At 42.6% G+C, this 142,700-nt stretch overlaps 9 protein-coding genes across 17 annotated transcripts; 3 read left to right on the forward strand and 6 right to left on the reverse strand.

Annotated features, from left to right (window-relative positions):
* Positions 1-12,741: 12,741 nt before the first annotated feature.
* On the reverse strand, positions 12,742-18,202 carry prpf38b (pre-mRNA processing factor 38B). The gene is made up of 6 exons (XM_061083822.1): positions 17,789-18,202; positions 17,237-17,305; positions 16,864-17,015; positions 16,632-16,692; positions 14,630-14,868; positions 12,742-14,259 (listed from the first exon to the last, which is right to left on the reverse strand). The coding sequence occupies exons 1-6, from the start codon at positions 17,996-17,998 to the stop codon at positions 13,515-13,517; spliced, it is 1,476 nt and encodes a 491-aa protein (XP_060939805.1). The 5' UTR covers positions 17,999-18,202; the 3' UTR covers positions 12,742-13,514.
* Positions 18,203-19,502: 1,300 nt separating this feature from the next.
* LOC133018053 (EEIG family member 2-like) lies at positions 19,503-27,714 on the reverse strand. The gene is made up of 11 exons (XM_061084335.1): positions 27,471-27,714; positions 25,730-25,850; positions 25,488-25,517; positions 24,974-25,090; positions 24,408-24,454; positions 23,080-23,183; positions 22,785-22,880; positions 22,468-22,675; positions 21,770-21,906; positions 20,581-20,644; positions 19,503-20,329 (listed from the first exon to the last, which is right to left on the reverse strand). The coding sequence occupies exons 1-11, from the start codon at positions 27,614-27,616 to the stop codon at positions 20,287-20,289; spliced, it is 1,113 nt and encodes a 370-aa protein (XP_060940318.1). The 5' UTR covers positions 27,617-27,714; the 3' UTR covers positions 19,503-20,286.
* A 2,286-nt stretch (positions 27,715-30,000) lies between these two features.
* LOC133017834 (mitochondrial adenyl nucleotide antiporter SLC25A24-like) lies at positions 30,001-35,732 on the forward strand. Its single transcript, XM_061084048.1, has 10 exons — positions 30,001-30,555; positions 30,698-30,824; positions 30,948-31,035; positions 31,180-31,291; positions 32,244-32,402; positions 32,721-32,873; positions 32,959-33,066; positions 33,228-33,395; positions 33,556-33,706; positions 34,341-35,732. Exons 1-10 carry the CDS (start codon positions 30,337-30,339, stop codon positions 34,520-34,522), a joined length of 1,467 nt encoding a protein of 488 aa, XP_060940031.1. The 5' UTR covers positions 30,001-30,336; the 3' UTR covers positions 34,523-35,732.
* A 907-nt stretch (positions 35,733-36,639) lies between these two features.
* On the forward strand, positions 36,640-42,284 carry prkab2 (protein kinase, AMP-activated, beta 2 non-catalytic subunit). 4 transcript variants are annotated; one of them, XM_061083876.1, is made up of 8 exons: positions 36,640-36,793; positions 37,996-38,178; positions 38,893-39,050; positions 39,156-39,249; positions 39,502-39,616; positions 40,162-40,295; positions 40,410-40,478; positions 40,590-42,284. In XM_061083876.1, exons 2-8 carry the CDS (start codon positions 38,020-38,022, stop codon positions 40,665-40,667), a joined length of 807 nt encoding a protein of 268 aa, XP_060939859.1. In that variant the 5' UTR covers positions 36,640-36,793; positions 37,996-38,019; the 3' UTR covers positions 40,668-42,284. The 4 variants fall into 4 exon arrangements, with proteins under 4 accessions (XP_060939859.1, XP_060939857.1, XP_060939861.1 ...); XM_061083874.1 differs by having other exon boundaries at positions 36,641-36,793; positions 37,999-38,178; XM_061083878.1 differs by lacking the exon at positions 36,640-36,793 and adding an exon at positions 36,809-37,081.
* A 3,214-nt stretch (positions 42,285-45,498) lies between these two features.
* Positions 45,499-71,496, reverse strand: LOC133018636 (myomegalin-like). Of its 6 annotated transcripts, none has more exons than XM_061085050.1 (39): positions 69,264-71,494; positions 67,703-67,840; positions 67,499-67,618; positions 67,317-67,409; positions 66,991-67,215; positions 66,728-66,886; positions 66,529-66,630; positions 65,840-65,977; positions 65,511-65,690; positions 65,161-65,355; positions 64,895-65,077; positions 64,703-64,819; positions 64,316-64,396; positions 64,087-64,193; positions 63,843-63,985; positions 61,307-61,601; positions 60,876-61,194; positions 59,581-59,785; positions 59,376-59,492; positions 59,015-59,277; positions 58,707-58,918; positions 58,377-58,494; positions 58,164-58,281; positions 57,541-57,595; positions 55,404-55,651; positions 55,222-55,326; positions 54,971-55,132; positions 54,535-54,789; positions 53,950-54,081; positions 53,749-53,865; positions 53,475-53,664; positions 53,272-53,393; positions 52,100-52,336; positions 51,892-51,993; positions 51,082-51,299; positions 50,859-51,002; positions 50,606-50,744; positions 50,210-50,256; positions 45,499-48,253 (listed from the first exon to the last, which is right to left on the reverse strand). In XM_061085050.1, exons 1-39 carry the CDS (start codon positions 70,569-70,571, stop codon positions 48,200-48,202), a joined length of 7,263 nt encoding a protein of 2,420 aa, XP_060941033.1. In that variant the 5' UTR covers positions 70,572-71,494; the 3' UTR covers positions 45,499-48,199. The 6 variants fall into 6 exon arrangements, with proteins under 6 accessions (XP_060941033.1, XP_060941032.1, XP_060941031.1 ...); XM_061085049.1 differs by having other exon boundaries at positions 51,082-51,302; XM_061085048.1 differs by having other exon boundaries at positions 51,082-51,302; positions 53,475-53,865; positions 63,843-63,982; positions 69,264-71,496.
* Positions 71,497-75,879: 4,383 nt separating this feature from the next.
* Positions 75,880-83,840, reverse strand: LOC133017508 (myomegalin-like). The gene is made up of 5 exons (XM_061083615.1): positions 83,700-83,840; positions 78,695-78,771; positions 76,472-76,595; positions 76,224-76,381; positions 75,880-76,042 (listed from the first exon to the last, which is right to left on the reverse strand). Exons 1-5 carry the CDS (start codon positions 83,838-83,840, stop codon positions 75,880-75,882), a joined length of 663 nt encoding a protein of 220 aa, XP_060939598.1.
* Positions 83,841-93,771: 9,931 nt separating this feature from the next.
* On the reverse strand, positions 93,772-95,269 carry LOC133017509 (small integral membrane protein 44). The gene is made up of 2 exons (XM_061083617.1): positions 94,999-95,269; positions 93,772-94,452 (listed from the first exon to the last, which is right to left on the reverse strand). The coding sequence occupies exons 1-2, from the start codon at positions 95,267-95,269 to the stop codon at positions 94,154-94,156; spliced, it is 570 nt and encodes a 189-aa protein (XP_060939600.1). The 3' UTR covers positions 93,772-94,153.
* A 3,067-nt stretch (positions 95,270-98,336) lies between these two features.
* Positions 98,337-102,714, forward strand: tm6sf2a (transmembrane 6 superfamily member 2a). The gene is made up of 10 exons (XM_061084037.1): positions 98,337-98,641; positions 99,476-99,579; positions 99,666-99,763; positions 100,035-100,138; positions 100,229-100,311; positions 100,396-100,520; positions 101,297-101,398; positions 101,489-101,581; positions 101,661-101,780; positions 101,890-102,714. The coding sequence occupies exons 1-10, from the start codon at positions 98,550-98,552 to the stop codon at positions 102,097-102,099; spliced, it is 1,131 nt and encodes a 376-aa protein (XP_060940020.1). The 5' UTR covers positions 98,337-98,549; the 3' UTR covers positions 102,100-102,714.
* Positions 102,715-105,086: 2,372 nt separating this feature from the next.
* On the reverse strand, positions 105,087-130,799 carry LOC133018580 (neurocan core protein-like). The gene is made up of 19 exons (XM_061084976.1): positions 130,727-130,799; positions 127,227-127,427; positions 126,085-126,267; positions 125,412-125,586; positions 124,583-124,710; positions 123,568-123,852; positions 122,911-123,054; positions 122,672-122,761; positions 122,423-122,583; positions 122,162-122,324; positions 117,476-118,606; positions 114,427-114,543; positions 111,030-111,143; positions 108,956-109,007; positions 108,638-108,744; positions 108,187-108,269; positions 107,005-107,149; positions 106,082-106,264; positions 105,087-105,205 (listed from the first exon to the last, which is right to left on the reverse strand). Exons 1-19 carry the CDS (start codon positions 130,797-130,799, stop codon positions 105,087-105,089), a joined length of 3,654 nt encoding a protein of 1,217 aa, XP_060940959.1.
* Between the last annotated feature and the right edge of the window lie 11,901 nt (positions 130,800-142,700).

Consider the following 142,700-nt stretch of genomic DNA (forward strand, 5'->3'; position numbering starts at 1 on the left):
TTTCATATTTTGCCACCAATTCCTTGTATTTACCTATTTCTGACACCTCAAATTCTTCTGAATTTCTTTACTTGCAGCATATGTGCTTATGTGTGATCAAAACTCTCTCCCATAGCTCCCTGTCTCCCAGGCGACGTGGTAGCAGACCTAAACTGCAACACTAATGTGATGAATGTGAGTTGGACGCAGAACATTGGCTCAGACGAGTACACCGCCATGGCCATCGGCACCGACGGACACAACACGTCCTGTAACTCAACTTCCAACTCCTGCTGCATCCATGACCTGCAGTGTGGCAAAGTGTACGACGTGGTCGTCACCTCTTCCTCCGTTCACTGCAGCATCATCGCCGGCTCGGACTACAAGGTTCAGTCCGGTGTGTGCAGCTCTTTTGTTTTCAGAATTTGAACCTAAATCATGTTGTTGAAGAATAAAGTTTGATGGTTTTGAATTGAATCTTCTTTCCACCAGCTCCCTGTAAACCGGAGAACACCACTGTTGACCAGAACTGTAGCAGCAACGTCATGACAGTAAAATGGGACCGGAGTGGTACAAACCAGAATCACACTGTCACAGCCTCGTCTGCTTCAGGCGTTAACTCGACCTGTGAATCCACCGAGAGCAGCTGCTCCTTCCTGGACCTGGGCTGTGGTCAACTCTACACTTTCACTGTGATGGGACACACCAATGTGTGCATGAGCGAAATAAGCAGCCCTATGGAGAAGACCACCGGTACATTGAATGAGTTTACTTTGATAACCACATCTTAATGGAATACTTTGCCTTTTTGATGGGAATGCACTTTTTTGCCACAGTTTCTGAACGCTAAATATGAAGCTACCACTAGCTGCTACCTTGCTTAGCTTAGGGAAATATCTACTAAATCAAAGATAAGAAAATCGAAACACACATTGTGGTTTTACGATGTTTATATTCCAGATAATTTTTTAGTTGGATGTTTGTATAGGCTACTATGGTTATTTTATTATATAATTTCTCAGGTTCACAGATGAGCATGGATGACTAACCGAGCTAAACCCGTCGGGACCCGACCAGTTGGGCTGGCGTTTTGTTATGCTGCGAACACCTTTATTTGGGAAAAACATCGAGCTTGGGGGTTTGGACACAGAAAAAATATTGTCTGTTATTCGGTTCAGTGTTGGATTCTTTTCTCTTGGGCTCAGTCGGGTTCAGAGAGAAAATCGCTGCTCAAGCTGCACTTTCAAGTGCACACAGGAGCAGGTAGGCAGGTATGAGTGTTTTAGAAATGCTGCAATCTTTCCACATTATTTGGAGCCACAGTCTGCACAGTAGCGTTCGGCAGGTGAAGCAATTGTATGGATTCAGGTTTTGCCCACAATTTTACGCAACAAAATTACTGAAAAAATTAAACTTTAGCATTCATCAGTGTGATAAGAACAATCTAAAATGACAGAAACTTTCTTTTAGACCAATTTATTTAATGTCCTTTCCCTGTTCAGTTTGCTCCATGTCTTATCCACTAACATTGAAGAGGCAGAGTTTATGACTGCGTATAATGTAGCCAGCCACTAGGGGGGGATTGACATTCATTTCACATTTGAGGATCTGTCTTTGGTTTCCCACGCTTTATGCTAAGCTAAGCTAACCATCTGCTGGCTGTAACTTCCTATTTAGCGTACAAACATGAGAATGGTCTTCATCTTCTAAAATAATTATTGGCAAGAAAGCAAATAAGCATTTTCCCAGTTCTGCAACTCTTTCCTTTTTTTTTAGGGTATTTTTATCTTCAATTTCATTGGTCTCCTGTTCTCAGCTGCCCTTCTCTCTTGCGCTAGCCCCGTGTCCTCCCACCAACGTGTCAGCTGAGCTGAACTGTACCACACACCAAGCTCTGGTCAGCTGGAGTAGTGCAGCTGCAGCTACCGCCTACAGCATCCAGGCAAACTCCACCAATGGACATAACTCCTCCTGCAGTGACATGGGGACGTCCTGTCACCTGGACAACCTGGTCTGTGGACAGCAGTACTCTGTTGTTGTTGAGGCAATGCACACTGGGTGTCCCGGACCTGCCAGTCCCCCGGCCATGCTCACTACAGGTGGAAACAACTCAAAACATTAGAGGTTGATAGCTATTTTATTTCAACGAAAATGGCAATTACCTTTTTCTTCCCCTTTTTAGAACCGTGTGTACCCACAAATCTCTCTGTCCACTACAATGTGAGCACTGCTCAGGTGATGTGGGACGCAGCAAGTGGTGCCAGCTCCTACTCTGTTGAGGCCGTGACTGACCAGGGCTCGACAGTCACCTGTAACACCACCAACAACGGCTGCTCCCTGAACGGCCTCCAGTGCGGTCACATCTATAACGTGACTGCAACTGCACACAGCCAGGCCTGTGACAGTTTGATGTCTGCGACTCATCACCTCATGACAGGTTCGTTACCTGCTCAGGGAAGGGATTCTGGCTACAGGTATATACGACAAGCCGTATTTACATGTGTGTTTTCCCTTCACTTAGAACCCTGCCCACCCACCAACGTTCAGGCCAATATATCCTGTGAACAGCTCACTGCCACAGTCTCCTGGGAAAGGAGCAACCTCGCTGTGGATTACATCGCCTACCTTGATAACCGAAATGGCCAATGCACATCCTGTGCTACCACAGACACCCAGTGTAATGTCTCAGGGCTGGCATGTGGCACCGAGTACAACGTCTGGGTCAAGGCCCTTGGACAACAGAACAACAGCTCTGACAGCACGGTGGTGTCTGCTACATCAGGTGAATTCATGTTTGAAGTAACACTGTAGATCCGTTAAAAATACTTAAAAGTCCTTAAGAGCCAGCATTAACTGAGAAAACATAAAATATTAAGGATTCTGAACAGAGTTTGGTGTATTTGTTACCAAGGCAGGGCTTCAGGTTCCTATTCATGAGGAAATCAGTTTCAGTTCAGTGAGTGGGACTACGCAGTGTGTCTGGATGTTCATTTTTGTATAATAGAAAATTATGTTGAAGGGAATGCCCGAAGGTTCTTGGAATTGGAGAATCGGTAAGTGAGGACTGTGAGATGCAACTGAAAGCTGTTTACGTTTGATAAGTGGACCATTGAGCTCAGATCCTCTTCACAATAAAACTGTTAATATGAATTGGTCATAAACCTTAACTCGTTACACTCTTCCTGGTCCTACAGGGCCTTGCAAGCCGAGCAGCATCGAAGCCATCATGGACTGTGAGGCCTCCAATGCTACCGTGTCATGGCAGCCCAGCGTCGGAGCTGTGTCCTATTCTGCTGAGCTCACAGCGTCATCGGGCCACACCAGCAGCTGCACCACCAACCACACCAACTGTCAGCTGAGCCCGCTGCAGTGCGGAGAGGAATACAACGTTACCGTGACGGCTCGGGGGGGAGGCTGCAACAGCACTGCTCAAATGGCCGGACACCTGACCACAGGTAGAGCCTGGTCACCTGTGTGTGTTTGTAGCATGTCTGACATTGTGTTTGAGGGAAATCAACCAATAGACATTCAAATATACACTGGTTTACACACTCTTTACGTTATTCTTCACACTTTATTTGTAACTACCTCTGTTTCATCTATTACTTCCCCCCAGAGCCCTGTGTTCCCCAAAATCTCTCTGTCCACTACAATGTGAGCACTGCTCAGGTGATGTGGGCCGCAGCCAGCGGTGCCAGCTCCTACTCTGTTGAGGCTGTGACTGACCAGGGCTCGAAGGTCACATGCAACAGCACCAACAACAGCTGCTCCCTGAACGGCCTGCAGTGCGGTCAGATCTATTACGTCACTGTGTCGTCACACAACCAGGCCTGCAACAACACCCTGACCTCTGAACCCCAATGCCTCACGACAGGTGGGTCACGTGATTAGCGAGAAACTTAAAATGGCTGACTCTTCTCATTGTGCACAGTTGTGACCCTGTATATTTCACCTTTAAATATGTGTGTTATCTCTTCACTCAGAACCATGTGCACCCAGCAATGTTCAGGCAAATGTTGTGTGTGAACAGCTCACTTCGAATGTGTCCTGGGAGCAGAGTGACCTCGCTGTGGGTTACGTCGCCTACCTCGACAACCAAAACGGTCACCACACTTCCTGTGTCAGCGTGAACACCCAGTGTAGCGCCTCAGGGCTGACCTGCGGCACAGTGTACAACGTCTGGGTCAAGGCTCTGGGAGAAAAGTACAACAGCTCTGACAGCAACGTGGTGACCCTCACATCAGGTAATGACTCAATCAATTCCTCTGTCAATTTATCCACATTGTGTTTTCTTTTTGCGACATTTCATTAACGTACTTGTGCTGTTTCCTCAGCTCCGTGCCTGCCTGGAGCCATAGCAGTAGCGGTCAACTGTAACTCTGACGGTGCTGCCGTTGTGTCCTGGAATACAACTTATGGCACAGCGAACTTTTCCCTGACAGCCCCAGTCAATGGAAGCCTCCAGACTTTGTGTACGACTCAGCAGAACTCATGTAACGTTACAAATTTGACGTGTGGGGAAACCTACAACCTCAGCCTCACCGTCAGCAACGAGCAGTGCAGCCTCGCAGCACCGATGCCCGCTAACCTCACCACACGTAAGTGGATTGTTCACAGTTAGTCCTCGTGGTGCTCTGGCTTTCATTTGTTTCGAGATTTGACCCTTGACCTATCGCACTTCTCCTCAGGTCCTTGTCCACCTCAGCGTGTGGATGTTAACCGGCAGTGTGGCTCCAGCTCCACAGTCCTGTCCTGGGAGGAGGATTCTGATGTTGATCTGTACACAACAGTTGCCATCAATGCATCAGGGGGAGAGGTGGAGAGATGTAACTCTACAGGCTCCAGCTGTCCCTTCAACAATCTGGCCTGCGGAGAGACGTTCAACTTTACTGTCACTGCTCACAGTGGAGGCTGCTGCAGCCAGGCCAGTGAGACTGTGTCCATTCAAACAGGTACTTTCTGGTGTATTATTCAGATGTGTAAATTAACTATATACACTCAGTAAAGAAATACATTTCAGTTCAGTGTTTAGATATTTCAACTTCACTGCCACTAGATGTCGCACTAGCACCAGCATCTCATCTCAAACCAAAACAAATTCTTTGTCAATATTAAGATTAAGATGCATTTATTTATCCCACACACATGCACAGACATGCACGGGGAAATTTAACCTCTGCTTTTAACCCATCTGGTGCCAGACACACAGAGCAGTGGGCAGCCGTGTACGGCGCCCAGGGAGCAGTTGTTAGGGGAGTAAGGTGCCTTGCTCAGGGGCACTAGACAGGGTAGGGAGAATCCTCTTGGATTTTTGGACAGATCAATCCAGGTTCGTCTTTTTGTTGTTTCTCTGTGGAGTCGAACCAGAGAACACCAGAGACTTTTTCTGCCCATAGTCCAAGTTTCTGCCACTAGTCCACCACCTCTCATCATGTTCTTATCATGTTCTCAGAAGATGGGCGTTGTGTAGCAACAACGAGAAGCAAAACTCAAGTTAGTTTGTGTAGTGTTATCTCTTATCCCATCCTCCCATCCAAGTTTTGTGATAATCGGTTGAGACAAACAATCAAACAAATAATCAACTAAAGTGCAAACCTCCACCAAGACCACACATTCCCCTTATGAAACCACATTTGAATGCCAAAGAATTAACCTAAATCTCGCAAATATAAAGATATTAAAAAGCCCCCTGATTTGGATCTGCACCAAAATGTGATGGGATCTTCCCTGACCCATACCCATCCTCTCATCAAGTTTTTTCCGATCATCTGTGCTGTCACAGTTATGGATCACAAATCACAAAACTAATTCATTCAGTTCATTTCATGTTTAACTTTTACTGTAGGATCTGAAGATCTGCAGATTCTTCATCTGTTTTCTCTATCTCCTGTCCTCTTGCTCTTCTCAGAGCCTTGCCAGCCTGTCATCACGTCAGCTCAGGTGCTCTGTCAGAGTGACCAGGTCCAGATCTCCTGGCTCCAAGCAAGTGGTGTCATGAACTACTTAGTCAACGTCATGGGGAGCCTCGGATACGTGGACGCCTACAACACGATCCAGACCCTTCTGTCAGCCACCCTGCCATGTGGACAGGACTACAATGTCACCGTGCAAGGACAGGGCAGCCAGTGTGACAGCGTCCGTAGCAGCCCTGCCTTCTTCAAAACTCGTACGGTTTTGTATGTTACACCTCACTAATGCTTTATCATAGCGTGTGTGTGTATGTTTACACCCCTCCTCTCTCCACAGCTCCATGTGTCCCCCAGGATGTGAACACCTACGTTCAGTGTGAGTCTAACATGGGCTCTGTCAGCTGGGGACCCAGCGATGGTGCCGAATCATATGTTGCTGTAGCAACTGGCCTTGATGGCCACAATCACCCGTGTGTCACCAACACCACCTCGTGCACGTGGAACAACCTGCACTGTGGGGAGGAGTACACTGTTGTAGTGAGAGCCAAGGAGGGCAACTGCACCAGTGTGCCCAGCAACAGCTCGGTCATCCATATGGGTATGTCATGCATATTTATAAAGCACGTATGAATAAATGGTAATGTTTTTGTATTTGTATGTATTTTCTTTTTAATAATTTTTCCCTCAAAAAATAATTTAATTTGGTACTAGAGTGTGTTTGATATGTTGCATTTGTCTAAAAGCAAACATACATATTGATGGAATAAAGTTTCCAAGCAGTAATCTTCAATGGAGGAATCTTTGCTTCAAATCAAGTTTTTATTTCAAAGACACTTTTATTTTTCTTGCAATGTGTACCAAATTAGTACATTTCCTAGGAATTTATAAGAATTTACAGGCCCACAAATTAAAAATGTTTCCAAATAAATAATTACAATGGCACTCGGAGGGCGTATACCTCTGCAAAGGCCCAACAGTCCCCTAATGAAACCACTAGACCCAGATTTTGATTTGGATCTGTACCAAATTGCGCACACTCTAAACTGAGAAATCAATAAAAACATCCCTGACATCTGATCCATCATCTTTCTCTCTTCCAGATCCCTGTGTGCCTCAGAATTTGGTTGCCTCTGCGGACTGCAACATGAAAGTCGTCTCCCTGAGCTGGGATGCGAGTAATGGGACCCAGTTGTACATGGTATCTGCTGAGGGAGGAGACAATACGACTGGGCTCACCACTAATGTCACCACAGCTCACTTCTCTGACTTAGCGTGTGGACAAAACTACAGCCTCACAGTCACGCCTCACAACCCGCAGTGTCCTGGCAACTCCAGTGCACCGGCTTTCATACAGACATGTAGGTTCAGTACCTGTTATGTGTCAGATGTGAGTTTAGTTGACTCAAACATATCAAGTAATAAGAGTAGGAGTAACCTTGGATCGGTTATTATTTGTCCTTTCTTCAGGGCCATGTCCACCTTCAGGAATCTCTACCACGCAGGACTGTCTCTCTGGTAACGTCACGGTAACATGGCAGGCCGGTAATGGGTCCGACTACCACACAGTCACCATGGAAACTGACTCTGGCCTCTCGGAAACATACATGTCCAACTCTAATCAGAAAATCATCCCAGGCTTGACCTGTGGACACAACTTCTCTGTGACGGTCACTGCTTCCAACCAACAGTGCAACTCCACCTCTAGTGAAACCAACCGTCTGCAGCCAGGTGAACAGGAAATATTGAAAAAGTTGTGATTATTTTATTAGTTAAATTACACCACAACACCTTCCTCACATGTAACCTATAGTAAATACTATCTATCAAATGTCAGCATAAGTTGTAGCAGTGATAAACTGACTCTTTTTGTTGTCCGTCTTTTATCTGCAGTTCCATGTGTCCCCACTAATGTCTCCGTGGTGATGGACTGTGCCAACAACACCGCTCTTGTGTCCTGGTCTGCCAGTCGCGGGGCTCTTCAGTACTCAGTGACAGCCCGCGGTAGTCATAGCAACGCCAGCTGCCAGACCTCTGACCTCAGCTGCAGCCTTGGCAACCTCACATGTGGCAGCAGCTACACCATCCGGGTAGCAGCCATGGACGACAGCTGCTCTAGTGTCCCAAGCCAGGCTGTGGTGTTAAACTCAGGTGAGATCAACATCAACAACAGCAACAACAACAACAACAACAAACACACTCATGCACAGTTAAAGTCTTTTTTTGTGCTGACTAATCTTTTTAACTTCTTATTCCCAGCCCCCTGCCCACCCCAGAACCTGAGTGCCCACTTCAACTGTTCTTCCAACCACATGACGGTTTCCTGGGACGCCACCAGGGAAGCGGACCACTTCCTGGTGTCAGTGGTCACGGACAACGGAGGAATCAACGAGTCATGTAACACCACAAACACAGCGTGCTCCCTCAGCAATGTGACCTGCGGGAAAACCTTCACTGTTCATGTCACCTCTGTCAGAGGCGACTGCAGCAGCCAGCAGAGCCAGACCCACACCGTCCAATCAGGTATGAGGGCTTTACAAAAATCATCCATCATCTGATGAACAAAATGTCCATCCGGTCACTTTTTTTTTAACATTTCTATGGGATCTCCAGCTCCCTGCCGTCCTCAGGGAATCAGGGGCAACCTCGACTGTGTCACCAATTCTGCTTGGATCTCATGGGACGCGGCTCCGGGGGCCGACAGCTACACTGTGTCAGCTGTGGGTGGAGGGAACCACACGGGCAACTGCAGCACTTCCAGTAACACCACATGTGAGGTGGAAGACCTGGAATGTGGGGTTCTCTATCATTTTAGCGTTACTGCTAAAAACAGCCAGTGTGAGAGTCCACCGGGCGCCACCGTCGACTTGCAGACAGGTAACAGACTTCAGTCTTTGCAATGAGAGAAATTTGCCATTTTTTGTCCTTCCAAAGAGGAATTAGAGCTACAGTGGCACTGATAATGAAATGTTCCTCCTCTTCCTCCAGCCGCCTGCTCCCTCTCTGCCATTACAGCCATCTCTCAGTGCCACAACTCCTCCATCCTCGTCATGTGGGCCCTGATGGAGGGCGGCGTGGGGAACACAGTGTACACCGTCACAGCAGAGGCCAGCGATCACACCCGCCTATCCTGCAATGACACAGGCACTAGCTGCTACCTGTCTGGAGCGCAGTGTGACCTTCGTTACACCATCATCGTTGCAGCTTCATCAGACCAGTGCAGCAGCATGAGAAGTCCTCCCTACAGAATTAGCATGGGTACATTTTATTTTAAATGATCAAAATTTGGACAGGAACTTTGTTTGTTCTTACTACCTTATCGTAGTCATTCCCCAGTTTAGGACCAACTGGGTTTCATAAAAAAAGCCTGTTTTCAGCCTCTGAACACTGATTTATTTCCTCTTCCCAGAGCCCTGTCCACCCAGGAACGTGTCGGTTGACTCCTCCTGTGAGGACCACAGTGCGCTGGTGTCCTGGACTCGCTCTCCTGTTGCTGAAACCTACAGTGTTGTTGCTATGGGTGCAGATGGACACGTGCATAAGTGCAACACCACCTCCAGTAACTGCAGCGTATCCGATCTCCACTGTGACGAGCAGTACACAGTATTTGTAACTGCCCACCATGAGAACTGCTCCAGCAGAGCCAGTCAAAATGCAACAGTGAATACAGGTACTTGTTTTATATAAAGAATGTGTTACTATGAATTCAAGAGCCCCATGATGAGTGAAAATTACCTTTAGACTGCCAGCACGATAAGATTTCAATTTCTTTCCTATCCAGGTCCCTGCCAGCCAGATGGAGTCTCAGTTACCTTCCACTGTAACAATCAGTCTGCAGTGCTTTCATGGACGCCCAGGGACAACGCTGTAGAGTACTATGGCTGTGCTCAATCAGCGAATGGAGAGATGCTGTACTGTTACAGCACAGATGGAAATTGCACCATCGACGGTCTTGAATGTGGAGCAGTTTACAATTTCTCTGTCCAGGCCTCAGATGGCACATGCAACAGCTCCTTCAGTGAATCAGTGCAAAGGGGAGCAGGTAACAGAGCTGCATGTTCCTGCTCACAATCTAACATTAGTGCATTTTAAGTGGAGTCATTCATTAAATCCTTCCTTCTCTCCTGTAGTTCCCTGCCCTCCCGACACCGTAGAGGTGCAGCTGCTGCCGATGCAGACGGAGGTGCAGGTGACGCGCGTCACTTGGACACAGATTTCCTGCAGCGACACTGAGTACAAGTTGGCGCTGACAGGAAGTTTGCTGGGAGACAACCAGGCCCTGTTCGAGCTCAGCTCCTATTGGACAAACCGCACGTACTTTGAGATTCCTCTCCCCTGTGGTTCGTCCTACGAGGCCACAGTGCAGAGCAGGAACAGTGCTGGGACCAGCAACGCTTCTGTGGCTCTCACTGGAACAACAGGTAGACTACACCCAACATTCAAGCTGCTGTTCACACTGATTTAGCTGTTGCAATTCAACAATTACAGTAATTCCACTGAAATGTGGTGAAGTAGAAAAACACTCAAGTCCCTCAAGTGTGTACTTTAGCACAGAATGTGTGTAGTTGGTTATACTGGTCAGTTTTGTGTTGATTTAATCTTATACTTGGGCACTTGTTGATATTGTTGGTTACACTGTGCTTTCCCTGCTATGATAAGGCACACCGTGAGGCCTGTTATTTCTCATTTAGCCTTGAGTATTGAAGGTTCTAGGTCAAAGCCGGACTCAACCATGTTTCTGGTGCTTTAACTTGTTTCTTGTCTCTTCCCCCAGCTCCTTGTCCACCATCAGCAGTGGTGTACAGCGGCAACAGCACCTTTGCCTCAATTTCCTGGAACGCCTCAGTGTATGCCACTGCATACACTCTGTACGACAACAGTGTGACGCCATTGACTCAGCTGTGCAGGGTGGTGGGTCTGTCCTGCTCTCTTTCCAACATCACGTCCAGCAGCCTGGTGATCACAGCCAGCAACGCAGCGGGAGAAAGTGAAGCTGAGCAAATAACCAACGGTAGGACCTGTTGTGTTCGTACAAAAATAAGCAAAATGCTGTATTTATTCAAACAAACTGACGTCAGCTTTTTCTCTTTAGTGATACCGCATACACGGAGGAGGAGACAGCTTCTTGAAGTGCAGGATGGTGAGTTTGTATTTGTGAGAAGCTCTTGTGACTGATTTTGAGACGTACTTGATGTGTTTGGCACGGATTTTGGAGCTGATGGCCATGGGCCGGATCCAGGGCCGGATCCAGGGGGAGGTACTGGCCCCAGCTGAAATCTGAGTGGCCCCTGTCCTGTCAGTAGTCATTAAAAAAAATTGCCAGTAAAAAAATAACAATAAATATGACAACAATTTTTGAGGTTCACAAAGTGTTTGAAGGACAATTTTCAAAATGTGGCTTTGCTCAAATCTATAGAGCTAACAGCAAACAAGGAACGACTTAGCTGTGCATCTGGAGATGTGAACAGGCGTTGGATGTATAATTGGTCCCTCTGTGTAAATTGTGGCCCCTTTATGGCCCCCGATTTAGAAAAATCCCAGACCCGCCACTGTGATGGCCTTCCTGCTGCAAGCTGTTCCTTCAACGAGAGAAATGTTTTCTAAATATATTCACTTAAATGCAATCTCTGTTTATTCTCGATTAATAGAACTCAAGGCCATAAACCCAGTCAAAACCAAATTCACACTTCTGTCTTGTCCCCCCCCCCCCCCACAGGAGGCCTTTCAGCTCCCGTTCTACACATCAAACACATAGCTTCGACAGTTGTGTTAGTCGAGTGGGAGACAGTGGACGATACAACCGAGTACAGCCTGGTGAGAAGGCAGCAGGGCAGTTCCAGTCCGCCTGAGGAACTTACAGTCTACGGGGGAATGATCCTAGTCACTGAATTGAGCCCCAACTCCAACTACTGTTTCACTGTGTCAGCCAGCAGCTCGGTCACTAGTGGACCCGAGTCAGAGCCTGTGTGTGTGCAAACTGGACCAGGGCTTTCCCGGTAGACAGGAACGGAATAATTGTAGACTAGAGGTCTGTGCACGTCTCCCAATTTAATGTGATGGTCTTTAAGGATTTGGGGTATTAACTTACAATTCACGATAACTTTAAAGCTTATAGAAAATGGGCGTTAGTGTGGGTTACTTTGACGTTTACATTTCTGATGGTTATGCATAAGCTGCAGCTTTTTAGATTATTGTAATACTGAAGCCACGGCCTACTACGCCGAGCCTTCATGTATTTAATTACTCCCATATGTGAAATATAACTAGATGTCTTCAAAATAAAAGCCAGTGGCCTCAAGATTTGAAGTTCTTCTATTCTGTACTTGTGCCCATTGCAGTTGTACATGTTTGTCTGCTCTTGGTTGAGGTTATATATTTTTTATCTGGGGTTTTTTTCCTCCTGCTTTTTATATCAGTAATATATCAGGAAGTGTTGCACATGTCCAGAGTATTCACGTGTTTGTCATTTCTGAATGTATATTTTTAACATGGAAATTATTTTCACACTACATTCTAATAAAACTAAAAAAAATGTTGCTTGCTTTCAACGTTTGCAGTTTACCCATCTACCCTTTATGTCTTATGAAAATAGAAATGGTTAATACAACTATATCAATTCTCAATATTACGACTGAAAATGTTTTACTTTATTCTACAAAATGTACAAATTTATTCGCGATAATTACGACTTTCTTCTAAATTACAACTTAAATCTAATAAGTTTATTTAATTTGGCCTTCATATTTGCTACCATTATAATAAGTCTATATACATGCTAATTGTTAATTTCGACTTAAGTGAAAAATATAAATTTTCACTACTTAAACACCCGTTTCTTTGAAAAGAAAGACAAATGTTCTTCGTAAAAGTGTTTATTAGAAAACAAAATGCAACAGAGCAACAATCCAATCACAGCACAAGCAGGGCTGAACTGTGTGTGGTAAAAAAAACATTACCCTTTGCATACTGCCCTTTGGAGGATTAAAATATTTTCAGGCTGTCAACACACGATCAATGATGGAGTTACCCATCACTGTCTAATGGCTGTTAGGACTCATTGCCACTACATACGATATTTAACCGTTTACCTTGGACTGTTCAGGGAGTTTCATCAGAATACAGAAGACAAATGAGTTTACGACTGAGGGTATTTTCAGTCATATTCTCTGTAGTATTAGTGAAATATAAAAAAGGCTTCTGCACAGCCCGAACAGTTCATTATTATTAATTAAATGGCGACAGTGTTGAGCTGAGCTTTCGGCCCGAACCAAGCCCAAACCAGTGGTGAATGTAAATCCGACCACTTATCGTGTGTAGACAGCTTTCAAAACATTATTTACAAACCCATTACATCCTGGGGCAAAAGAAAGATCCATATAAAATTAAAATGCCATTTTTGCTTCTTTCCAAATTTCAAGTGAAGACTAACAATTGTCTAAATCGGGAGTGAAAAAGGCAGAAAAACACAAAAAAGTAAAGCAACATTGCATTGGCCAAAGATAACATAACCAGATGTCCAGCGTGCTAACATTCCCAGTCTTCGGCACAAGAGACAGATCAGACAACTGGGTAGAAAAAAGGGAGAAAAACACGGGGAATAGAAGAAGTAATATTGCTGCGGGGCGACATTTACTCAGTGCTCTGACTCCTTCTGCGTTCACTATGTTTACAATGGTCATTATTGGACTCGCGCTGATGATGACTCTTCTCTTTGCTACGACTACGTTTGTGGGGGCGCTGTTCCCCATCTCTGTCCCTGTCTTTCTCTTTGCTCCGGCTGCACTCTCGTTTGCGGTTCTTCTCCTCGCCACTTTTGTGCTTCCTTTCCCTGCTTCGACTCCGACTGGACTTTTTGGCTTTCCTTTCTTCTCTGCGTCTCTCCCTGTCCTCTTTGTGCCTCCTGTCGTCATTCTCTCCCCTGCTCTTCTTATCCCTGGACTTCTCACTCTCAGTGCCTCTATCTTTATGGTGATCCCTTTCCTTCTTCTTGCTCCTGTCATCTACGCCGTCTCTTTCTTTGTCTTTGCGTTCGCTTCTTCCGTCCCGACTGCCGCTGCGACTTCTTCTGCGTTCTCGTCGTTCTTGGTTACGGTCTGCGCTGCGGGACCGCCGTCTCTCTCTGTCCCTATCCTTATCCTTGTCCCTGCCATCCCTCTCTTTCTTTTGCCGGTCACGCTCTCTGTCCAGCTCTCGGTCGAAGCTGGGGCCGTGGCGCTCCTTCTCGCGATGGTGGCTACTGCTCCTTGACCGTTTGGGCGACCGTTTAGGCGACCGTTTAGGCGACCGTTTAGGCGACCGTTTGGGTGAGCGTTTAGGCGATCGTTTAGGAGATCGTTTAGGAGACCTTCTGGGACTCGGGGATCGTCTCGGTGTCCTAGGAAAAAAGGTACCATAAGCTTCAAGCACTTAAACATTCTTATCTAATCATGATAAGTCAGATCATTTGATTTTTAACAGTAACCATGGCCCAATTATTTGACCTGGAAAAAACCCTAACAAAAACAAATGAACAAAGAGGATGCGTTTTTCTGGATCAAACATGACAATACATGCAACCCAGCATCAGCAAAGGTTTAATTTTGAAGAAATTTTTGAGAAATACACAAAATTAACAACATCTGATATATGTCATAAAATGAGGAATAAAGATGAACTGAACAGTTTCACTTAAATCAGTTAGAGAAAAGACACATGATAAAGGTAAGTTTTAAAAATAAATAATCTAAATAGTTTGAATCCCTTACCTGGAGCTCCGTTTTTCCCCTTGCCTCCCTGCCTCCCCTGTGAACGTGGCCTCTTCCTCCTGTGTCTCCTTCGGAGCAACCTTACGAGGTCTTGCCTTCATCTGCTGGTCAATAAGTTTCTGCACGGGCACTGGGATACGGGGGAAGAGGGTGGAGAACCACTCGAGTTTGGTCAGGAAGGAGCGCAGCATCTCTCCAACGGTCATCACACAGCCGCCTCCTGCCTTCACGTCCAGCTCCTACAACAAAATGGTGGCAAAGTGCCATAGAGAAAACTCAATTAGCACAGGCAGGAAGCAGGTAAAACTGACTGATTGCTTTTTCAATTTAACCTCAAACCAAAAAGCAATTTGTGATGACCAAGTACTGACCCTTCACCTCTGTTCATCTAGCTTAATCTTTCAAACAAATGTGTCTGGTTTTACTTCTGCTAATTTTTACAAGAGGAAAAAACATTTTAATATAGCTAAATGTTTCGGCTGGCAGATACTGGAGTGTGCATTTACAAAGTGAGCTTTGATAATCAAGTCAACTTTATATTCATCTTTTGAAATATATTTGTTCTTTTCTTTCGATGATCCATTTAAAAAACCTCAAAAAGTGGCTGCAATTACTTATTACAGACCTTAAATAAAGAGAATATAGAGCAAATCATTGAAATAAATCTTGATTGAACTGAAAGAACAAAGACAGGAGCCTTGGCTTATTTCATCTGTCTCCAAATACCACAATAAACTCAGGGGATAGTTTACCCAAAAATGAAATTTCACTCATCATCTACTCACCATGTCGATGGAGGGATGACAAAACACTAGTTTCAGGGGTGACAGCGTTGCACCCAAATCAAATAGGATTGAAGTAACAAGGGATCACTTCTTCAAATGTATAAAACTGAGAAATAAAAGAAAATGCCTCCACTCTGCTCCTGTGGCGTCTTCCAAGTGTCAAGAAGTCCTGACATTCCAATTTGACTTGAAACGGTCATCTCCGCCATGTCTTTAGCCTAAACGTCCACCGGAGGAAGATAACTTGTTTCGAGTCGAATTTGAATGCCAGCTTGAAGACACATGGATGACACCACAGGAGCAGCATGGAGGCATTGTATGTTTTTTTTTATGTTTTCTTACGTTTGAAGAAGTGGTCACTATTTACTTCAATTGTATTAGATTGGGCTACAACGCTGTTTATTCCTGAAAGTAGGAACATTCCTTAAGTGTTTCGTGGACTCAAACAACTCCATCAGCATAGTGGTGAAAAGATAGAATGGATTTTCATATTTGGGTGAACAATCCCTTTAAGGTGAATACAAGTGCCCACAGTGTAAACACAGACTGGCGCAGGTAGGTAGATGCACACCAGTTGAATAGTTGTCAACTTTATATGGTAGAGAACAGCTGCTTTGCACTCACACACGCAAACCAACAGTGCTGAGATACAATTTCCAATTCACCTGCCGCACAATAGGCATCTAAAGAAAAAAACAGGGGAATTAACCAGGTGCGTAAGACTCCATGTGATCAATTCAAATATAATGCAACAGAACATCACAGGAGGCCTGGTTGCACAGACTGGGATCCGGTTTTATCTTAATTAAATACAAATAAACCACTACTGAGTAATGCAAAGTTTGAGTTCTGTTACCAAATTTATGTTTGTTTCTCCATAGGAATGTTCCAATTGTCCCAAATTTGGCTGTGTGCAACAAGTCCTGATAGAATCTCGTCAATAACAGAGCATGCCTTGATATCACATTGGACTAAGGATTGACTCGGCTTTACACATGGTACTTACCCTGATAAAAATCAGCAGCAGAGGAGTGAGCAAGTAACCTAGCTACTCCGGTTCGGAGGACAAAGACTGAGACAATTAAGCCAAATGAAGGCAAAGGTGAAAAATCAGTTATGAGCATCACAGGGGGGTGGGCAGGCAGATTCTATAGTGGGCGTATGACTGTGTATGCAATAGAGAAAGAAACATTAAATTATTACCCGGAGGGACATACCTCCTCATCATCCAGGAAGCCATCGTACCAGTCGACCAAATCTGCCGGGGGCTGAGTGTATCTGAGGCAGAACAAAGCAGGGCGCAAATCATAAGTCACATAATCAGATTTTCACTCATGAGGTTGTAAAAAATGAACACAACTTTGTCATTTCATTCGTGACTTTAAAAAAGGGAAGCCATTAATACACAGAATAAACGCAATTAAACGAAAGTCTCTCACCAGTACATACCTTATGTACATGAAGCCAAGTGCTCGGATGTATGGCGAGTCTGTGTGGGTGATCAGACCCATGACCTGCTTGCGAGTCATCTTGAGAGTGAACAGTTTGTATAGGAGACAGAAAGCAGTGGACACGATACCGCCGGTTCCAACTCCACGCACCTGGCCAGGGAGAGAGTTTGTTTGTAAAGCATCATTCAACACAACACTTCTCACAATAACCCTAACCAAAACAAGAAATTGTGAAACGAGAGAATCCGCTTTAATAAAAATCACATCAAGCAGGTTTCCAACAGAGCCCTCTGGGTGTTTATCCAAACTGCTTAGGGAGAGTAAACAGGGGGTAAAAGGTGGGGAATAAAAAGCACGTACTTCTCACTTACCCCTCCGCACATTCCAGTCTGACCTGCAGTCTTTCTGCTTCCCTTTTCCCAAGGCTCCGCATGAGTCACCTGAAGGCACAGAGATAAACATGGGAAACTGGTGAGAGAGTGAGAGGCCTGAGATTCTCCTGGTGACTAACAGAGGCGACATGAGATATTCTGCGTCTTTCAGTGATTCACCATCTGTAATAGCACTAACACAGTTTATCTGGTAACCACAACTGTCGTCACACGACATGAGCTCAGACTTAGTTCCACTTCAAAACAACATGTCCGAGTTAGCCAGACGTCACGATTACGTTGGTGTATTGTGTTTTAATGGCAGCTAGCAATAGCCAGCTAGCTAAACAGTCACATACAATCGATAATAATGTTCGGGTCAATTACATGAAATAGCTGGACATCTTAGGAAGCTATAAAGTTCAATTCGAAAATAAGCGCGGTCTGGTCTTTTGAATTTGAAGCCGGCAGCACGCCGCGGCCACTCTACCGCTCTCCCCCCTGGACACGGGTTATCTAACTAGCATGCGGGTTAGCCGACGCTAGCGTTACCTTGAAGTAGATTTCGTCCACAACTTCGTGGTACGTCTTGAGCTCATAAAGCTGAACTTTGAAATATGGCGAGGACAGCACGTTGGTGAGGATCATGGGGTTGAGGTTCATGGTCTTCTCGTTGCCCCACAGAGGCAGTACGTTCCCATGTTTCCCCGGCGCAGGCTTGTTCACGGCCTGTTGTGGCGGTTGGTTCCCGACGTTAGCCATGTTAGCTGGACCGCGCCGCTCCGCTCGCTCTGCAGTTGGCGTGTTTCCGTTCAGAGAGCCATCGATGTTAGAGGACGAGTAGTCGATCTTCAGCGAGTTCGTCCTTCCGTCCAGTCGCTGCTGATTCGAGGGTACAATTGATGAGAACAACTTCCCGCCGTCGTTGAAGCTCCAGTCCCGCTGCGAGGTAGAACCGGAACTGTACCGTCGATGCTGCAGTGTGAACGGAAGTGCTGTCGATGATCCGACAATACGTTTAGTTTAGAAAATAAAAGCATTTACTCAAACAAGGGTGGATGCTTTTGTACAAATAACATGTAATAATAACAGGTTTATATTATTGTTTAAAAAACACGTTTATTTTTATATTTAGAATTCCAGTAAACATTTACTTTGAAATTATAAAATATTTTTTTTGTCTGAACCGGAAAGTTTAGTGAAACCTTACATTAGTTCCAGTGTGTCTGATTGTCTAGAATAGTAAATAACAGTTTATTCACCTTATTAGGTTTTTTTTTTTCCAATTTAATTTTATCATATTATTTTTAGGGCCCGAGAACAGACAGGCCCTGACTGACGTGAGGCCCTATTGAAATTGTAAGAAATATTATTATTATTCAGGCAAATTAATTGGCTTATTGAGGGCTTTAACATGCTCAAATTCTTACCAAAATGTGCAGAAAATTCGAAAGTGGTGAAAATTTGCGTAATCTGGAGGAATTTTCATTATCTTTATATTTGAACATTCAATTGGTTTAATTTCTTGTATTCTCTGTTTTTCTTGCATGACAAAAACTTGTAGTGATTTAACCCCAACCTAACCCTAATGTAACCCTTTTAAACCCTATAGAGCAGGTCTTAACCCTCACAGCCCTCAGATGTGAGGAGCAGCCCAAAAAGGTCCAGGCTCAAAATGCATTGACTTTCAGTTATTGTGGAATAAACCAAAACCTTCACCATTACCAAGTCATGCCTAACCCTAATACCCCCCCCCCCCCTCTCCCCCTCCCAATTCACATCTGACCTCTAACCTTAACAAGGACCTCAAAAATGTATCGCTGTATTTTCAGACATTTTGGTTTGTGGCTTTACGAACCTGATTTCCTGCAGGTGCTTTCTTTCAAACTAATACTTTAGAAACGGTCCCTGAATGGCTGTTAAAATGAACTAAAGTTCACTGTAGCACAATAAGTGGAGATTAGAAGGAAAATATGGAAGATGAATGCAACTCAGGATGATATTTAAAGATTTTTATGCTTTCTCTTTGAAACCACAGTCACGTCTTCACAGTGTTTCTCTGCGCGGATCTGACGAAGTTTCAGAGACGGTTTCTTTTTGACGACTGGATCAAATTGAACATATCTAAACAAACTCTTGTGGCCAAGCGAGGTTCGCAAAAGGATGCGGATAATTGAGCTCTCGTTTATATTAAAATTGTCTTTTGTACTGTTGAAAAAGGTGTAGTGAGATGCAGGACAAAACGTGTCTGAGAGTTATCTCTATCCAGTGTGCACATCTTTTTTAATTACAGATCTGGTCTTCAATGCGCCATTAACATTTAACATCTTAAAAACAACATATAGTTATCTTAACACAGTATGGGATCAGCTGACTTGCATTACATGGGCCATAACTTATATACTACAGATATGGCTCCTTAAGTGACAGCAAATGTACAGTAACTCAATTTAGCGGATTGACAAAAAATGTAAGTAAAAATGAGGACAACACTCAAATATGTGACAGTATTTCTTATACAGTATATCCAGTCTGATTTAAGAGAGACACCTTTGAACTTGTTTCCAGCTGCAATAACTCAACCACTTTGTTTTTTTAAACAAATTAAATACTAAAAATAAAACAATAAAATAGAAACATAATCAAAATGATAACAGAGTAAAAACATGACACTTATACATATTTTAAATAACAGGGAAACCTCTTTCTCCCTGACAAAGAGGAGTGAACAGATGGATTACAGCACTATTAATCCCATGTCTTACATTTTCATTGCGCAGAACAGAACAAACTGAGGAAACCAGTACACCAGTCTTTCAGTCACCGTAATTGTTCATAAACTGTGCTTTTTAACTCCACTTCATGAACACTGGAGGGCTCTCCTGGTCAACAGAAGCTGTAGGTCAGATGTGGAGGGATTGCATAAGAGAAATTAAATCTCCTGGAGTGAGGCCTGAACAGGGTCTTATGGCATCTCCACCCTTCAGGCTTGCGTCATCCACATCGGTGTAATACGGCACCCTTCATGTGAGGCACATGCTTCCCGAAGCCTAACGCTTGAACACCACCTGCTCAAAGGCTCCAGTGGCAACCCTGAAAGAGAAGTCATGTGTTATAAGACAGGAAATGGTGGTGGTTATCCGATCTCTTTGTGGGTCTTTGAAACACTGAAACTGAAAACATGACATTTGACACAAGGTAGAGAGAAACAAATTGATGAGCAGTTGTGTGTGTATGGCAAGATCTCTTTGTTATAATCCAAATTTATCATGTGTGTAATATATATTGGTAGTAAATGCTTGCTAGATGTTACCAACAGTTCTCAGTTATGTAATCACACCCACCTTGTGTGCTGGCTTCCCAAGGCTGTACTCCCACCAGGACCAACAAACAAGCGTAGCCCCTCTTCTGCAGCAATAAACACACACAGAAACACATGAGAAATAAAGAAACTCACAACTAATTTACATTGTCGGGTCTGGAAAAATGACTGGCTTACACTCAATTTGTAGTATTTCTAAAAAAATTAATGACTATTGATTAGAGTGCTATGGTGACACAGCTGACAGCAACCACAGATAAACAGAGTAAATGTAAACATGTCAAAATGTGTGCAACATTAGTCTGATTGACGAGGGAGATTTCACTGTTGCTTCACAAAAAAGGGATTGGTAAAATGATAGCGTGTTGCTGAGCTAATCGTTAAACTGCTCCTGTGTGATTCATAACTGATAAACAACCTAAACTTTGTAGTCTTAGATTGAATAATCCTTCACATTTAAAGTATGTACCAAATTGAGGTCTAATTTTGTATTATCCATTACTAACATTTAATCATCACTCATCATGTCAAGAAAGAGCTCGACTTGAGAGTGTGGGTTTGAATTTTTTCTTTTGTTACAGCGATGTTACTCTGTGCAGCTGGCGTTAACGCTCACTCTGTGGTGTACTTCTACTTTGTAGGTCTGACAAACAGTCGGGAAATGCTACCTAGCAGGAGGAAATTACTACCCTCCTTTCTCGGCTAGCGCTAATGTATTGCAACCTCAACACTAACCGAGCAAAGACAACACTAGAATTGCTCCTAGCTGGCTGCTGCCCTATGCCTCGAACAACTATCCAGATCAAAGCGTTCAAAAACCGAGTTGTGCGCTTGTATCTGTGAACGGTGAAGCTAGGAACTGGAGCAGCTGTTCCGATGTGGGCTTCTGCTTCTGTGAAGTGAGAAGAGGTTTCTGAACGATGAATGTTGGTATGTCAGCTCATTATACAGGGGGAATGCTGGTCGCCTCCCATGACATAAGCGACATCAATGCCAATAGGCCGGAGTAATGTAATAATATTGTTGAGGACACGTAAGGGGTGTTTCACCAGAGTGAGACACAAAACAAATGTTAAGAAAGAGAACTAAGAAACATTGTGTTGTTTTAGGACAGGGCCTGAAAGAACTTTGATCCCGTCGGCCGGATGGTGGGAAACTTTCCAGGCAAGTGTTAGTAAGCCCACTAAGTTACAGATTAAATGTGTACACACCCTCTGCACTGGAGTCCAAGAAGCCCTGGCTGAAATCCTGGCTCTGCAGGATCTTCTCTATTACGTCATCAGCGTCCACCCTGGTGGCATCGACTCTCTTCAACTGATTCTCCATCGAGTTCTGCTTTACAGGGTGTCTAATGGAGAAACAGAGGGTGGTCTATTACAAATATGACCTCCAGAGGAAAAGACATAGGACAATGTATTCGGCTGACTGAGAAAACATTGAAGCATGAGTCCCTGGCTTGTTGATAACAAGCTAATTATACACAAAAGGTATACAAATTTCATTGAAAACATGCAAAACAGAAAAGTGAGTTACAGGAAAGAAAAAAACATCAGAAACATTTTTATAATTAACTTCGTTGCATTGTCTTTTCATTTCTGGTCATTATTGAGAAGTGCAGTGTAAAGCCAGTCAGAAAACAAAGGTTAACAAATATACGGTCTCTTTATTTAGTTTTACATACAGCACATAATACTAGCACTTTAAATGATCTCCTGTAGCATGTCATGTTAAAGTATGTGGCTACAGCAACAGTTTGTTCATGACAAATAACTCAATAATGAATTTTGACCTACGTATGTTGATTTTTAACTTTTTGCTCAGACTGGATTTTTTTTAAATGAAAAGTATTAAAGTCAGAAAACAGAGAAAGACACACAGTTGTGACTCTTCCCTTGAGTGAGTATGTTACCTTAGCACCCTGGCGGGGGTGGAGGGGTTTTCAGGTGCAGGGTGACAGGATGTAGAGACTGGTGGAGTAGACCTGCTCTCCCTCTCTAGTCTCTCAGCCTGCTGGTCACTGGGTTCCAGGATGCTACCGATGCCTGTGGAGGCAGAACCTCCTGATGCGCTCCTCCGATGGCTCAGATCTGTTAAACTGGAGTGATTTGAGCTATAACCTATAAGTACAAAAGAATATGTTTATTTATTATGTGTGTAATTCAAACTTAAACCAAAATAAATTAGCCTTTTTTTTTTAATGGGAAGATGTGTGTCTGTGTTTAGTACCTGAGATTTTGGACTGTTGACTTGCATAGCTGGATGTTCTAGAGTGACCATACACTACCAGCTCCTCTGGGACTGACATGGATTTCTTTGGAATCTCTATAAAAACAAAAGGTATGTTTTCAAGGACAAAATTCACACAAGGCTACAGTAAAACTGTATCCAAAGACAGTGTATGTCTCATACGTTAAAACTATAGAAGATCAGCTTGTCATTTTTGGGGGGATAGTTCTCTGTAGAACATTTTTAAACTGTCTGAAAACCTGAACTGATAAATTAACAACAAAGTCATGCATACCAGTGAGTGAGTGGGATATGTGCACATCGCCTCCCTTTCTGTCCTCAAGAAGACACTCTGATTCTGCCTGAGGGATTCCCAGAGTCATGGCTGTGGAGGGAGGACTGTGGGCAACACAGGAAGTCATGAGGTTACTTAGAGACCAAGTGGCACCTTAAAGCTTTTAAATTATCTGATAATTTAATTAAAGTTACTATGTGTAGGATTGACAATTTCAGAGTGGTGGGTCATAACCACATGGTATCAGACAGTAACAGACCCTGCTACTCTGGGATTGTCAATTAATCCATGAAAAAAAACATGGATGATCTAAATCGGTTTATAGATGCCAAGATTAAACACAAAATTTGTATATAGACTTAAATGTGAAGATCTCAACTTTTAGAAATGTCCTGCAAAGTAGACAATTGACAACATATGGGAATAAAATAATGTTTTATGCTGATGATCGTCAAACATACATTTACATTTGAAAGTATTGCAATGTGTAATAACTAAACAGCTGACAGAGCCAGCAGTTTCCGGTCGAGTTTGACATTAGTTATAAATGCATTATTAATGAAGTGTATTTCAACAGAATTACAATAACAGGAAACCCCACTTTTATGTGGCTGGGATTCTACATTAATCACTAGAGTTATTGCGTACTGGCACATGAAGAATCAGACTGAGAGAGAACAAAAAAAAACGTCATCTTTCTACTGTGCTCTGTTGTATATCCTCCACACACAATGAGTAACGCTGCGTGGGATTGTAGAAGGACTGTACAATCCTTCACTTCAAATGTCTCCTTGGCAGCAATGTCTGTATTATTACACCAAGAAGTGGCTGGAACATTAAGGAAAATAAGGGAAGACCTGTGTTGGTTGAAGAAAGCCAACTGTTTGCACTTTCTGGTGGATTTGCCAAGAGTCTATACATCATGTCCTTCGTGACAAACTGCTCGACACACACAACCTCGGGGCCGAGCTGATCACATATCAGCTGCTGCTCACTGCTGCGGTCAGGCAGATTAATGTGTGGGCAAGGACTTATTAGTTCTCAGATAAGACTGTGATAAGACCTCAGCTACAAAACAATTCTTCATAACTTTGAACCCTCTGCGTTTTAGTAGTATCAGGCACAAGGCTGTGTTTTGGGTGACAGACAGGATGTGATGAAAATATTTCCTCTGTGGTGAGGTGCAGACTTTTGTAAGTGCAGAGTATGCCATTTATACCGTTCTATATCTGAATAGAGTTACACTTAAAGTCATGAATTTCTTACCATTTTGAAATTGAATAAATACTTCTAAATTAATATGGAGTGTAGTCAAGAAGAGCCCTTACGTTTTGAAACAGGGGTCTCCGGACATAAGTTGTGTGGTAATGACGACCTGTAACAGAAAGAGAACGGTAATGCCAGCTTTAGTCTGACAAGCAACTGCACCAATGAGACATAAAATGATGACACAATTTTCCTGTAGTGTGGTGTCACAGGGTCGTTGTTATTCATGATTAAGAACAATAATCCATTTAAATGTATGACTGTAAGTCTGTGCCCCAGGAGGAAGCTGTATGTTATGAATGGCTTTCCCACGGTTCCAATGGCTCATGCAAGATTCAAGATCAACGTGTTACAGGCTCAGGCATGTCTAGTATGGATATTCAGCTTTTACAACTATGCCATAAATCTGACTTTCTCAAACAGAGGAGTGTCTACTGCTGCTGGTGAACTCAGGCACTAGTGACTTTGCTTAAGAGCTACAAGTTTTTACAAGCATAGAGTGTCATGTTTATCATGCAAAAACGCATTATTGAACTGGACAAAATGCACTGGCAGAGCGGTAGAAACACCTATGGGAATTTCCCAAATAATTTAAAGGAGTTGTGTGTTTGTGGAGTTGTGCACATACCTTGAGAATTGAGTTGTCCTGCCTGGTGTTCTTTGTGTCATATCCCTCAAGGAGACACCGTCGCGTCGTGCTGCCAGACCCAGCAAACTCTGACAGGTTCAAGTCAGCAAAGCCCAGCTGCACACAGGATCAACAAGAGTGAACTGTTTAGAAGTTAGCTTAAATTGTTCTATACTTTTACTCTATTTAAACTATATTAAATGGTACTGGGACAGTTTTGAAGTGCTTATGAAACACCCTGCAGGTGTGTGAGACGAGACTTTCAATATTCTAAAATAAATATCATTTAAGTTATTGTTTAACAAGGCAGAGTTTCGTTTTACTTATTTTTCAATCAGTAACCAAAGCCGGAAACTAGAAATAAAAACACTCACTCAACACAGACTCACCTACAAGTCCTCTAAGGGCATTTTAAAGCTGACTACACATAGATTGATAAGATTGTTCTAATGGGGCACTGATACTTAATCTGCTATGTGTGCAACAAATGAACACTTTAGAGGAGAAGTGTTACCTTTGCAAATGTTTTTCCACCCTTTAACTCCTAAAATGACAAAAAGAAGACAGGTTGTATTTTCATTAGAACATTTGTTACATTTTGAAGAACATTCTTTGAAGTCACGTGGCTGCAGTGATACAGTAACAGTCATCTTACGTACAACATTGTATTGGCACATTCTGGACTCAGCTCTGCTAGAGAAGAAAAGCTACAGCTACATTGCATTTTTTCAAGAGTTAACAAAAAAGTTACCATACCTTGCGCACAGACACCCGGCACAGACAGGGGTCCAGTACACCTGTCCCAGCATTAGCACTCATCTTACACATGAAAGAGAATCTCTTCCTCCAGTGCACACAGTTGGCTTGGACTGGCTCCCTGTAAGAGAAACACACAGAGAAGCTCTTGTTCAGACACAAACCAAAAACACACAGGCATATTGGAAAGAGCATCAACAATAGTGAAAGCTGAGGTTTTGCATGTTTATAATTTTATACAGACGATGTGGAAGAATGTAGCAAATTATATGCATCTGTTTTTTAGTCCGAGAAGTGAGCTTGTAGTTTTCCTAAAGACTTTCACCTATCAATGTTTTGGTTCTATTTCTGACATTAGGAGAACTGAATAGAATTATTATTATGTGTGTGAAGCTTGGACCCACTTCTATGATGGGATTGTCACTGTACTTGATGTCATTGTACATCCTGGATGCAAAAATAAACAAAGCTGATCATTGGTAGCTACAGTAAGGCAGATTTATAGAATGTTGCTGCCACCAGCAAGAAGAAAATGTTACACTACCATGACTTGCTTTTCAAAAATAAAAACATAAACAATAATGTTATGTTTGAATTCAAAAAAGAGAAAGCATCTGTGGCCGTGCCATTGTAAAACTAAGAATGCAGTGTTTACGCAACAGTTTTTAGGAACAGACGGTTGCTATGGCGAGGTAATGAGGACTAGCGGTTGACATGAGCTCCGCCTGTTTTCCAGAGTGACTCATTAAAGTGCCACGAGCAGTTTTAATCATAGAGAAACCTGGAGATTAAACTTGTATGGTCCTTTACAATGGAAGAAATTTTTTTGTGTTTAAACAAAACATAAAGGAGCAATAAAAAGATACCAAACATACAAATGAAAAATAGAACATTTGCTGGTGAAGAAATACCGTTCCTGGTCTATTTAACAACCTCAAGTTATGATTATTTTTATTATTACTTTTATTGTTATTATTATTATTATCATCATTCATGATATTAATAATACTGAAATTTAACTACATTCATGATCTCATGCATGGCTGGGTGTTCCTTTGATGACTGTAGAGTCTTCTACATCACCAAAGGAGCCTTTTTTTCTCCACAACTCCAGCTTGATTAGGTTCAACATCTAAGTATTGCATCAGACATTTCCGACTCAGAATCAAGACCAAGAGTTGCCTCCTTATTGTCGTCATGGTGTTCTTCATGAGCATCCTTACGAGCATGTTAACCCTAAGTCTGAAGTGATTGCGACCAGCCGTATTTAGTTTGTTTATATAGTAAGAAATGGAAAGGGAAATAATTATTTTTGATGTTGAAATCAAAAGCACGATAATAATTGAATACTTAGATTATTAAATGATAAATTACATTAATTTAAAAAATATTGCAAATCAAAAACAAGTTAATTGGGGAATACCTGAAATACAGAATGTATTCATTGCAATGATAAATTCATTCAGTACAAAGGTATAGAAAAGAATCACTCTTGACCCATGTTTTGTATCAATGGGTTAACGTTTGTCAGGTTAGCTTGTGGCTTGTGTAGCTGGACATTCAAGTTAAACATTAGTCTAAAGGTTGTAGAAAAGTTCATGATCGCAACTGAAGCAAAGTAGAGACAGGAAATGTTAAACACACGTATCCAAAGCAAAGTGAAGACGGACTCGAAAACAAGTTTCACTTAACTCAAGCAACAACCAGTGAACTCCTGCTATAAATAGCAAAACATTCTTACCGAGTCGACTGCTCGGCGAAGCCTCCATCCAGGCGCCGGACTTTACAGAATAAAACTCCATTCACGAAGGGAACCGAGGACAACTCCTCCAAGTCGAAGTCCACTTTGAATTTAAACCTCTTCTTCTTGGTGAGGATGAAGGACATGGTGTTTGCTGGAGCTGAGTGTCGGTGTGGAGTAGAGGAGCTGACAGGCAGACAGCTGACCACAGCCACCTCTCAGCTGTTCGGGCTCGCCGCTGTGTTGCTTTCTCCTCACAGGCTGCAGACTGGATTCAAAGTTCAGAGCTGCTCCTCCACACCCACTCAGCGATCGAGTTCCTGACGTGGAGGCCATTCTGTGGTTTGATTGGATGATGCAGCTGCAACAGAAACTACCAGGACGCGACTATAACAATGACTGCTGTTAATATGCCTGGCTCTCATTGAAGGGGTGAAAATAGAGGAAGCAAAAGGCCGTAATTCATAAGGGATGTGGCAAGAGAAGAAGTGGGATGCAAAAGGATCCACATTTAACACATACATGACTCATAATGTTCACTGGAAAAAAAAACGGACACACATTTATTGATATAACCTATAGTTACCTAAACCTTTTCTACTTTTAATTTTTATCTTGAAGTTTTTATGCTTGATTTATTTGTTGTGTCACATCAATAATTGTCAATCTTATATAATCAAGTATAATGTGTAATAAATTATTTGTATACTGAGTATTACAATTTAATTATCTTTTAGCTTTGAATTGTTATGAAGTTTATGTTGGAAGCAATATGGCCCTTCTTAAAGCTGCCACACGGTTCTGGAAACTCAAATACAAGTGAACGTCTGGTATTTATTAGTTTGAAAGCAGGTGAAGATTATGGTTTTAATTTCGTAATTATCGGAATAGAATAGAATGACTGACTCAGTTATACAGACTCACAATCAATTTGTTGAAGGTTTGTTGGATTGACCCCTCATACAGGGACCACTCATACAGAGACCCTTCATACAGGGGACCCTCATACAGAGAACATTCAGACAGAGAACCCTCAGACAGAGAACCCTCAGACAGAGAACCCTCATACAGAGACAGGGCCGGGTCTAGGCAGGGGCAAGAGGGGGCCTGGCCCCCTCAAATAAATGATTAGATTAGATTAGATTTCTTTATTTATCCACACAACGGGGAAATTCACTTGTTACAGCAAAAAAGAGAAAAACAGAATTTAAATAACAGTGCCGAAGCAACAATAAAAAAGAAAGATCAAAATATATACACTACTAAACTACACATAATGAGAGTAAAAATATACAGAAAAACAAAAACAACCTGCAAAACAGACACTGTGCAAAAGCAGGTACTGGGGAGAAAGTGGAGTGATGTAAGTGTTATTGTAATGAAAACAAAAGTATTATAAGTAATATTGCAACAGTAGTGACCATGATACAGAAAAAATAATTAAAAGTAAGTGACCATAATATAAATAATACTACAAGATAGTATAAAGGAAAATATAAATATTGCAATGTAACCATTATAAGTGACCATGATATAAATATAGATATAAAGTGTTGAATATTATTGTGCATAGTAGTGATCTGAGTAAAAAAATAAAAAATAAATAAGAAAAATAAAAATACAAATACAGCTATGGTGAGAGGTTGAGTAGAGATAAAGATAATAGACAGGGACTACAACATTATCAGGTGGTGCTGGTGTTGTAGAGCCTGACTGCAGCCGGGATGAAGGACCTGCGGAACCTCTCCTTCTTACACCGTGGGTGTAACAGTCTGCTGCTGAAGGAGCTGCTCAGGGACCCCACATTGTCATGTAGGGGGTGAGAGGTGTTGCCCATGATGGACGCCAGCTTGGCTAACATCCTACTTTCCCCCACTTCCTCAATGGAGTCCAGAGGACAGTCCAGGACAGAGCTCGCTCTTCTTATCAGTCTGTTGAGCCTGCTCCTGTCTCTGTCCGTGCTACCCCCCCTCCAGCAGACCACAGCGTAGAAGATTGCTGAAGCCACCACAGAGTCATAAAAAGTCCTGAGGAGAGCCCTGCACACTCCGAAGGACCTCAGCCTCCTCAGCAGGTGGAGGCGGCTCTGGCCCTTCTTATAGAGGGCATGTGTGTTGTCGAACCAGTCCAGTTTGTTGTTGAGGTGAACACCCAGGAATTTGTAGTTCTCCACCACCTTTATGTCCAATCCCTGGATGTTCACTGGTAGTTAGTTTGTGCCCCCTCAAACTAAATCCCAATTTAATAATAATAAAACACAATGCCCCCTCAAGATTTGTGGCTGCCCCCTCATACATGCCTGTCTAGACCCGGCCCTGTACAGAGAACCCTCAGACAGAGAACCCTCAGACAGAAACCCCTCATACAATGGACCTGAATCCATCGCTCTTGCCCGATGAAACACCGCCCTCTAGCGGTCACCCCTGTTCCTGGGCAGTGTGAAACATGACGCTGTGTGCTGTGAATGACACGTCCCCTCCAGAAGAAGAGATTCCGCCTCCTTCGTAACGCATCACCAACACATCCCGCAGATCCATGGCAGGGGGACATATGATCCAGAAGCACTAGCCGGATTATGTTCGGGGTTAATCCACGATGAGGATCATTCCACCGCTTTTTTTTTTTATTTCCACGTCTTTCCTGCTTTTCCGGTGAAAACGTCTCGCAGCTCCGTCACCCTCCTCGCTCCGCCCTCCACCACTGCGGATCCTCCTGAATCGCTCCGGAACCACAGACCTCTGCATGCGACAGTCTCATTGATAAAGTCTCTTTACTTCACCCCCGATTTCCACCGCGATCCCCGAGCTCGGATCGGGATTCGTGCAGGTTTCATGCATGAGCTGCAACATGGATTAATAATCCCAGAATGACCCGCCCGGACGCTGCTTCCTCACCAAACCTCACCATGTATCAGCTGCTGCGGTCGTCTTTACTACTGAACGCCCAGTGCTGGGACGCCAACAGTAAGCGGTTCTACCAGGACCTGTTCGAGAAGCTCGACACCAACAATGATGGGAAGGTGGACGTCGCGGAATTACGAGCGGGCCTCAAATCCATGGGTGTATTCCGCCAGGGTGCTGCACAGGTACACAATCTACTTTAGATCCAAGGGGCCATCGAAAGTTTCAGGAGTTTCAGATACTGTCTTGCACGTTTTGACAGATAGGTCTTGTATTCGCGACTTTGTGATGCAAATGGTTAACTATGATCTGATCTCGTCTTTGCAGAAAATCGTCTCGTCCGGTGACCGAAACCAGGACGGGAGTCTGGACTTCAGCGAGTTCACCAAATATCTGAAGGAGCACGAGAAGAAGCTGAGGCTCACGTTCAAGAGTTTGGACCGAAACAACGATGGTGAGCACAAGCAGGGAGTGACTCGTTTCCTGCAGGATCTGCCTCAGAATAAAACACCATGACACATGTCTGCGTGTTTACAAAGCCATGTGTCCACATATTCATTGTTGTATGTTGCCACAGGGCGGATTGATGCCTCAGAGATCCAGCAGAGCCTCGCAGAGCTGGGCATGGACATCAGCAGGGAGGATGCACTGAAAGTCTTGCAGAGGTTTGAGTGCCACTAATTCCCACTGCATTGCTTCTGTGTCATGTGCAGGCCTTATCTGGGTCACAGTTGTTCTTTTCACAGGGTATTACAAAATAACAAGTCAGCAGTCCACGGGTGAAGAGCTTTCTCTGTGTTTCCTCATAGTATGGATATTGACGGCACCATGATGGTGGACTGGAATGAGTGGAGAGAGCACTTCCTGTTTTACCCGGGACACAATCTGGAAGAGATCATTCGCTTCTGGAAACACTCCTCGGTAAAAGGATGAAGACTCACAAACACTCTTAAATACCCTCTGTAGATAAACACACAGGGAACTGCAGTGGGATAAATCATGTGTAATGTAGTCCTCCTGTGTTAGATCTTACAGATTTTCAATGCTGTCCAAATTTTGACAGTAGCTTTGAATTATTGCACTCATAAAGTTATCAGGTCACAGCACTATGCGTGTCTCAGCTCGCTCCTCTACCGCATAGTGGAAATAACTATATGTTTTGTCACTTGTGCTGCAAAATATTTTTGCTAAATGGAGGACAATACAGTGCTTTTCTTGATAGACCATGTATAGTGCACTCCACATGCATGGCAACTTTGCTAACAAAAGAAGACAGAAGCAGCATTCTTGTACCATCAAGATACATATAACTTAACACCTTAGTTAGAGCCTAGTTTCTCTTTAGCCTTTTATCAAAATGCCACCCTGCCTTTATGCTTACAGTAAAACACCAGGTATGTTTATGTGAGACAGCTAAAGCGTGCACGATGAGGGCTGAGGCGGCTCAGTAATAAGGATTTCCCAAGCGCTGCTAGACAAAGAATAAGAAGCTCAATTTCACTTGTTTATTTGTTAAAATGAGTAACAACCACAGCTGCTCCTCTTCGCTGATTCCTCATAATCTCATAGGGCTTTTTTAACATGTGTAAAATTAGTTGTGCACCTGATGTTTATCACTTCCGCCTTGAAACTCAGATTCATGGTTTTGTTAACGTCCTCTCTTCAGGGCACAATTTGGTAAGTTTGAAAAAACAGTTGCTCCATCACTGTGAAAATAGACCTAAAAAGGAGAAGTGCTCAGATAGCTTGTGATGGCTTTTGTGCCACACAAAAGGTTGCTATATGACTCATATCACACCGGGTACATGTGTTTATACCTCCACCAGTGTACGTATATTAAAGTGGTGAGTCAACATGCTTCTGTGTTCACCAGGTGCTGGACATAGGTGACAGTCTCACCATCCCTGATGAATTCACAGAAGAAGAAAAGAGCTCAGGAAACTGGTGGAAGCAGCTTTCTGCTGGTGCTGTGGCGGGCGCCATCTCTCGCACCGGTACCGCCCCTTTGGACAGGATGAAAGTCTTCATGCAGGTAAAATTATGTTAAAAACATGCAAAACACTCAGTAGAGTGCTTTCACCCTCCAACACCCAACAGTCAAATATATTAAAAAATGCCCAAATCGTAATATTAAGAAAACCCTGGACCTGACCCCTGATCTGAAGAATTTAATTGACCTATTTTCTGACCCATGCTGCTTCCTTCCACCAAGTTTCCTCCTAATCCAATTTGTAGTTTTTGCTTCATCCTGCTAATTTATAGACAGACACAAAAAAGTGGTCAAACGTGTTCTCTCCATCAGTTGACGCACATGCAAATGTCATGTAAATGTCATATTTCTGCACTGCAGGTTCACTCCACTAAGAGCAACACGATAAGTTTGGTGGGAGGCTTCAAACGGATGATAAAAGAAGGAGGTGTGTCTTCACTGTGGAGAGGAAACGGAATCAATGTTTTAAAGATTGCACCCGAGACCGCAATCAAATTTATGGCATATGAACAAGTAAGCAAAAAAAACCCATTTGATATTATTTATTACACACGCAAAACAAAAAGTTGGCATTTCTTGACTTGTGTTTTCTTTTCAGTATAAGAAATTGCTATCAACAGAAGGCCAAAAGATTGAGACACACAAGAGGTTCATTGCCGGCTCTATGGCTGGGGCCACAGCACAGACAGCCATCTACCCAATGGAGGTGAGACAACTGTTCTGTTGCATCATAGGTTCAGCAAACAGCCTCATTCATGGAATTCGTTAAACCCCTCCCCCCCACAAACTTTTAAAAGTCCTCCCATATCAGGAGCATTGACAAAGACACAGAGGGCCTCTGATTTTCTTTCTGTTTGTACAATTAAGGTATTGAAAACTCGCCTGACGCTGAGAAAGACCGGCCAGTTTTCAGGAGTGTTCGATTGTGCCAAGACGATCCTGAGGAAGGAGGGTGTCAAGGCTTTCTACAAGGGCTACATTCCAAACCTACTGGGCATCATTCCTTACGCCGGAATAGACCTCGCTGTTTATGAGGTATGCACTCTTCCCCTTGAGTGCACTCTGTTAGATTACCTAATTTATATGCTCAATAAACTAATTCATCTCCGATTGCAGGGTTACATTAAAGTCAATCAGAGAAATAGATTTTTGGTGTTATGCTGATGTACACTATCCACTCTGCACTGTGCCTCAGAGTCTAAAGAACACTTGGTTGTCGCACCACCCCAAAGACTCGGCTAACCCTGGAATTCTGGTGTTGCTGGGCTGCGCGACCATCTCCAGCACCTGTGGCCAGCTGACTAGCTACCCGCTCGCACTTGTACGCACACGGATGCAGGCACAAGGTAAACTGAATCTGACATTTGATAACAGCTAGACTAGACTGGTTAAAAGCATGTTTTTGACATATTTACTCCATACAGAAGATTTCCAAGGCTATATTGGCTCCTAAATAAAGAACAAAAGCCACATGAGGGAATCTGAATTCGTCATTTCAAAAACATTGGGCAGTGCAAAAAAGATTAGATATTTTATCTGTTTTTTATACAGTATTTTTAAGGACATTTTTATAAATATTCTATTAATGTCTTGTTGAGCAGCACCAAATGATTTTATAATGACCTTGTAAAATATCTATCAAACCAATAAGACAAAAAGCTGTTATTACATACAGTGAATACCACCTACGCCCTAAGGTACGCAACTGACGTAGCAGCAGCAATATTAACGTTACTACAGACACCAATAGAACATACAGCACACTTGACAATGCAAGAACAACATAATCCAACAAATAGCAGCGTGTGCAGGGCCAGTTTACTGACATTTATATATTAGAGTTTTATATTTTGAAATATTTATTTTACCCCTTCTAATGTGCACACTCCCTCAGTACAGCTGTCTCATTCTCAGGGCACACAAATAAAAAGTGCTCTTCTGGATAGTACACTGACTCCCTGACTGTATGTTTCCTTACAGCGTCTCTGGATTCATCAGACCAGCCGGCCATGGTTTCACTAGTAAAGAGGATCATAGCCCAAGAAGGCTTTTTCGGACTCTACCGCGGCATCCTGCCAAACTTCATGAAAGTAATTCCTGCTGTCAGCATTAGCTATGTGGTTTACGAATACATGAAGACTGGCTTAGGAATATCCAAATGACCATCCAAGCAAATCCGAAAAGAGGAACCTTTTACTGTATTTGTCAGACCTGAAAAATGTCTGGAATAACTCCAAGAAGACAGATGGACATGAGACATACAGAGCATGACTTCCTCAGCTGGCACAGGAGCCCAGTGGATGGAAAACTGCATGTATCCCAGGGTTTTCTGTCAGGAACTGAAGCATTTATCGATTGTGGAGAGCATGCTTTAATTTCTATCCTGCTGTCACACATGACAGACTCACCAAAACAATACTTGAGAAGCAGAAAGAAGCAGAAAGAACTGTACTTGAAATATGCATGAAAGGTGATTTTTAAATACAAACTCTTTAATTTAACCAACTGTTATTCAACCAAAATGCTAACTGAGTGGGACTCAGCGTCTTAACAAAGGAAACAGTTTCTCTGGAGAAAGGTGGAGCTAATCCCACGAGACACACAGCAGGATTAACGTCTGTTTTCAACTCATTAATAGTCAAAATGATACAATGCCAGTTTACATTTTTAGAGGTATTTTAACACTTGTCCGAAATAATTTCCCCTGAAAAATTATTACTACACTGGAATACTTTGTGTGTGTGTGTGAGAAGACACATACATACACCTTGTGTCAAAAGCCATTTATCCACAGGCCATGTTTGTTATTTTTTTATATATATTATAATACTGTATGTCTGTATATCTGTGTACATATATATTTATACAGTATCTTGTTATAGTCATGTTAAATTATGGGAGTAATGATGGTTATGCAACATGGCAGCATTTGAAAGAAAAGACATGATATTTTGGACTGAAAAGCTTGCATGCGAGGAGAGTTTGTCTTGTATTATTTCTCATTTCGACACATCTAGAACCTCACACTGAATACACGCCCATTAAAGGTTCCTGTTACATTTAACATTTCCTTCTTGTTCTGTCACACTGTGGGAAGTTTTAATTCCCCATGGCTGATGACAATCAAAGCATTTTTTCTTCATGTTTTCAAGTCACATAAGTTGCCAGGTTTTTAAGAAACTATGAATGACTCTCATGATTAAATTGTCCTGAACATGTGGACATTTTTCACAGAAGTTTATATGGACTTTGATGGAAGGCTGAATGTAGAGCAATGGTTCAGTGATGTCGAGTTTGATGATTGAGATCGTACTGACTGAGGTGTGTGGACAAGGCCACCCACTGGTAAATAAAGAAAAACACATGGAACAAGTGGTATGATTGTGGTTTATTGTGTTTGTCATCAGAAGATACTGGAAGTACTTTACTTCAAAGTACTGTAGAAACACTTTGCTCAATAAGTTCAGAGAGAGACTGATATGCCTGTGTTCAGGACCTGTCTGACTACCTACATACTGAATATTAAACATATTTACAGTATAGATTAAGAGATTTTTCAAAGAGAAGTTCAACATTTCCACTGTGGAATAGAACATTTCAGGATACTTCAAAGTACTGTAAAAACACTTAGCTCAATAAGTTCAGAGAGAGACTGATATTCCTCTGTTCAGGACCTGTCTGACTACCTACATACTGAATATTAAACATATTTACTGTATAGATTAAGAGATTTTTCAAAGTAAAGTCCAACATTTTCACTGTGGAACTGATCATTTCAGGATACTTCAAAGTACTGTCAAAACACTTAGCTCAATAAGTTCAGAGAGAGACTGATATGCCTGTGTTCATGACCTGTCTGATATCTACTGTATAGATTAAGAGATTTTTCAAAGTAAAACATATTCATTGTGGAAGTGATCAAAAAACACTTTGCTCAATAAGTTCTCCGTGTCTAATCTCACTGACTAAAAAATATCCACTCCACTACAATTAAAACACACTTGATTTTGATTATAGACAATTCGCTCCATGTTATTAACATTTGAATACACATTCCAGTTGACGTTATTAAAGTAATTTGGATGAAATAGATGAAATGCTCCCAGAGTCAAGAACACTGCAGCTCTAAAGTCTTGATTCTTCATCATCATAATTCCCTTGAGTGAAGTGCTGTTATCTCAGTATGTCTGCATGACAGTGTCTGCAAATGACCTTCAGTCTCCCCCCCCCCCCGTGATGTTTACAAAGTTTGTCCTTCTCTCTGCTGACATCAACCACGTGGAGCTCCTTCTGGTCCTCGCCGCTTGCCGTAGACAGCCGGGCAGCAGTTGTTGTGAGGAAGAGGAAGAGGAGGAGGAGAAGGAGGTGGAGGAGTAAGTAGGTGTTGGACCCTGAGCCCAGAACAACCTGCGGGAGAACAGCATCTGCTGTCGGTGAGTTGGTCCGCTCAGTCCTCGGTGTCTACACCACGAAAGCGGCCACTTTTCCTCGCGTTACTTTCCACCTCAGACCGCCGTGGTGACTTGTTAGCACAGTTAGCTCGCCAGCTGCTACAAAGTGACAGCTAGCTGCTAGCTTAGCTTACAGCAGCAGCTAAAAATATTCCCCCAGTAATCTCCAGCGGGCGCAGACATAGGGTGACACCGAGGGAGGTCACATGTCCGCGCCTCACCACGGATCAGACTGTGTGTGCTTTCAGAGGAAACTTGTTGCTTGTGCAGGTCTGTGTGTGTCTTTGTGATCATGTTGTGTGCTTGTTGTTGTTGTTGCTGTGGGACCTGTTCAGGCAAGTTCAGGTTCACAGCTTCAGGACAGACACAGTTTCTTAGCTCGCGTCGTATCAGTCTGGTCTGTTGTTAAACCTCTTAGCTCCTTTATAGTCAACATGTCTGGAAACTGGTTCTCGTTCCTGGTTCTTAAGTTGTTAGTTTTCACGTTAAATTGGATATTTCTTGTTGTATTTTTTCATGTATCTCTAGTTTGTCATTTATTGTCATTATATTGCAACGATCATACACTTCACCTCAAACTGGGGCCAGTCGTTAGTCAGAGTAATTGATTTTCATATTGGGAATCAACTTGAATATCAATGTTCTGCTTTGATGTGACTGGTTTTGCATGAAGCAAACATATATGGCTACAACAGATCTTCAGGCTTTATTAAGATTCATCATCAGTGACACAAGTTGTTGTCAATGTTACGCATCAGCTTCACTTTAGTTAGAAAGCATTCAAACATGCATTTATCACCAGCTATTATATTGTTTACTGCAGAAACAGCCTGTGTTTGAATTAGCGTCCATGTTACCTCCGCCAAGGAGATTATGTTCTCACTCGTTTGTTTCTTTGTAAGCAAGATTGTGCAAAAACTATTTGATGGATTATAGGAAAACTTGGTGGAAGGAGCTGAAATGGGTCAGGAAAGAGCTGATTAATAGATTTACTGCAAATTCGGCCCAGCGGGGGTATACAGGGCTTTTGTTTCCCCTTTCTTTAACATTGTGTGATAGGTCATTTTTATTTTGACACTTTCACTTACATCTCAGGGAATTTTTAAGGGATCTTAATAGAAAAAATTCAAGCATATCTATGGAACTGGTATCTATGAGTGTGTGAAATTAGCGTTTCTTTCCAGCAGCATTTGAAATAGCGAGGCATCATGGGCAACACAAGCGACAGGGTGTCTGGAGATCGCCATGGAGCCAAATCTCATCGCTCCGACAGCAGTGGCAGCCACAAGGACCATGAACCCAGCTGCAAGATGGTGGACAGCACAGACGACCCGAACATCTTCAACACCCATGGGCCTGAGTCCAAGGTACTGCTGGAAAAATAGAGAAAATGTTACGCATAGCCTTGTTTGTTCTCCATAGACACATTTCAGGTTTCAACGCCATGAGTTAGGTTTGAAGAAGTTTGAAGTTACAGAGGGTGGTGAAGTCTTCCCAGCACATCACCAGGACGGAGCTGCCATCCATGGAGGACCTCTACACCCAGCGGTGCAGGAGGAAGAGCAACGGGATTATTAAAGACCCCCTTTCACCCCAGCCATTAACATTTTTGCCTGCTGTCGTCTGGCCGACGGTGCCGCAGCATCCGGGCCCGCACTACCAGGCTCAGAGACAGTTTCATCCCCCAGGCCATAAGACTTTTAAACTCCTCTGAACTGCAATAACTCCACCAAACCAGCACCCTGGCATATTTGCATATCTGCACCAGCACCGTAATAAGCATACTTGAATATTTGCACTACTGCACAAGTTGAACTGTTGTTGTTTTATTTTCCTCTTCATCTGTAAAGATATATATTTTTCTAATTTATTCTATTTTATTGATATTCTATTTTATTCTATTTCATACTATTTCTATTTTTTATTTTTTTTGGTTGGAATTACTAAGCATTGCTTAAAGAGAGACTGTGACCCAAGTATTTCACTGCCAGCGACTGCTTCATGTTATCTCTGTGCATTTGACAATAAAAATCTTGAATCTTGAATCTTGAAAACATCTAAACAATAATATTTGTTTTCAGGCATCAGGAGAGAAGGAATTCACCCCAGATCTGGATGACCTGGTGAAGCCTGGTCGTCAGGCTCGACCCACAGTGATCCGGTGGGCAGGGGGAGGGAAGGATGTCTACATAGCTGGTTCCTTTAATAACTGGAACACAAAGATACCGCTAAATAAGAGGTAACCAGGATTTTTTTTGCTGCCGATGTCGGTACATCACAGATCCACTTGTTTTAACTGAGAGCAAACCCTAGTGTTGCACTAATGCTTTTCCTCTCTCCAAAGCCATAATGATTTTGTAGCGATTCTGGACCTGCCTGAAGGAGAACACCAGTACAAGTTTTTCGTAGATGGGCAGTGGGTCCATGATCCCTCAGAGGTAAAACATCATTGTATTGATCTTCCTTTTTCTGGTTTCGCTCATCATTTTAATGTCAAAGGGATCTGTTCCACACCCTGAATTTCCCGAAGATCTATGATGTCATAAATATGAAAGGATAGGAGCTCTTCAGTTCTTACCAAATGGGTTTAAGTTTTGTATATAATATCCAGGCAAGTATGTGCAGATTTTTATGAAAGATAGTTATACAAGGCCCGATCATAACACCTGGGAACATTTCCGTCCTTTCAGCCTGTGGTTACCAGTCAGCTCGGCACCATCAACAACCTGATCCAGGTGAAGAAGTCCGACTTTGAGGTGTTTGACGCCCTGCAGGTGGACTCTCTGGAGTGCCACGACACATCAGGTCAGCCTGCATCCAGACTCTGATATAGGTCACACATATGGACCTGCATGGTTTGGAAATGTATGAAAAGAAGAAGAAGAATTTATTTGAATAGCCTTAAGAACTGCTGGTCCAGATTAGTGCAGATCCAGGCTCCTCATCATCACTTCTTTCTGTTTAAATATAATTAAGATGGATTGAATGGCAATCATTGATTGTGCAAATATAGAAATGTTGCTACATTTCTCTGGCTTTGAGATGATGAAACAAGTGTAATTAATATCACTCCTTAAAATAGAATTAAACTCCCTGAAAAATTTTCCTCAGCTCGTCAAGTCTGAAACCTGCTTATCTCTGCTTGTTGTTTCCTTATGTCAAGCACAGATTGGCTTGAACCCAGGAATCATCATTATTTGGGCTATATTGATTATTTGTTGTATTTGTACACTGACCAGCAGCTATCAACTTTATTTACTGCAGCTAAACATGATTAACGCTTTGGAAAAGTCTAAGAAATATGGAAACCTCATCATAACCGTGTGAATATATGTGTTGTGTGTTGACAGATCTGTCCAGCTCCCCTCCTGGTCCATACGGACAGGAGCAGTACGGCTTCAGAACAGAGGAGCATTTCAAAGCCCCCCCGATTCTCCCTCCTCACCTCCTTGAAGTCATACTCAACAAAGACACCAATATATCTGTCAGTATCTCATACTTTCCAACTGATACATCTCCCATCTCCCCATCTCCCTATTTGTTGTCATAACTTACCATTTCCTGATTTTATTTTAATCACTCCTCTCTGGCTTTTCAGTGTGACCCTGCCCTGCTGCCTGAGCCCAACCACGTCATGCTCAATCACCTTTATGCTCTCTCAATAAAGGTAGGTTTAGGGGAAACTGCTGAAATACTATTTCTTACTCTCCATCTATTTTTCTTCGTGTTCTTCCCACTAATGGCAGCTTGCCTGTCTGTTGTTTTCTTCTCCGTGTAGGATGGAGTGATGGTGCTGAGTGCGACTCACAGATACAAGAAGAAATACGTCACCTCTCTCCTTTACAAGCCCATTTAAAAACCTCAACTTGGGTGCACCACAGTGCTTTTAGAAAGCAGCCTGTTTGTATTCTGCTGTTTTTCTTTTTCTATCATCACATTTAGCCAAATCCTGCACTGAAACAAGTTTACAGGTGAGCTCAAGGCAAGTAGCTGTGGCTGTCGCTGTGGCTTGTGTTTCAAAACTTCTGGCCACATAGGGCTCTGAACAAAAGTAGCACAGTGGGTGTGTAGGGTTTCAGACAGAGATGAAAACCCTAATGTGTCTTTTACCTGTAATGACTGCAGACAGATAAGAGGCGGACTAAATCACTGTGTGCATTTAGGTTTTAGCTGCACCTCGTGATTCTTTGCATGTTGATGTGTAAAAAGGTTTTTTGCGTGCACATCCATCTCATATGCCACCATGACAGGGAGAAGATCTGTTGATGATCTGTTTCATGAATGTTCTCAGTAACTGAGGGTGTTTCTAGAGTGGATCTACGGTTAGATTTTTAAGTGTTGTGTCAACACCTTCTCCTTCAGCTGATTCAGTTGAGGTTTTAACAAACTGATGGCGTTTCTGTTGGAAAGTGCATGTGGAATGTGGAAGATCAGGATTTGAGCTGCGGACAGGAGCGGTAGATTTGGTTTTGTTTGAATATGAAGTGCAATAATACTGTTGTATCGGATGTCAAATAGGGCTGCACAATAAATCATAAATTGACCGCCATTGCGATATCGACGTACGCGATATACGTATTGCAAAAGACAGCTTGAACTGCGGTGGTATTCCATGTGCCATGCATTCACACTCTGCCTGTCTTTAGCACTTTACCATCCTGTGAACATGTCGATAGAAGCTTTTAACTATGCAGCAGACGACTCTTGTACTCTCTGGACTATATCGACCCGTTTGTGCTTTTTCTTCTTAGATGTGATGACCTTGCAGTGCTTTACGTGTGTGCATCTGTACCAAGCTCTCCTCATTGAATAGATTTGTACCTAATGTATTTGTTGCACGTATCCTCACACACAGACAAACAGTTTCAACTTGCTGCTTTGCATGTATTGAATGTCTGCAATGGAGATGGAAACAGCGTTCTGGTTCACAGTCAAGTTGACCACACCCACCTCAAAATGTGACCTGATGCACATTTTCAGATCATTAAACAGGGCTATGGGGATGAATAGCTACCGTGAGTTTAAATGATGAAAAACCTGCACACACATGTGTGTTCTTTATAACTGTTTTAAGCTCATCTGTATTTTGAGGTATGGTGGCTTCAAACGTATATTTGTCTCTTGTCAGACGTGTTATTAATTGTGTGCACTTACAATACAGTATTTACCCACAGTTGATTCACTATTTCAAGAATCCTGCTGGTGGTCAACTAGACGCTGAAAGTATTTTGTGAATGTTCATCCGTGAGGTTTTGTCCAAACTAGTTTTCAAGACAGCTATATGATATGATGAGGTAGTAAATGGACAAACGCCATGGAAGTGGTGATATAAGGCTAAAACCAAAACTTGAATTTTTCAACTGTTTCATGAATGTTTTGAAAGTCTTCGCAGAACCAGTGTGAACATCCACCGTATGGAGTTGTACTTGTTTGCAAATAAAGAAAAGGACATGTTTGTCCTGACTAATTATAAGTATATTACCTTCTGGTGTAGATTTTTGTATCATGTTGTTGTGCAATAGGAGTAGACTTGACGTTGGCTAATTATTAATAATCATGAAATATGATTATTAAAATAATAAAAATTATCTATCAAAATAATTAAATTATTAATTGAAGATGATCAGTAATCAAATAACAATAAAACCACTAATGAGAAAATAGGAATTATCAATTAGAAAGTACAAGCTACCAATTAACAATGATAAGGTTATCAACCAAGAATAATGAAAATAATTAGTCAAAAACAATAAAATTATCAATTTAAGAATAATACTATCTATATTAATAATTGAGAAAGGGGGGCACCACCCTGGTTTCCAGGGACCAACGATGTCAAGCTATAATTATCAGTCTCATAATGATAAATGTCAAATTAATAATGTCAATATTTTAATATTAACGATTACTTAATAAACAGTGAAGGCTTCTAAGTTCGAGCACAGGCAATCATAATCCAGCTGCAATCACACACTTATGCACAAATAATCACAGACTACAGATACATTAATTACAAAAGTATTTATTAAAAAGTTATAATGTTATTCAATGATTTATCATTTTAACAAGCTCCAATATTTCAAAGATAAACACAGCAGCAGCACTTATCACAATTCAGAAAATACATGTAAAACCTGCGGTATACCTATGTATGTCTGTCTCTGTGTGTGTGTGTCTGTGTCAAAGTGTCTCTCTGTGAATGTGTGTCTATGTGTGTGTATGTGAAATAAAGTTAGTGTTATTTAATGATTTATCATTTTAACAAACTCCCATATTTCAAAGATAACAACAGCAGCTTATCCCAATTTAGAACACGCATTGTAACCTCTGGTCCATCTATGTGTCTCTGTGTGTGTGTATCTGTCTGTGTCTATCAAAGTGTCTGTGTGTGTGTGTGTGTGTGGGTGTGTGTGAGAGAGCGAGAGAAAAGAAAGGGGGCGTGGCGATGACGCAGTCACATCTAAGATGGCGGCCGATCATGATTCGTGGAATCAAGGCCTAAAAACTCTCAAAATGGCGGATTGACTACAAAACAAAATGGCGGAGCCGTTATGAATTTAGAGCCAGGATGGGAGGAGAGAGAGAGCGGAGGCGTGGCAATAATAGACTCAAAATGGTGGGTTAACTTGCGTTATTCAAGATGGAGTCTATGTTAATGACACCGTGGCCGGAGCTCACACTGGTGGTCTTCACATGAATTACACAAAGGAAATTTTAGACAAAGAGAATTCTTATCTCTGCTTGGCTTTGGGGGCCGAATGGTTTCCAGATGTGTTCAGCCTCTCTAAGCATAGATTTAACTATGTGACATGACCTGTATTATAAATACAGATCGGAAGTGTGTATAGGTCGGTTTAGAAGGAGAGAGAGAGAGAGTGAGAAAACATGTAAGGAGAGTTCAAAGAATCTCTTAAAAACACGCCAGAGATAGATTAACAGTGATTCACCCCTCAGCCCTCAAGCGAACGTTGTGGGCCGAGGTTCTGATCGGTGAAATCACTGCAGACTCACACAGACGTTAACAGTGCGGGCGGAGGCGCTTCTCGCGGCCCTATTTACTGTAACACAAAAACATTGCCATCAAACCGGAAACCGGAAGTAGCGGCTCGGAGTAGTGGCCGGCTAAAACAATGGAACACGGAGGTTCCATCAACAAAATACACTCAAGTATTAAATCAACACGCTACGTATTAAAACTAACATCTGCCCAGACAACATAAGCCTCTCTTACTGTAACCATGGTTTCGTGGGGTGCATGCGCGTGGCGCGAATCTCCCGGAGGTTCAGTGAATCGCTTAAAGTCTCTCAGGCGGGCTCTCGTGAGCACCGCAGCTGGGCCGGGGCCGATCCGTCGTGCTCCGTGGCGAGATGAGGTTTCGTCTTCTTCTGCCATCAGCGGAGCTCGTGCTCACTCACAGGAACGTGCGGCTGCTTGTAGCCGTTGTAGATCGTGTGGAGAAAGAATAAAAGTAAAGTCCGTGGGGAAAAATGAAACAGTCTGAGATCGTCCAGCGAGCAATTTCCTGTTTGGTCTTTCAAAGTTAAAACAGGAAAAGTCCTTTTCAAAATAAAAACGTCGACTAAGATAAAAGGAATAAATTAATGAAATTAATTGAAACAAACATCTTATTGCCTCCTTAAGCAACGGGAACCTCTGGTCAGACCTGAGGAGGCCTAACTGGAACGTCAGTGCTGGAGTGAAAAAGAGGACAAAGAATTAGTTGCCTCCTTAAGTTGCTGGGTTAACTGGTGAGACCCCGGGGGGGTCTCGTTGTCACATCAGCATCGGAGGATAAGAGAGAGGTTTCTGTGAGCTCAGCCTTTTTAAGTCATGTTCCAGGTGACTCCCCCCTGGGAGGAGGGGTCAGGGGTCAGTGTGGCCCTCCAGCCAATTGAGTTGTCAGGATTTGGCCCCCAGGGGCGGGCTTACAGTGGGGACCCAGGAAGTGACCTGCTGCCACATGGAGATAAGGGCCCCATGCTGGATTTTTAAATGTAAGGGGTCTCCTGAAGCGAGTCTAAGGTTTTACGACTCTTTGTTCTAAGTCAGATCACTGGGCCTTCCCCAACAATGTTAAAGAAATATTCCCACAAAATAAGTTAATCTAGTAAAAGATGAAAGTTTTCTTTGTTGACAAACATGGTTTCATACCTGGAGTAGCCGGCTTTATCGGGTCACTGCAGCTGTTTACAAGACGACATTATAGAACGCTGTCTCAGCAGTGCTCCATCTTCAGCTCAGACTGAAGTTAAAGTCACCGTCCTCAGGGCTTGGTGGTTAGCAGAATAACATCAGTAGGGACAAAGAAATTATATAAATAAAAACTAAATGTGTCCAGCAACAACTCTTGATGAGTAAAGCATTTCACTTTTTGCTACTAGATTGTTTAGTAAACTGCTGTAAATTCTAACTTAGGCTTAGTAGCAATGGTATCACACAGGTCTCTCAAAAAAATACAAAGAAAGTGGATCATATCCACTCCAGTTTGAAGATCTTTATAATGGCTCATATATTTTTGATCTCCTGCTACGTTATGAACCATCCAGACCCCTCAGGTCGTCTGGAACAGATCTGCTTTCTGTCGCCAGATATATACAAACATTTATCTACTTGCAGATAGAAATCAAAATACAAAACAAACATTACAGAAGAATTGAAGCTGCATTCAACAAAAGGAAACCACACAAGATTTTAAGTGTTTTATTTATTCTTTCCCAAAATCTTTCATTGCTAATACTTGTGCCAACACAACACACTGTTAACTGTCATCAGAGACAGGATCCATATAGGTCCTGCATCGGCTTTCTAGTTCATTTTACACAAGATTTGAAAAATCTGCTTTCCACTCACATAAAAGCTGCACCAATCAAAAAGCAGTATATACATACGCAACTCAAGACCAGCAATACATCGTCTCAAACTGCCGTTTGATTCCCTTCTTATTAAATCGCAATAAGGCCTTGTTTACGCTCTAAAAAGGTGCTTTGTGGATCCAGCGTTTCACAATCGATCCAGTCATTGGCTTTTCTGTTTTTTTTTTACAGTAGACAAATCTTTAAAACATTTTCCCTTTAACTTCATTAACTTCGTTAGGAAATATGAAACTATTGAAATACTTGGCAACTTTTGTCTTTTTCAGAGGACTCGAGCGCAAATAAAACCTAAATTGGCAGATTCCAGATAGACAAGCACTGGTTCAAGGCCATTTCTACCACGGAGAGCAGGCTGTAGAAGCTCTGGGGCTAAAGTTAAAGGCGAGCAAAGCAACATTAACCAGAGCTTTGTTATCTGTGAACAATACTGTGACATGTCATGAAGGCTTTGCTGATGATTTCCTATCTATGTGACTAATCGAGTCAAAGTGACACAATCCTTTAACACACACTGCATATGACTCATACACCGCAGGGGGTGAATGTGGCAAACGTGTGATACAATGAGGTTTAACATCAAAATAAAATACATAAAGCTATTGCACAGCTACCCAGATGATCAACTTTGCAAAAAGCAAATGTTGGATGTTTTTTCATACACACACTCAGTCACACACACGTGCACACACGCACACACACGCAAAAAGAAGTTCATACAGAAAAAGCTGGTTATTTACAGCATAAAATGGCAAATGTACAGCAAGACAACACATCAAACTAAATGTGAAATTGAAGTGATTGGAGTGAGTGAATTACAGAACAACGATTGCACCAATACCCTGCCAAAGTTTGTCATCTATAAGAACTCGATAACCTATATTGCCATTACCATGGGAATGTTAAGACGGCCTGAACTAAAAAGAAAGACCATAAAGACTAAAGCAGAAAAAATCCGCTGTTAAGTTTTGGTCCAAATTGTCGCACAATTCGAAAAATAAATCAAACCACGCGTGTTAACGGTTACCGTCTCTGTGGCTCTAGATCCGCATCATAAAAAGTTTGTTTAGACAGTTCGTCATTCGCATGGATACGGCAAGTCAAAGTGAAATCAGAGTTCCAATTTCAAACTTCGGCAAGGATGGCCAATCCACTGTTCCATAGCTCAGATTTCTTTTTCCATTTATCACTCTCTTTCATGCATCAACACTCCAGAAAAAAAAGTACAGTCATTACACTGATAGTGTCATAATATAATGAGTGTGACTAATAATCCAGTGTCAGGCAAAGAAATATTAATAATAATAACCTGGTGCAGCATGATCATTAAAGAAAAAACGTTATTATTGCACATGCTCGTATGAGAACTCCTACAGAGGAGCTTGAATACGCGTTTAGCCTGGTTCCATTTGAGCACTTTGACCTCTTTGTAGAAATCACATCCAACCGAACAGAAAGTGGCCTCGAGAATTTAAGTAATTCAACTCAACTGTTTTCTCTTACAGCCGCACTTTGGTGCCGAAAAGCTCCGTCAGGAGCAAAAGACCTAGTCTTGTGACTGAAATGGAACCGTCCTCTGGCTTCTTCTTCTATTATTCACAACCCTTGGCTGACATATCATTCATGAGCTTCCTACACTTGATCTACGTAGCAGTGATCGCCCACCTCCTCTACATTCCTCCACTGTGTCGACTAGTGATACATTGTGGGCGTCATTGTTCTTTGCATTGCATTTGCACAAAAAAAAGAAGATGTCCTTCTTAGTAGGAGTGCCACCGGGGGGGGATGGTAAACATTTTTGTGGCAGTGGTGGTTGAGGGTGTCTTGTCTATGAGTGAGCTGTGTTCGATCACACACACACATACATAGATATGTGTGTACATATGTGCAGAATTCCCCCACAGGCCATTTCAAACATGCATGTACAACTTGTCTGTCCACAGGCTGTCTGGCTGTCAGGAGAGGATGCTCTTATAGACACATCATTTTATAATAGTTCTCAAAATTTCTTTAAATTCTCCAATGCAAACTCTTGGTCTGTTGTGTGTTTTTGAAACTAACTCCAATTTCCGATCAACAAAGATAAATCGTGACTGAGATCCGCGTCTTAAGAGCATCTTCAACCAGCTCCATCAGTAGGACATAGGTCACTGAATCCATCAGAGGCACATCTCACACACCTTCTTCTGTCACACACACACAAGAGGTAAACTGCTGCCAGCATCACTCATAGACAATAAAACATGGTGGTAGTTGGGGGAGGGAGGGTGGGAGGTAAGGCTGGAGGTGCAGATAACGCTGTGCACGTGTTGCCCAGAGGAGCGAGGGAGGGATGGACGGAAGCACTCTTATGGCAAAGGCTGGGGAGGAAACAGGGAGGAGCTTAAGGGGTCTTGGCTGTTTGAGCACAGAGGTCAGAGAGCTGGTAGGGTTGAGGCTGGTTCTTATCAAAAGTCTAAAGCAGGCATTCGCTGCTGCGCTTTCTCGTGGCCGGACGCAGAATGGCACCGCTGGTCTTCAGGAAACTGCGATCAGCAGGCCATACTCTGGCAGCACCTCCTGGGTCCTCAGCTGGGTTCAGAGACAAAGAGGAGAGGATACCAAGAACTAAGTTATTATACAACTTCACACAAACAGTCCTGATAAAACTCACAAACCGCTGGTGAGGTCAAATGTTCAAGGAGAGGTTCAGCACTTTGGCAAGAGAGTTAGATGAGTTAGATGAGATGATTTAATGCACTTTTATGTCTGTACGGTTTTTATAAAAAAAAGGCTGTTTCAAAAGACACATCTCAGTCTTGTTTCGTTATGATCTTGCCCCCAATCAAGAAGCAACAAGGAGGGGTTCAGTGCCCTGAGTTCCGCCTCTCAGGCTCCATACGGGCCGACCTTTCTAGTTTTGTTTTACCTTAACTTGAATATTAAAAAAATCAATTACAATTACAATTTCTCCACTAATTGAAAGCATTAATTACTGAGCTTCGAAGGTACTTTACATTGTTTTAGATGTTTTTTATGTTTGCATTGTTTATGCTAAGCTATGCTACCCTAACCCTGGCTTTTCCATCACATGTTGTGTTAGAAAACACAGTGGGGCAATCTTCTCAACTCAAACTCTGCAACAGAGCAAATTCTCCTTTTCCCAAAATGTGAAACTATTCCTTTAAAACAAGTAACACAACAGAAAAGAGCGGGTTGTTGTGCTTCATTAGTTGTAATAAAATCCTCAAAAAGCAACTGCTAGCAGGTGAAGAGAATGAGTGAGTAGTTCAGCATTCACACGTTTGTGACACGGTGACAGCAAACACACATGGAAACCGGCGTTTGATTATTTTAGCGCTACTGTGGGGGTCTGAAGCTGTAAATAGACTCAACCATGACACAGTGGACACATAACAAGTGACACTATGGTGAAGTAGCGGCTTAGTAGATGGATGTGTTTGGAGTTTTGTGTCAGTATTGTGAGATTTTTTGCTTCAGCCATGACAAGCTGGTGAGAGTCATACCAACCATGGCAGTGTCTCATATAGAAGTGCAAATAACAGCGACAAATTAGGACAAATAAGAAAACACAACAGTATAAACTTCTAACTGAAAAGGGCAGTAGCTGCTGAGAGGTTCGTCCCTGGTTGTATGAATGTCTGTCTTTCTCAAAGGAAGTAAAAGCTGTTTTTCACATTCCTTGTGCGGTGGCTGCACTAAACATGCATCCAATCAGTGACGAGCCTGGTGAACAGGTAGCAGGTATCACCCTTTTCCGTTGGGAGATTACGTCATTGTGTTTTGTGATTTGCCATAGTGCTTCCCCATTTTTCTTGATTTGCACATCAGAGCCACCATAGTTCCAGGTAGAATACAAGGCAACCAATGTAGCTGTGTGTGTGTGTGTGTGTGTGTGTGTGTGTGTGTGCGTGCCTGTGTTGCGTTGTCATCTTGTTTTATACTCAGACACAGAATGTTTCATGTCTATCTTTTAAAGCAGAAAACAGTTAAACCAGGATGGAGTTGTCTGTCGGACAGGATGGTGAAGCGGTGATGTCAGCATTATTAGACAACAGCAAATCCCCACTCAGGTAAAAGCTGTCCCAGACACCAGATATTTACTTCAGCTCTCACAGTTTATGCAGGAGGAGAAGTCTCACTATTAAGTAGTGGAACAACGTATCTGGGACAACGTCTACCTATCGACAAGACCACGAGATGACAGACGGTTACCAGCATAAGGAGAGGAAGAGGAGGAGCTTAGAGAGGAAAGTCTCAGCTCATTCTTCTGGGGGTGTAAACAAAAACAGGAGCAAGGACAGGAGAGGAGAGGAGGAGACAAATACAGAATGAAGGAACAAGTGAGACAGAAAAAGCCCAAAGTGATGAATTTACTTCACAAATACCAAAGACTTGAATATGTATAGGACAGCAGGGACACACAATACAATACTAATACTGTGACCGATGGAATATGTACACAAATAACCATGTAAATAATCATGTATAATATGATAAGTGAGAGTTTATATGAATAAAACGTACCTCTAAATTTGTCCTTGCTTTCTTCAGCACATCTCGAGTCCTCGACACTGCAACAAAACAAGAGCAACTACAGTTAAAGTGCTGCTACAAAACTATAACAACAAAGAAGTGATAATAAACAAATCAGCAACCTCATTAACAATAACACCCACATGACAAACGTAATAACAACTTTACTTTTAGTATTTAGACCTGGGGCATATTAAGCAGACTTCTACTTTTAAGATAAATACACAGAGGCCAGTATATAAAAGATTAGTGGACGATAAATCGCCTAATATCTCTCTCTCCACCACAAAGGGTCGGTCTCGCTCTCCCTTCCTTTACCTTATTAGGGCTGTTGTTTTACACTCCTCCCTCTCCCTCCCTCTCTCTCTCTCTGTAAGAAACACTTACACTGATTTACTATGAAGTGCTCCATGTTTTCCTTGGTGCGGCTGGTGCTCCTCAGTCTCTGAACCGTCCCCTTTAGAACCTCCTCCTGCTCCGACATCCGCAGTCTCAAGGACAAGATCTCTTCGTGCATACAGTGCTCCTACACACACACCAGACACAACTTTTGTTACCATGTCTCAACTTAACTGACATAACATGTTTGACTGTGAGAGCGATTAATTAAAGATCGGACGAGTCATAAAATATCACAAACCTTCTTTAGGTTTTGGACGGAGGGATCAGTGCTGGGCAGAGCTGCTCTCCAGAACATCTTCAGCAGAGACAACGACTCCTCCAGGATCTGCCTCAGCGTCCTGGTGTTGGACAGCAGACTCTTCACATATCCATAGTCCAGAACCTGCATCAGGAAATCAGTTATATTTGTGTTCTGCAGACATTAGTTGGTGATTTGTTGAAACTCTTTCTCTGGTTCTCACCAGATCACTGCTGTGTTTCTCGTGGCTCTCCAGCAGCGGTGGGCCCAGGCAGGCCTGCAGGGTCGTCTCCATGCGCTGGACGAGGCTCCGACCCTCGAGGACTTGCTGCTGCAGAGCACTGAAGTCGTCCACATGACCGATGGCGTGGCGGCCGTTTCGGTTTGCAAACGATCCGTCGGGAGCCTCCCCCTCGAGCTCAGAGTGAGGGTCCAGAGTATCTGCTGGAGATACAAGGACTTTAAATGACGTGATGGTAATGCTTTATACTGGAGTTAAGAAGTGATTCAAGTAAAGTGGCATAAGATACTTTTAATAAACCATAGACTGTATATAAAGATGGAAGACATGACAAAAGTGAAGCCAAATCGTCTTGATCGCCCCCTGGGGGCTGGGTGCAGTATATATCATAAACCCCGCCGTCCATCCTTAGTTGATGGAACATGAATCACACAAAAAAATCGAAATACATGTTAAATAGATTTTTGTCAATAATGGTTTCTGTCATTTATTTCTTATCACACTAATGTTTCTAATGCTTCACACTAATACTCCTGTTTCCTGGGTTTTAGGGGTATTCATGATTGACAGCTGAGACTGACTCGAGATTGGTCAAACACGTGTTTTGGCCGGACCTCAACACCACGGCACAAAAGCACAAGATGGCGGCACCAGTATCCAGGATAGTTTGGCTTCCATTTTGGACAACAGGGGGAACTAGAGTCGTGTCATCCATCTTTATTTACAGTCTAAGTAACAAGCTGACAAATCAAAGATCGAGTAGTAGTCATGCAGTTACAGTGTAAGTCACACCATTAGCAGTGCTATGGCTGTCGTCCAGGTCTGAGTAGGGAGGACCGGGCGATCCACAGTTAAACAGACCAATGTCCCTGACTGGTGGAGACGGAGCTGGGTCTGTGGAGCACACAGATGCACAAACCAGGCTTGGACATAACGCAAACCACAACACAGCACGCCGAACCTGACATCAAGTTAGTAGATCATGAAGTTTCCATCTCACCGTGCAGCAGCTGACGTCTGTAGAAGTTTTCTCTCTGAGGGCTGGCGGTGAGGGCAGAGAGGGAGGGCATCCGAGGGGAGCCGGCACCCAGCTTCTGCTCCAGCTGCTTGTGGAGCTCCAGTTGTTTGAGGGCGCTGTTCTCCTGGACGCTGGTTTGCAGCTGGGCCCGCAGACTCCTCACCTCCCCCAGCAGCTCCCCCAGCTCCACTGGCAGACCTGGGAGCTGACACAGGTAGCCTGAAGACAACATGCACATTTACTGGGGAGTCTGGAACGTGTTTGTTTGCTTTGCTTTGACCTTCAAGCCAATATGCTTTTGCCAAATGGCCATTAGTTGATTGCAAAGAAAATCCAATTAGTGAGGATCATTGAAAGGAAGCACAATTACGAAAATCTATGTGAACACGCTGCATAAAAGCAGATGAGTATTTCCGTTTATTGAGTGAAAGTGTGGAATTCTCTGGAAAATGATTTAAAATGTTGCTCAAATACAATTAAATTAAAATTAAATACAAATAAAATGTATCAACAAAATTAATAAAAGCAGTATGATCTTGATTTGAAATGAATAAGATATGATGTTGGCTATTGATTTACGTATAAATGATTTATAATGTGATATGTGAAAAGAAAGGAAATCAAAAAAAGGGATGGTCATCGGTATTTATATCGCGTCATGTATATGAAAGGTGTAAACATAAGTTTGTTGTTCTTTCTGCTCTATTTTGTGTTCATGGAATGTGTATAAGTGTATTGTTTCATTTTGTAAAACGGTTTTGGATTGAAATGAAATTAACGAAATACACTGAACATAAGTAAATTATGGGGTATGATTTATCTACTGAATTTGATTAGAGTTTGTAAGATATAATTTGTCATCTTTGATTTTAAATGACATTGTACTAATTTGCTTCTTGTCTTTAATCTTTTATTTGTCCTCTCTACGAAGAGCTTTGTTGCTGATCCTTTGAAAGATGCTTTATCAATAAAGTTATTATGATTACGCGTGTACATGGGTCTAAAAGGATGTCGTTCATACTACAACCAGAAGATGGCGTTAAAGTAAGAAATTCCCCAGAAAGTTCTACACATTAAAATAAAATGGATATTATTGTCCTAGTTAAAAAGGGAAGTATATTAAAAAAAGCTAGTGTATAAAATACACTCCTGACCTTTGCTGGCCTTTGTGCTGGAACACACTCGATCGTAAACTTGCAGTTCACTCTGCAGTGAGTGGATGAGCTCCCTGCTCTCACATAGCTGCTGCTGCAGGAGACAAACCTCATGCTGGAGCCTGAGGAGGAACGTAAACAAACACAGTGAGGTCAAGTGACGTGTAACAGGTCAGAATCTATATTCTCACAAACGCACTAACCTGTTGGTTCTTTCCTGACTGTCCTGTCGCTCCTGCCTCAGGGTGTGTATCTGCTGTCCCTGCTCCTGACTGTGAGTCTGAAGGCGTCTCAGCTCCTCCTTCCACTGCTCGGCCTCCAGCTCAGCCTGCTTCAGACGGGCCCGTGCCGTAAACACGGCCTCCCGCAACTGCACAACCTCCTCACACGTGTCTGAGGGACGAGGAGAGTCCACACGAGTTAAAACACAAAAAGAAAACAGAGGAAAAGACTTCAGTTGGATTTCAGACTCAGTACCGGTGCTGGCCTGCAGGCGAGACTGGAGAACCAGGTTGTCTTGCTTCAGGACTCTGATCTCGTTGGACAGTTGAGGAACTGTATCCAGTCCCTGAATGTAGATGTTTGTTGGTGCCCCTGGAAAAACACAGGTAAGTTGATGTCATATCTTCGAGAGGAAGAAGTGATCATGTTTTTGAGTGTAGGAGGGTTATATTGCACCTCCATCTCGCCCGCTGCTGGCCAGTCTCTCTTCCAGCTGCTGGCGGAGCCTCTCGTTTGTCCTGATGGACTCTTCCAGACGCTGACGGAGACACCTCACCTCCCGCAGGTGCTCCTCTATCAAATTCACACCTAGAGACAAGCAGATGAAATTATAAATAACCATTCCACAGTCTCATGAGGACCAGAGGTTTCTTTTCTGTCAGGGCTCCCACTCTGTGGAACAACCTCCCTGAAGAGATCCATCTGTTCAACTCTTTCTCCTCTTTCTTGAAGACACATTTTTAAAGGTGGGATATCTCAGGAATATTAACCCCTACCTGCTCTTACTATTTTAATCATTTTATGTTTCATTTTATCTTGTTTTTACTACAATGCTGTGTGATCTTCAAATTGCTGTTTCCTATAGCTTGCCTTCAATTTTACATTATTAACTTGTAACGCACCTTGTAACTGTGTTTTGAAATATGCCATACAAACATTATTATTATTGTATAACTATTATTATTATTTACAATTATCTGCTAATTAAACCATTGGCGTATGATGATTACACAGAGCAATTACAATATCACTTCTCCCCACCTGTGTGGCTGCTTCCTGGCTGGTGCCCAGATGATCCAGGAAAGCTTCCAACTTGCTGAACCCGGTTCTCCATGTCCCACAAATTCCCGCCTGACACTGGACCTGAGTCAAATTTAAAAGAGTGGCCTTCAGGGATGCCACCCAGCTGGTGCTGTTGAAAGGCATGATGGGAAAGCAGGCTGTAGCTGGAGTGGTCGTGCTGGCTTTGGTTGTTGAAGGGAGTGAACAGGGTCTTGTCATGGGGAAGTGCAAAGCCTGTAACCATAAACACAGAGACAAACAAGAGTGAGATCCTTTCATTAAAGCACTAGAGAGGATTAGGAAACCGTGCTTACACACACACACACACACACACACACATTAGAAGTTATGAAAGTCTTTAATTTATAATTTTGAGATAAATTTCTCATATGACACACACTCCCTGGCCCCTCACCCCTGTTCTGCTCATTCATCCGTTTGTACAGCGCGTCCAGCTCTGGGCGAACAGCGATCACAGACAGGGCCCTGGGCCAGGGGTCAGAAGGGATTCCCTTACCCCAGACATCAGGGCCAGGGGGGACAGGGAAGAAGGGGGAAACAGGTTCACCGAAAAGGGCTGGGGGAGAATGACAGGAAGTGATGTGTAACATGGAGGAAGAGGAGGAAATGGTCATCTATTTGTTTTACCATCATTGAGTCCCATACCTCTGGAGGTCTGACTGGTGAAAGCCACAGGGGCATAGCAATGCATGTTGGGACAGCTGCTGGAGGACTTGAGGAGGCCATGAGGAGGAGGGAAAGATGGACGGACTAGAAGAGGGGGAATGGAAGGTGAAAGGATAGAAGAGGTGTGTTCGCACAGAGGGAGAAAGAAAGATGAAACTTACTGTCTGGTTCTGATCGGTGTCCTGGCTGCTGCAGCCGGTGCTCCTCCTGATACTCTCTGCTGTCTAAATCCGAGCACAGGTCTAGGTCCTCATTGGTCCTGCACTCGTCGGACACCAAGGAGGTCCTGTCTGATTGGTCGGTGGTCTCGGAGAGGGCGTGGCAGCTGGACGGGGTCTCAGGACGCTCCTGCAGCTTGGTGTGAAGCGACTCAATGATTTTATCTTTCTGCCGCAGCTCTTTACTCAACCTGGGGATGACAATCACATATCACAGTGAGCTGAAAGAAATGCAGCAAGTCCATATCAGGCTACGAATAACTATCAATTAATAGTCATGTATTATATGAACATAATTAGTTATGATGTTTTTATACTTAAAGTATTCATGAAACATTTACATGCGTCATTAATAGCAAAACAAGAAATAACATCATTAAATGTTACTCATGCATTTTATTATTGATGAACTGTGATTTGTTTATTCATCAATTTTCTGATAAATTAAAATGTTTCCGAAACTGTTTAGTTAATCACATAAATGGTTGAACAGATTCATTAAATAGGAGAATTTGATGCTTTTCTTTGCCACATGATACTACATGTTATTGTCTTTGGAGTGTTGGATTGTTTGTCATACAAAGTAGTACATAGGACGTAGGAGATGACACATCATTTTCTGAGACAAAACAACAAATACATTATCAATTTCATCCATCTTGCGTTCTAAAAAAAAAATCCCAATCTTAGTAATAAAGTCATTTTATTTTCCATTTCAGTAATCACTTTTAACAAGTTAAAGCTGATCCTCTGTACTTGGGCCAATCTGCCAGCATTTACAAGTAGGAGTGTTTGTTTTACAGTGGATCTCTTCCTGTAAATACACAACATGTGCAACTCTTACTGTGTCAGCTGTCGAAGCATGAACTCCCTGTCTCTCTCCAACAGCATCCTGCAACACGCCGCCTCGCTTGCCTGTCTGCGACCCACAGAGAACGACCACAGAGAGTCCCTGTATATGGGGCTGCTCTTAGAAAGCATAGATTTCCACAAAGGAGCCATCTGGCCGAGTCCAGTCTGTGAACGTCCCTGATTCACAACTTCTGACTTCCGCTTTAATGTCCTTTGGTGCTTTACCAGTATCTATCGTAAAGATGAATTCCAAACAAAAGCTCCATAAGAAGGCAGCAGTTCTGCTCCAGCAGGAGAAGTCTTATGAGGGATGAGGCACCACCAGGAAAACCCTGTCACACTGAGCCTCTTAAGCCTGGCGGATGGGACACCTGTAAGTCTATTCAACTAAAGCAACTTAACGGTAAAGGATCCGCACTTGGGCCAGTATGTGGATTAACGGCAACCTTCTGTCTCCTCTCCAACATAAGGAGCCATGTGGACGGCAGCTTGCGTGCAGCAGAGCGTCACATGACAGAGAAAACTAATCAGAGCCAGCGCTCTACACAGCGAGCTAATGACTTCGAGGGAGATCCAGTGATCACAGTGTTGCAGGGGATGCCGCAGGCTGCTGCTGTGTTGATCTGCAGGTTTAAACGTTGCCCCTTTTCAGATGATGAGTACTGCATAATATAAAATACTATCTAGTGTAGTGCATTTCTCCAACAAGGCCCAACAATCCTACTTATTTGTAAATATGACATAAAACTATCAACTCAACTATCAAAACTACCTTGCTGAATCCCCATGACGTCAGATTATTTTTTTTAAATCTTGATCTTGTGAACATGCCAGGTCTTGCAATGCAGACAAATGTGGAAAACATCTAATGGCCTCTTCTCGGCCACCGTTGAGCACAAACCTCCACCAAGGCTAACGCACAATCTCGCCATGTCAAAGAAAATACAAATAAATCCTGGATTTGCTCTTTTATCCAAATCTAAACATTTAATGGGTTCTTCCTTGGGTAGCGCCCAATCTCCTCCAAGATTTCATGGAAATCAGTTGAATTGTATAATGAGTATATAAGTATATATATCTGAATTGATGAAAACATAACCTCCTTGGTAGAGGTCATGATAGAGAATATATTTTTGTATTTATTGCCACTGTTAAATGCATCTTACCACCACTTCAAGTTGTGACATTCTGTTTCACTCACACATTCATCACGTGGAAGTTAACTCACCTCAGGGCGAGCAGCTCGTGGCCCGCTTTGTCATCATGGCTGTCTGCTTGGTCGCCTGTGAAAACATGTAAATGTAAATAGTGCGTATTGTTGATTTAAATATTTACTGTGTGTTGTCGAATGTGAATTATGTGTGTATTGTTGAGCCCTGTCAGAAGGAGGACAGATAATCACTTGGGACAGGCAATAAAGTTATTTCCTTCTATTTATCTATCTATCTATCTATCTATCTATCTATCTATCTATCTATCTATCTATCTATCTATCTATCTATCTATCTATCTATCTATCTATCTATCTATCTATCTATCTATCTATCTATCTATCTATCTATCTATCTATCTATCTATCTATCTATCTATCTATCTATCTATCTATCTATCTATCTATCTATCTATCTATCTATCTATCTATCTATCTATCTATCTATCTATCTATCTATCTATCTATCTATCTATCTATCTATCTATCTATCTATCTATCTATCTATCTATCTATCTATCTATCTATCTATCTATCTATCTATCTATCTATCTATCTATCTATCGATTAATTTAATATAAAGCTGTAAGACATGAAGTAGTTTTGTGTGCGTGGAAAGTAAAGGAGAAGACGTCTCTTACGTCCGCTGATCTTGGTGACCACTCTCTGTGCCAGGGCAGAGCTCTGAGCCAGCTGCTCTCTGAAGCTCTGACCCATGTAGTAATCAATATCGTTCGCTCGCAGCAGCTCCTCGAAGGCCTAAACGTTGTGGAGAATGTGAGCCAGAGCATTAATAATAAATAGTCTACTTAATAAATAGAGAACTGAATTAATTCAGAAGGCGTTTGCAGTACCTTTGTGGTGTCTCCCAGGTGCTGGGTGAGGATATGGCAGACCCCCTGCCCCTCTCTGGTCCTCTGCCTCAGGTGGGACAGCTCACGAGCCTGAGCCTGGATCAGAGAGTTGTACTTCCTGTGAAGGTAGGGAAAGCATTGGAGGAATGTTTTTATAGGAATGTTTTCAGAACACTACTTTTAAGTCCAGTGACTGTGCTTCTATTGACTAATTCTAGATAAAATAAAGGTGTCTTGGGTTATTTATGCAGGGATTATTGACCCACCAGGGGTAAGAGATAATCCTCACAAGCCCCTGTCCCCACAGCCCTTCTGTCTCTGTCCACTCACCCAGGCCAGGTGGCACATTTCTCTTCTGCTTGGTCTTTCCCCTCCAGTCTGGAGCTCTTCAGTTGTGCCTCCAGTGACGTGACACGTTCCATCAGCTCCTGTAGCTCCCTGCTGGGTTTGGGCCCTGAGCGAATCCCTTGGGGGTCAGACATCCAGCCCTCATCCTCCTCCACGCCGCTGGGGGCTGGTGACTTCTCAAAGGCCCAGTTCACCTAGAAGGTGAGAGTGAATTCACACAAAAAAAGCTCTATGAAGCATCAGTAATATTACAACAATGACGCAGACCAGCTGATTAATGGTTGCCGTACCTTTCGGGGTGTGCGTTCCAGACTGGAAGCGTAGTCGCTGGTGGCAGACAGGGAGCGCACACGCAGCTGCAGCCCACGGATCACTTTATGGCAGCGGGTCAGCTGTGAGCGCAGATCCAGGACCAGATGTTGGACAGAGGCCTCGTCCCCCATTTCATAAGTTCCTCTGTTACTGCTGCAGTTACCACTGAACCAGCTGTTGCCTGCACCATCATAGTCCTGCTGATGGGACAGTGACGTGCACATCTCCAGGTCGTCAAACTCTGCAAGGGGGGGAGAGGTTATTCATATATGCATGATGAATGTGTGCATTATATAGGAGAACATTTATGTTGGTTGTCTTGTTTTAAAAGTTTGTTACCAGGGCTGCTGGTGTCTTCTCTTTCAGCTTCGTTCTCACTGCGACCACACGTCTCATAACCCAGATCCTGAAGATCCACCTGCACCTGTTTGTTGGCTTGCTGCACCGACGTCTCGGCTGCAGAGAGAAACGACCAAAACCTTTTACACTTGCAAATGCTTGGTTGGGGTTTTGAACACTTGACGTCCCTGGGTGTCAGACTCACTGAGCAGATCTCTGTAGTCCTTCAGCTGCTCCGCCTGAGCGTGGACCGTGGCCTCAGACACCATCAGTCTCTCCTGCAGCTCTCTGTTTTCCTGGTGGCTCAGAGCCAGGTCCGAGCGCAGGCGGGCCGTCTGCTCGCCCAGACCCTCGTCTACATCCTGCCAGGGCGCTCCCACCTCGCTCCCCTCACCATCAGGCTCCACATCCTGCAACAGCAAAGGGTTGAAGGGACATGTAAAACAGGAATGCAGTGGTGGGATGAAACAACCAGCATTTACATCATTACTGCAATTAAGTACATTTGCCATGTATTTGTACTTTACTTAAAGTAGATGTATTTTCAGGTACTTTCCCCCTTTACTCCACTACATTTATTCGCCAATAGCTGAACTTTCTCAGCAACAACATTTTTGCAATGCTTTGTGTTACATGTTCACATTGTTTTTGTATATTTTAAATAATCAATAATGACAGGGGAATTGATCCACTGATCAAATCAGACCAGCAGGTGACATTAGACCCCGCCTCCTGCAGCAGCAGAAGAAGAAAGACCTTAAATGGATTCAGAAGAGGCGGAGACTCTGCCATAATGATGTAATTGACTGTATAAGGGAATAAGTACTTTTAGTCAAGTAAAAAGGTGAATGTAGTACCTTTACTTGTAATTGAGTACTTCTACTTTCACTTAGGTAAAACATTGGAGTACTTCCTCCACTAATAGCGGTTTGTCATTTTCCATGACTTTAACAAATGGAACATTTGTGATGCTAACTGTTGGAATATCAGTTAGTTATATAAACAACCACAGGACTCAAAGCTCAAACTTCCTCATACGGAGGCTGTTAATAAACAACACAGTGAAAAGAGGTCAGGGGTCTGGAGGCAAAGCTGCTCCAGCACAGTTAGCTAAAATCTGCTTTACAGCCCACAAACACAAGGCTTTATCAACAGAGGTGGAGTGTTACTACCTTAATATTGTTATATATTTTGCCACTTCTATTCAACTAGCCAACGCCCAATTGTCTCCTGAAATCAAAACAAGCTCCACCAAATGTCCCACACTCATAGATAACGGTTCCCTAAATGTGTCAGATATTGTTTTCCTCAATGATTACTTGTATTCCCTGTAGCTCTCTATGAAATGTTATCAGATGCAAGGATCATAATACATTTCCAGTGAATTTATTACATCTTCTGTGATGGTAATTACCTGTATAAGTCAAATAAGTGTCCCAGTTGTTTTTATTTTAAGGACATAAACTAATGTAGATTACAGTGTAGAGTGCAATGTGTTACCTGGTGTGTGTAATGATGGGATGTCAGCGTGCCGAGGTCCAGGGAGCATGGCCTGGTGCAGCGCCTCTTCCCCGGCTCCTCACTCACATTAACACACGGAGGACCTCGCTTCCCAACCAGCACCGAAGATGTTCCCTCCTCTTCATCTTCCTCTTCAATGTCCTCCTCAATGTCCTCCTCTTCGTCCTCCTCTTCTTCTTCTTCTTCTTCCCAGTTCTGGCTCCTGTGACTCTCCTCTGTGTTTGTCCTAAGTCCCACAGCTCCAGCTTGTCCTTCTTTCAAAGCCTGGTTCTCCTCCTGCAGCTTCTGCACTGCACTCCTACAGTGGAAAAAGGAAATCACATAGACTTAAACATATTGAAGCTTTCAGGCCAACACAATAAACAAAGTTTTTCGAAGACAATCAAAACAACTATCTGACAAATATGCACCTCATCTGGGCCACAGATGTGTATCCATCCCTCTCCAGCTGTGACTTTACTTCCTCGAGCTGGACTTCAAGTGTCTTCTTTTCTTCCTCGAGCTGCTTTAGTTCAGCTCTCTGGGACAGTGACGCCCTCACCAGCCCTGCAGTCACAGCCTCGGCTTCAGGAGACGTCACAGAAGCCTGAACGGAAGACAAACTTTTCGCCTTCACTTTATCCTCATCCTCCTCTATGCTGTCCGAGAACTCGTCACTGCTGGCATCTTCATCGTCTCCTTCCTCCTCCTCCTCTGTGCTGAGCTCTGGAAACGCAAAAAACACATAATTAGCCTTTTGCTCTTTAGTTAAAATACGAATCAAATGTTTTTCTTCTTATTCTTGTACTTTGAAATCCCTCCCTCTCTAGTGTTCATTCTCCGTCTCTCCACAGCTCTGGCTGTACTGGATCACCACTTTGGGAGTCATGGGACTAAAATACAATGTTATGTCATAGTGCGAACCGGCCAAGAACACATTCAAGGCGGTACAGCCCAGTGTGAGTGTCTGTGTGTGTTCATGAAAAAGACATAGAATTCAAACTGAAACAAATGTATTGGATCTATATCCTTTACACAAAAGGGTGTGTAAGGTGTTTGTGTTCCAAATCTGAAAATAAATATGTAACACATTCTTGGGTTTTGTGTTGCTAAAGTCTTGTATACACACTCTGAAGCAAAGAGCCAGTGAGGAAACACATGCATGGATGTTGGTTTGCTGCCAGGAAACTGAGGCTGGGTGGAAACAAACGGGCAGGGATTTCAAAAGAAAAGTGTTTTATGTAATACGCCCAAATGATACACAACAGACACTCTGTGCCATGGGGCATGTGAATCATAGGTGTTTGGGTGTGTACCTCTACGGTGCATTAATCAGACTTAAGGAAAGTTTAAAAGTACTGAAGTTTAAATGTGAGAATTTTCTTTGTGCTGCTCGGGAGAGGGCAGGAAACTTCTGGGTTATTATTGATTGAACAAAGTGCTCTGTAAGCTGAACTGACTGGATGTGGGGCCCTGTACACACACTGCACACTGTCATCACTCTCACACCGGACACATGTAGCTGTGCACCGTGCCTGTTCATGTGTGTGTCATTTCAACCAACAGGGATTTCATGTTTTGTTTTTATATCAGGTGATAACTGAGTGAAAGGGCTCACATGAGCTTCCCCTTTATTGACATTGTGAACGTCTTACTGTTAAAGCAGAGCAGCCATGCAAACATGAAAACCATGCCACAGTCTCATGCATGACATGAACGAAAAACACTTGTTTGGATTGGACATGTCTGGTTACACATATTGTAAGAATTATCTGCAGTAATCGAACAAATTATCATATTTCTGACATTTAAATGTGACCTTATTTAAAGCCATTTATAACATGTGGGTTTCTACAGTAAACAGGAGATAAACTGGGAGGCTGAGGAAGAAAAGACTAAATGCAAGGTGGGTTGATCTCTGGAGAAAGAAGGAAAAGGGTATAGAGGATCAAGGTGGGGGATTTCAGGTTTGGGATATTCTTAAAACAAATCCCCAATTAAACACAATAAAAAAGAGAAATCTGACGAAAATGCCAGCACATGTTTATTTTGCAGTTAAAATACAAAAAAAAGTGTGGACAAGGATTCCATCTTTGAGAGATCAGGACACAAATCCCAAGAAAATGCACTTTGTCTACTATGAACTATAAATACTTAAAGAGCGAATGATATTTCTGCCATTCACCGGTTGCAAATTAACTTATAATATATAACTTTATATATATTTTACTGCCATATTGGTACAAAGCTGAACTAAAGCTCAACTAGCAGCTTAAAACAATACACATATCAACGTTGACCTAAGGAAACTTTATGTTTCATGCATAACTGTCGGACTAAAATGTAACTACAGCAGGTTTACTCGAGTATGAAAGCGATCCAAGGCTGAACTTGGGGAAACTTCACTGTAAACGGGTCTGGCTTTGTATCTTAAGTGTGAACATCCTATTCACGCACAGATGGTGTAAAACAAATGATGGATGGTGAGACGTTTTCACTGTAAGGCATGAGTTTGTCGTTTTCTCCACAAGACGTAACTTCACTGTGACGTTAAGGCTGGAAGAGTGACACGGGTGAGAGACAGTAACACACGACAATGGCAATACAGAACAGTCGCACTGCAAAAGCAACACGCAGGCGGTTTTCATCAGACAATGTAAAAACATATTCACACCACACTCACAGAATATATTAATAAATAAGACTCTGAGTTGCACATTGCCACTTCATAGCATTGAGGTTCGTCTGTAGTGTTTGTGCTACCTGAACCAAGCCGTCTGCACACTGACGGTCCTGCTTTGGTTTTCATTCACACTTTGAGCTTCACAGGTTTTTCAGAACAGTGACCGCCAGTGGCAGCAGGAAGCTTCTTCCCACTTAAACAGTGCTAGTGTCAGACAGAGCATCACAGAGAGTTAGTGACAGTGCCCCTCGCAGCCCCTGTGGCTCGACCCCGCCCATCCCCACCTCCAAAGTCGGGCTGCCGTTTGGCCGCCCTTTCCAGCACCAACGCCATGTTACGGGTCCTGGCCAGCACTTCCTCCAGCTGTCCACGCAGCGCCTGAACCGAGTCGAGCTCAGTGTGGAGGGCCTGCCTCGCCTCTGAGCTGCTGCCAGGTGGAGAAGATGAGAGCAGAAAAAGTGTCTTAAGGGCAAAATACTTACTGCATGAAGAGTAAACTGTGATAAGAGCTGGTTGCAGCTGCCCTACCTGTCACTCTTGGTGTGCATGTGCATGAGATTTTGGTATAATCTCTTCTCTGCCCTCAGGGCATCATTCAGCTTGTTGTACTCTGACACAAGCTGCTCCAGCACACACTGAATCAGATCGGCAGCCAGGGTGGAGGAGGAAGGAGATGGAGAGTAAATGCACAATTCTTAATCAGCACAAGCCTCTAATTATCATCTGACTGACTGGGAATAATGAAAAAACATCTTACTTGGGGATCAGAGACGTCTTCTGTGGGCACTCCTTCGATTTGCTGCTGAGCTAAAGACAAACGCAGAGCAGAGAGCTCCTCCTGCAAGAAGAGGACACAGCGGCATGACTTGATGTTGTAAGATTATTTAACAAAAGCAAACACAAGCACTGTTCTTATGCATCATCTGAAAATTAATTCGTGGTGTTCTTAACTGTTCTTAGGGATGTTTTTAAATTATATTTGATCATCTTGATTCCTAGAATTGTTCTAATAAGTGTTTTTTGATTGGGTCATTTTTTATATGGATTATTAGTGTATCCCTAGTTTTTCTTTTCTTTTTCTTTTTCCCCTTCAATGGTTTCTCAAGTATATATAAAGATTGTATTTCAGGGTCCATGAAGATACCTGAGCCTCTCTCTCCTTCCTCAGGACCAGCTGCAGCTCCTCCTGGAGGGTCTTCATCTCTGCCTCACTCTCTTGAGAAGACAGCTGCATTGCCTCTTCCTGACCCTGCATCAGCTCCTGTTGAGTAAAGCACACGGTGAATTTCAGATATCCAGGAGACGAGAGCAAGGGAATGCATGCGTGTACTGATACCTTGACAAAAGCTTCCTTCTCTTTGAGCAGAATCTGCAGGTGCTCCTTCTCTCCTCCCATCTCCCTCTCCTTGTCCCGTCTCAGCTCGTGCAGCTCCTGCTCTCGTAGCAACTTCTGTCTGCGTAGCTCCTGCAGCTGGCCGCTCCGCTCATTGATCACTAAGGACAATCTGTAGGAGGAATCCTGGGGGAGACAGAGGAAAGCATTGAAGGTTTTCTAACTTAGTTTAGTTGTAAACAGTTTGATGTAGTAGTCACAGTGCATACCTGCAGATACTGGTCTTTGGAGCTCAGAGTGTTGAACAGATCCTGGACCCGGGCTTGGTGTTCATTCGACTGGCGGCTGCGGTCTGACAGCAGCTCCTGGAACAGTTTCTCTTTGAGCACCAGCCGAGCCTTCAGCTCCTCCACAACCTCAGTGGGACCGGCCTGCACTCGGGCCACGAGGGCGGCCGTCAGATCCTGTACACACACACACAGAAAAACACACAAAATTTAAGTGAGAACAAGCAACACAGGTTCGTATACCTGGGATGGTTTTCCAAAGCTTTGAAAATTGCACAGCAAACAATAAGAAGCCATGTTAACAAAAGCCCTAAAACGTGTGTGTGTGTTACCTGAGCCTCCTGGCTGCGGCTCTGCAGGGCCGCCTGCAGCTGGTTGATGATGGTCTCCTTTTCTCTCAGAGTGTTTCTCTCCTTCTCCTCACTCTGCTGCTTCAGCCACTGGAGGTTCCTGTAGGCCTCGGCCGCCTGCTCCAGCTCCAGCTCTTTGCCTCGCACCAAACCGTCCAGACTCTAGTCGTCAAGATCACAGGTGCAACCACACAAAAAGCAAGATCAGTTCAGATTCTGTGGGCAAAAAGACTAACCATTCTTTTTCAGCTCAGAGCCTGGCCAGAAGTACAAACCACCAGGTCTGATATCTTTTGGTGTAATGAGCGTACCGTGATGGTCTCTTCGTTGTTGGACAGGATGCAGTTCAGTCTCTCCAGGTCTCGCTCTTTCTCCCTGAGAGCCAGCTGCAGCCCCCTCACCTGGGCCTCGCGCTCCTCCACACTGCGGAACTTGTCATCAATGGAGCGCTGCAGACAACGAGAGGTATGGAAAATCACACAGTCGCTAATTCTGCATTTTTCTATATAGTGTTCAGTTTGCGGCAAAAATTAGCCATTATGAAAGATTCCATTGTCTTTCATCGATCACAAATTAATTAAATCAAATTTGTTGGGGTATGAAATTTGCATTTTAGTGATCTTTGGGGGGAAATGTGGAGACTTTTCATGGAACATTTTATTATGAACAGCACACTGCACTAAGTTCTGGCATCTAAGCACTTCCCCACCACGGCTGTATGGTTGCCACAGGATTTAAGAGGACAATAGAGATGTTTTCCCTCCTGTCTGAGGCAGAATTTTATGCTGACTCACTGCTTTGTGAGGGATTTTGCATAACTGTCTGCCACCGGCTTGTTCGACAAAATGCACACTTCACTCTTTTCTCATGAAGAACCTCGATATTTTCCCAGGCAAGGCTCCCATGACAGTCCCATGAATCCCAGTCTATTGTACTGTGATCCACATGACACAGCAGTCTTCACTATCATTGTGTATATGAATGTGTGTGTGTGTGTTACCTCCAGAGCTCTGTCTCTGTCTTTTATACGCTCTTTTAGTTTCTCCAGCAGAGCATCTCTTGATTTGGAGCTTGCTGGTGAATCCAACATGTCTGAGTAGTCCTACAGAGATAAAGGTTTTAGACAGGATCAGAAATCTGTGGACGTTTTTTATCTATATACTGTGTGTGTGCCAAGTGTGTAGGTATGTGTGTGTTACCTCCAACTGTTGCTCCTTGTCCTTCAGGCTGTGTTTGAGCTGTTCGAGGCCTCTTTCTTTTTCCAGCACCACAGTGAGTTTCTCAGCTTCGCTCGCCTTCAGGGCTGCTTCTTTAGCCTGAAGCTCACAGCGGGTTTTCTGGAGGGCACAGCGCAGGTCCTACAGAGCAGAGATGAGCGGTTACACACACGATGCATTGTTGACACTTCAAGGCGACTGAATTATTAATTTTCTCACACCAACACAATCGCAAACACACTGACCTGGTTGTGTTTTTCCGTGACCTCCCGGTGCTGCAGCGCCTCCTGCAGATCGGAGTTCAGTCTGTCCTTGAACCTCTCTAAGTCGTCTCCTTGCCGCTGGTTCTGTCTAAGACTCCTCTGGCTGGCCTCCAGTTCCAGGCCGAGGGAGAACAGGGAGCTCTGCACCCCCACCAGCTCACTCTGCAGATGGGCGAGCGTCAAGGACTCGCTGGCCCCCTCCTGAACCTGGAGAAGGAACAACCACGGAACAAGGTTACACAAAAAGCAGGACATTAACCTGGAGACAAGATGTCTCTCTAGCATTAAGGATGTGTATCAGGTCTCACCTTGCGTTGAGTGAGCTGGTTGCGGTGGACTATTTCTTGCAGCTTGCACAAGGTGGCGTTCTGCCCTTCAATCATCTGATACAGCTCCTGAGCCTTAAAGCAGAATGAATATGTATGAGCATCTTCTCCACTGGAGCAGGCAGCAGCTCACAATGACCAACAGCACAAAAACAAACACACACCTCAGTGTCTTTTGTGCTCATTGACTCAGAGAGGTCCTGGATGGTTCTTTCTTGACTCTGAGCCGCCTGGCGAAGTGAACGCAGCTCAAACTCCATCTCCTTCAGATTCTCCTGCAGCCTCTACAGATGAAGACAGAGATCGCAGTCAGGCCGTCATCAAGCCACAAGTGTGCTTTTAACAAAATAATTTTTTACATGTCATACCATATTGTTGGCCTCGCTCTCGTGGATCTTGGCCTGCAGAGACTGAACGTGGAGCTGGGCCTTCTGCAGCTCGTTGACACACTGACCGGCCGCACACTCATACTGGTTCAGCTGGCTTTGCTGCTCCTCAACAAGACTCTGTAATAAAGACAATTAAGATTATATATTTGAAAAATATACACCTAAAAAGCAATATTTCAGCAAATATACAATTCAGACGGTTTACTAGTTCAAACATCAGATCAAGTCCAGCTGCTGAATTATTTGTGACAAAGACAATTTGCCTCGTCAACGATACAGAGTCCGAAGGCTGCATAACTTTCACAGTGGGTTGTGTAACATTGTGTGTGTACAACATTTAGAAACCCTGCTCATCCATGTGTGTACTTTGAAAAAAGCTTGGGTGAGTAGAGCGCCCCTGGAGAGTGTGTGTGTGTGTGTGTGTGTGTGTATGGTAATGTGTGTGTGTGTTATCTGTGTTACTATTATCTTTACATAACCAGTGTATGAATAATTCCAACTTCCAATGAAAACCTGATTGGGAGGATATTATTAAGATACATACTGATTTAGACATTAATTTAAGATGATATAGACAAAATAAATGTATATTAAAAAAATAACGTTATCACTGAATTGATGTTCCTGCGGCAGCCAACCAGTACTGAGACAAAAGGGTGGTCTGACATTGCGTGGATCACTTGCCTCAAGGGCTCTGGGTGAAAATAGGACAGTAGCGGAGTCACTCTGTCTTAACGTCTCCCCCCCACGTCTAACCTACTTCAGTCAGCGGCCCCTGCACCAAGATCACGCACTCTTATTAAAGAAGATCATCTCATTCAGATGCAAACGCACCCCCAAAGACTATAATTATAAAAAGATGATTATTAGCTAGGGGAGGGGAAGCCGGCTCTTTGCACGTACTCAAACACTGACGCACGTTCTCTTTATGTACTAGTGCAGAAAATCCTGTGCTGCAACTTAATTAACAACTGGAAATACTGGATGAGTTATCTGTCTGCAGGCAGTGTTCATGCTTCAGAGTATTTATCAGCTGCAGCAGAAGGTAGACATACATCCACAGCATCCAAATTCTGCAAAATGCCCACGTTTTTACTCTTTACTTCCAATTTGTTGACATAACCAACGACCTCTTTCTACATGAGTGCACACACACACACGCACTAGGAAATTAGGCCATGTCCTGTTTCACCGCTTACCCACACCTGACCGCTCATGTAATGTATTCTAACACAGATAACTAAGCAGGAGACTCACACACATCCCCGTAGTTCACAGTAAAAGCTTGTGGGAGAGGCTTTGGTAGGATTCAATCGACTGACAGCTGGATTATGAGGCTAATTACGCTAAATTATTGTGAGAAGTGGGGAGGCTGCCCCATTTGCCTGTCAAAGATTAAAGCCTGGTTTACACGAGGCTGCAGATACTGCAGATTTGCAGTGCATAGGCAAAAATCCTACTTCTCCACCAAGTGTCATCATCCTACAGTAGTTCAACACTTCTAATCAGCAGCATCACCGTCCTCCTCAGGGTTTTATACCTGGTGTGGAGGTGGCCGAGGATACTCTTTGTACAGATCTTCTAATATATCCTCCATGCCAGTCAGGTTGAAGTTCTGATTCAGACTGATCAGAGGGGTCTCCAGCTCAGGTGTTGACATCAGGATGTAACCTTCTCCGTCTGGAGTTCCATACGACATTCCGAGGACAGAATCAGAGAATCCCAGCCTCATGGCTCCGTTACTGGAGCTCTTCCGGAGGAGCACTGGCAGCTTGCTTCCCTTAGAGCTCCGGACTGGCCGGTAGATGGCACAGCTCTGCAGAAAACAGAGGGCCGCAGAGAGGCTGGGCCCAGGTGAGACTAGACCATGGGGGGCTCCCATGTGCTCCTCAGAGAGGGAGTCAAACATCCGGTCATCTATAGGGTCCTTGGGGGACCTCAGAGGACCATCTGTTATGGCCCCAGGCTGGAGGTAGTCCTCAGACGTCTCCAGGGACGCTACCGAGGGGCTGGAGCTGATACGTCCGGCCAGGGTTCGATCACTGTCTGATCTCCTCGAGGGGTCCTGAGAACCGGGGACCAGAGTGAGAGAGGAAGGGTGTTCTTCTGAATTGTCAACACTTTCTAGATCTTTTTCTCCACCACCTCCTACTCCGATAAAACTGGCTGAATCTCTGGTTGATGGCCCACATGAAATGCTCCTTGCCAACTTCCTGGGCACCTTACAAACAGCTTCATAATCAGAGTCTGCCACCCGCCAGTGGGAACACCCTCGACACCTCCTGGGAGTGCTGGGCAAAAAGCGCTGTGAGCCTGCGACAGTGATCTCTGACCCTGGTCCTGCAGGACACTGTGGGTGGTGGTGATGTTGACAGTCTGGGTTGTCGTCAGCCCAGGACTCGTACAAAGAGTAGACCAGGTCATCCTGGAGCAGGGCACAGTACTTTGCATGAGTGAGACCCGAGATGTCCACCATGCCATCGCCTGGCACTTCATTACTTCCAGCAAGTGTCACTGCTCCCTCTTCTGAGTTGGTTTTCCGGTAGAGTCCACCGATGCACTGCCTCAGCCGGTGTTTCTCCTGCAGGAGCCGCTGCAACCTTTCGATGGACAGGGCCTCCACGCGGGCGATGACCGTGTCGAAGCGGTACATGCGGTCCAGCATGAAGATGCACTTGGAACAGGCAAACTCCCCTCTGCCGTCCCGGGTCAGCTCTTGCCCCAGGGCATGGGACAGCAGCACCTGGAGGTTGAGCTTGGGGCTGGGGTGGAAGATCCATCGCCTCTGGTTGCCGCAGAGCTCCCGGCCACAAATGCGACACGCCTCCTTCATCTTGAGATCGAGCATTCCACAGGTCAATGGTGATTTAGGTGCAGAGGAATATCGTATTAGCTGTCACATGAAGACACCGGTGCACCACGGTGGTTAGTCGCCTCCCAGTTTGAGACACGGTAAGGCTGGGGTCTTTCTTTGTGGAGTTTTTCTCCTCCTCCCACAGTATTAAAACATGCAGATTGGGGTTAGGTTAATTGGGCGTGAACTCGTCCAAAATGTATCCCACCTCTCACCCAATGTGAGCTGGGATCGGCTCCAGCCCCCCTCTAAAGGATGGATGACACCTTGAGCCTCAGTGTAAAGAAAAGACACTCATGTCAAAATAAAAGCATCTGATGCGGTGTCGAGCTCCTCATGACACTGGTTCTTACAATGGCATTTGATTCATTGGCTGAAAGACGAGGTTGAGGCAGCAGTGATCCGGCTGGTGGAGTATTGGTCCCACATGGGGTTCTTAGTAGCAGGGAAGGTAAAGCAGGTTGATAAATACTGTGACCGTCACTGAGAGGGTTTCATCAGCTCAGGATCCCCGTTCATTTCCTGGAGGTGCAGGTGCATCGGGAACATGGCGCGGCACCTCCCCACTAATATCACTGTCTCGTCACGTATTATCCGTGGTGTGTGCTCAGGATTCCTCCACAGCACCGCGGGCTCCTCTGCACCATCCCCCGGCTGTCAGGCACACACCAGCCGCACCGCGAGCCGTCGTTACCCGGTCCTTACCGCCGGTGATCGGAGATAATAACCCGCCGCTCGGAGCTGCTTCCCGGGACAGTGTGAGTCCTTCCCCCGGTGTCTGTCTCCGATGAGAGGACTCCTCGTTCATTTCAGGGCCGATACCCACACGTTAGAGACACACACACACACACACACAGGGCTCGATCCTCCGGACTCGATCCTCTGGGCTGATAACGAAGAGGCTGCACGAAGCAGACCTGCAGCGGAGGACCGAACCATTCCCGGGACGCGGGGGTGGAGGAGGAAGCCCGGTGCAGTGGTCAAACTGGTTTAACATGCACTGTTGTTACGACTCATGAGGATGAGTTTCATTTTGAATCACGCACACATTGATGTGTCCTGTGTCCAGAGAATATGTGCTGTATCTCAAGGTTTGCTGTTGAACCGATGGAGAGGTGCTCCCCCGGGAGTCTCTCACTTCCTCCTGCCCGGTTTACTGAGCTCTGCTCGGCTGACTGAACAGCTACACGCTCACTAACGTGGAAGCATTAGTGATGCTCTGAAAAATAACACTATATTCTATATATCCTTTAGAATAATGCATACATGTGTGTTTCAATTTCTATCTTCGTGAAAATATAATAATGTTGTAAAAGGGTTACAATTACATTTTTACCATTTTGTAATATTCTTCTCTACTGCAACAATTAATGTATCTATTTTTGTATTAATCAATAAATAAAATAAATCAACAATGAGTCAGTTGCAGCTCTAAAACAAACCAAAAATTACTTAAAAATAGCCAATGTAATTCAATAAAAGCTACTTTAAATTTTTTCAATCCCAGCACATTATTGCACTGGGAATGTGTATCTACCTGGGACTATTGTTCTATTCTATTCTATTCAGGGTCATGACCTTTAGTTCATTAGTGCTTCATCATTCATGCTCCATCATTAGTGCATTCCTAGGTCACAAGGCTCTGCAGACTGAAGACAAAAGCACGTTTTCTCAACAACACACTTAATGATCCGTGAGCGTTGAAACTAGCTACTAGGACGAAGCTATGTGGGGTAAAATATGAACATAAACTCTAAGTAGAAGTCATTATTACATTGGCACAAGACAGAAAATAAGTAATCTTGTATAAAGTTATTATGCATAATAATTATACATAATAACTTTAAGCTCTTTTCAGCTTAATAACGACTTTTGTAATTGTTGCTGTCCTGTAAGTTATGTATACAAATTGAATTAAACATTTGAAGACATGTTAATGTAAACTGTAATCATACTGATGTATTAGTCTTGGCCGTCGCTGGACCACTGTAATCTTCACCAGCCCTCTGAATCAAAACATGTTTTTGCTTTAAGATTATAATTAGTATTTGCTGTTGTCATGGTGCAGATATTTCCACAATGGTTTGACTGTGAAAGTAAAACAACCAGGTCTTTCTACTTGTCTCCACAGTGATCGCAAATTTTGTTTTCCTAAGGGCAGGCACACAGATCATGCTGCCACGTGGTGACCGTCCGTATGCTTCCATCCTCAAGGCAGTTCCTTTGTTCCAGGACAGAAAGGGATCTTCTATCAATGTGAGAGGCAGAACTGTGAGTCCCTAAGTCTCTTTTTAGGTTATATAAGGCTTATTCACTGGATTTGAGTCATTTTCTCTAAATCTGATATTTTAGAAAAAAAACCCATGTAGGAAGGGTCAGGCTGAATAATAAGTCTAGACATGCAGTTTTCCATTACTATTTTACTAAATGTTATGTTCATAAATACAAGCATACTGCAAAGCGTATACACAATCAGGCAGTTTACAGTACACCAATTACTACAATGTATTCTTGAAGAGGAAATCCTGGACATAATTGTGGGGAGAGGTTTCAGGTTTTCCCTGCTCCCCCCTTTTCTCTCCAGACACAGATTGGATCTGAATGGCTGTGGTGTCTGGGGAACTAATTAAGAGCTCTTGTGGCGGGTGTCCGTCTGAAACAACACAACTTGATATCAGTGTCAGGGTCGCAGATTAGTTTAAGGTCAACCTGACCCATCGACGACCCGGCTGAAACCAGAGCCACTAAACTGTAAACCAGCGAGATGCACACACGCACATATGTAAGAGGGCACCTCAGGGGAATGTGTACACACACACACAAGCACACACAAGCACACACACATAAGACCCCATTTACACTGATCCGTACATGATCTCTTCTGATCTTTGTGAGGAGATGCAAATGCTACGTGTGTAGATTCTCTCACACCGTTTCATCACAGTAAAATGAACAGTTGTCAATTAAATTGGCAAAGTAAGACAAACTACTTGAACAATGTTGATTCACATCCCGTTTTGAAACCACATTTAAATTCACTGGATCCAGATTTTTTCCCAGCAAGATCCATGTATTATTCGAGAATCTAACAGTGTTAACAAAAGTGAAAAAAAAATCCTGGGTTCGCCCCCTGATCTGGATCTGCACCAAATCTGAATGGTTTCTTCCTTGGACTACAACTTTCATGAAAATCAGTTCATCTGTTATTTAGTAATCTTGATAACAAGCAAACATCCAACCAAACTGTCCTTTTCTGTTATTTTGTAAAGTCAAGTGTTCTCAACATTGACCCATCAACCCACTTTAGAACACACAGGTTGTTCGAGAGAATAAAACAATCCTTATAATGCAATTGTCTTTCCTTATGTATATACAACAAATACATTTACACAAAATGTTTTGTAAAGCTTCTATGAAGATTATTAGGCACCGGCTCCCTTTTTTTTCCAGTGCACATGAAGAGACACTCACTTGCTCACTTTCACGCAAACATGCATCCCGTGTGAAATCTGAGTGGAGAGTCAGCCCTGCCAAGTACATTTGCATCCTTCATGCAAAACTGATTTACAAGTTAAAGCGCCACAGCAACAAATTATGTTTGCAACATCCAGGCCACTGTCAAATAACAGGAACCAGCCCGGCGCGGGTTATTCAACACATATGCAGCTAAGATTATCAATTTAAATGACTAACATATGGTAAGGGTGCACTCTGGGTGGAGGGAGATGCAGTCAGGATAATGATCCCTCTACATTTTGTAGTTCCATTGTGTATCTGTGGCGAAATGTGTCCCTGAGGATGTCTCTGCAGCTGAAGTCTGTAATTGTAATAAGATTCTGACACTTAAAGTAATGAAATCAACCCCTCGGTGAGATTGACTTTACTGTCACTGGAAGCCTCACGCCTGGCTCCATCTACTGCAGCTCTAATAAACTCTTTTTGCATGTTTTAGATGCACAGTATGAATGTATTTGGCAGTCTGACTGGAAGAAGCCACTGAGCCACAATGTTTTATGATAGATTAAAATTTGTAAATAAAAATGAGCAAAGTGTGATGTTGACTTTTTACTATGACATTGTTAACAGTTCTTTCAGCAATGGTTGATTGTAGTAGCAGAGACTTTTTTCCGTGATTTCTGCACAAAAGACGGAACAAATGTCTTAAATATTGTGCTTTACTTTCTGTTTTGTCAAATTTAGAGGAAGTTGGGTGATTCTGTGTCACAACCATTCTGTTTATTTTTTACTATAATCAAGGTTGACATATTGTGACTGTGGCTCTGGATGAGGAGGTTGGTGGTTCAATCCCCCGGCTACTCCACACAGTGTTCTGAGATGTATTGACCCTGAATTTCCCCTGATGGCTGTGCTGGGCAGTGTGTGCAGGATGTGGTCATAAAGACTAGAAAAGCCGCTCTATAAAACAAAGACCATTTATATTTACAAACTCCATATTCTTTTTACAACTCTGTAAAACAAAAATAAACTGACAAAATGATTTAAATGTACAGTTGTCCGCTCTGGGGTGAAAATGCTATGTGTCACTTCTCCATAAGGAGGCAGAGTCTCTCAACAGCAAGCGCATGTGACAGAGCTCTGACACTTAGTGGAAAACCGAACAATAACACGGGAAGGATAATGAAGCAGAGTTGTTTTAACAGTTAACTAAAATTCATGGATTCCCTTACCTGCATCTCCTGTTCGATACGCAGCCTCTCCTGACCCAGTTCCTCCTGATAGAACTGTGAAACACAGAAGACAGACTATGAACCCACTGCACATTCAAAAATCAATAATTATATTCAACCTTGGGATTCATGGAGGAAGAGAATGCACAGAGAAACAGGAAAGTGACAAAATTAACCTGCACCGTGATATTAAATGACTGCTCTCGTCAGATGACCTCATGATCTTTTATTGGTGTGTGTGACTATGTGAGAATGCATCTGCATACATCAGTGTTTATTTACGTAGTGGTTTGGGGCGTGTAAACTGCTGTTATGACCCACATGAATAGTTGTTCAAATAAGGCAGAAGAATGTCACATCTGCTGCTTCAGGAGCCTCTTTCTAGAATAGAAGCCATACCAGAAAAAACATGGTGGTCCAGAGGAATGCAGAAAGAATAGAGGGGCGTGGTGCATTTTAAAGGCTTTCACTGTCATACTTCACATACATGATGGAGAAATAGCTCATAGAAAGACAATTACTTAATCTACATTTACATGTTTTTCACAGGTTAGAGAAAGACTGGGGCAAAGTTTGAAAACCCCTTTGCTCGTAAGTTGTCGTTGAAGGAGCTTTTATACCTCCACATCCTTGTCCTTCTGCAGCAGGGATGAAGACAGCTCGTCCACTTGTCCCTCCAGCTCTCCCACTCTGAGTGTGAGCGTCGTCTTCTCTCCGCTCAGCTCTGTGATGACAGCCTCCTTGAAGCGAAGCTCTATGGACAGCTCCTCTATTAATCTGAACACACACACACAGAGGCAAGGTCAGTCAGTAACACCTGCTCTCCGCAACTAACTCAGACATGTGCATTCTCACATACAGCCCCTCTGGATAATATCTGGAGCTTATCCAGAGTTTACCGCATGTCTCAAAGCAGCGAGATCTAGTTGGGTATTTGAGGGAGGTTTATTTTTTGTACCTGTCTTTGCTGGTGTTGAATGGGGACAGGACGCTTGGAGGCCTCTCGTCCTCTGGGATGTCCTCCATGGGGATGTCTATGGAGAGGAGCGAGGCGCGGGAGTGGGATCCAGCCAGCGAGACCATCCTCCCTGCCTCGCTGCGTGCCAGCTGGGCCTCCTGGAAACACAACAAAGAGATAAACTGTTATGATCATTACCTCTGAGACACCTTTGATTTGTTCTTAAAAAGCTGAAGGGAGAACACGACCTCCTGCAGGAGCTGGATCTTGGTCTCGAGCACTTGCTGCATGTGGTCGATTTCCTGCTGCCTCTCCTGACACCGTCTCTGCAGCTCTGCCTCATTGTGATTGGTCAAGCTCACTGCTGTCGTGCTGTCGAAGAGAAATCAGACTCGATCACCACATCTATGAGCTACCAGAATGAACACAGCCCAAATCTACTCGTACAGATGTTGTCAGCGGGTCAGTGTTATGACACGGTGGAGATAGTAGCGGGGATAGCGAACTCCTTTCCACTGAACAGCAGAGCTTGATTATGTGCCTCCCCCACGGTAAAAGGCTTTCACGTTAATAAAAACAACAACATGTGCTCTCACAGAGATGCTGTTCAGTTTGGGGCCTTTGAATGTAGCAGTTGTGTTAGTGAAGTGTATATGTATATCTGTGGTAAAATAATTAACTGAAATACATTGTTAAAGGATGAAACATAATGCAGAAACATCCTGTTCCTTTGTGTTCTCCAACAACCTGATTAAGTGGCTCATGGCGCAAGTGTCCCCCCCACACTCCTTTAGACTCCAACTGTGCAAGCATCTGTCCATATCACTTAGTCAGTCAACAACCCTATCCCAGAATTCCTTCTCCCAGAATGGCACACGCCACTCTGTCGCCATTGAGTCCCGTCCTGGACGCTCTCTACATACGTTTTTAACTCCGTCCACCACATGCAGCAGCTCGAATAACTGAGATATTTTGAACCAGTCTGAGTAATGCAAATGTCTGTCTCTTGGACAAGTGTCCTTTATTTGTAGTGGGAAAGCCCTTCAGCCTATGAGGAGAGTTTAGACACCACCCATTCTGCAAGAGGTTAGAGAATTCAGTTACGTCATATACATGTCTGCATATACATCATTCTAACTACCAAGAAAGACAGCTGGACTTAAATCCAAGAATCTTCAACAGACCTTAAATGTGAAAAAAAGGTTGATACTCAATATTGAGGAGTAAAACATTTCCAATGCTGATATATTGAAAATAATTTCCAATGCTGATCACAACACAAGCTGATTTTTTTTTTTAAATGATTCCTAAGAGGTTTCTATCAAACCCTCGTGACAAATAAAGGGAATTAATGCTAGTTTTTTTTTGTTTAACCATAAACTGTATTATGAATTATTATGAATAAAAAGTTTGTTTTGGGCTGAAATTGTCACTTTTCCACACAATATCTAATATAGAATTCAAATGTAAAGTGAGAGAGTCATAATATAATAACCAGCTTCACTGTCACAACCATCTTCGCTCTCATCTGCAATTTGCAAATCATGTAACTTCAAACCAAAGTAAAGGATGTGCAGAGAGGGAGCAACAACAGCAGCTAAAATAGAAACAAGTAATAAGAACCAGCGTGTGTTTTGTAAGAGCACCAACAGCTGCCCATCGATGATGATGATGATCATGACTTTAAAGGTCAACAAGCACAACCTTTAGGATGCATCTCTGACAATTTCAGGAGGAGAAAGATTATCCCTCTACATGTCAAATTAAAGTAGTACAGGCCCCAACAATGAAGAAGTCAAAGTTCACCCATGGGACACAGAAGCTCCGCTGATTGCTTTTTAATACAACACTAATGTAACAGAAGATCCTGTTTCTCTCACATGTATAATGAAACCCCAACGTATGGAAAGATCTAAAAATACTTTTTAATGAAACTCACACAACAATAGCAATAACTTTTCACTACAATTTCCATCATTAGCAAATTTAACAATATATATCACCATAATTTCGTATTGTGAGTCTTCTTTGAGTGTGTGTGTGTGTGCTTGTTGTCTTCATCGGCTGCTCCAAAGTAAAGACACAACGTATATGTAAAGAATCCAAGCTTATCTTTGGCGAGGTCCATGGGTTCACAACCACACATAAAAAACACAAAGGTCGGACACTTATGAACATCAGTTTTTATCATCATCTTAATCCACTGCAGCACTTTCATATCTAGTAGCTGTGATACCACACGATGTAGAAAATTAAACAACATCTATGTGGCCAAAGAAAAGATGAAAATTATGCAATGATGTTACATGAGCTGTTGCTGGTCAGTCGACCTCAGCCGGTCTAGATCAAGCAGGCTCGGGAGACCTTCAAACTTTTGATACCATATATCACAATAACAGATTAAGAAATCTTAATTCAAGGGTTGAAACTGTACAACAACAAACATTTATGATTAATATTCATGGACTTACAGGGCTTTGTCCAGAAGCTGCTGTTTCTCTTGGAGCTCCTGCTTCAAGCTCTCTACTTCCACCTTCAGCTCGATGTTCTGCAACAGGAGAAGAGCAGCGAGGTCAATCAGTCAATCAATCAATCAATCAGTCAATCAATCACTAAATCAATCAATCAATCAATCAATCAATCAATCAATCAATCAGTCTGTCAGTCAGTCAATCACATAGTTTGTGACTAGCTGAGCTTTTCCGCTTCCAATCTTTAAAGAAATATGAATAAACATCTTTCACTTTCCCAAACCTGAGGCACTAAGCAGATTTAAAGGACTCAAGCAGTGAGAAATGTGAGGAGGACGATAATGTGATCGAAAATATTCCCAATGTTAGTTACAGATTCATTTACAGAGTCAATACATATGTTGAACGGCTTATGACTTTTTACGTTGTGGAGGGGTAAACATCCTGGACAGGTCACCAGTCCATTAAGGACAAACAACCATTTCTTTGCCTATAAGCTCATCAATGTAAAGAGGACTTGGAGAGAACCCACGCAAACAGGGGAAGAACATGCACTCCACCCCAGCCTAACCGGGATTCGAACTAGGACTTATCACTGCCCCACCGTGCCCCCTGGATATATATTGTGTAGACAAACGAGCCGTGGTTGTTGAATCCATTTCATGCTCATTGTGGATGTAAGGAAACTATGGGTAGATCTTTTCCGTGAGTTTATAACAGTTTCTGTGTTTACTGGGTTTGGTCTGAATCTCTTCTATACTCCCGACATGTCACGTCCTCACTCCGTCTCCTCAGTCACATCTCTCCATCTCTGCTGAGTGAATCACTGCTGGTGGGTGTTGTGTATCAGGAGTGCAGAGCATCTGACTGAGCTGTCACGGCTGTTATATTTAGAGCTGGAGAATTCTGGGAAGCTCAGATACTCGCCACTGGGGCCAAAGGCTAAACTCCGCAGTTTGTTTACCTGCTGGACTCCACAGGGGTCGTTTTTGGGCCAATCAGGGATCTTAAACTGGGCTGGAGGACAGAGGGGATTGGTGGAGCTCATTCTTTCCATTCTGACCTCGGGACAGGAGTGAGGACAGTTTATCCGCCTGATGGATGAGATGATTGCGCTCATTGGTTTTACCACCTTTATCTCTGCAGATTGGCTCACACTCATTTCAACAGAATTAGCCTCCCTGTATTTTCCTCTCTCTTTTCTTTCCTGCCTCGTCCTCCCTCTATTTCTGTGTTCTCTGCCTCTCCGTACATGTCAGAGTCTGATGACCTTCCCCCGTCCTTGCCAGGGAGCTTTACGTGTGTCGATAACACCCACAGAGAGCTGGGTGACACGTGTACCAACACTCGTAGACTGAAACCTACCCTTAAACAAATTCCTGAACTCCGCCACGATTGCTCAACACAACACACACCATCACACATGCAAACTTATCATGTGCATGTGACATTTAACATGTGCATGTGACCGGAGGACACAGGGGTCGTGTTTTTGGCTGACATCAGATCAATCAACAAAATGAAACAACATGAAAAGCATTTGTATGTAGGACAATTTTACTTTTCATTTTGAGGCATGAGAAAATAGCTACATGTTTTTTCAGATAGCCAAAAGCAGGACACTTACTTCAATAATTGGCTTATTGATCTAGTACTTGAATTGTATTGATCGTAGTTTGAGTACCTCCGCCAGGAAAGTTATATTTTCATCTATGTTTGTTTATTTGTAAGCAAAATTAAGCACAAACAACTGGATTGGTAACAAAACTTGGTGGAAGGATAGATTGTTTCTTTTGTGTTAGTTGTATTAAATCAAGACTCTTTGATTCCCTCATTATTTCTATCATAATGGTACTAAGACCAATCTATCTCTTACCTTGCACTCTACTCTTAGGATACTAGTGGTGCAGTGGCAACAACAACTAAAGAAACATATGACCACACATATGCTCATAGGTAATTATAGCAAGTGATTTGCCTAAATGCTCTAACAATAAATAATGTACCAGACATGTATTCCGGTGTGTGTGTCAACGTGGTTTACAGTAAGAGACACAGTTCCCCATCTTGAAAACAGCTCTAAATATAGACACCCATCACAGTGCACCTGCTATTCTGGCCCCTCCTGGCCTGTGGACCCCCAGCAACAGATTCACTTATAACCATTCAGAGAAGGAAGAGGGAGAGAGAGGACTGCACTTACACAACACACATACAACACACACACACACCTGCACTGCTACAATGACTTATCGCCCACTGACAGGTTCACATTTAATGACGGCCCTGCTCATTCTGTTTTAATCCATAATAAAGGGTTGCATCCGGTCGTGTTTATTTAAAACTAACTGAGGGACAACATTGTCATTTTCAACATGAACAAAAATCAACATGGTCTAACTTCACAAATGTAAATGCAAATCTGACATTTGTTCGACATTTTAAAGATTAAACAATCAGAAAAAAAAAAATCTACATGTTATTGTGGTAAAATAATAATTACCTAAGGCTCTAACATCATGCTCTACAATACTATAAGCACCAGATGCTAATTGTAGCCACATTTCAACTAAAAGTATCCAAAACTTTTAGTACCAGGTACTATTTTCAAGGGTTCAAAGGTTCCTGCAGACCCTTGTTCACCTGTGTGTGTATACAATTCATAAAAAGTGACATGACTGACAATGAATGCTTCCAAAAAACACTGATATAATGGACCACATAGTGAAGATATATATATAAACACAAACATACACATGTAACAAGTGTGTCTCATGTCATGTGGACACTCACATGAATACAGGAGATAAATAAATTAGTGTACTCAAGCCTGCTCTATAAATAGACTCTGTCAAGCTATGGGGGAGATCACTATGTACCCGGGCAGCTCAGGTCCGATAACACCACAGTGCAACAAATTTGATCTCCAATCAAAACCCTGATTAGTCTGATTAACCTTCAGCCATACAGAAAAAGAGACCGTCGTGCACAAGGATTAAAGTCCAGTTCTGTGGCTGTGTGAGGTGCGATCAGTTTACTCAGTCAGTGCTGGTGTGAAGCACGCAGGTCCCGCTCAGCCCTTTCACTTTCAAAGAGTTGCTGATGATCGCGAGGGATTTGGAATGAAGGGAGGGAGAAAGAGAGGTTTAAATGTCGACCGGTTCGTGCAAACAGACACCAGCTGAGCGGGGTCACCTTAATGTGGGAGCACGCACACATGCGGAGGAACGCAGGAGGACACGCTCATCATGTCCTGTTCAAAATGTACAGACACTGATTGGCTGGTCTTGTTTGGCAACAGAGTTTTTTTTTAAATCACACACTATATGTCGGCATGGTTGGTCCAGTGTAAACAAGTGAAGGCGGCACAACAAGGATTCTCCTAATGGCAACATAGAGGGAACTCTATATAAGAACACAGTACAATTCAAATCAGCAATATTTAACTTTGAATTCCCGTTTTTGATCACTGGTCCAAAGCTCAAATAAAGCAAATACTCATATCTGAAGAGCTGAACTGAGGCAAGACTTTTCATGTATTTGTCATACATTTTGTTTTTTTGCAAAATAAGTATTAATACTAGATTATAAGCACTACATATTGTGATATCTGAGCTTTGCTACCATTAACAAATGTAATTTACTATACGCTCAAATATTGATGTCAGCTCTCTGTATTATTTGTATGGGAACAACCCAAAATGCACACTAGTTTTTGGGGTCATCTATGAGTCTATAATCTACTCTGAGGAACACAAATGTTTATATTTCAAAAAGTCAAAGTTCTAAGATATTGATAACCACATTCCAATGCTTCAACTCAGGTTATTTAGCTATTTATTGATCTAATATCAGTGCTATATTTGGTGTTAATAAAGATAGGTACACATCACTATGGTGTATATAGGACTAGATTTACCTTTAAATGAGGTTATATGAATGAACATATCTGAGGGTGGAAGACTGAACTTTTTAAAAGAACTGACAAAGAATACGTGGATCAGTCAAGTCATGGCCAATACCATTTAAGATTCAGGGATTTGACATCAACTCCCACATATTTATTTGGTGCAACATTTCAGTTTGTCGTTATGTTCCTTTTGTTTTCCTATGTCTGGCCTTTTGCTCCATTACAAGTACACAGGTTTATAAAAGGTATAACCCACTCAGTCAATATTTATGAAGCTGCCGAAAAGTATCCCTGGGTTGTGGAGTGAGACTAAATTAATCTTGTGGAAATACAGGACATTATATCTGCACAAATCCCAGGATAAGAACAATACACAGCAAAGCAAAGCCCCTACTTGACAGCTGACACACACATGGACACACACACGGACACACACACACACACACACACACACACACACACACACACACACACACACACACACACACACACGCACACATTCTTGTTCTTCTATCTTAGTAAGGACACTCATTGGCATAATGCAATTCCTAGCCCCCACCCCTGACCTAAACCTAATTCTAACCTTAAAAACAAGTCTTAAGCCTCAAACAAGCCTTTAAAAAAAGTGAGGACCGCCCAAAAGGTCCTCACTCTGTAAGGTCTATCGTCCTCACAAATATCAGTACAAATACACACACACATATGCACACACAGACTGAGAGCTCCTGAACAAACTGCTAGTTAATGTGTAATCCTTCACAAGGAGGCCACAACCAAAAATAAAAACAAGCACTTGGTCAAACACACACATGGCAGGTCACATCACTCAGGTCAGCGCAGCAGCTGTGTCAACAACCAGTGGAAGTGGATCAGTGCCTCTCTAGGACTGATCAAAATAATCTTAATTGATAAAGGCACAGATCATCTCTTTCATTTGCTTAGTTCCAAACTGATCATCAAAGTAGAAATCAACTGGTGTTGATCATTATGTTGTTCTCTTGTTCTCTCAAGTGCAACTGGTCCCAGCCCCATTCATCCCCAGTCACACAGGTTCCCATTCATCTCCTGGTACTCAGTAAGAGCCGTCCTACTCACCGTGCGGTAGACATCCTCACTGCTCTCCTCGAACTTCTGCTGGATCCTCTCCTCCAGGAAGTAGATGCGGAGCTTGAGGCTGAAGTTCTCCTTCTTCAGGTCATTCAGGTGCTGCGACAAAGTACGGTAACCGTTAGACATGATGGTCAGAGAGCAGCGACACCGCTTGTCATGTCCGTTATAGGTAAGAAAAGATCGGTCGTCTTGACCCCTCTGTACTGTGTTGGAATACAGGGTCCATATCAAAGGACAGCCATTGTCCTGGCATGTCCTTGCGTTAGAGTCCGGTAACCGTTAGACATGCTACCTCCTTCTCCGGAGCATAATGCTGTAAGGGAAAAACGCCAAATATTTACAAAGCAGCATCCCGACCTCTAACAGGCCATTGGGATACCGTCTACAAAACTACACACACATACACACACTGCAGTCTAATGGGCTGTTTGCGGGGCAGAGGGCTACTCTGCAGCCCGGGCAGTCAGAGATGCAGCCATGTCAGCTCCATGGTGTGATCTGGTCTGCTAGGGGACCGGACAGGAACTTATTTTACTGGAGGAGACATCCCAGGAATCCCAGACTACCGAGGGAGCAGGGTGGAAGGGGAGAAGGGGGGGAGGAGAGAGCAGGGAGGGAGCAGGAGGGGAGGTAAAAGGCTCAGAGCTCACAGGCACTTGTGATATGAAGGCAAATCTCACCCCTCTGCAAAGCAGAATTACTGGAGCAGACACAGAGAGAAGAGGAGAGGGTGAAATGGGATTCTATTTGGGATCTTTTCATTTCATATGCTTCCTCTCAGACAGTATATGCTGAAAGTAAATCTCAATCCCTTCTCAATATTCTATATAGTCTGGAGGTCGTCCCCTATTAAGAAAACAGCTGACAGTCTGTCCACACCAGCCTCCATGTTATATAACCACCACACTCACTCCCCTCTGTTTAGCCTCGTTTGTGAAATAACAGTCTGACTAATATGAGTTTTATTCAGTTTTTTAAGCACATTGAGCAACTGTCTTTTGTAATAACTCACTAGGGGATGCTAATACACTTTACCATTTTTTACGGAAAACTCTAAATATAGGAAACATATCACTTTTGAACTGATAATGCCCTCTCTGAGTCAAATGAAAATGTCTAATACAAGATTTCTAGAGACAAACCAGCAGAAAAATCAACCAATCAACAAGCTGAACTGTTTTTGTCACTTTTAGCTCATTGTTAAAGCTTAAAAATAAATGTTTATGAATGAGTGAATTATGTGTCACTCAGTGGCAAGTGAATGAAGAAAGTTAGCAACCATTCCTTGAGGTTGGAGGAGAGTGAAAATATTGAACTCTATTTATCTGGTAAACATTCTCATTTGTGTCTATAGGCAACAGTTAACTAACACATTAGCCACAATATGTATAACAGCCTGTGTCCTTGTGCATCGCCGTGGCCAAACTAAGATTGTTTGTAATGCAACAAAAAGTCACGAGGCACAAAAATACAGGGTAAATTTCTAATTCTATTATGATATTATAGGATAATTCAATATCATCGGCATTTGACAGTATCCAGAGCAACCGAGTCCCACCCTGAGTTTACCATATGTGTATGATCGATGACAGTTAAGAATCAGGAACTCCCCTGACACTAAAGTCAGAGGGGCTGAGGGGAGTGGGATAGACAGGTGAGCTGGAAGAACTTAGATGAAATAGGAGAACTGGAGCACTGAGCCAAAGTGCTATTAATAGTGAGGTGTCCTGAATCTCACCTAGCATAGAATCCATGCATGTTCCTGAGATGAGTGAACAGCAAAAAAGAAACAAAAAGGAAGACAGGCTCCTCCAAGTCTCGTTTTAATCACATAATAGCCAGGCTAAAATCAAAATCAGGTTTCGTGTGCAATGCAAAAAAAAACAACTTCCTGTGTTCCCAATAGATGACATTACGTCATTATTACCTCTTGATGCATTCAGTGAGATTTTCCATTAAAGTGTCACGTTACGTCCTGTTGCTAAATAATTCACAGGAAAAAATAGGCGAGGCGCCAAGGGGAGTCTCCACACAACATTAGGGATGACATCATGCTAGTGTGTGTTTTTAACCTGATCCACACAAACATCCACTTCCTCTCACTGTCACTTTTCACCTCATGAAATAGTGAATGTGTGTAAATTCGTGCGTGTCCGTGTCAGGTGTAAAATAGGAACACATCCGACGTCTGGCAGCCGCGAGAGGAACTCCAGCTTTGAGTTGTCGTTCAGAAAGTAACTTCAGCTTTCATGACCAGGGAGGTTTAAGTGTTTTATTCAGATCTGGTATTTGTCTGAAACATCTCCAGGTTTTTGGAGTAGAGCACTGAGGTGTCTATTGCAGTGATTAAAGAAAAATAAAATGTTATGAATAAGGGGAGTAGAAGCTGCTCAGGTTGGTGATATGTTGATTATACTGTTAAACATTACTTTTGCATTAATCTGGAGCATTAATGCAGGTTCACTTGGTTGTGGTTGGCCAGCGAGCTCAGTCTCAGAGCACATCACACACGACTTGAATAAAAGGCACTGTTAAAAACTTAATGGACCAGCCCACCCATTCAGAGACCAACAGGGATTTATTCCAATATTCCCGACGGCCATTACACCAGTGCATGTGTACACTCAAGCAAGCACGTTGTTAAGAGCAGACAGGAACCGCTGTGCCTTTTTAATGGGCCTGCGTAACCCCTCCTGTGTGTAGCTACATGCCCTCAGACTACAGGACTTTGTGCAGTTGGGTCATTCCCTGTCTGTTTACCTTTTAAATAGATCTTCTAACAGCCGCCAGGGTTCACTCACAGTGCTGCACCCCCTCTCCTGACTTTTTATCCCTTCAGATACACTGATCTCATACAGGGCCTCTCTGGATTCCTACTGATAGAAGGAGAACTTTAATCCCTGCTATTGAAGAAAAGGTTGTTTGACTTGAGGAATCAATGTTACACTGTTTTTACACAGTATATGTATATACACAGGTATTTCGCAAGATTATCAGCCACGCTTGTCTGAAGGCACTATTTCACAAAGAGGGTAGACATTACTATTAAGTCCACTGGGACGAGGCCACTAATGGACAGGGGTTTCTAAGAAACAAGGGAGAAGGTTACGAGTGAATGACAGAGGTTGTATGAAGCTGTGAAGTTACTGCACAGTACAGGGTGAAAAGATAAACTGTTATTAATCTAGGATAATAGGCTATGTTTTTTTTTTATGTCATGTAATCCATATATCATACCTTTTATCTATCTATCTTATTCACATATTGTTCAAAAACTATTTTGCACTTAAAAAAAAATCTGAAATCATGCTGGACACATAGAAAAACCTATGTTTTACTAAATGTCCATGTATGCTCACACTACACCTAAGACTCAGAGACATATCACAAAAAAGACTTCAAACTTTCATTCCATTCACCCTTTATCTTTTAAGTGTAATTACCAAGACTCACAGCAACAACAAAGCTGCAAATTGTGTTGAATCTGTGCCTTGTCAAGTCCACTGTCATAGAATAATAATTACTCTCTATCTATTGGGTTTGAATATGGTTCATAGCTGTCTGTTCATTACATTATGTTCTTTAACTTTAAAAATTATATTTGACAAAGTATTTGTTTATAAAATATAACTGTTACAATGTTCAGTAATAGTGCAGCAAAGACTGATGAAAAATCCTGAAGTAGGCCATGCTGTAGCCGGAGGCTAATTTTACCCATCAGGAGGGTTCTGGGTGTTTTCTATCCAAATCCTCAGTTGTAGGTGTTCTTCTTTTCTGCACAGTATTTTAAAGACACATGCTGTGTGTGATTTTTTGTAATGTTATCTATGTATTTCTGGCTATTCTATGATCTGATCCCACAAAGAGACTTCTGCATCAAAGCCAACCACATCCTGAAGTAAGACATCGATCCACAAGGTGGCACTGTAGAGCACACTATCAGGCTCCACCACAGTGTCATTAATCATGCCAGAGGACATGATACTAACATCAAGCTCCATGATGATTTGAAAGTACAAGCTCTCACCTGCTCAAACTGCTTGAGAGTGTGAAGCTGGAGAGGAAAAGCGCTGTCTGTGTCATCACTGCACAAATCTAAACAGAAGAAAAACAAGAAATCAAAGAATTAGCAAGTCATTTGAGTAGTTTGTACAATATCTCACAGGCGTAGTAGTTCTTATTGAAGAATAGCTATGTACCTGACATGTGACCTGTGATCTTGGATGAAGTATCCTCCTCCACAGCACTGACGAGAAACACAACAAGGCATCATCAGCACGACTGACACACACACACGGCGCACAGAGATAACACAATAGAAATACAGTGATAAAACCTCTCAGTTGTTTATCCATTACAACTCTTACAGAGGTCTGAACATCATGCAGAATAAAAAGTTAACGGCCTTTTTGTAATCTTTAAAGCAGAGATCCATTCTAGAAAAGAAAAAGACACTAAAATCCTTTGACTACAATAATAGTGCAATTTAATTTGCATCTGTGTAGGAGAGTAGGGGATCATCAAGGAGTCCCAGCGGGGGAGAGGAGAGTTTTTGCGAGGTGGGGGTGCTGAGGGTCAGAGTTCAACTGGGCCCTTTCACAATAGGCTTCCACACTCTCTGTCCAAACCGTTTAGCTATCAGTGGAACCAATCATCACTTAATCTGGTGGAAACGATTTGAATCGAGAGCATTTAAACACATCATTCACAATAAAATGACAACAAGTAAATAAACAGACTTTATAATTGAACACTATGTGCTCAGGCTCACTGTTTGGCCGATCCCGACTGGGCTATACGTCTTTTTATACAGTGCTGCATCGGTCCTCCTCATTCCTAACCGTGCACATTGTAAATTCCTCTGACAGCTGCTGGGTTACATATGGTAAAGACAGTTGCTGCATGCCAGAGGTTTCAAAATGCACCAGGTGCAGGAACATGCTGCAGCATTGTGGTAAACCGGGTATCATATTTATGTTTTACTATTATTTAAGCCAAATTCAGTGGGATATGCCATGTTACAGTAAATGTGCTTGTGAGATTTAATGATGTAATAACCTAGCCAACATATTAGCCTACACACTACACTGTATGGAGACTGTCAAACCATTGCAAAGTAATTATTGTACAGGATCTAGTGCATGAACAATGAAATATGATGAAAGGCTAACCAAACATATTTAATTATTGGAAGTTGTGCTTTTTTTTAAAATACGCTCATTCTTACCTGATTATGTGAAGTATATTTTAGCTATAACATCTGTGACTGTTTTATTAAGTGTCTCATGTACCATATGCACATCCCTATACACATTTGGACCCTTTAAATAATTCCTACTGTACCGCAGTGTTCTTTAGTGCAAAGTAGGCCACAATTACCCTCGTGAAAAATCCTCCTTTTCACACACATTTCATCAGTTCATAATTCTTATTATGAAGGTATTTGGCGTAAAAATGCCGACATCCGGTGCAGCACGACAGTCAAAGTCATACAATGTAATCGCCAGTGGCCTCAATAGCCTGCACTGATCTATAAATCATGCAGATGGATGCTGTGTTGATGCAGCCTGGTGCGGGAGAAAGGCCTTTATTAGCTGTACCTCTGCTTTCTGTGGAGAACTGACATAAATAACAGAACACAGCGACACTGTGAGAGGAGCTGATGCGTTAATGAGCCCCACACCTCGGCTCATATGTTTTGTTCTAATGCCCAATGAGCGCCAGTGTTCCTCCGCGCACACGCTCCGCTCCGCGCCGCCTCACCTCTCACTCTGTCCCCAGGTTTGCTCCGCCGGGGATGAGCTCCAATCCATGGAGGCTACTCCTGCAGACCACGGGCATCCATGCCGGTCAGCCTCCTTCAAATCAGCCGTGCACCAGTCATCTCTCAGCGGTAAATACAGGCATCCAGGAGGAGCGTGACATCTGCGGCGCACATCCGCTCAGGTTTGGTTTGGAGAGTGAGAGAGAGAGAGAGAAAGAAGGGGGGTGAGTGTGTGTGTGTGTGTGTGTATACGTGTATGTGTGTGTGTGTGTGTAGGATGTCGCCAGCCCCCCCATCCTGCAGCGAAGAGCCCCTGCTGTTCCTCCAGCCCACCACCACCACCACTACCACCACAACAGAACAATACAAGAAAAATACATCCCCCCGAATAAGTGTCCGCATTTTCACTGATTTAACTGAGGGTAGCTGATTTTTTTTCAAAGGCACCACAGCCTCGTTTTCAAAGCATCTATAGCGTACACTCCGCAAGACTCAGCATAGTATAATGTACTCCATGTCCATCATTTATCATTATGTATATTCTATCAGAGCTAGAAGTCTGTCTACACTCATTCAAATAGAATCCGCAGTCCACTTCAGACAATGATGCAGCACTTCTGAATTTGTTGTTGCCCGGACAAAATGGAATGTGAGCCTGAAGTTGCCAACTTGCATATTAGCAAATGTGACCCAAATATCCCAAAAACAAATGTGGGCCACATTTGGCACCTTAGGTTGAAATGCAGTACGGCTTGTGGTCCAGATCTGGCAAACGGGTGCTGACATCATTCCATGTGGTATATGAGCCAGATAGCAGTGTTTGTGTGGACCAAATCTGGGACAAAACTATTTTGAAATGTTTGCAATACGCTGATTACATTTTTTTTTTCCAAAATAAAAGTACCACAGCCTCGTCTTCAAAGCAAACTATAGCTTACACTCCAGACTCAGCCGATTCTAAAATGCTCATATGAAATAATTGATGGTTTTTAATCAATTAATTTCAGTCTTTTATTTAGTCTACAGATTTATCCAACTGCAAATTAGGAGTCATGTATATTACACTTGTGTCACCAGCTGCCATATGAAACCAACATCTGCATGTTTTATACACCACAAACCGACCATTAAGTTTCACCTGTTTGCCAACAATGTGTTCTTTTCACCATGAAGCCTATTCATAAGAACATAGTATCCGTTGTCAAATGATATGATCTGTTATTACAGTCAACAACTTCATTAGAAATGGGGATGTGATTATTTGACACTTACCATTAGGCACACACGGCACATTATCCTTATATCACAATATCACCCTCCTATAAGTGAAGTATTAAGGTTCTCTTAGATCCCACTCGCACTCTGGAAATGTGTATAAATTGCTGAGGCTGCAGAAGACTATATCCAGCCCATCAGCCACAGATTGTGACATTAACTCGGGGGTCCTGCTCAGAAAGACAAAGAGAAAAGGGATTAGGGGGGACAGAGTTAATAAGATTATGTCATTGTTTGCTTTAGTGCTCAGAGGCAAATCAGCCAGATGATGTGAAGATGGACACAGCTTTGGTAATCTTGTTAAATGTCACTGCACCAACTCAACTCTTAAAAACACAACTCATTGTGGAGACAGAAAAAAGAGGAGAGGGGAATAAAGTATTTAGTTTCACATTTACTTACTGTTTTTTTTACTGGATGCTTGTTTGCTTGTTAATCATTAACCCCACACATTCATTTAAACCTCAAAAGGTCCCTTTCTCTCCTTCACTGCATCAGCTGAGGTGGCATATGGAGCCAGTTTTACCACAGCGCCCTCTCCTGGGACCAAGGTTGCATTTAAGTTGTCAGACATTTTTTTATCTTTCTTTTTACTATTACTATTATTATTTGGTTGCGCTGAATCTTTAAGTGTATGTTTAGTCGGACTAAGATCAGGGTAAATTAGATTTCATTTAGTTTTTTCCTAGTGTTTTATGTTCTCAATCATGACTTGGATGTATCCACACGATTTAGATTTGAACAAATAGTAGGTGCACGCTAAGCTGACAAAAGTATGAATCTACCATGTGTTCGTTTTATTGGCATCAACCGTTTCGCCTGTATGATTTCAAACCAAAATGCTTGAGGTTGTCGACTAATGTATTTATTCACATAACCCGATTAAATGTCTATGTTCAATAGAACGATCCCAAAGAGGGTTTTAACGAAAGAGGATATGCATATTTTTTTGTGTCATACATCTGGTTTAAATTGAAATATATTTATGTTATTAGTTATTCTCTAATTCACTAGATCCATGTCACCGTCAGTTGTCTTATCTCTTATGTTTCCCTATAAATTCTAAGAAAATTCAGAAAGCATCCTAGTTTTCACATTCTACTGTCTATATATAAGAGCAATTATGTGCACCGTACCTGCTAAAGAGAGCAGAGAGCTGTTTTCACATATATGACAGACATGAAAGTGAAACATTAAAATACAAGCACTCTGCAATTGTTTTTATTGAACTAGGCTCATCTGCATATTAATGTATAGCTCTAAATCTGAGCAGATGTATCTCCATACACTTTACTTCATTAATTTAGACATAAATGTTCTACAGTGGAGACATATTGCACATATACATATTCTGATATTATCTATAAATACAAAACATTAATACCTTCATAAGATATTAACTAATCAGGAATGAAATGTTAATGATCTTCTAATATTTGATCATCTCAGACTTTGTGCTTGCATTTTGTGTCATGTTTGTTGCTGCAAATCAGCTGCAGTTCCCTCAACAGACACTGGAGGTCCTCCTGAGACCACTGAAGCGTTGAGCCCCAACAGACAAGAGTGACCACCATTCCTACAATAACACATTTTCAACCTCACACAATAACCAGAATGTAAAAGCCACTCATTTAAACCTTTTCAGTCACTTTAGTCTTCATACATTCACACCAGATGAAGGAAGTCGGCATCAACGACAACAAGTCTCTAATCAGATTTCACCTTCCTCTTCCATTTCGTCTCTAAGCTCTGTTCCCGAACACCACCCGGGGGCCCGACTTGGACCCCAGAGGTTCTGTGGAGAGGATCCAGATGGCGGGAGCTTTCCTGAAGTCCCTGTCCATGAACTTGATCTCCTCTGCCCGAGCCAACGCCTCCAGCTCAGGCGTGGTTTCCGGGCACCAGTCGATCATGAATTTATCCTTTGCCTCGCAGTAGTTCACCACCACTTCTTCAGGCTGCTCCCCAAAAATCAAATCTGGAACACAGAAGCAAAGAGAGGATGTGTAGGCAAAACACATGGAGTGGCTGCTCTAACCGTGGAGAGCGGCACTTTTTGTATTTTCTTGTTTTCTAAAGAGTTGCAGATACAAACCTGCAAAGTCATGGATGAGGTCTTTGATGAGGTGCCCGATGATGGCATAGAGAACAAAAAACAAGATGAAGACTGCCATGATTAGGTAAAGGATATAGGAAGGCAGGTTGATGGCGTCCCGAGACGGAGGTATGTAAGATTCGAAGAGCACGGACCCGTCTTCCTCCATGTAGCGAGTGTTTAAACTGTCGGTCGGCTCCTCCATCGCCAGCGTCTTCAGATATCTGCCGTCAGCCAGAAGATATCCACTTAACGACTCTGTGTTACCACTGTGTTAAGAAGCAGACACACAAGGTTTCCTCTTACTTGTCAATCAATGAAAACAGATGCAAAATAGATTTGGAAGAAATAGCATGTTCTCAGACTTTAGGCATGCGTTCACCGAATTTCTATTCTTGTTGCTCTAACAGCAAAGCTAGAAAAAAGCAGCTGAGGATCCCCCAGTTCATTAGGTGTCTTCACACTCCTCTGGCTAGACACTACACTGAGCGTGCACGTCTTTATCTCTCACTGTGATGATATATGTTCAGGTTGTTTCCCCCCCTATCCCTTCACTCGTTGAGCTTCGCATTTGGAAACTAGATTAGCTGCTGAGGCTTGAGGTCTTCAAGCTTAAAGGAACTGAGGACAGCTTCCAGATGAAGGAAAGTATTCAACTGCTGCATAAAGGATACGTACCGACCTACAGACCTACATATCTATTTATTTATCAATCTATATATCCATCTATCTATCTATCTATCTATCTATCTATCTTTCTATCCATCCAGCCATCCTTGGTGTGTCCATCATTACTGGCCATATCTAATATGGCTTATGTCAGCTAATCCTTGGCATTTGTAAATAAGGTCACAGCCCCTGACACAGCAGGTATTACAGTGAGGTAAGATGGATTAATGAAAGCAGACAAGACACAACAGCTCTCGTGTATTATTCAGTTGTTTACTGGAGAGAAGCTTGGTCCAACATCAGAACATGGAAATGGGTGAGCTAATGATGGAGAGTGACAGTTGTGGAAAATAGCAGAAAACAGAAAAGACCAATCATGTTCTGATAAATTATTGATATGTGATGGAAGCATTGACATTCTCATTTCTATATATTTCAAAATAAGATACCCTTGATGCGTGACAAATTGGACGTTGAACAGCAACATAATGTAATATAATTAAATGAATGACAATTTGGACTGTGTTCACATTAACTTTTAATAATTAAGTGAAATTCTTTAGCATCACTACAACAAAGTCACAACACTGATCACTGCACTGACATATGAGATGTGACTTGAACTCGTGGAAAAACTCAGAGGGAAGTGACATAAGGGGTCAGGGGGCAGGCGAAGGTCACGCTATGAGTAGATATCCGTTTTTCTCCAGGGTATGACGAAGGGATGGAGCTCCTCAGCAAATGAGGGGTGGATGGGCGACGGTGGTCTCCTTCTCCCCGGTGGAAACCAGGCAGAAGCCCGTCCTTCTCCATCTCCATCCTCAGCACGTCTCTCTCCATTAGTTTACTGGAAACACTCAGGCGCGGCTCTTCTTTTACCTCCGCTCTGCCTTCCTCTGAATCATCCTCTACCGGTTTGGGCCCGAACATCCAGTCTGTGATCAGGAGAAGAGTGAGAGTTAGAGTGAAAGAATGAAATGAAAGACATGGTTCTCACTTTACACATCATGGGGAGTGATTAGCCTGCGAACAGGTTTCTATAATACATCATTTTTATTCTCATTACATTATATTCAATTTCTGCTATGGCTCTGGAAGACTTTCCAAATTTGTAAAAATAACAATGATGTTATTTAATTTTGGACTAGCAAGGCTGTTACACACAAGGGTATGGAATGTAAGAGATGGAGTCATCTACCCCACGAGGGACGCCTACTTACCTTCGCCGGGGGGTTATGTCTTTGTCTGCGTTTGTTTATATGTTTGTTAGCATTATTGCAAAACACGGTACACAAACCTCAGGTTAAATGTGAAGGAGAGTCCTCGAGCAACACGTTCACCCAAAAGGAAAATGGAGGGAAAGACGAAATGTTTCTACCACGTTGACCTCAGAGTGTTGGGTAAGAAAGGGCTCAGTGACACCACACACATGAACACCAGAGTGGGGAAGGAGAGGACACCAGCCTGGGGTTTACATGTACCTGCCAGGTCATGCATCAGATCTTTGATCAGGTGTCCCACTATGGCGTAAGTGGCCACTACAACCAACACCACCCCAATTAGGACGTAGACTACATTGCGCGGCAGGGTTATGGCGTCTCTAGCTGGGGGGATGTAGTCCACAAAATAGGCCTCGTCCTCGTTCCCCCTGGACAGCTGCAGGAGCTGTCGGTGCTCCAACGCCACATGTGAGAGGTTCAACAGCAGAGCTCCTCCCGATGCGTTCAGGGACACCAATGGTGATTGGTTCATGGTTTTGGTGCTTGGTATATTTTGACAGATAGAAACTCTCTTTTAAGGAGAGGCTGTTCAGAGAAGGGGGTGAAACCTGGTGGCTGCTTCTCTGGCTGGTGACAGATTCATTGTCTTGTGGAAGATCCGGCTCCTTCATTGGGAAAACGGGTATCATCAGAGAGGAGGAGGGAGAGGAACTGAGCGTTAGAAGATGTATAACGTTCTCTGAAGCTTGGAGAGGTGGAAGGAATGACGGACAGATGGAAATGTCAAGATGGTTCGAAAAATGAGAACACTGTCTCTGAGCTGCAACAGCATAATACAAAAATGTAGTTCACCAGACAAGGTGAAAAAATCTCATAACATAAGTGTGCCACTTCTCCTAATCTCTCGTCTAGACCTAAATCCCAGCACTCCTCTTTCTAGGTTTTTCCGAGAGGGGGTCCTCTGTCAAATTTCCAGCGGAGCAAGGAATGTGAGACGGAGGAGAGGTGAATATAGGACAGACACAGTTAATAGGATTGAGTCTGTCACAGAGCAATATCAGCTTTCCATCTGCAGGGATTAGAGATATGAGAGACGAGAGGTGGACGGTAATATGCCAAAGAGGCTTATGGTCCTCCATGACCACATTGCATATACTTATATATGATACATATATTACAGTAAACACAGTTTCTCCAGGGTTTAAACTGGCATCACTCTGTGGATATATATATATCATGCATTAATTCATCTTAAGCAGAAGGTTATCTATAAATATCCTGTCACATAATATCACTAATATGACACAATATTTTCACGGCTAAACTGCAATCTGAGCTTTGTGACCAGTAAATATTCCCAGGGGTCGGAAAACTATACATCATCAAATGTAACTTTTGGAAGACTGTCAACTGCTTTTCAAATATGAAAGTTGATCAAATGTTATGGAAGGGAAGAGATGATGCTGATGTTTTAGGACACAAAGTCAGGTCCTTACCTTGTGATCAAGACTCGAAACGGCTCCTCAGCTTTTTTTTTCGCTGACTTGTGCATAGACAGGACGTCCAAATTAGCAGGTGTTGTAAACAGGCGGCTCTGGAGATAAACACATGGCACAAGGTTAAGCAAAACAAAAGGGTTACCTAAGCAGGGGGTCTCTTTCATAGCAAACAGACAAAAACCCACCATCAATGTTTTTTTTCCTTAACTAGTGGGCAGGTAAACAGTGGACTTAAAATACACTTTTATCCGTTCAGATCTGGGCGGAGCATCGCGGTGTGCCGTAAACCGCTTCCTCTAGGCTGTAGAATCATTTTCCGTTTTCTTTTGAAGTTTACAAAACTGAGAAACGAGAAAATGCCATTCTATGATGGTGATGGCGACGTTTGCAAAGAGAATGAACCAAGAGACTGGGTGCAGCCCATAGTAGAAATCATCCGTCATGTTGCTGAAAAAAGGTGATTTCTAATGAAAATCAAGGCGAGAGAAAGTTAAATAAAAAGAGGTGAATGTTTGAGGTGAAAAAGCAGTGCGAGGTGTCTGAATGTGTGTCAGGTCGAATATGTGAGGAGGATAAGGCTCGATGGTCTGAGATAATCCTGGGCAGGATTTGGGTCGACACATACCACCGTCACTAGGGACATCTTTTCACTGAGTCAGCAGACAAGCAAAAAAGAAGATGGAGCTCATTTAGCTTCATCCGAGGAACCTGTCGACTCTACGTGGTGCAGTTTAAGGCGCAGATTTACACTGTAAAGCTACAAATACTAAAACAAGACAATTCACAGAGGATAAAATCATGAAATTCACTGTATTTTCATGTGAAAAAAGTTTCGGATACTCTACCTGTGAGAATGATTCCAGTCTCTTTTATTGCAGGATCCGTTCACTTCATGAATTTTTTTACGGTTGCAATTGGGGTCTTGTTCTTCTTCAGGTGAAACACAAAGCAGATTAACGGCTCCACAGAAAGCACTCTACAAGCTGAACTAGTCCGAAGCAACAACAAAATAACCACCCAGTCCCTCAGTGAAGTTGGTCCATATTGCCAGTAACTCCCTCAGGCCGGGGTGACCACCTTCGTGGGTTTGTCTTCTGGCTCCAACATCCACTTGAAGTAGGCATCTCCCAGCAGGAAGGTCCAGTAGATGACAGTTAGGGAGGTGTTTACAACCATGATGCCGATGATTAAAGGGTGAAACATGGTCAAAGAGGTAGATCTTGAAAATGTCAAAAAGAAAAAACCTGTCAGCTGTGTGGGCGAAGGGTTTTTCAGTAAGTCTGATTGAATCTGGCTTCCACTCTCTTCTTGAACTCCCCACCCCTCTCCACTCTCTCTTTCCACTGGTCACTAAGTTTCTGTGGCAACAGCAGCATAATCCTCTTCAGCCGCTTTGTTGCAGAAGATAAAGTTGCATTAGATGAAGGCCTGCTTTACAAATGTTGTTCATCCATAAGAGGCAGTTACATAATGCTGATGATCTGCAGTAAATACAGTAATGTGATCCAATATTACGCAAAGACACCGCATAAAGAAATGTAACAACAATGAAAAAATATAATCTTTGTTCTGAACTTTATGTTCCATCTCGCATATAATCCAGAATTTAATCAAGCATGGAGACATTAGACTTAGCTGTTCTTAATCTTACACCAACACGGACAGATGGCTCCTCAAGTGAACCCCAGGGGCCACAGGGGCCTACAAAACACTTCAACCTGTGCAATATGACACAGATTATTTTTTTTATTAACTATTTTCCTTGCCTACTTATCTCATGTTCCTGGAATTCTAAAAAAGATAGAATGCAAAAGCAGAGGAGGACAAGTTGAGGACAAGAGGGGAGGAAAGCTGCCACCAGCAGGCGGCAGTGTGTACTAGCTGCACTCTCAACATATATGAATCAAATGGTTTGTCGGCGACATATGGAACTAAATCTTATTTAGTTCAAAATCAACATCAGCCAACAGATCAAATAAATATATCAAATGAAGAATGCAGAGCCAAATGCGTAATTTACGCATGACGCACGACCCAACACGTTTCCATGCGTTTCCTTTAAATTTCCACCTGGTGGTCGTGACTCCTGGGTTGAACTTTGAGACGTGCAGACAACGCTGGAACGAGCAAGTGCGTTGTTTCTTCACAGATCAAAAGCCAACGACTGACGCACCTGTATAATTGTCTCCTTGCCTCTGCACGCAGTGGAGAGGACACTGGCCCCTGACATGCCTCGTTCTGGTTCTACCGCCTGTCACCGCGTTTAACTGGGAATATTTCTCTCTGGATTTTTCAAACAATACGTTTTGAACAATGAGGCCCCCGGTGGAAGTCTCCGTGTTTCTCATCTCTCTCCTGGCTCCTGGAGTTTTGTACACCCTGAACAACGTTATTGCGCTCCAGGAGTAAGTGTGTGTATGTGTGTATGTGTGTGCGGCCTTGCACAAGTGAGCTGCTGATAGCTACAGGCTTGAGAACAGGCCCATAACCATCGATATAGAGGATTGTTAACAATGAGAAGATATTCACACATTCAAAACTATGATACACGAATCTTTATTTCAACACAACACAGTGTAGATAGACAACGTCCTATCAAACCTAATCCTCCAAAGCGTGTTATCCAACCTCGGTTAGAGTTACTGGTGAAAACCTGGACTGAAAACAATATTTTAACAAGGCAATAAAAGTAAGAAACGATTAGTTTAAGAAAATAGAAACTGTTAACTATAGTAAATTGATAAAGTTGAATTTAAGATTCTAAAACTATAATAATACTTAAATTTACTCATTGTCTGTGCCAAGATCAGTGCAATAGAGTTCCACTGAAAAGTATAAGAATTTCGAACTTTCCAATTCTTAATTTGTTAATACAAAATTAGTTTGACATTCAGTGTTGGTTATCGTGTCTAAAAGGAAATAATAGAGTTAATTAAATGGTTTCAAGGATTAAAGCTCTTCTAAATTACTTGTCTTTTCCTGTTGGAAGTATGAATGTGAATGATAAATTGTACATTCTAGTAAAATCTGGGTCTGCAATCAAAGATTATTGTCAATATTGAATAGTCTACTAATTATTTTCCTGATTAATTGAATGAAAACGTCGGTTCCATAGAAGAACTGTCTTTGATAACTTTAAGAAGCACAAGGTGATTTATTTAACAGGATAAGATTGCCTGATAGACTAAAGACGAGAAATGCAAGCAAAGCTCCATCTCTTGTGTTCTTCCCCCCCTCAGACCTCTACCTATCCTGGGCGTGGGACTGGTCGTCCTTGGATCTGTTCTTCTTCTCGTCCTCCTCAGTGTGCGACACAAGACCAACGTGGACCCTTTATACTACGGTACAGTCAAATACGCAAACATTTATAAGTGTATATGTGGTCCGGGTGTGGAAGCAGCAGTGTGCATGTTTGTTGTGTTTCTGCAGCGTTCGCAGAGTTTTCCTTCACCAACACGGTGGGCCTGACGAACGCTTTAGAGCAAGATGGGTTCATCTCTGGCTTCATGGGCTTCTACCTAAAGATGGTAAGAGAACTTCCGAATGGATCATTCTGGGTCACACATCCTAATAGCATTTTTCAAGCTTATCTGGTCACAAGAGAAACCTAGGGAACTTAAATTTAATCAACATGCCAAATTGAATGAAGAGTTGAAGACCTGTGATGATTGGACACGGGAGGACCCAATCACCTTTTCCTGCCCCCCCCTAAAACACTACTTCCTAATGATGGTTTCTTTTCCACGGGTTTGTGGTCAAAGTAAAAGTATTTACCCTGATGTGCTTCGGTCTCTTCAGGGTGAGCCTCATCTGAGTACCGCCTATGCTGTGATGATGTCTTACTGGGAAGGCGTCTTTCACTTTGTCCTCCTCCTCTTCATCATCCACCGCATGTTTAAAGGGTAAGCTGTCCCATCACCAGCGTCCGTGCTTATGTGCTGCATTTTTACAGACGTACATTGATGACAATTGTTGTTTTACTGTCTGTGCAGGAAGTCCTACCGAAGCCTGGGCCTGCTGTGGGCGGGCTCCTCCATCGCCCATCAAATTGTGCTGATCCCCGGAGTGGTCGTCGGTGAGCGCTGCTTAAATAAACCCTGTCTCTGAACTGTAGAGTGTTGTTTGAGAGCATTTCTATTGATGGTGTCCCTGTGTGCAGGTAAATACGGGTCTAACATTCGTCCAGCCTTTTGGAGGAACATCCCCTTCTTCGTGGCGCCTTTCTGGGCTGCGTCCTTGCTCTTCAGGAGACACAGAGAGATGCCAATTGTCACAGCAGACAAGGTGAATTTCAAAGTAGTTAAACATTTACAATATCCTGAATAGAAAGAGGAGTGTCCTCAAACCGTTTTCCTTTAGAGATTCATTAAGTTGAGATTCTATCAAAGTAAAAGCTATATAACTAAAATCTCATGATCATATTTAATCTTCAGATAAGGACACACAATTTGTCCTTTAATTTGTTGGCTGACGTCCTGCCTGTATCAGTGTTCGCAGGAACACGAAGCACCATCTAAAGAGCAATTTGAGGCTTGATTAAATAATAATTGATGCCTTTTCTATCATCATAAATTGTATATCATCATATTGCACACATATACTTCAATATCACTGACGGTAACCTGTTATTTCTAATAATATAAATTCAATTAGTTGTTGTATTGACCTTTATTTGTTTATCTACACACACATCTTAAAAGGATCCTTCAAATTAAGATGCAGAAGATCTGTCTTGGCCAACACCTATTTAACTATGGACTTTATTATGAAAGATGATATGAACAGTAAAGATAAGGTAATGCACTTTCTTAGTTTGCAAACGTTCCTGAAAATTCGAATAAATAGTAACTAAAATTAAAATAATGAGTAAATGTAAATGAAGACAGGTTAAACTTAAAGCAAATCTGCCATAAAATGCAGCCTGTCCTACACTGCTGATACCAGTGTATCTTTAGGTAAAACCTATATCTGCCCTCTCAATTTATGACACTTTTAATCACTATAAAAATAATGAGATGGAGTGTATCCACATTAACTGAGAATGCTCCTGTGTTGACTAGATTGCAGAGGAGCAGAAGAAAAGTCTACTGACCCGGCCGGTCGACCTGCTGCTGTCACTTCTCTTAATGGGAGCCATGGTCTTCTCAGTTTTCAGAGGCTTTGTGAGTAAAACCTAATGTTTCTTTTCTGTGTTTCTGCCTCTTATCGCACTCTTTGAGACATTCGTTAACATGTTTCTGTCTCTGTTCCAGGTGATGCTGGACTGTCCTCTGGACACCTGTTTCACCTACATCTATCAGTACGAGCCCTACCTCAAAGACCCAGTCGGTTTCCCCAGGGTTACGGTCAGTATGAATACAGAATTAATGAAACCAAATATATTGTAAATCCTTAATAACTGATTCTTGTGCACAATTCTTTTAGATGATGGTGTATTTATTTTACGCTCTGCCCCTGCTGACTGTCTTCATCTACGGTCTGAAAACACCAGGATGTAGCTGGATGTTAGACTGGACCATCTTCTTTGCTGGAGCCATGGCTCAGGTAACTGTTAATTATGTGTTTTGCAGTTCTTCATATTCAGTAAAAGCAAATTACAACATATAGAGTCTAATGTTGGCTTCCCCCTGCTTCTCTGGCTTCCTCTCTCCAGACCCAGTGGTGCCATATCGGTGCATCTCTGCACTCCCGCACTCCCTTCACGTACCGAGTCCCTGCAGACAAATGGTGGCCCGTTATCACCCTCAACTTGCTGCTGGCTGTGGTGCCGGCTCTGTTGGCCCTGCGCTGCCACTCCAACCCCACCTTTTTTATGAAACCTGTCCCCAAGGGACAGACCAACACCGAGAAGAAGAAAAACTAAGCCTCACTCCAGCCACGGACTGTCGGGGAATACGTCACGTTCTGAGAAGGCTAATTTGTTTTGGGACTCTGTTGTGCACAAACTGCTTAAAACCCCCAATTTTTCAACCTTAACACCCAGGGAAAAGTCTACAACCATCCGTCACCTGGCGCAGCACTCCCTGCTCGGACTATTGGACTCCTGATAAGAAAGCAGTTGATGAAGTAGAGGGCTGCGATCATCTCACACAGCTTTCAGGTGACTCATGCAGATACAGAGATGGTATCTTTCCAAACTGAGACTGTTAATCTAAATATATAGGTCAGCAACAAACCGCTGGAGTGTGAAAGTCTTATTATAAAGTTTCTATGCAGGAATCCACAACAAAACTCCAAAGCTTTAAGTTTGTTTTGTACTGGGTCAGTGAAAACCAAAACTATAGAGTTTAGTAACTTCATGAAATTCAATGAAGGGTTGAAAGCCTGAATAAGTTGAGTTTGTGATAAAAGAGATGGTATCAGAGGTTGACAGATACTGTGTAATGTCTGGATTTACATGTTGTCACTGCACTGATCAAGTTGTGATCAACTGATTAATAATTATGTCTATAAAATGTCAATAAACGATAAAGCATCACAGTTTTCTACAGCCTCAACAGTAAAAACCTAAAGGTTTTTATTGATTTAGAAATAAGAGAACCCGAAATGAGAAATTACTGTTTTTGAATAATGTTTTATTATTGGCTCTGTTCAGCTCATCAATTGATCTACCAATAATTCTAATTAACTCAGTATCTCATGGTTCACTTTATTTTGTATAAAGAAAACAAATGCGTCCGTATCTGTGAGTGTCCTAGCCCCTAAAGCAAAAATCTGCTTTTCCACAACAGCCGAGCATTTTGGTGGTTCAATAACACCTTCCTCAGAGGTCAATATTGTCTCCTCTGTCTGATGATGCCATTGTGCCCTCTGTGCACTGAGCTGCTGCTGTTCAAACTGATAAGCAGTGAACTTGGGTCCACGTGAATTGTGACACACGACTGCAACACAAATGGTCACACGACACACTGATCAGCAGTGCGGGTACGAACAGTTTGTCTTTTAGAGTTTCATCAAACGGGGGGATCTGTGACTTGACAGAAACTTTCTAAACACAACAGCACTTTCACTTCAAAAACGAATAGACGGGAGGACCTGATCCCTCCAGTGAAACAAACAACCCAGGTCCAGCCTTGCTCCATGTGAACCTTTAAGCTAAATGATCAAATCTGCATGCTAATGCTCACATCGGGTATTTACCATGTTTATAATGTCAGTTTAATATGTCAGCATGCTAACATTGAATTATTGAGGAAAATGTGAATGCCATTCATTTTGTAAGTATATTTGATATAGTTAAGTGTTGGATGGAACTTTGACCTGAGGGGGAGTCAACCTCAGGTGTCAATAGAGGAAAGGTGTCTTCATATCGAGTCATAAGGACAAAACCTCTGGGCAGCATGACTGTCTAGGTACAAATTTACATTGCAATGGTGAGATAAACATTAAGATGCTTCACTTGATAAATCTAAACTCTAATTTGTTAGTGCAATGGGAAAAGTCAATTGATAATCTAAGATATTGGAATTCATCCTCATAGGAAGACAACCATCAATGTTAAGTTTCATGGCAGTCATTAGATAAATATTATTAGGTTTCACTTGATCAGGGAAATTGCAATGGGAAAAGTCAATGGATAAGCAAAGATATTGGTATTCATCCTCAGGGGATCAAGAGCATCAATGCAAAATCTGTGGTTGTTGCGACATTTACAATGTAGAAATAAATAAGCGAGTCAATTAAAGAATTAACAGAAATGTAATTTTTTCTCACTTTATTAAGAATGAAATACAACAGCAGGACAAAAAGTCATAAGAACACCAAAAGTGTGGATGACCGATCAAATATCAAAAGGACCAAAGACAAAAAAATTGTGACATTCTACCCATCTTGTAAATATAGCCGTGCAAAGATCGAAAGTATTTAGCGATTCAGATACAATCAAGTGGTTATCTCAAGGGTGTACGGTATAATCCCATCTAAACTAACTATGCCAATGGGATATATGCTTTAGTTAAGAGTGCTTATGGAGAGAGGGGGGTCTATTTGATTGGACAAGGTCCAGCTATTGATTAAGGATCAGCCAATGACATAACACCCAATATTTACAGTACAGAGATTAGAGGCAATCAAATTATTAACTTTGTAACTAATTGATTGTTGGACTTACATTAGAAAAAAATGATGTTACATTGGCTTTTTGAAATATAAGTTAAAAAGGGAAAGCATATCACTTGCAAATGATTCATAATAAATAGCAACATACACAAACATAGTAAACATCAGGACAAGAGCATGTCAGTAGATTAAGACAGACCAGCTATTCAGTAACTCTATGGGAGAAAAAAGTAACAGCTACAGTACACACGTAAAAATCTCAGGGTTACCAGGGGCTGAACGCTGTCTTGCATCAAATACATCTGTGCTTTGTAAACAGAAAACTAGGATGAGAGTAATTTTACATGTGGGACAAGCAAACTTTTAGAAAAGACGACCTGACTCAGCACTTCTCTACGCCTCTCTTCTACATGCATACGCTCACACATGCTCACACGCTGCTGCCGGTCCGACAGACCCAGAGAGGTGCAGGATTTACTGTTCTGAGAGGTCGGGAGGGCGGGTGTTAATACGAGTTAGTGTAGGAGTTGGTGTTCGCATGGACCTTGGTTAAAGGAAGCAGCGTGAAAACAATATTATATAAGAGGCATCAAAAACACCCAAAAACACCCAAACTCAGTAACAGGGTTATGGAGATAAACTTTATGTTACAGTAAGAAAACCTTATTCGTCAGCTAAACGGAGAGCATGGTCAGAAGCAGGAAAGGAAAACAGGAGGGATGTCAACTACTGTCTTTTCTTTATGGGCCAGGGTTAGCACCTAGGCGTAGCAGACATGTTGTGTTATTTGGTTCAGTAGGAGCTGTTTGCGTCCTCTCTGGCCTTGTGTCCGTCTCCGCCGTGTCTCCTGTGGCTGCGGCGCTCGCGGTGCTGATTGTGGTGGTGGCGTCTGTACCGATGTGAACGCCGGGCTGAAAGTAGAATGTAAACAAATGTGTCGCTTGTTATATGTTGATCGTGATGTTATATGCTGCACTAAAGCAGATACACAACACAGTTTATTTTGTACGATTATTGAACTTAATTAATCCCATTTATATTTAGTGATAATGAAGACACAGTTTTCCAAACAGAACTCAAACATATTTTTTTCTCTAGTGTAAGTTCTTCATGACATCAATTCCACATGATGTTGGAAACAACCCTTTAAAATTCTGCTCCATGCAGACATGATTTCATCGCAGATTTTCTGCACGTTCAAGCTTCAATCAAATCAAGGTGGTGGATGAGGGGGCATTGAAGTACTTTGTTAAGTTAGTGACAGAACTTTTGCTTAGTAACATGGCGTATAATTATTAAATTGGAAATAGCCTTGAGAAGATTGTACAATGTGGCCTGCACATGTTCTGCTTCAATCCTCAGACAGACTGTGGTATTAAAATGATGATTAATTGGTATTAATGAGCCCAATGTGTGGGAGAAAACATTCCCCCACCATTAAACTATTACCAGCACACACAAGGCAGATTGGGTCATTGATTCCTGCCAATGATGCCAATTTCTTACCCCACCATCTGCAGCCTCGGCAGATTTATCAGACCGGCCTAAGTTTCCAGGCCTTAAACTGTCCAGTTTTCATGAACCTGTGTCCACTGCAGCCTCAGCTTATCTGTTTTTGGCTGACAGGGCTGGAACCCAACCTGATCGTCTGCCTTAAGGTTCTAATTATTTCGATGCTTTGTGCTCCCCACATTAGTATAGAGAGGTTTTCTAAATCACAAGAGCCTTGTGGCCAGTCTCCTCTGACCTCTCTTCGGTGGCCTGCAGGTTGAAAACCACACACTCACACTTTGTGCAGATGATCCTGGGTCTCTCCCAGCTCCCGTCGGCCCGGCAGCGAGTGGTGGGGATGTGACGCTGGTAGAAGCCTTCAGAGCACTGGTAACGCACTACCGAATGGATGTCATAGTGTGACCTCCGGCGTCCTATCAAATGGGCGTTCTCCACTGTGGGCGGGGTCCCACACAACACTGAAAATAATTGAATTAAATCATAAATCTTGCACATAGAAGTTGATACATATACATGCTTTTCAGTGCATGATTTCATTTACGATAATAGTCTACACTTACACTTCATGCATCTGTTGTATAAAAATACAGTCATAAGGGCACTGTCCATATTTGCAGGCTGAGAAGGCACAGTATTACTGTGTGTTTTGCCTGTAGATGGCAGCATTGTTTCTGTATCTGCGATTTGAGCTGAGTGTGGTGGGCACAGGGGGAGGTACCGGGTCTCTACGGTCCAGGGAACACAGCCAAGCCACAGAGCCATGAGACCACAGCCAGACTAACAAACACTCCCCAACCACTTAATCTTGCCTGTTCTAACTCCTCCTGGACGTCCACTTTGTCTGCCTGTCTATAGCTCTCCTTGCATCTTATAAGATCTCACTGCATCTTCACTTCCAGCCTGGCTGAGTGGGGTCGCAGGGGGAAGGTGAAGGTGAGTACGAGGAAAACTTGGTGGAACCACACAGAGGAATTTCAGATTGTATTGATAAAAAATTTACAATATCCGTAACGACAGTTCTGCTGCCTGGTCAAAGTGTGAGTGAGACTGAATTGCAATCTTCACAAAAGTAACTGAAGTCTGAGCAACTCCTGAAGCTTTGTGAGAACCCATCATTGGGTTAAGGGTTAAAGGACAAGTTAGTTGGTTGAGTGCTATACGCTGTTTGGTTACATTCGGTTCAGCAGTATTGCAGTACCTGTGCCTTTCTTGCAGATGTAGGGCAGGTTGTAGTTGCAGGGCACGTCGTTCCACTTGCCATCCTCATGGGCAATGGTCACCACACAGTCCTCGCCACCTGCAAAGAAGTTATCCGGCTGGCTCTCCCTCCAGTTCTCATAAACCTGCACAAGAGCAACACAGTTCACCTTAGACCGGGGCTCGGGTCGAATTATTCTGTCCTAATGCATCCGAGAGAGAAAACTAACCGAGCACAATAAGCATTCTGTATTCATAAGCAGATAGATGTTAATAGAGACCAGCCACAATGTGCTCTGGACCAAAAGCAGATACAAATAGTCAATGTTTGTGTGGAGAAACATTCAACTCATCTGATAATAGGAAAGTGTAAACGGTAAACAGCGAGCTGAAGTCTTGATTCACATATCCGCTGTCTACACCCACAGAGGCTAGTTCGTCATCAGACGATAGCTGAGGCTCAGAGATCGTCCTGTCCCTGACACAGATGGTTACTGCTTGTTTTACTCAAGTAAAGTATGTGCTGTGTAATTACCAACCAAGCAATTGTGACCGACCTAAACCCAAACCCGAAGGCTGATCATGAACCTGACGGAATTCAAAGATTTTTGTCCCAACGGGTCCCGACAGGCTTTAGCTCAGCTGCCTTAGTTTCTACTTTCTCAGTGCTCTCTGAAAGTCTCTCAACTTTTCTCTTTTTTAGTTTTCTCTAAAGGCAAAGATGAATGCTTTCATTTTCCAATTAATTCCACGTGTAAGATTACATATTTGACATAGCATATAAATGGAAACGTTTAATCATTCAAGGTCCTAAAGTCTTGTTTTTAGATTTGGTTGTTATTGTCAACAATGTAGTCCTTCCTGAATACAAATGTTTGAACAGTTGTGTCTTGTTCATAAGAGATTTCTGTATTTACAGTCAGTAAATCTTTATCAGAGCTCTTCTTCCTTTCAGATCTGATCAAACTGTTCCAACACAGACCTGATAATACACATTATGTGAGTTTCAGGGCATTGAATTCTTATTCAATACAAACTGAGTGCATCTTCTTCAGGATTTTAGCTTTGATTTGTGCTCATTTATAATCGATCTTATGAACAAGACAGTTTTTTCTGACGTGACATTTTCAGGGCCTTTCAAACTCTCACACAGCAGCAGCTCTAAACACACTGATCACTTTACCAGATCGTTTCCATCGGTCCACTGAAAGTCCTCCTCCACTGTGCGGTCGTTCAGTCCGATCCAGGCATTGTCATGACCCAGGCCTGTAGAGAACCAGTACAGGATCAATCTTTGACTAATTACATCTGATACCCACATTGATATATCTATGTGATTCACACTCCTTTGTTCTATATGTTCTTTTCATCATTTTATTTGTTAATTCCTTTCTTTTCTTTTTCTTCAACTCTGCATGCATTATATTAAAAAAAAATTGACAAATCCGGACGATTCCGAAGATTAGTATTTTAAATCAGTTTTTTTCTTTTCTCTATGGTATTGTTCGGTTGTATATTTTTGGCTGGAGTGACTTTACGTGTCCTTGTTGAAGTTGCTTACTTTTTTTTGTTTTGTGAACATTTCCACATTAGTTCTGCTCAAAGCACAACTACAGAAACACACCCACACCCACCATTGATAAACTCCTGCTCCGTGGTGGAGATGACACTACTGAGGTGGGCACTGTGCTCTCTGCAGTCTTTCTCTGCGTCCTCCCACGTGTGCCTGTGGGTGAAGTACCTGTGGAACAAGGCCGTGAAAGTGGATATGAAAATGCATATTTCATACATTTTGCAGCACACCCAAGTGTAAATGGCACAGAGTGCTGCAGTAAGTATGTCACGGATAACTCAAGGGTATGAAGAAGTAATGCAGATAAACGAGGCCCCTGTGGTGGCAGGTAAATATATTGTGACTCCATTTATTTTCACGGTGCAGCCATCATTCCTACCTGTAGCAGTGGCCGTGGAACTTCCACCAACCGTGCTCGCAGCCTTCTATGTCTGTGAAGATGAAGAGAGAAGAGGAGGGGAAAGGAGAGGAGCTAAAATTACTCCTCGAAGGGCACGTAAAAGCACAGTTAAGTGCAGGAACATGGGGAAAGATTAAACAGTCTGTCTAAGGTGGGAGGAGAGAGGAAGCAGAAGAACCATTTACTCTTTTTAACCAAGCGTTCTATCTCACTCACGACTTAAATATATGACTCTGGCATCTTGAGAGGCTAAATACACGAACTGTAATTATACTGGATTGTTTTCAATTCGCTGCACACGTGGCCCTCTCTCTGCACTATTAGTATTCATTAATAACACCAAGGCCCACGGTTTCATTTATAACTACTAAGGTTAGATATTCATTAATCCTCATTACTAGAGCACACACAAGCACACACACAGACACACACAGACACACACAGACACACACACACACACACACACACACACACACACACACACACACACACACACACACACACACACACTCACACACACACACACTCACACACACACACACACACACACAGAAAGAGAGGTAGATGTGTCTATAGCCAGGGAGCTGATGAATCGGAGTGTGTGTTGGTTTGAATGTGGTATGGGGGTTGATTAGTGCCACAAACCACTTAGACATACTGTGCCATCCAAAAATCTAATTCTATTTTCTTACATATACATCTTTCCTCTGTATTGATTGTTTACCTAGGTATTGATTCTTACATTCCAGCACCTAAACCAATCTACTTGACACTCAGCCAGTTAATTGCTAGTTTTACTTGGTTTATATTTAGCCACACCAGCGCCTGTTTATTTTCAGTGGCTTGTTCTCTGGCTTCCTATCCATGGTTCTGTTCGTTTCTACTTATTTGCTCTATCCTAAAAGCTCAATTATTAACACACATTGTATCTTGGCAGCTGTCAGCAAGAATGAGTTTCCCAAAAAACAAACTATTGCTTTAAAATTATCTTAAAACTGACTTGTTTTCCTTTACTTTGTCTCTGTTAAATGTTATAGTTGTCATTTTATTCCCGCCTGTTTTTATATGTTTACCTCCACCACGGAGGTTGTGTTTTCATTCCCATTACTCTGTCTGTCTTTCTGTCTGTCTATCAGCAGGATAACTTAAACATGACTGAACCTATTTCCATTCAATTTTGTGATGTGCTCTTGCATGACCCAAGGAAGATCCCATAAAATTGTGAACTGAATTTTTTTCACAGCCTTGTCGGAGATATGGCCCACTAGTGTATTCTGCCTCTCTTCAATTGCCCTCATTTTAACTTTCTTCTCCATACGACACCCATTTCAATCCTGTTTGTAAAAGCCCTATATAAATTGGGTTTATTTGTCTGCTTTATTTAGATGAATATCGACAAACACCTTGGTAACAGCTATTCTCTCAGGGTTCTTTGTCCATTAGTAGAATTTAGTACAAAGCCCCACAGGACACCTTTAATCTTAAACCGGCACATACCACAGCTACTGCAATTATAAAACAATATTGCTAAAACAGCAAACACAATAAAAATGAGTATTTGATATCTAACAACTGTCAAATAATTCTGCGGGCCAAGTATGTGGAGATGCTGACAGAAAATGTGCAAATATTAACTGGCGTGGAAATTTGAGTACACACAGAAGAGTCAGTCAGAATCCATCACAGTGTGACACACAGTGTATCTGTGTCTCACAGAGCCGCATGGCTGCACACTGATCAGGATTATTTCCACCAGCACCTTTCACTGCTGCTATCAGATGGCTGGGAATCTTAATAAGCTCGCCACTGTGGCTGCGCGCGCACACACACACACACACACACACACACACACACACACACACACACACACACACACACACACACACATATCACATACCACACACATACCACACACATGATTTTGTTGGTGCAACACAGTCCAATAACATGATGCATAATAATAAATCCCCTTACCATGCTTGGAGTCATCTGTTCGGTATCTGTGTGTAAATGTGTGTGTTTTTATGTGTGTGTGCCGTTTCCTCCATCTCACCTTTCTCACACATGTCTCCCCCATAGCTGGGCAGGCAAAGGCAGAGGAAGGAATCAATCTTGTCAATGCAAGTGCCTCCATTTTCACATGGCTCCGACTGACAGTCATCAACATCTGTGGAGAGGGGAAAGCGGTAAGAGCTGATGGGTCGTATGTGTCGTTAGGGTTCAAATAAAGGACGTTTTCTGCCGAGGAGAAGATGGGCGTTTAGGTTCTTAGAAGAGGAGCTGGTCCTTGTTTAAACAGTGAAATGTGAGCATGTCGGCGCGTACAGTGCTGTAATTCAAACAGGGTGTGATAAGAATACAGATAACCCAAATCCCCTTTACATTCCTCATCGGTCCTCATGCTCTCACAGAGGAAGACACTACAAACACCTTTCAAGTGTTACCACACGCTCCACTACCCATTCACAGAGCTTATGGTCGCCTTGATGTAGGTCTAATCTCTTCTTTTGTCTCTTGATCATCGTGTCCCTCCACCAAAGGATGCACTTAGGGAGAAAGACAAGTCTGCACGTCAAATCATTTTTCCTTTTAAGCTGTTATAGTGTAGACATAATTTTTGTGGACAAGTGAGCAGATAGGCTGGACCTGGTCCTGGCTCAGGTCCCCAACCTGGCAGACTTCCACCTCGCTGTAGGGGAAACAGATACCAGCTTCCAGGCTGCTCCTCTGCAGCTATCTGTGCTCTCTAACCTCTCTGTGGATGGCAAAAGGAACATTTCTCTACATGGATCAATAAAGCATCACTTTATCATTGAAAATGGAGGGTAGGTAATCTCTTTTCCCCACTGTGGGCTTTTTGGACTCAGAATAAAAGACAGTTCCAAAGGACTGCAGAAATCTATTAAAACTCACAGCGAGAGAGCGAAAAGAAAACTACTTACAAGTTTAAACTTTCTTCAGACTATTTCCTCAGATCTAAATGGTTTCTTAGATTCAAGCATAGAGCTGAACAGTGGAAAAGGTCAGCGGCTGTAAAGATCTGCAGTAAATGTGTCAGACAGATCAAACAAGAATGACCTTTAGCCCTGGACAAGACTTTCATATTTCAGACTGTCCTCACACACTGAGGGTTCTATCATGGGATTATGTACGATTGTTGTTCAATCATTTTAGAGGAGACATATTAATGCTATTTAATTTTTTTTTTTCATTCTGCAAAATTAAAGTCTGGCACAACCATCTGGTCTGCCAGCCCCCTAACGCCTGCAGCTACAACCATACTAAACACATAAACTCTGCTACTGATAGGCCAAGCGTTGGCAATATTCTGGAGGTTATAAAACTGAGAAGTTTTGGAAGCACTTCTGGCCCCATTTTAGTTTGAATACTCCGGGAGCTGCATGTTAAAAAACTGAGATGTTTGGATACAATGATGTGGACACTGATTGGTTCTTTTTGTTCACGAAAAGGCCATTTTCAAACAAAAATGTACCAGTTTGGATGTAGCCTTATCCAGGTAGAGCGAGAGCAGACTTTAATCTGACAACACAGTCTGCTTATCTGTTTATGAAGATGGCAGCTCTGTTAAGATATATGGAGAAAATTAGGTCGACAGAGATTGAACCACAGATTCTTCATAAATTGTTTTCTTGCAAGATTTCTTTAATCTCTCAGAGTTGGAATCAAACAGTGTCTCTTGTCTGTAAGATCAAATATCAGTTTAAGAACATAAGTAGCATATACGTTTTCAAATGCCAGTTTTCTTATACTAACAAAAATAAATCACTATGACACTATGGCAGAAAACTAAAGTTACTAAAATGTGACACATTTTAATATGTTGACACACATTTTAATATGTTGGTGATTGGAAAAACAATAGTACCAAACTCAGAATGTCATTTATCAGAGGTTAAATTAAAAACGGGAAAAGTGACAATCAGACATTCATGTTTTTAGTCTTTAGGTTTCCAAAAAATGCGATATTTTATTATTATATATTTGTTTATATAATTAACATTGGTGAAAGAAGCTCCCCTGGAACATGTACTGACTCAGAACTATACAAAATATACACTTAATGGTCAGAATATTACAAAAACTTAACTTAACTCGAAAAAGTATGAAACTGAATAATGAATGACCTTGAATGACCTTGAGAGATGCTAAATCCCAGTTAAAGACACATCACCTTCTCTCCTTCCCCATTAAAATCAGTCCAGCTCTTTGTTGTTCGATATATAAAAAAAGAATCCCTTTGTGCCTCTCATCCAATATTCAGTAGGGAAGCTGCTCCTCGGAGAGGTAATACTGCAAATTCTGCAAATCCATGACAAAGCCGTACAGCATACCCCTGCATCAGCTGCTGGCTGTCCATCCGTCCGTCTTTCTGTGACACTGAACAAACCTCGGTAAGTACCAAGGCGTTCACAGCCCAAATTGGCCTGTGAATACAGATAAGTGTGCTGCTGCTGCATGTGAATGATTTATTCATAAAGTGATCACTTCCTTGAGGAATCGCTGCCTAATGAGCTGAGCATGTGTTACTGAGCAAATTAGGACCCTCATGGCAGATTTACACCTCGGTGTCAAACTGTCACACCACTGCAGAGGTAGTTCTGCCTAGCTGAGGGATTACAGAGACTCACAAGCACTTCTTCTAAAACCTGAATACCTGCATGTGTTCATCGCATAAATGCAAACATCCTCTAAATCAAGTATTACCATTTATTTCCAAAACTGCCAGCAACGATCTGATAAAACTAGCGATATTTTAAAGAAAGATATTTCATAAAGTCTTTATACAGTAGGAAAAATATTGATCTTTCTCAAGGTTTCACCAAGTTCAAATCAAAACATTATAAAGACGGTTTAATATCACAGAGACTGAACTTGAATACCTCTTTCATGATCAAAACTAAGTATAAAAAGCAGATGGTGTGATTTGAGGAATCCATTCATCAACACTTTCTTCAGCTTTGAGAAGACCCTCCGTGTACTTTTCTGCATTGCATTGTGGGAGAACATAAGCAAGGATTTAAAAACCTTTGAGTATATTTGCTGGTGACATGAATCAAATCTAAATTCAGAATGTGACTCACAGAATACATTTGTACATGAATCCAGCCTCTTTGCGACATGACACATCTTGGAATTTTGAGATCAAAATAACTTTTCCAGGGAAAAAGCTGCCACATCCTGACCTTGAGGGTCCATGACCATCATTCCCTGACAGTTTGAATCTAACCTTTGACCCTCAGCCTCTGTTCATCCTCCTCTCTCACCGTGACGGACAGCTCGGCCTTTGACCCGCCAATAGGCCGTTGAAGAGCCCCTGAGTCAGTACGCACACACTTACTGACACTGAGCTGGCTTCATTATGCCAGTGATTCTGTGTTTGTTTTTTTGTGTGGGATTTGTGCGAGCGTGTGTGTTTGAGCATAACTCACCAATTTCACAGTTCTCCCCAGTGAATCCTTGTGGGCAGTAGCAGCTGTAGCCCGTTCCCTGAGGTAGGCACTTCCCTCCGTGCAGACACGGGTTTGTCACGCAGGGCTCCGCCTCGGCTGAAAGAGACAGACGGAGGCGAGTGGAGGAGGAATTTAGGGATTCAGTGAGTTAATTAAATACTGTAAAACGTTTTTCCTGTTTTTTAACGTGATTTATTTTGGCATCGTGTAAAATCAATGTTTGACTTTTAAATTAAAATTAAAAACATGCTATCCTAATTTACTGTTATAGCAGCTCAGCTAAAACCAGCGGCTACAACACAACGCATATCCATTTCACAGTCTGCCTCGTTTCAAAGGGATCAGAAGCCAGGGAGCCTCAACCTCGCCATCCACTCACAGCCACAGTTGTCATGGTTACCGTATGGAGAGCGAGCCCTGGCTCACTCCACCGAGCGTAGTGGGCAGCGTGAGAACTTCAGACATTAGCCACCCTCAAAAGAAAGGAGCAGACCCCCCGCTGAGCGCCTTGGCCTGCCATTCACCCACAAAATGTCTTCATGTGTGTGGTCTCCGTCCACAATTACAAATTTCCATATCAATTGACACGCCACCACATGTTTCTCCCCTGAGCCGCTCATTATAGCAACTTAAGGTCTTTGAAAACCAACACTCGTTCATCCTGTCCGCAAAAGCTCGGCTGTGGGACCCTTTGTTCTGCCAGATCCTTCTCTGACACTGAGGACTGTCGAGGAGGAGGTGCTGTGTGAAGTTCACATTGTGTGTGTGTGCTGGTTTGTGTGTTTTTCCCTAACACAGTGAAAATCAATACCCTGGTTATGATTAGCCCCGAGGCTGATCCAGTCCAATCATCAACCAGAAGCAGACATCTTAAGCTCAGATCATCTGATATATCATCACTTCGGATTGGACAAAATAAATGTTGGGGGACAAAAAAAATCAGGTTGAGTGTTTTCCAGTTTTCAATCACAACGACCCAGTGCAGAGCAGGATTTCTCAACAGCCTCAACTTTATAGATTTATGGTAAATGTTGCTTAATAAACGTCTCTGCTGATGGTTCAAATCCTGATGGAATCAGGTGCTAAAACCAGCCACGCATTTCATTTAATGTACAGCGGTCTCGCCCTCTGTGCACTTCCACCCTGTGCATCAGCGAAGGTCAATGGCACGCCTTGACAAATATAAAGTGTTATGACAAGCAGATTTACTACCGTATGTGTTCGTGTGTGTGTGTGTGTGTGTGTGTGTGTGTGTGTGTGTGTGTGTGTGTGTGTGTGTGTGTGTGTGTGTGTGTGTGTGTGTTTGTGTGCGTCTGCATGTGTGAAAGATAAACCTTGTGTGCCTGGCCATTCATTAGAGCGAGTGGTGCAGAAAAATCAATAGTAGGTGGAAGGAACTGACAGGCGCGGACTGTCCCTCGCTCTGCACAGCGGCTGCTACAAACAGCAACAGTAAGCTGGCAACAGCAAAATCCGACTAATAAGTTTACAGAGATAAGACCGTTAGAGATTCATTCTTTTGCTGCAGCGATGCCGGGGATACCTCAAAGTATTTAATCTACACATCACACACGGCGTTCGCTGCAAGTAATCACAGCTGCAGACACAGAGGAAAGGCGGTTTACTTTGGAAATATGATTTCGGATAAGCACTTTAAATCTCACAAGTCACAGTTGGCATTTCTGCGAAGGCGCGGGAGCATGGAGAGGGAAACAAAGAAGCTAGCTTGAGATTTTAATGTTACAGAAAGATGGAAAATCAGTTTAAAAAGATCAAACAATTCGAAAGAAACTCAGTGTGTCTCTGTGCATCAAGTGTGAAGCGGTGTGTGTCTGTGAGTGTGTGTGCTCCAGTTTGAGAACAATGCGCTCCGCAGCTGAAGGTCCTCGAATCCAACCTGAGGCCCCTCGTTTCTCTCCTCTCTCATTGATTGAACGAACTGATTAAGTGCTCTGTGATCCAGTCAGGAGAGCAAATACCGACCACCGCCGTGAAACCCAACCACAGGGGAGCTGAGCCCGTGTACATGAGAGTGAGAGAGATGTAAGCTGAAAGCCGTTACTCTGCTACAATCTCCTGCCAGCGTGTCCCCCCCCCCCCCCCTCTTTTTTTCCAGCAAAGATATCTGTGTGTTTGTGTGTTTACGGGCCTCTGCCTGCACCACTCCAGGGTCTCTCCGTCAATCAATCAGCTCTCACACTGTACAGCGGCAGTCCAGATTGACCTCGTCTTCTCGTCGATACAGTTTACAGCTGTTTTCTATCCGCAGACTCCTCACACCTCCGCCATGCCTGCTGCAGACATGAGCTGCAGAATAAATCACCTCGTGTGATAGCATGATGTCCGAGGGGCATTCACACGATGGGTGATAGGATTTTCCCCCCCCCCTGTATGCACTGTCATTATCGAGCGAGAAATAAACCAGGTGGGCCGGCCCCTCGGATGTACAGCACAGGGCTGCAGACTTAATCAGCAGATTGTATACGGTGACAAGGATGTGATCTCTGCTTCTGGCAGGAATAAATGGTAGGTACATAGCCAGGGAATGAACACTGAATATTGAAAGCCAGTGCTAGGCTCAGTGGAAGGGTAATGAAGAAAGCTGTACGAAAGGATAATTCTGTTCTTTTACAACCAGGAACATTCCTATAACAGAAAATGAGTAAGTACGTAATTCCTGAGGTTTAGGAATCATTGGTTTTGCTGCAACAAAAAGCACGAAGCCAAGAACCACAAGCAGACAAAGAGCTAAACAGTATGAGGAATCAATTCGATTACACCTTTATATAACTTGTGAAAAAAAAGCACAGTGTTACCTTGCTAATTATGTGGCGGAGAGCATTTCTTGATGTATAGCTTGCGAAATGAACTCCTACTATTAACACAACAAATATCCAGTGATGAATCAGAATTATCCGCTATCAAATCAAAAATAATGCTCATCATAATACTCAAATCTATGACTCATTAAAACACATGCATATACGTGGATACACATCAATGGTAGAAACAGACAAACATAGCTTACCTGTTGGGCCCAGAGTAACGGAGCTGACGTTCTCTCCTCTGCTGCTCTCCTCCTCCATGTTGCCAGGTAACAGGGCCCCTGAGCCCACGGCGTGAGACCAAGCGGGCTCTTCCTCATCCGGGGGCCCTGACAGTAACGGGGGATAATCCACAGAGCTGTTCTGACCTGCTGTCTTCACTGGGACCCAGTGAAGCGGCGTCAGGGGGTTAGAGGAGCCGTCCTGGCTTTCAAGGTGAGGAGACGGCGATGGGTCTCCTGATCCGACCATTTGAGACAGGGTATGGGAGGAGACTGATGATGGTGAGGGTGAGAGTGATGCGGTTTGGGAAATCAGTGAAGGTGAGAAAGTGGATGGAGGAGCGGAGGAAGAGGAAGGAGATGGTGACGATGGTTTAGAAGACACTGTGGCTGATGGGGGTGTTGAGGCTGAGGGGGAGGAGGACAGTGTTTGACGTTGGTCTGGGGAGATCGATGGTTTTCCTGCTGGTAAACTGGACGGTGATTTGGATGTAGAGAAGTCGGGGCTCTCCGACCCAGTTGTGTTTGTCCCAGTGATCTCCAGAGGACTGGTGCTGGTGGCTGTGGTAGTCGTGGTGGTGGAAGCGGTGGACTGTCCTTTCCTGTGACCCCTCTCCCTGGATCTTTCTCTGGACCTTTCTCTCGGTTTAGACGTTCCAACCGGTCGTCTTGACACCTGTATCTCCCCCTTCGCCTCTGCTCCGGTGATTTCTCCACTCCCCTCATCTTCTCCTTTCCCTTTCTCCTCTCCTCTCTCCTTCTCTTCTCCTCTACTCCTTTCTTCGCCTCGGTTCTTCTTTCCCCTCCCTCTGCCGCCCCTACCGCTCGCTCTGGAGGTCACTGTCTCCTCCCTCTTGCCACCCGGCTGGGTCGTGGTCTCTGATTCAACGCGGACCCAGGTATCCCCGCTGGATGAGGTGATTTCAGGTGCAGAGCTAGAGGTGGTGGATTTGTGGGTCTCTGGATTCTCCCGGGTCTTGGTGCTATTTACAGTGATAGGAATACCGGAGGCGGGCAAGGTTGATGCCAGTCGAGTGGGTGAGTCTACGCTGGCTGGTGCGCTGCTCTCCTCGGAGGGGCTGCTGAACCATGAACTTCCCCAAGAAAACAAACCTGCAGAGGGCACAAAATAAGCAAAAAGAAAACAAGGAGTGAAGTCAGAGGTGCGTATTTGCCGACAAGTGCAGAAGACAAAAACAACAGCGATGAACCAAGTAAAAATAATCTTATGGGTTGTGTCTGTCTCGCCAAGGGAGACAAAACATTTCAAAACTGTCTGCTCTTCGTCAGCTGTTTTTCCTCTGTCACTACACTCAGGCTGTTTACACTTCAATATTATCAACGCTAGCAGGCAAAGCTCTGAAGACACTGAAGACAAACATTTCAATAAAGCTCAGAATAGAGCAGAGCATTTTCCATGTTATAATTTCTTTTTAAATCACTAAATTTAACCACAGGACACTGCATGCAGGGGCTGGATAAAAAACCGATAACATTAGACTTACAAAGACAGAACGATTTAACCATCAACACTTACTGCTTGTGTGAGCTTTAAAAAAAAACTTGTGTAATGTTATTACCAGTTTATGATGTGAACATGTTATTCATGTAAACATACAAGTTGTTATTAGCAAAAAAAACATACAGGAATATTCTAAAAGCCCATGTCAACCAATATTGCACATAATATAAATGAATGTAGTATTTTGTCGTTTTTTACTGCCACATGACCTACTTATATAATAATATACTGTCCTAATGTATGCATTGTCATAAACACAGAGGGCTGCATGTGGAATATATATGATGGGTGTATATTCACATTAAGTGTCACATATAAATAATAGGGGTGGGAATTGGCAAAAATGTGACGATTCAATAGTATTGCGATATTTGGGCCACGATTCAATAGTATTGCGATTCTGCGATATATTGCGATACTGTAAGTATTGCGATTTGATTCTGCGATATATTGCGATTCATGTCCCCCATATTATTCAAAGGCATTACAAAAAATTAGGAAAATAAGACTGCTCAACTCACTTCAAATGTCACATTTAATTCTGTGAACAACATTGTCTTCTCATACATACACACTAGGTATCTTTTAAACTCTGAAACTCTCCTCGTCATGCTTTGCCAGCCAGGGGCAATATATAATTTTAAATAAAGTATTTAAAAAAAAAATATATATATATATATATAAAAAAAATATAAAAATTAAAAAAAAAAAATTTCAATACTTTGTGCTACAGTATCGATAGTATCGCGGGCGCAAAATATCGTGATACTGAACAGAATCGATTTTTTCCCCCACCACTAATAAATAACACATGAACCTACATTCAAATAGCATCTATAGCCCAGGTCGCTGTTCAGCATTAGGCAACTATCAGTGTATAGAGACCACATGCAAATTAGCTCTACAGTTGTGTTGTACATGGCCCCTGTTAAATAAACGAATAAACTAAACACAACAACTGACCTCTGAGCTGCTCATTACAATGAAGGTTCCAAAATTAAATAACATGGCAATATATGGAAAGAGCACAAAATTATACTGTCTGAAGCTAATTAACAAACTGCTGATGACATTTAAATACACTCTCGTGTCCTTATCACATTAAGAAGAGGTTCTTTCAATTAAGATGAATATGTATATGTATTTATGCAAAAAAAACACCTTGGTGGAGCTTTAAACATCTAGAGACACATAGACACACACACACACACACACACACACACACACACACACACACACACACACACACACACACACACACACACACACACCATGTACACACACACACACATGTCTGAACCAAATGAAAAATGCATGCTATAAACTTTCAGCAGGGTCTCTTAGTCTCATTGCTCACCATTCTCTTCATCTCACACACACTACCTCCCTGTACAACACACAATCACACACACACACACACACACACACACACACTGGAACGTGGGACCTCCACGCTCTCACAAATTGCCTCAAAATTGAATCAACAACTCTGTAACACAGTTTCAACAAACACTGAACAGCAACGTCTGCCATTTGAAAACCACTTTCTTCTTCAGCCAACACATAAAAACATTTAAACGCAGAAGGCCCATGGGGAACGGGGGGAAGAGAAATACAGGTTGATGAGTCTTCCTAGTGTTTATGTTGGAATGAAACCTGATGATTTTAACACACAATGCTTGTGCTCCACAGTTAATAATGGGCATCCAGCTAAAGAGACATGATTCGTCTGCTTATGCACCCATGTGGGAAGGCTACAAACAACACAGTCGCAGGCACAGAAATATTTCTGTTTGTGCATGATCTGTGTGGGCGATTTGGAAGATACAAAAATGCCGCACCATTAAAACAAATTTCTTAAAAACAGCCTTTGTTTTGACATTAAATGTATTCTAAACCGCTCGCTGATGAGGGTTTGGATTTGTTAGAAACAGAAAACTCTACTCTGATAAGAAAAATAGAATCTAACCAAACATAGTCAGGTGACAGCTGAGACAAGAGCTGGTTGAAACGTCAAAATGCTAAGTAGAGAATTGGTGGTGCCTCCTTTACTGTCTCTCTTTTTAATTTTCCGCCTCCACTAAATTTGATTTATTAATTATAGAAATAACACCACATGTCATCTGTGTCATATGAAGATTATTCTTGATGTTTGTTTCTCCCTCTCTAGTGTCCTTGCTTTTAAATATTAAAACAACATGTCCTTGTCCACTGGTGGGCTTGAAGATGACTCATCTTATGGGATTATTAGTTTATTTAAAGGTTTTCTTTTATCCCTGATATTTCTTCCCTGTGTTTCCTACAGTAAACTGTCCTTTGTTTCCGTGACACTTGGCAGAAAGTCTTTGATCCAGTTGTGTAAGACACACTTTTGAGCAATTAAAAAGCGTCTCAAGAAGTTTGGAGTGCATGTGGGGCAGTGTAAATCCCTGGAAGTAACAACTAAGAGGTAAACACCAGGGTCTTTTCTCATTTTTATTTCAAAGGTCCCACTAATTACCTTGGAAATCGATGCCCAGAATCTGGAAACAAGTTTACACTCCCAGAAGGTATGGAAATGGGTCCCAATATCAGAAAAGCTCTTGATGCATATAGAGGGGAAAGGGAATGATTTATTTTGTGCAGCGTAACCAGGCTGATACGTCTGTGAAGATTCTATAACGACCTTCCTCTTCTATAGATTCAGCACCTAAATCTTTTTCCTATTTATGATAATTTTTTGCCCACTCATACAGGAACTGAGGAGTTTAAATATTTTCCATTTTGGGGTTAAATCCCTCTTAATCACAACAGGAAGGTGACCAGAAAGAGGCAATCTGAGGAAATACACCTTATCTGTAGATATCTAAAGAAATTACACCTAACAAAAAGATGTACATTCTGAGCTGTGGAGGTCTTAATAAAATAATCTCAAAATTCTATTTTTATTAGCTGCTTTGAGTTGCCAAGTTATGTTCTTATCTAGGACAGAAGGGATTACATTTGACTCGGTTCTATAGTGAGCAAGGCTTGAAAGTAAGAGAATACACTTAGAATACACACAATGTTATTAAGCCTCATAAATATAAATCTAACGCTACAAAGGGGTCAAATCCTGGTTAGTAGGCCATTCAGTTCAGTGATAGAAATAGTAATGCTCCACATACCTGGAGATGCCGAACTGGAAGGCTTAGATTCTTGATCTTCCTTTTTTGAGGTTGTCTCCTCGTCACCTGCCTTCCCGTTGGGTGCTTTGGTCCCCTCTTCGTCTTCAGCTCCCACCAAGTAGTTCCACGGCTTCCACATGGACTTGGAAATCTTTGAGATCACCTGAATTAATGAGCAGATGGACAGAAACTTAGCTGATTCAGTGATGATCATTATTTGATATTCCAGGGAGCCTGATTGAAGAACAAAACCAGACTGACTTTCTTCTCAGCAGGTGTTGTTGGGTGAACTGGGGGTCGGAGAAACTCCTCCGAGTCGGGACCAGGCTCAAGTGGCTCTCCCCAGTCTAAGGAGCTCTGTCCTGGGATGAGCTGGAGGGTCACGTAGGATCCTGAAGACTCTGAGGACCAGGGGTCTGAGACTGAGGGTGAATCATAATCCACAGTATCTTTGGTCAATACAAGCAATCTTTATTTTTTACAGAAATCAATACTAGTAATCAGACTCACCAGCATCAGTGCTGGGAAGAGTGGCCTCCTCCTCAAGGTCAACCAATCCTGTCCAGTTGGAAGGTGAACCATCCCTGCCATTTAAGGATCCTGTTTGGATGTAAGTAGAAAGAACATTATACTTGTACCCAAATGAAGTGCATTGCCACTATGTGTTAATCTTCTAATTAGATTGTTGATTCTCTTAATCAGCCTCTTTGTGCTGCTACTGATCTTCGAACCACAGACAAATGAGAAACCTCTTGTGGTGACAGTCTGCTGTGTAGTCGGGTCGGGGCTGTCCATCCCTGAAGAGTCAGCATCACTTGAGCCTGCGAGGTAGCTCCAGGGCTTCCACAGGGAGGTGTAGATGTGAGAGACGGAGTCCGTATTCTTTTTGTTTCCTAGGAAACAAGTTGATAAGATCTGCTGTTCACATTGCTGTCGCTGAAGGATTTCACCCAGTGTGTCTCAAACTTTTGCAGAAACTGACCGATATCAGTCAAAATACGAAGCCGAGAGTGAAAATGAACCACTAGATATTGACACCCTGTCCTCTTTGCACTTCTTCAGTCTCTCCAGCTAGTTCACCGAAACATCAGGGTTGCCATAGCTACAACAGCAGTAATGTCATTTATCACAACTGATTCAAATAGCCACTTAAATCCTCCACAGCTACATTAACACCTCTCTTATGAGTGAGGTGGTAAATAAACCTGTATATTCATCCATTTTTATCTATATTGATCTATAAAGTCACAATAATATTTACATGAAACATAATTTCAACATAATTGTGATAGTAAAGATTGATGATTCATTTTCATTGCTGTCTAAACAATCCATAATGAGTTAGCTCTGTAGTTTTGATAGTCATAGGCGGAAATAGTATACAAGTGCAGCCCATTTGATAATACCTCTGTAGCAGTAAGCATCATATAGAACTGTGGTGTTGTCAGCGGTGCTGTTGGGTGTGACGGTGCGGACGCCCGGCTGGATCCCTCCACAGTCGAGGTGAGGCGAGGTCACCGGGTAGCGAATGCTGCCATCGGACATCCAGCCAGGGGCACAGCTGTCCAGGCCGGCCCTCCAGGCAAGGTAAAGCTGCCCCACCGTGGCAAGCTGCCCCCCGAGGGACACACAGCGGTCTGAGGCGGAAGACAGAGACAACCTGCCTGGGACCGAGGAGTGAAACACCTCACCTAAGGGAAGGAGACATGAAAAGGGAGCTTGTCACAAATATAAAATTCAGTCATAACATAATTAATCATTTCCTAAAACAACTGGGTACTGGGGTTTCTGTCAAACATCACTCAACTAGAATAACCTCCACTAACCAGAGCAGTTTAAGTCTACCAAAAATGTTTTATCAGTCATATGAGATATACTATTTTTAGATGTGGATTAATACACTTTTGATGAAGTATTCCCTATTTACAGCAGGAGGATGGTGCTCATGGGACTGGCTTAAAATAAACCACAGTGCCCACGTCACTTTTATGAGGGGACATATCACCAAGTGCAAAGGTCTGAGTTGCTTATTATAATTTTTTCTATAGGTTTTGGACAATTAAGTGGATCAATGACACAAGACCAATACGCTTGCAAGGAGAAGTCATTGTTACTTAATGTTTTTTTATTGGATTAGAAAACAAAATATTGGCAGTATTATCCTTCATTATTGTAGCAGTATAAGATGCAGACATCAGTGTGAAGCTATGACTGGTTTTGATGTGTTCTCTTTGAGTGTGTGTGTGTGTGTGTGTGTGTGTGTGTGTGTGTGTGTGTGTGTGTGTGTGTGTGTGTGTGTCTGTGTGTGTGTGTGTGTGTGTGTGTGTGTGTGTGTGTGTGTGTGTGTGTGTGTGTGTGTGTGTGTGTGTGTGTGTGTGTGTGTGTGTGTGTGTGTGTGTGTGTGTGCGTGTGTCTGTGTACCATCCAGTTCTTTGGCAAAACAGTACACATCAAACAGCTCTTTCGGGTCCCTCTTCCCATAATTCCTCACTCCAGCGGAGTACTCCTTGTGGCCATAGCAACCAAGCTCTGGCAGCTGGACAGAATAGCTGTGGAGACGAATCACGTGGGAGTCATAAACGGTAATAAATTTCGGATTAGTCTTTCTTTTGTCTAATCAAAGGAAATAAGCATTAGAGATATCTTATGGATGTTTTACTGTATGAATATGATCTTAGCACACGTATCAAAACTTTGATTCTCATTAACACTTTAAATGTCAGTTTAGAATAAATTCCTACTAGTGCTCCCTTTCAAAGGGCAAGGGGATTAGAAAAGATTAAAATGCAATTGAATAGTGAAGAAACAACAGCGGTAATAATCTGAACATGATCCAGAAGCAGATTCAAACAAAAACAAAAAGAACTGAATAACGATTTAAAAAAACAGAAGATGTGGGAAGAGAAAGTGAACAAAGAAAATAATTCTTATGAGATCATTAACAGGCATAATAATATGTAGCAGTCTTTAAAATAGAGTTCAAAAAATTAATCAATTAATGTATTAAGTGATTGAAGGAAAAACTGCAGTAGCTTTGATAAATCGATTACGTGTCTAAAAGTTACTGTATATTTTTTAAGAAGAGATTGATCCAACTGTTCTGTCTGTATTGTAAATAAGAAGTTACTGCAAGACGTTTTCAAAAACCTCACAGCAGATCTTAAGCAAAGCAAAGCAAGACTCATCGCAACCAGCGAGCAGCGATGTGAGGGTGTGACAAACAAACACAAGTTATTAAACGTCTTCTCACCGAACGGTCTGATCATCCAACCAGCCGGCTGCACAGCTGGCAAAGCCGTCATAGAACGCTGCCCACATCTGGGCTGGTGTGGCGATCTGAGCCGAGTTCTCCTGGCAGACCCGCTGGGCGTCGGTAAATGAGAGGGCATAGCGGGCGCTGGGGGTCCGGTAGCGAAACACCACGCCTAGACGGGCAGACGCAGGGAAAAGAGTTCTTAGTGGGATGTTATCAAAGAGCATTTTATTCTGGCCACAAACAGATCAATACAACAGTATGTGAGTTTCAGCAAATGAGCGTATGAGCAAACAGAAAAGTTATCATCGGTGTTCGGTCCAAACACTTTGATTAAAAGAATCATTCCAGCACAGACAACACAGAGAATTAAGATGCTATGTTGAGGCCATCATTATGATATTGATAATTATTTAAATAAAAACTCTGAAAAGGGTTAATTGGTCATGCTTCTGTTTTAAAGCAGCTGTCATCTATCTTACATTAGCACAACAAGCATTGAGTGCACTAAAACAAGGAAATCAATGAAGTTAAAAGAATAATTTTAAAGTCTTTTGTGTAAATGCTGCTCAGTCTGTCAGCAGAGTTTCTGTTCTGTTTCCTTTGGAGAGCTGCGGCACAAAACTTTTTTCTCACAAAGAAATCCACCGAAAGACGCTGCGGCACTCACCGGAGACCACCAGGGGCACAGTGTCCCTCTCATAGTCGTTACCCATGACAACCTGACAGTGGTAAGTGCCTGAGTCGTTGGTACGGAGACTGGAGATCTCCATGGTGGCATTCAGAGGATTGGCAGTGTGTCCTGGCAGCATGACGCGGCCACTGAAAGCCTTATTCAGCTTGATTACATCACCTTTGGCAGAGATAACAAACCTTTGTTCAATACAACTGTCATCCTGAACATTTCACAGACAGAAAATAAACTTCCAGGAACCACAGACAAATTGATGTTGATATAATTCGGTTCTCAAATTCTATTTTTGTCAGATAAAATCCTGGAATATCTTTTCCTGAGGATTTTCGTCTCATTTTGACTGCAGGAGCTCCAGCTGTCGGCTCAAGATCTATGTCATTGTTTTGCTTTGGAAAGCTTTCAGATTCAATCACATTCATGATTTTTTTTTGGCATCAGAAACAATCACAATATGCAATTACATTTTAAGTTGATACGGCCAACATTTGGGCAAAAAGCTGCTTATTTACACATCCAGCATGTGGAACATAATTTTCATTAATTTGGAGTTTTGTTTCTGATCAAACAAAGACAATTCAAACAACTTTTTTTATTTTTTATTTTCATATCCCTCACATGGACTTGGACACTTGGACTCTCATTTTTGGTGATGGCAGTAAAAATTCTGGAGTATGTCCTGAGCCACTGACTCGGTCATTTGCGTTCTCACGTACAGCCCCTCTAGATAATTTCAATGTCAAATGATATCAGAATAAATCAATGCACTGTTATAAACTATTAAAAAAAAGGCCATGTGTAGATTAAATTCATATGGACAAGCCTTGACTTTGCTAAAACTCCTCCACTCAGACACATTTGAAGTGTTTCAGTATAAAAAGGTTTATCATTTTAAATCCTGGAGCTGCTACAGTCAGCTTGTTAAATTCTCCTGTGAGGCCTTCAGGTTCAATTATTCTGAGCTTAGCAGAATTGCCAACTCAGGTGGTGACTGTCTGTGAAATACTCACATCCACAGACTCATAAGATCTGTTGTTGCACCTGTGGGATGTTATTTGACTGAGTAATGTAGGTTTTTATCAGCAGCTGAATCACACTCTACCATCACATCTGTGTTTTACCTTTAGCTGAAAGCACAATCTGCTCCACTGGAGCTTCCTGTCCTTCGGATGTCACGGTGCGGGTCCACAGGATGTGTGGACGCTGGCTGGAGGAGCTGGTCTGAAGGGTAAAGACACAGGGGAGGACAGCTTTGCCTGCCAGTGTTTGTTGTACTGTGGGATGGGCGATCCTACGCATGTTCACTACGGAGGAGGTCTCACCTAGAGGGCAACAACAAGAGAACAGAGCATAGTTAGATGACGAAATTAAATATTTCACGAGGGAAGAAAACGACACAGAGAAAATGGGGCAGTAAACAATTTCCTGTGATTATGAATCACTTAATCTGTTGCATAAATCTGCTTTGAGAAAGGGCTCAGCAGACAAATACAAATCTTTCTTCTGGTTGATTAGGGTCAATGCAGCCAAGGAGATGTACAGAAAGTATAGCGTGTGCAGGTGTCAGGTTCCTCTGGGATTCATTAGCAGTGTCTCACACACACATTTCCACAAATGAATGACCCAGGCTTTCACACACACACACACACACACACACATACACACACACACACACACACACACACACACACACACACACACACACACACACACACACACACACACACACATACCTGAACACATACACACAAGTGAACATGGTGGCTCACAAGCTCCAAGTAATTATTTACATTTTTATGTATATTGTCACCGCTCACACAAATGACTTCGGCTGTCACTCACAGATTCATTTAAATAAATTTCACGCCACAGAAACATCAGTGTTAAGGCAACGACACAGTAAGAGCTAGGTTCATGGTTCTGCAGCCTGATATCAGCGATTCACTGGCAACCAGGCTGGTTGCCAGGATATACAGGCTAAATGTAACCATGACAACATGATCATCTACACAGACATTATCCTCCAACCAGACAGTTCCTAGAAATCTCTGTGTGGTGTTATCCTCTGTGGACCTGAGTTTAACATACCAGGCTTTCATTATTTTATTTTATTTAGTTTCTTACCAAAATATAATTGAATTGAATTTATTATTTTATTATTATCATTAATACACGTTTTTCTTTTAAATATGTATTTCTCATAATATATATATTTGTTTGTAGATTTATATTTTGTTTTAATTCAGCCTACTCAATACTAATCCATAGTAAGGTCATAAGATCACAAAGCTTGGATCAGTTTAGAATAAAATGTTTTCCATTCCTATTTTTCTTTTCCTCTCTGTGAATGCTTCCCTGTTAGTCACACAGATCAATGTGTAAAAAACATCAGCATAACAAAAGAACCTGTGTTAAAATAAAAAAAATAAAGCCTCTTTTGGAATATGGCACACGATGGAATTGAATCCCTGAAAGATATTTTCCATCTGCATTTATATTGGCTTTCACAAGCTAAAGCCCCTGAGAACGTCTCCCCACAGTGGAGAACGCCGCCGCTGGCTTCCCAACAAATCAGATGTAATCACAGAATCACAAATACCAGGGAAAAGCATAAGAGCCTGAACATGACGGAGAACAGGAATGAGAGAGATGGAAGGAAAGATGGAAGGAGAGATGGACGGAGGGAGAGATGGAGGACTAAGAAGATGGATGGGTGAAATGGAGGGACTCTGGATGACAAGTGTGTCCTGTAGCATGGTGCTGACAGATTGGACAAAAGACAAACGGCCTGAAGAGAGGAGCGGAGAGCTGGAAGTGACATGAGAGGACACTCGCTGTCATTAACAGATGTCGTCTCCACCTCCTGTTCATCCTCCTCACTCCACTGAGCTCTTTATATCACAGCAAAGAATTTTATACATAATTATGGCCCGTATACCTATAAACATAAGGACCTATTATAAGAGGCTGAGCTTGAATAATCATTCTTGACCTTGTAAACAATAATTTGATGAAATGAGTCAGGGTCTATTCAGCTTTTTCTGGAGCTTTCTACAGTTTGCTCATTCATTTTGTGAAAAAGATGTGAAACAAGTAGCTTTACTGCACCTGATGTTCTGCTGTGCAAAGCTCATTAGTTAATTTGTTTTTTAATCACTATTGATATAGCTATGATGCATTTCTATAGCCACTTATCCTGTCCAGGGTCACATTGGGCTCAACTCGCTGGTGTTATTAGCAGATTAAACATGATGTGAATCACAGGACATGACATAGAAACTATATGGACAAGCAGTATTTACTATTAACTGGTAATAAATGTGTGCAGCATTGATTATTCAGAGGTACCAGAGGGTTGTTATTGGTATTATGCTGGTATATTTTCATACACTATAATGTTTTGCACCTCATGTTGTTTGCTTGTCCAGATATCCGATAGATCATGGTGATCTGAATGTTTAGTAATGTTTTCTTTGTTCTTATGACACAGAGACTGTGTCTTTCCATGAGCTAGGCCAAGGTGGTTGTGATATATCAGTTTCTATGAATTTGTTCTAATCTGCAGCCCTTCGTTTGTTCTTCATCTCACCTGACGATTTTAGTTAATTGAACAATAAACAGCTTATTTTGCCTTTTCCATTACCAGGAGTTGTTGCTTCCCTTATCCCTAGGCACATGCAGGGTTGGAACAGTGGTACTTTGTTGACTATTTGAAGACAAATATAACAAAACAAACAATAATAATTATAAAGTGATAACACAACAGAATAGTTCAACATGATCAAATGTAACAGCTTTTACAGTAGCTTAAAATATAATGTTTGGTCCTGGTTAAAATCACGAGTTTTTCATTTTAGTATTGGCAAGATGCTTTTACCTTTACCTAGATTGCGCTATACACTTATATAAATGATTGAATGTGGATTAAATGCTTTCTACTGTCAGAATGTAATGACTAGGCTACGTTTTAATTTTGGAAATGAAAGATGCAGTTTCTCCTCTTAATAAAGGGACAAAACGACCAGGCAGACCAGCGACCACCACCACGCCTGCCAACTGTAGAAGAAGTAATTAAAGAGAGCCACTAATCTTTACTACAGGCAGTCGGCCGGCTGCAAGTGGGACGTCAAACCTTCGCCTCTATCCTCCGGAGACTCACAGCTCCGACACGTTTTCTCTTTTTGTTCCATAATTGTGAATTTTATGCAGAGTTGTGATGGAACAGATGGTCAGCTAAATTTGCACAAATGGGTTTGGAGGAGTTCCAGCTCAATCCCACTGAGCATGTCTGCAAACATCCTCACTGTGTCAGCTTTCACTTACAACACTCAAATTAGCGCAGACCTGTCTTGTGAATATGTGTTTGTAGGAAAATTTATGTGGGAACGGTTTTTCTCTGAATCCTGGACAAGCTGCTTCCTCAATTCGTTCCTCTCATCCTCCTTTCAGTTGTCTTCATTCCTTTCCTCTTGTCCTCTAACTCCCTCTTCTTTCACTAAACACTATTGTGACATATTCTGTTACCACTGAGTGTTGTCCCTTTACATCTGGAAGTGCTGATTAGCACTTAGAGATGAAACGCTTGAAGGACACAAAGAGCGGAGGTAGGAGACAGACTCACCCAAGCCTAAATAGAGCAGCAGCATCGCAGCAAAGAGGATCTGCCGCCCAGCTGCACATGGAGTGAGCCCCATCCTGGACCTGGAGAGAGAGAGAGAGAGGAAACAGAGGAGAGAGGGGGAGAAAAGAGAGAAGAAAGGGTGAGAGAACAGAGAAGAGAGGGAGAAAGAACAGAGATGAGAGGGGGAGATGGTTTCAATACAAACTTATTCACACTGCACTTGCAAAAGTATCATAACATATTACCAAGAACAGGTCAAATGGAAACATATCATCACTGAATAGTTACCTTCACCAAAGTGGGATAAGTATAATCCCATACACCGAAACTGGAAAATAAACCTCAAATCTGATCCAAATTTTTGTTGGAGTAATTAAATATCCATGTTTTATTGAAGACAAACAGTAACTTTGATATTCAGATCCTACACATGTTGATTGTTGACATGAAACTCCAAAGATCTCATGTTTCTCTCAACCCCAAATTGCTTTCGGCAATTAGACTGGAACTCTGAACCCTCCCTCCTACCAGTGTGTGAAATGGTGAATGAGAGACAAATTGTAAAGAACTCCAAAAGTGCAGTCTCTCTTTTTTTTTTGTCACATGAAACAGTTTGTTGATTTTTAATTGTAGGAACAGATGAGGGACGACTTGCTCCTGCGTGGATCTGAAAAACCTCCACAGCTGTTTGATTTATCCCTTCAGAAGCTAATTACGCCATTTCACATCCATCCAGCTGTTGTACAAATAAATCTGTCTTTCTTGGTTAAACGCTTAAAAAAATAAAAGTTTTCCCTGATGGATATAAAATTTTTCTTCAGAGCTGCCATATTCCAACGGTGGTGGTGATGTTTACACACACCTGGTAACATGCCATTCATCTTAATGACTTGTCTACCAGTTTTCACAAGCTGAGGAGAAGCATCGTCTGTGAAGTCACAACAGGTGTTGGAGCAGCAGTGTGAAATCTTGCTAACACAAAAACTGATGTAGACTGTGACAAAGTTCACGAATGAGTAAATTACTCATATGTTCTTTGTTTTCTTAAATTTTTTGTTGCGACATCAACATTATACCCAGCCCACATCTGTTATAACCAAGAAGGAGAACATGATTCCTCCCTAAAAGTGAAGCCAGTGAAGTGTCTCAAACACCTAGTGGCTGGCTGCAGGTCATAAACGTCTTCTCCTCCATGTTAGGGGATGGGACATGGACCAAACTATGAAAGTCAAACTGCAATTTAAATACTTTTTCGTTGTTTTCTTTCATTTACGATGATTCTAATTCTACTGATGATTGTTCAAGAGTTAATTTTTCCAGTAAGTTTAGTTTTAACTATAATTATTTGATGATATAACAATGGGTGAAACATCATGATTGACAGCTGAGACTGACCTGGAATTGGTCATGAAGGGACCTCGATGAATGCAGACCTTCGAATGTGCAAGATGGTGGGATTCTTAGAAGGGATATTTTAGCTTCAATTCTGGACACTGGGTCAGTCATCCATCTTTATAAACTGTCTATGGTAAAAAATACACCAACTGTTCCAGATGGCCTTGAGGACTAAATCAATGAAAATCGAATCTGAGGCAAACAAGGTTGAACGTACACATTATCACAGAAGCAGATCATTGTTTCATATCCATTCATTATCACTCTGATAATATAATAACAAATAAATAACTTAATCTATATAAGGCCACTTAAGGACCCAGACATGGTCCACTGAAGCTTAGCAAATTACTCATTCAGCGCTTTCCAGCCACGGAGCTAATGGCGACCAGTGTGAGAGTGTGTGTGTGTGTGTGTGTGTGTGTGTGTGTGTGTGTGTGTGTGTGTGTGTGTGTGTGTGTGTGTGTGTGTGTGTGTGTGTGTGTGTGTGCGTGTGAGGCCGTAAAATGTTGGCACTGCACCGAGACAAAGTGACCTTCGAACCCATTTCCAATTGGAGATGGGAGGATGCCCTGTTGGACACATTACATTTATCTGGCAGATGCTTTTGTCCACAGTGACTCACATTTTTCACCCAGGACCCACTTTAACACCTGAGCTGCAGCTGCCTGTATTAATACAAAGCACCGGTCCTATACTCTAAAATATCAGTGGTTGTCAAGAATGATTTGGACACAGAGTTAGAACTCTAATGGAGAAAAAACTGATTATTTCTTAAAACGTCCAAACAGTCTTTCGCCACAAAGTATAAAGTTACAGGGCACTGCAGCGAAAAAGTGTTTCTGGTGCATTCCTGCTGCACCACATAGAGCAAATTCTACCACATATCAGCAATGAGCTGCTGACTTTGCCAGAGTGTTTGGCTTGGGGCCCGAAGCGTCTCAGCTCAATGGAGAGGCGCCTGAGACGGAGCTTTATTGCCCCGTACTGGTATGAAATGGAGATGAAGAGGAGGGTATGCTGTTGGAAGTAAACAAAGCTTTGTTTTATATAGTGATGCTGATTTAAAGGGGACTCCAGCAACAGTAATAACTCTGAATTATTCATTTACCCGTGGACAAAAAAGGGCTCCTTCCACCTTCCAGACTTGTTGGAAGAGAAGCTGGAACCATTTCAGCAGAAATTAGTCCAGCTCGTTTGGACTGGCTAGATTTCACTTACATGCAGTAAATAATTGATCCAACTAAGCAAATGTCCTCTTTGCATTCACCGAGGTAACAGCAACTCATTCCAACAGCATCCCGCTGCTCAGAAAGAAGCATTATGCAAGACCAGCTCGACCCTTTATAAATTACAGGAATAATGGCGGCTCTCTTCTCCGACCATGTGAAAGCCCTCTTAAATGTTCGGCCATTTCGAAGTGAAGCGTGTGAGTCCAAGAAAAACGTTCCTCAGATGGTGACACCTGCCAAACAATACCGTCATCAAACTACAATTGTGATTCTTTTCATTTTTTGTGGGCAACCAAGTAGGTCTGGGACTTTATGAAAAAGGGGGGATTCTGGTGAGGGTGAGACCCCGCTGTGCCACACACTTCGAGGCATCCCACCATAAAGGTGGGTTAGGACCCTGTGATGGGCTGTGACAGATTGGGGTCGAGCTGTTGGACTCTGAAGGCCTGGTTGAGCTAGCTGGGTGGGTGACAGCAGATTTCTAAAGGTCTGGAGAGGGTCATGACACCGAGGAGTTTGCCCAGTCTTGCAAGCACAGAGCATTGCAGGGTGTTGTATGCGGGTGCCTGGGACTGGCAGGGGCCCCTGCTTCTATCCACAGCAACAGAATTCAGAGTTCAGCATATGGACATCTCTATGGATGCAATACAACATGCAAACCGTGTTTCTATAGACAGCAGCCATTCAAAGTTGTACCCGTGGGGAATTTACAACATACAGTCGCACCAGCTGCATACTAACCACTACCTGCTTTTGTTAGGGACGAGACATCAGATGTTGTGAACGCCTCCCTCTGAATCGCCCCTCTTCACTCTCACAGGCCCAGTTGTGTCTTGAGGAGAAAAGAGCCAGAAGTCTCTAAAATGCTTCAGTGGACATCAATGTGGACGTCCATCCGACACATTTTCACGATGTCGCCTGAATAGGTCGGATTCTCAGCTCATTGTGAGAGCCAGTGAGTGCGGTGACAGAGATCCAAAGAGAGCTAACAGACGAGGCTGGCAACGGACGAGGCCGACATTATGCCTCAGCACTAAGCTGTCAATCTGTCGAAGCCTCATGAGCATCGTGACGCAGGCGGGTATGTGCCCCTCGACCCAAATCTCCTTCAGAACTACACTAGGTGGGAAAACTGCTTGAAGGGAAAATCATGAAAAGGGTTGAACAAGTTATTTCCGTGTGTGTGTGTATGTGTGTGTTTGTGTAAGCGTGTGTGTGTGTGTGTGTGTGTGTGTGTGTGTGTGTGTGTGTGTGTAATCAGGCCACATTGGGTCCCATGTTGATTGATGACATAAGCACACAGCTGTAATGGTGCGGCTCCTATAAAGTCCCACATCAACCCGCCGCCAGTGCAGAAGGTGCAGAAGTCACTGAATCTCACCCTCTGCGTTCATGCATAGAAAACATAAACACAACTCACTGAAACCCAAACACACACAACAACACAAGTACACACACCCGGTCTCCCTCGATATCTCTGTAAAACATGAGATTGCGTTTGCTGAATCTTTAACATTCTGCAAGTCAACAAATACACGTTCATGTACCCAGGAGCATGAAAAAAGAAAGTGAACCTGTTGAAATGACCTCGTTTCTCATAAAATGTGATCAGGTCATCATCAAGTGGAGAAGAAGCACAAGGTGCTTAAACTGATATTAAACCATGAAACACACCCATTACACATTCCAAGTGCTGGTGGAAAAGTATATGAACCATTTGATTTAATGTGATAAAATTACACTTTATCATCAGAATGCTCTCCTGAAATTTGTCCTAAGAGTTTCACATAAATGACTACGCAAATAAAAAAAACATAGAACTACCAAACAAAAACAACTATTGTGTCGCACATTATGAATATGTGGCTGAGTGCAATTGATATGCCTTTGCACCATGCTCCATGCGACCATGTAGACTCAGGAAATGCAAACCAGCTACAGTGATTTATTTTTCAGCTCTGGGCTTCTTTTTTGCATTTGGGACTTTAGAGTTATTTTAGTAGGGCGGCCACTTCTAGGAAACAGCTACAAAACAAAACCAACAACTCTTGATTATAAGCTTCTAACATCTCTGTTTTGTGAGGCAGGGTTCATTTCTGAAGATGTTTGAAGCTGAAAAGGAACGATACACCTGCATGTCATGTCATGACATACAAAAATGTTTACATATCTGTTGGTAATTCCAATGGGTTCACTTCTGGTTCACTTCTGGTTCAGGTAAAACGCTGTTGTTAGGCCTGTTGGCTCTCGTGTACAGTAGTTTACAAAGATGAGTTTTTTCTTCTCCTTATGTCCTAATGGATTTTGTCTGGCTTCCTCCAACAGTCCCCAGACAGGCAGCTTAGGTCAATTAGAGACTTTCAATTACTTGTGTGATTGTCAGTGTGTGATTGTCGCCCAATGACCCTCAGAAGATAGGCGTTATAGATAAGAAGGATAGTTGAGGTCAGATATGCCACTCAAAATTGTTGTTTGTGGCACTTTTTGCTGACAATATAGCTTACTTGCTTATTGTTGAGGTGTCCCAAATATGCACTAGATAGCTGCAGTACATGATTGTGTTTGTGGTAAATGTTAGCTCTTTGTCAAATAATAACTCTGTCTGGACACTAACTATGATTAAACGGTTTGTAAAACTACACAAAGAAAAAAACATTAATGTTTTATGGTTTAACTTTCCATATACTGTTTGGCTCGAGCACGATAGAAGGTACATAAACATTCCCAAACCAAATACGGTACAGAATAGAGCATCAATGATTAACAATGTAGATGTGTTGACCCTGAACAAGACCTTTGGTAATATAACCTCTAACCTCTAATTATATAGTCATTAATATGTTGCAGTAATGCTCTACTTACTCTACTACTGCTTTAAATATTTACAGCTTATATTAGTGCATCAAACACACCTTTGAATCCATAGCATTCAATTTGATTCTCGCACAAATTCTCACACAAATCATGTTTTTCCTTTTCTTCTTGGTATTTGACAGAATATTATTCTCCCCACAACAGAGGAGAGCTCGGGAAAATGAATTCCTGATTACATTTTTATTTCTGCAGTAAGATCCAAAACATTTCTGGGGCAACAGCATGATGACAAGAAGGAGCCACGGAATAAAATATCTAGAAATATGAGGCAGCTGAAGAGGAGAGGCTTGAGGACTTAAGATAAATCTGTACTATTAGACATTGAGACTGAAACTGAATAATTTGTACAGTGTGGGGACAAAATGTCAGCCCACTGGGACCTGACAGGAAAGTCTGATTCCTCTCCTCCTTTTTCTTTAATCATGTCTCGCCTATTACCTCACGAGAGCGGCGTATAATAACACCAGATGAGTGACAGACAAAGTGCTGAGCTGGGAGAGGACGAGCGTGAAGGAAGAGGAGTGAAAGGAAGGTCATTTTATCACCATTGTGACAATACACTTCCATGATGAAAGCTCTTCAGAAAAGCTACGCTGGAGGCTCCATAATTCTTCTTAATTTACCGTTTGCGAGTAATAGGCTGCAGTCGGTCCATCCTGAATGGATGTGTGGCTGAAAATTTGAAATTCAGCCATGCACAGAAGCAATTTTCCTTAATGAATTGTAAGGACAGGGGGGCAAAAATACAGTAATAGTATGTTGCAGTCGAGATTTGATGCCATAAAAGAGACATAAAACCAGAGTGCATGAACGCTAATTGCTCAAGAAATTAAAAACAGAGAAAAGGACACTGCTGAGGGAGGGTGAACTAAGCCGAATCATTTATTCACTTCCTGCACACAAAGACACAGATAGCCTTTGTGTTCAGTGTGCCTGTGTGGTGACTAATCACACTCAAAGCAACTAATGACTCATGCAGTTGTGGCCGGGGTTTCAGATGGCGAGAGGACCCTGGAAAGCTGCGGGTGCCTCAAGATTCAAGATTACACACACCGTTCCTCTCACACTGAAACCATTGATCTCACTGGGCATGGAGACAGGGGTTACTTAAACCAGCTCGACAACACGCTCAGATGCCAAGTTAAAATTTGGCTCGGATGTGCGTTGAGTAAAGCACAGAGTGGAGGCAGTTAAGATCTGTCTGAGTTCCTGCACCGGGTCGGGTACCAGATGGGGTAACGGGTAAAAGTTAACAGAAATTCACAGATAGGGAAGGGGTGAGAACTAAAGGGCGTTTTTTTCAGAAGATTTGAGAGATGATTGTGCAGTATTTTAACATCTAAATAAGATTATATGAAGCCTAGTCAGCCGCTGTGAAAGCCCCACTCCACCATTGACCACTTCTCTTTTGCTCAGGTAACTGTTACTATGGACAATCGAACCAGCTTCAAATGGACCAAATTAAGACAAAAAAACAGTGCCACATTGTAATAGCTTGCATTAGCCACAAGGCCTGCACGTGGATGCAGAGGAAACACACTGACAGCTGCAGGTACACAGGTGCTGCAGCAATTATTTTTCGAGACCACCACTGAGCCACAGGAACAGGAGGACAAGGTGGACAAGGAGGCCGTGACCCAGCTGATGGGAGTGACTGTGTATGTAGCATGTGTTTAATCACAGGTCATATGTAAACGGGTCTGGGCAGGTCCAGATTTGACTTAGAGATAATGGCGGTTAACGTGTCCGATATGGAGATTTGCAGGTGTGCACGGATTTGAAAAAAGTCGACCCGTACAGCACTGAGGGATCCCTAACAAACAAGTAAGAGATGGCGAGGAGCCAGGACTGTAAGTAGGTTATAGTAACTGTAGTTGGCTGTTACAACTTTTGTGGTCTTTTCATTAACTATTCATTATAGTACACAGAGAGCTAAGAGGAAATATGTTTAATGCATGTCCCACCAACGATTTGTTCATACCTGAGAGAGATTGACAGCTCTTTTAAAACCCATCTGTAGGCATGCTTCCTCTCGAGGCTTTAAGATGCACTCCACAGCAGATGATCTCAGATACGCTCATTTTCTCTCTCCATTTCTTCATCCTCAGCCTCGTGCTGGCACCGCCGCATGTGTGTTTTTGTCGCGCGTATGTTCGTGTATGTTAGCCAACAGCGATTTGGCAAAAAATATTGAACTATTAAATTACATCTGAATAACATATGAAGGAGCCGCAGTATTTATACTGTAAGTGTGGACACAAATGTGTGAGAACGGAGCGTCGTAACGTAGCTTTTTAACACAACCAGCCGAGAGCCTCAGTGGAATCATTCATCTCCCATTTCTGTAATGCATCATAAAGGATCAAGTCACACTGGCCTCAAGTGTTTTGGAACCAGTGCCTCTTAAACAAAAGAGAAAAGAAATGTTCTCATTTTACTTAAAGAGGGAATTCACGGAAAGACCAAGGTGTCACAGCTAAGGCATTTAATATGTTTATATTCATTTTCCTGCAGGAACAGGCTTTTATACTTCACATGTCACGTTTCAGGAATGAAAAGAAATTAAAATAAAGTGTTGATGTGTTATTTAACACATTTCACATGAATGTATCTGAAAGCACAAACCTTTCAAAATTCACCTTTAAATCTACTTTAATTAGTAAGATGGCAGCTTTAAACACAATACTGATATATCATAAACCTCTGAAGTAAATATGGTAAACATGTCAGCCCTAGATAATCTACATTTGTAATAGACACAGCACAACTTGACTTAACATCCCCGGGGCTTTCAGCTCTATTTTTGGTCTCCTCCAACTCCTGTAGTGAAATATCTGGCTCTTTAGCTGGTAAATGCTGTGCTGTGCAACACTAGTAAACAGTCAAGATGCAGCCATGAAAACCAAAACAGTGACCTGGGAGAGGCTAAAACTATCTGTCAATCTTGGATTATCTGTAGAGTTTGGGAATAACTCTCTAAAAAGCTTTAAATTATCAGTTCCATTGAAACTATTCAAAAGTATTGTATGTAAAATGTTTGTTTAAGTAAAAAGCAGTATTGAAGGAAATATTGATTTTAGGATCAGGGGTCAAATATATGTATCATGGGTCTGTCAGTGTGTGGTCAGAGTGGCCAATACACCAGATGTGTCTGAAAGAACCCAGAGGTCAAAGGTGAAGGTTCAGAGGTCAGATCTCGATGACAAAGCCAATAAAGGATCAGGTGTGTATGAGACTCAGCATTCATCCACTCTTAATTCTACATCTTCACATACGCACACACACATACAAACACACACTCTCTTGTAGTTTGTCTTGGATCATCAGCGCTGCCATAAAGGCGACAGTAAAGGCTGTATTTTCATCCCCAGCCTAACCGAGGCAAATATAGACACACTGTTGGGAAGTCCTCCAAGAATCTGTCTTCTTTAATGACACGCTGAGGCTGTGGACTATCAACTAGGAGAGGAGAGAAAATACAAGACAGAGCTCTGTCCTTCAGGTGTTCGTCACTACTGCCGATGCCCAGGGAAACTGTCTCTTCATTCTCAAAACAGCAAATAAACAATAACAGGACAAATAGCCGAGGGGAGATGTTTCAAACAATGTGACCTGAGGAATAAAAATAACCCAACAGCATGTTCGAAGTGACAAATCATTCAAATCTTCCTTACACCACAGAGGCTGAGGGAACTTCTGTTACTACTTATGAAGCTTCTTCTCATCCAACAAGTGCTGACTAAAGCTAAAGCTCCTGCAGATGTGCCTGGCGTCTGCACAGCTCAACACAACACAACATGTTTTAGAGCTGCTAAGATAAAGGAATGTGGAAACACGACTGTTTTGGTTTGAAAGCTACAGAGCAGCGTTTTAGTCTGGACTGGCAGAAACTAAGATTATATCTGAGAGGAGCTGAAAACAATTACAGTTTTAAACGTCAACTAAAAATACAACTATTAAGTCTTTTATGTAGGTTTTTATCATTCATATTATTTCTATCATTATTCTTGTTCTATTTTGTTTAACTAAAATTCCAATGTTGATTATATATATTGTATGATTTTAACTTTCTTTTTTGTTGTTTTGCTATTACTGATGGCTTTGGTAGGCATTAGTCTCTATATATTTAAAAAAAAATTATATTTAACACCCTATGTTTTGTCAATCACCTCCAAAGCATTTCGAATTGCATTTGACCAAACATTTGTCTTCTACCACGCAGTCGGCACTTAGAGGAGAGCCCCCCCGGCCAAAGACAAAGAGAGCGACCTTTCTCTCTTTGTGTGGATGAGCTGTTCATCTACGCTTGTAATGATTGGTCCGGTGGGCTGCTCCTGTCCCCGCCCAGGACCAAAGACGGAAGTTGATTGATGGATCGGTTTGTCCAATCCCTTCTGGGGTTTTGTATCTGCAGGGACTCGCTCTGGCAAAGGGGGTCTCAATATTCCAGGGAGAGAGTCAGAGAGCGAACGCCAAAATCCGCCTGCTCCACAAACCGCACGCTGCTCTTTTCCCCTTTGACAAATGTCGGTGGTCGGATCGTTGGGCTCGGAGATTTGAGAGCTGTCCAGTGCTGAAAACATGGACAGTTTCTGCACCAATCACCGTGAAGCCATTGTTAGTCTAAAAACCTATCCCCCCTCCGGCTGTAAACAGACGACAAAGTTCAGTGAGATCATAAAATCTCCACTTTCCCTTCACAGTCTAGTTCACAGTTGGATCTGCTGTTTATGAATTAAAGCGAGAGCAAAATAAAATGAGTACTGCAGCGCAGAAGTCCAATATATTTACTGCATTGTACCACACACTGAGAGACACTGAGCGAATCCAAATGAGCACATATTCAGGGCAATATCATCCTAAAGCCACTTGATCGTACACCTGGGCCTCTATAAGCCAGGGCTGATGTTATTTGCATTTATATAGTTCCATTCTGTTGGTTATTAACACTGTATAAGGGGGATTCACTCCATAATCACCGGAGTGACATATTAGAACAGGCACTTTCATACCATAGAGACCAATATCAAAGCCTGGCTGAGGATAACCTTTGGCTTCTTCTGAAAATACACAATCAGCGAGTCTCATAGCCGTGAACTGGAGAGAGAACTGCACATGTGTGATCAGTGGGGCTAAACCTTCGTCCCTGATTCATTTCATTCTGAAAAGGTGTCTGTTAGGGCTCCGGGTAATGGTAATTTCCCCGATTGAGCACAGTTTGCCAAAGCCACGTCGATGTCGTCAAAAATATTTTGCCTGATACCAAAATCTAAAGATATTCAACTGACAATGATACAACAAAGAAAAACGTCAAATATTTGTCCTTTTCACATTATTTCGAGAGTTGCTCATTAGTTTATCATAAATTGATAAACTGGCTTATTGTTTGTGTCTGAATCTTCATTCAGATAATTTGTTCAGATTTCTTTGGTTTTATCTGGTGCGTAAAATGCTAAATAATAAAAGAAAAGCTGATAACCAGTGAACTATTGGGTCAGACAAACTAAAACAACAAATCTTCACAGTTTAGAGTCTGAAATAAGGATACGTTTGGCATTTTCGCTCGAGCGACTACTTAAAATTGGCGCCAATCACTTTTCTGTCGATTGACTCATTGATTACCCCACCTATCTTTCTACTTCTACAGTATTTCATCCATTTAAAAGTGCCTCACGTAACTCTTTTTAACTCCCGGCTTCCACTACGCAAAGTGTCTCCTCGAATTGCAGACGGCTCGCAGCCAGACGTGATAAACAATACGGAGGCTGATTGAGTGCAGAGTATGCAGCCACAGACAGCCAGGCAGCTGAACTGCAGCTTCTACTCTATTTTAGAATCAGACCCTTTTGTTCCCCCCACAACCCGTCTCTCTCTGGTTCCTCTCCTCGAAAAAGTGCAGTCATCTACTTACACAGATGACTAAACAAGCATACACACAGCTACTGTATGCGTGCCGGCCCACATGCCCCTTCCCAACAACACACACACACACACATACACACACAAAAAGACACACACACGTCTGAATCGAATGAAAAATGCATGCTGTAAACTTTCAGCACGGTCTCTTAGCCTCATTCCTCAGTATTCTCCTCGCTCCTGCTCCCACATGCACTACTTCCCCGTTATCTCGCTCACACGCACTTCCTCCTCCTTCAACTGCATCCCGCTCATAACGCTGGGTTGCCCTGTTACCCTTGTCCTGCTTTATGGCCCTGACACACAGCTGGTGGTGGGTGCTCTAACCAGGCCACAGAAGAAAAGACTCAAACTCCTCCACACATGGAGCGGTGAATAGAAACGGAGCTGGGCTTTATTGGGCTGCTGGGGCTCTCGTAATCTCAGACAATACAGCTCATTTGTCAAGGTGACCCAAACACTTCTCCTCCTTCACTGTGTTTGTACATGTCAGCGTTTGTTTACAGAGCATGACGCTCATCAAAGCCAGACTCTCAGAGATCCACTATCATGCC

The sequence above is a fragment of the Limanda limanda genome, chromosome 13, assembly GCF_963576545.1.
Source record: "Limanda limanda chromosome 13, fLimLim1.1, whole genome shotgun sequence".
NCBI lineage: Eukaryota > Metazoa > Chordata > Actinopteri > Pleuronectiformes > Pleuronectidae > Limanda > Limanda limanda.

Bases quoted from the DNA above. Each gene is read 5' to 3' on its own strand.
- tm6sf2a (XM_061084037.1), top strand. From the start codon at position 98,550: ATGAGGCCCCCGGTGGAAGTCTCCGTGTTTCTCATCTCTCTCCTGGCT. The intron at 100,312-100,395 runs GTGAGCGCTGCT...CCCTGTGTGCAG, and splicing joins GATCCCCGGAGTGGTCGTCG to GTAAATACGGGTCTAACATT. The intron at 101,582-101,660 runs GTCAGTATGAAT...CAATTCTTTTAG, and splicing joins TCGGTTTCCCCAGGGTTACG to ATGATGGTGTATTTATTTTA.
- LOC133017508 (XM_061083615.1), bottom strand. From the start codon at position 83,840: ATGTCTAACGGTTACCGTACTTTGTCGCAGCACCTGAATGACCTGAAG. The intron at 76,596-78,694 runs GTAAGTCCATGA...TCTCTTCGACAG, and splicing joins CAGCTTCTGGACAAAGCCCT to CACGACAGCAGTGAGCTTGA. The intron at 76,382-76,471 runs GTCGTGTTCTCC...TTGTGTTTCCAG, and splicing joins AGATCCAGCTCCTGCAGGAG to GAGGCCCAGCTGGCACGCAG.
- LOC133017834 (XM_061084048.1), top strand. From the start codon at position 30,337: ATGACCCGCCCGGACGCTGCTTCCTCACCAAACCTCACCATGTATCAG. The intron at 30,556-30,697 runs GTACACAATCTA...TCGTCTTTGCAG, and splicing joins TCCGCCAGGGTGCTGCACAG to AAAATCGTCTCGTCCGGTGA. The intron at 33,707-34,340 runs GTAAACTGAATC...GTTTCCTTACAG, and splicing joins CACACGGATGCAGGCACAAG to CGTCTCTGGATTCATCAGAC.
- prpf38b (XM_061083822.1), bottom strand. From the start codon at position 17,998: ATGGCTAACGTCGGGAACCAACCGCCACAACAGGCCGTGAACAAGCCT. The intron at 17,016-17,236 runs GTAAGTGAGAAG...CTCCCTGGCCAG, and splicing joins AGACTGGAATGTGCGGAGGG to GTGCGTGGAGTTGGAACCGG. The intron at 14,869-16,631 runs GTATGTCCCTCC...ATTTTGTTGTAG, and splicing joins GCTTCCTGGATGATGAGGAG to GAGCTGGACGTGAAGGCAGG.
- LOC133018636 (XM_061085046.1), bottom strand. From the start codon at position 70,571: ATGCTCGATCTCAAGATGAAGGAGGCGTGTCGCATTTGTGGCCGGGAG. The intron at 65,978-66,528 runs GTAACACACACA...CGTTGTCTGCAG, and splicing joins ACAGAGACAGAGCTCTGGAG to CGCTCCATTGATGACAAGTT. The intron at 59,493-59,580 runs GTGAGTCTGACA...TTCTCTCTGCAG, and splicing joins GGACTACAGAGATCTGCTCA to CCGAGACGTCGGTGCAGCAA.
- LOC133018053 (XM_061084335.1), bottom strand. From the start codon at position 27,616: ATGTCCTTCATCCTCACCAAGAAGAAGAGGTTTAAATTCAAAGTGGAC. The intron at 24,455-24,973 runs GTATGTGCACAA...TTTCTGTTACAG, and splicing joins AGGACAACTCAATTCTCAAG to GTCGTCATTACCACACAACT. The intron at 23,184-24,407 runs GTAAGGGCTCTT...TGTTGCCCACAG, and splicing joins GGAGACCCCTGTTTCAAAAC to TCCTCCCTCCACAGCCATGA.
- LOC133017509 (XM_061083617.1), bottom strand. From the start codon at position 95,269: ATGAACCAATCACCATTGGTGTCCCTGAACGCATCGGGAGGAGCTCTG. The intron at 94,453-94,998 runs GTACATGTAAAC...TCCTGATCACAG, and splicing joins TCTGATGCATGACCTGGCAG to ACTGGATGTTCGGGCCCAAA.
- LOC133018580 (XM_061084976.1), bottom strand. From the start codon at position 130,799: ATGGGGCTCACTCCATGTGCAGCTGGGCGGCAGATCCTCTTTGCTGCG. The intron at 109,008-111,029 runs GTGAGATGGAGG...TCATCTTCACAG, and splicing joins GGGAGACATGTGTGAGAAAG to ACATAGAAGGCTGCGAGCAC. The intron at 108,745-108,955 runs GTAGGAATGATG...CTTGTTCCACAG, and splicing joins TTCCACGGCCACTGCTACAG to GTACTTCACCCACAGGCACA.
- prkab2 (XM_061083876.1), top strand. From the start codon at position 38,020: ATGGGCAACACAAGCGACAGGGTGTCTGGAGATCGCCATGGAGCCAAA. The intron at 39,051-39,155 runs GTAACCAGGATT...CTCTCTCCAAAG, and splicing joins AAGATACCGCTAAATAAGAG to CCATAATGATTTTGTAGCGA. The intron at 39,250-39,501 runs GTAAAACATCAT...CCGTCCTTTCAG, and splicing joins GGGTCCATGATCCCTCAGAG to CCTGTGGTTACCAGTCAGCT.